Below are 123,421 nucleotides of genomic sequence, written 5' to 3' on the forward strand. Positions count from 1 at the left end.
AAACATATCAGTGTTACTTTCTGTCCTCAACACCAGCAGGTCTTTTGGGCATTGCCATGGCCACCACACGCTCGCTCCTCCTCTTCCAGAGCTGTAAGACTGAGCTTGTCATCGACAGAGACGCGAAGGGCCTCAAGGTCCTTTTTATTGGCCTGCAAAACCAGCTCAGCCAATCGGGTAAAAGACTGAAACAACAAGCATGATGGGAAGGGAGTCACACCTGAACGACAGCTGCTGAAACAAACCTGTTGTTGTGAGCGTGGTAAAATACAAATGCAAACAAACAAAAATCAACCACCCGTCTCAACAAACAACACCAACACCTCCGCTACACGGAAAGGAGTGAATGAACGAGAAGGAAGTGCTAACATACCTCTGTAATGTTGTGGTTTGTAAAGGCACTTGTCTCGAAGAAGTCCATCCCATAAGCTTTAGCGAGCTGTTAAAAACAAAGACACAGACGGGCCCGTTCACAACGAGTGATGACGTCTCGTCCAGTGAGACGGCCGCTGATGACACACGTACCTTGTTTCCCTGCTCCGTGGCCACCTGTCTCTTCTGTTGCTCATCAGACTTGTTCCCAACAAGGATCTTCTGCACTTTGTCAGGAGCGTACTGATCAGAAACAGAAACATTCAGAAGAAATGAAGAATAGAGAACAGCGTCAGCTCGACTGAAGGAGTGAAAGAAGGAGAGAGAGAGAGAGAGAGAGAGAGAGAGAGAGAGAGAGAGAGAGAGAGAGAGAGAGATGAATAGATTTGCTGCGGATTTAAGAAGTCTACAGACCCATGTGAAAATGTAAGGTTCTTGTAATGTGAAAAAGTTACACCATGTCAGACTTATTGTGAAAGGGTATTATATTAAAAGAAGTGGCAAACAACCAGATATGTTTTAGAAAAATATTTTAAATTACAATATTACAAAACCCAGCTTGCATGTGTATGTCCTCTTTAATATTGAGAATGAGTTTAGAGACAACCAAACAAACCAAACTAGTTCATGTTAAAATTATTAGTTAGTATATGCCTTTCCACCCATTCAAGTATTTAATTAACTCTAAATAAAGTCCAGCTATTCTACTCGGTGGCATCCAAATGGAAAGGTCATGAAAAGAGTTTGCAATGCAGACAGAGGACCTCATAGTTTCACATTTCGAAGGCGTTGGTTATACCAGGAACGCTGTAAATACGATCAGCGACAAGTGAAAAATAAGGCCCAATAGAATCATCAACAGGATCTCCCTCTAAAATTGATGTAGACAAGGAGAAATCTGGTCACAGAAGCTGCCAAGAAACCCACAGCAACACTAACAGAACTGCAGAAGTTTCTGGCTAGCACTGGCTGTTCCCAGCATATGACAACAATCTCCTGAATTCTTCATATGTCTGAGCTACAGGATGTCGAGATGGAAACCGTAAAAAAAAAACCAGAAAGTCCGACCCCAGCTAAAATTGACCAAAAATAGATCCAATCTCCCAGAACCATATGCAGTGATGTATCATGGACTGATGAGACCGCCATTTTAATTTAACGAAAGATATGTTTGGTACAAAATTAAAAAGTACCGAAATAAACCCCATGGTGTGTCACCAGAACACCATCCTCACGGTGAAGCAAGGAGGGGAACTACGTATGGAACTACGACTTTAATGGGGTGGAGGGGATAACGTGCCTTGGTGCAAACCCTTAGGATGTCTGCCACAACAGTTATGAACTGTTCCACGTTTATGGTTGACTGACCTGAAGCACACCTTTAAACCAACAAAGGAAAAACATCACCCAAGAAGATCGAGGTTTTGGAACGGCCGAGTCAGTGATCAGATGTAGCGTTAGCTGAAGATGGTTGTGATCAGGAAATGTACATCACAATTGTTTATGTATTGTTGCTGAAGTGAAACATTTACTCTACTTAAAAGATGCCAAGAAACTGGTTCCCATTCATTTCATTGCCTCTAGACTGGACCAATGTAATATTCTTTAAACAGGACGGCTGCTGAGACAGACCGCTGCTGGTTCAGAACGCACCAGCTAGAATGTTCACTAGAACCAGAACATTTCACCATATTATTTCCCAATCTCTATGCTAGCTGACATTGAACTCCTACGTTGACTTAAATCCTTTTAATCTGTCCACGGTCTGGTCTCCACACGTACTCTGTGCCAGTGCGAGTCTGCTGTCAGTTTCTCAAGTTCTCACAGCGGGGGGTCAAGCTTTCTCTCACGAGGCCCTTGGAGTAGGGAGCATGCTGCCTGCCTCAGTGCGGGATTCAAACGCACGCAACCTTTCAGTCCAGACTGTAAACATGCCCGCTGAAGATACTGCTTACTGCAGCGGCCTGTCAATTAACCCCCTCCCCCTCTTTTGTTTCTACCTGCCAATGTGTGTTTGTTGTTCTCCCTGGCCCCACCCCCGACTCATTCTAGTCCCCTTGTAGTGTCTATGTCTACATTTGTGTTTGCATTATACGCCCTCTTGGATTCTACGAATTCCGCCCACACCTTCTTTCACACGTCACGCATCGTCACGCTTCATCACGCATCGTCACGCATCATCACGCATCTGCACACTTATCGTCACGCTTATCGTCACGCTTATCATTAATTTCTTATGTTCATACTCTCTGCTGGTTAATATTAAACATTCGTATTCTCTTGCGTATTGCAGTAACTTTGACAAGTCGAAACTGCCACCCTTTGCTGCCCCCACACTGTATCCACTGTAGCCTCCATGTTTCTACCAAGCTGCTTTCTCTCGTAATGCCCGAGATTTTGCTGCACCAGATGGGATTCAGGAACAACTCAAAACAGCCAATCCAGACGGGAAGACCTGCTTATCTGCACAAGCATCTGGATTTTCATGACACATTTTAATAAGAACTATTTTTTACAATTTTATCCTGTGTCATTGTGATTTTAATGCAGTGACATAACTGTACTGACACCCAGAGGCTAATATTTTCACTATCTGTGCCCAAGTCATCTCTTTCTTAATAAGAAAAAAGGCTAAATAATTGCTATTTTGCCTATCTGCTTATATTGTTCTCATGGTGTCTGGTGTCAACCAGAGTAGGATGGGGATGGCCTTTGTAAGAGTTCTTCCTCCTCCTCACAGGACGTTTTTGCTACTGATGCCTTTGACTTGCTCACTGGGGGGTTAGGACCTGGACATTTATAAAGCAGATTTCTGACAATGTAAGAATGCTACACAAATACAGTTTACTTGCAAAGCAATCTGTTGCGTTTCATTGTTTCTCTATAATCTTCGATTTTCTTCATTACCAATGGCAGAATCAGCACACCTACTGAAAGGGAGCACCGCCGGTGTTGTTATATGTGTGGAGCTGCATGTTTGTGGAGTCATACCTCATCTATGTCACTGGCCCATTTCATGATGTGCTGAAAGGAGCGCTCACTCGTGATGTCATAAACAAGACAGATTCCCTGAAAAAGAATCAGAACACGAGTTCGTCCGCAGTTCTGTAACGCTGCTCACAATGAATGAACTGCTTCGTAATCGTAGTCTTTTTCCTTCTTCACCTTAAGTATCTCATTTCTATTCATGCACAGGCCAGTGTTAAGATGCTACACTGTATTCCAAAGCTCCAATACAATAATATTAACCACAGCCATTGCCTTTGATTGTGAAGGAACTACATTCATATAGCACAACGACTATTACTGAGTTCCAAAAGTGAAAGCTGATTGGTTGATTGATTGATTGATTGATTGTGCTCTTTACTGTGTTGCCTCTGGAGACCGTGCGTGGAGGATGAGAGCACTCACCTGTGCTCGCCTGTAGTACTGCTTGCTAATGGTCTGATATCTCTCCTGGCCTGCTGTGTCCCTATGGGGCATCGACATGTGGGAGAAGTTACGACTCACTCCAGCAGAACGCAGCTCACAGCTAATGACCGACTCACTCACTCACCATATCTGTATCCTCACTTTGATGCCGTCTATCTCCAGAGTCTTCATTTTAAAATCAACACCTGGAAGATAAAGAGAACTGCATGCGTTCAAACGCAGACGCTTCCAGACACTTCCAATAAAACAACAAGCTTTCTCAGATCATTTAAGCACACTTTAAAAATAAATGGAAAACGGTAAATTGCTGTAACACAGACAAATATCTAGCGATTGAAAATATCAAACATTTAGCTGGCCATAAATAGAGTTTAATGCTACCACATAGAACTGATTTGTTGAAGTTCCAGTTGCTTTGGAAAGGTCTTTGAAGATATTAAAAACCAATTTACTGGGTCATCTGGCAGTAAATTGAGTGATAATCATGGATTGACCAGGGCTCTGATAAGACACTTTCTAAGTATTGTTTTGGATTTGCACCATTATACAGTGTGTTCTTGATGTCAGTTGCAAATTCATTGAAATAAATAAAAATAAAGAAGCCTGAGGAGAATCAGCTCTATGACAGGCTGAAAAATGTTCCTTCAGTAGGAAACACATCCAGCTGTAATGAGACTGCATTGGCATGTGCTCACACAGAGACACAGGCCATGACATCACCAGTTACTTAGCCTGCCTTAGGTGAGGAAAGTGATGAAGGAGCATCGATCACATCTGTCTGTCTCTCTCTGTGTCTCTCTCTCTATCTCTCTCTCTCAACTTACCACCAGTACATTTAAAAAACTCCAGGTAGAAACTATTCATGGAGTTTCATTTCAGTGTGTGGAAGATGGAATCCTTTTACAAAGGCAATCCTTTGGGAGATGGAAGGAAGATGGAACCCTTTCACAGTACAGCAAAGGACTCTGAGCACTAAAAGGACTGTCTAAATCCCCAAAAATCCCTATGTGAAATAATCTCTTTATCATAACTTGGAGATATGGATTTTGGAGCATGGAAATAAGTGCGTCTGATATCCATAGCAAATCCAACTTTGGTATTCACTGAAACAATTTCAACCTATGACCATTTGAAAGCCACTTCATATTATCACAACATACACCGCAAGTGTATTTTTATATTACTGTTTTCAACACTACTTAAAATAATTTTTTATACTTCAATAAACTATGGTGAAATCTTTTAAACAATATTATTTAAAGACCCAGGGAACCTAAATGTCATTTTTTTGGTCCTTATGTTGGGTAAAGTTTATACAAGTCTAACTCACCTGTCACACAGCTCATGCCCATCCCCCGCACTTCACATTCCTGCTTTCTTATTTTCTTTGTGTGTGAGCAACTTTTTATAGATCACAAGATATCACACAAATCAGGGCATCCTGGTGGCACTTTAACTGCAGGCAAACGTCAGAGCTAGGCTTCAGACTCAGTGCTAGGCTGAGCTATTTTGAAGTGATGTGTACGTTTTTGTTGCGTATGGAGTTAGCAGCTTATGTCGAAGCCTATAATTTCACCCTCATGGAAAACATAAAACCTATACCGGCAGCATGCATGAATGAGGCTCAGCTTAACTATTTGCATCCATATCTGCAGTGGCTGGCTACTTTAACTCCAATCCTCCCTCCTTGTGGCCTTATATTTGGTCTGCCAGCTAGCTGTAACTCTGTGACAGGGAACTACGTCAATGAGGTGTGCTCATAGGAATATTACCACCATACTCACAGAGCTCTCACCTAGGACCAATGAGCCAATTCAGTTGATTTTTGAGCAGTATTTTATGATATTTTATTTGTGTGTAAGCATGTGTTTGTTAAAAGCTCATCCTAACACATTGTTTATATTATATATGCTCCCTAAGTCTTTAAGCCTGCAGCATGGTTGAATGAAGTAAAAACTGCTGTCAGTCTACCGGAGGTTTTTTGTTCTTGGGTCTTAAGTTGCTATGACTGGGGAACATCTGTGGAATTCAGATATAAGCAACTAGAGAGCTAAATTACATAAAACACAACGATGAAACATCACAGTACATAAAATACTTATTTTAAATTGAAATTAGACACTTTATCTTTTTGCAAATTTCTATCAGTAACTGTTTGTTTCTAAACAGTTGAGGCTGGGGGGGGGGGTGTAAGAGGGCATGGAGCTGATCTAATCAACTTTCTTTGTTGGCATAAAGCTCACTCAGCACTTATCTTCTCATGTTTTAGTTTCCCACAATGAACTTCCATTAAATGTAGACATACTGCTCAGAACATTAGGCATCACTGCAGGAATAAAATAAACCGAAAGCATGTGTTTGCTGGGGGAACTACATTTAAATATTTATGTCCTCAAAATTCAAGAGATTCATGTTTTTAAATGTATATTTAAGGACAGCATAATTTTAAATTATTCATGGTGTATGTCTCAACTCTAAAAGAATAGCCTGCATCCTCTGCCATTTATAATCTCTGAGGCAGGCACTCTGGCCTGACAGCCCGGTACTGTAATTTACTGTCTGTGGCTGCAGCCCTGTCTTCCAGCTCCCTGACCCGTGATCTAGGGCAGGTCTCCAGACGTTTCTCACTGCCAGTGGACCAGAGCCCCACTCTGAGAGATTCCGCCATCTACTGCCCCACTGAAAATTAACACTAAATCAAACCAATGAACTCAAGACGCATCAAATGCTGCATGCATCATGAAGAACTGTCTCGGTGGACAGATGATTTTAGACTATGGGTCAGCACCGTTAACAAGAGGCACTTAGGTACACGAATTGTGGAAGCAATTTTTTTTCTGCCAAGAGAAAATCATTTGTTGAAGTGAAGGCGATCAGTGGGGCCACCTCAGCCAACACCGGGTCAGTACACAGCCGGTTCAGTGTACACCATATGCATGTACTTGGTAGACTTTGGCTATAAGTTCTTCTTGAAAACACAGGAGATCTGGGGAATAAGGACTCAATATTTTGTGGCTGGACACTGAGAAGTTATCTTTATAATATAATGATACTGTAATACTCTTCAGTGGTAGCAGACACTAAAATCACTGGTTTAAATCTGCAGAACATTTTCATATAAACTTTTTCATAGTATTACTTTTTCAATTATTGCAGAACGGTAGAAAAACAGATGTATTTCGGAAGCATTAAGCAATCGCTTCTTGTAAACTAAGAAAGGAGAAATCACTCATTTGAGGATCTTGACTAATCACAATAATGAGACAATACAGAACAGATTACTCTGTACTGGAAGCTATGTAAGAACAGAATGTTTCATGCTTTTGGTAAGTTTTATAAATACAACTTTAACACAAAATGTGTGGTTGTTACTGGACTCAAGTGGCGTCGTAATGAGTGAAAAGCATGAGCCACTATTTACAGTTTCCACACACCAAGAAATGTTCACTGTATGAAATTCCCACTGAAAACCAGTTTATTCAGAAAGTATGGTTATCAGTTCATGGAGATCCCTGTTCTGTCACAAATTACTATTATGTATCTACTTGGTTAAGGATAAAGAGGCTTAACAGAAGATGATGGGTTATTAGCAGACGGATTTCAAGTCACATAAATGTATAAAGTTCTCGGCATTGTTTTTATCAGTTTGTCAATTGCAGCACCACTGTTAGAAAACTATGACGATGACAGCAGTAACTACAACACAAATAACTAGGCGATGCATGTCTCTGTGTTATGTGTGATGTTATAGTTTAGCTTTCTGAATGATGCTCCCTTAATAATAACAATACTTATAATAATAATAATACAATTATCATTCATTTGTGTTCATCTTAGTTCCAGATGACATCTCGACAGCAAATAACTTCTCTCGTAGTCCAATTATCTTAGTGTGTAAAAAAATAACAACTAGTATATCTGATCTTTTATTTTATTTTTTACTTGTCGACCACAGGTCACTAGCCGTGACAAGATGTGGGACTATGTATTAATTATGTATCTTTACTTGAACACACAACACGATGCACTGACAACAATTTTACATTTCCCACACAATATTGAATAGCCAATTCTTACCGATTGTGGATATATGAGAAGGATGAAATTCATTGTCCGTAAATCTGCATAATAAGCAGGTTTTCCCGACACCAGAGTCCCCAAGAAGCAAGAGTCTAAACAGCACATCGTACTGTTTGGCCATGATGTCGTACGTGAACACTAACTCAGCGACGGATTTCCACCCAAGCAGATGGAGTCCATGTCTGCATTCTGCACAAATCTTCTCGCTCTTTCCATAGACCAGTCGGCCGTGTCTGTGAATGCACCAGGAGGCGAGACGTGTGGAATATTCCCCGGTGGTGATGGGCAGGAAGGGCGCGGTGTGCGAGGATGCTGCCGTCTCACCCACACCTCATAAGATGGGTGGAGATTCAACCTTGTTTAATCGCAAATGTTCGAATATAATCGAAGTGAAATAAGACATTGTCATTTCATTATCATTTAGTTTTATAATAAAATACCCTAATGTATTTTACAAAATATTACGCCTAATATGCCTAATAGATTTTTTTGTACGTACATATTAAATAATCCCGCATCAAAAATCTGTTGCAATAATGATACCCTTCTAATATTCCTCTTTAACGGTGATATTGTTGAGATAAAGCAGGTGCTTTTAGTAATCAATTTAGATCCGCGAAATAACCATATTGCTTAGTTATTTTTGGGCTTTCTGTCTTGCCGTACCCGACGCATTTTCAGACGAATCTTCGGTTCGCCGGAGTGACGTGTATCTCGCGCGGGATAATCGCTGATCTGTACATCATCGTTTCTGGTGAGCTTGCGTGTGTATGGTATGGAGATCGCGTAAAGCGTGGATCACGAAAGAGCGAATCCGAAGTGACTCCGGCTAACTTATCCAGCCCGAAACACTCGTGCTCTGCTCGCCTGACAGGACTCTACTTTACGGGCTCTGTCAACTGCCAGCGGAAAACAGTTACATTGCGTTGCGTTGTTTCAGCGTTATGGAGCCGACATGTCAGCCGTTACGATGCTTTAGTGATCCCCATCAGCTGGAGTTATTCAACGATGACAACGTGCAAACTGTGACTTCTGTGGAGCAGGTGAGATTGCTTAGCAACACGATTAGCATTGTTAGCGTTAGCTTAGCTAACGTTAGCCATGCAGTTAGCTAGCCAGCATCCAGATATGTGTGTGTGTCTACGCTAATTGGCATTAAGGGGCAATCTAGCCCTGTTAATCCAGCTGGAGAAGCTACAGCTAGCTGGTTAGCCAAGGCACATACACAGATCATATTGGTGTAATAACATACTAGCTGTTCATCAGTGGTGCTGGTTCACTCCAGATTAATGAACCAGCTAGCCCACTGCACACTAACAACACATATGATCTAGTAATGTTCGACTACTGCACACTAACAACACATATGATCTAGTTATGTTCGACTACTGCACACATATGATCTAGCTATGTTCGACCACTGCACACTAACACATGTGATCTAGTAATGTTCGACCATTGCACACTAACAACACACATGATCTAGTTATGTTCGACCACTGCACACTAACAACACACATGATCTAGTTATGTTCGACCACTGCACACTAACACATGTGATCTAGTAATGTTCGACCATTGCACACTAACAACACACATGATCTAGTTATGTTCGACCACTGCACACTAACAACACACATGATCTAGTTATGTTCGACCACTGCACACTAACAACACATATGATCTAGTTATGTTCGACCACTGCACACTAACAACACATATGATCTAGTTATGTTCGACCACTGCACACTAACAACACATGTGATCTAGTTATGTTCGACCACTGCACACTAACAACACATGTGATCTAGTTATGTTCGATCACTGCACACTAACAACACATGTGATCTAGTTATGTTCGACCACTGCACACTAACAACACACGTGATCTAGTTATGTTTGACCACTGCACACTAACAACACACGTGATCTAGTTATGTTTGACCACTGCACACTAACAACACACATGATCTAGTTATGTTCGACCACTGCACACTAACAACACATATGATCTAGTTATGTTTGACCACTGCACACTAACAACACATGATCTAGTTATGTTCGACCACTGCACACTAACAACACATGTGCTCTAGTTATGTTCGACCACTGCACACTAACAACACATATGATCTAGTAATGTTCGACCACTGCACACTAACACATGTGATCTAGTTATGTTCGACCACTGCACACTAACAACACATATGATCTAGTTATGTTCGACCACTGCACACTAACAACACATGTGATCTAGTTATGTTCGACCACTGCCCACTAACAACACATGTGATCTAGTTATGTTCGACCACTGCACACTAACAACACATATGATCTAGTAATGTTCGACCACTGTCTGCATGATGCTGTATACTGTGGCATTTTGAAACTCACTTTTGTGTTCGTATTACCACCCACACCTTTTTTTTGCTTTCTGTTTTATCATTGTATCCAGAGAAAAGTTGAACGCAGTATTCAAGAGGTACTCAGTGTTTACCAGCAAATACACAACTTACCACAGTAAGTAATGTTCGACATTCTCTGGCCATTAAGACGGTCAGAATAATCAAATGCCTTTACTCTGCCTTTAAGACCAAACGTAGTTGATGTCTTATAGTTAACAATTGATCCTGTGTCAATATAATCAGTTGTGATGCTTTACTATTCTGATATTCCTGGTTTGCATGTACAGGAAGGATGTCGGTGGCTGATTGCGTTGAAGAGTGCAGATTAAAACTGCATTTATTTCCCTCTACTTTCTTTAAAGTTGTGTTTAAACATGCAACCCACGGCACTGAACAGTTCTACACCTGACATGGATGTTTAGCTGATTGTTCTACTCAGGAAGCTTCATAGGGTGTGTAATACTCGTACTTGAGTTCAAAGAGAGTGTTAGCCGAAAATAATGCTTCTCTGAGACTTTTGGACCGTTTTGATTTTTGCCTTAAGTGATCTGACTGAGAAATCCTGTTTGGTGAAATACATCAAGTAGGTAACTGCCTTGGAAATGTGGGTGCATATAGGAAATGATTAAATTTGACCTTACCTGCCAAATGGTTAAATTAACTTATTACCTCACAGCTTCTGTTTACTGCCATATTATGATTGAAGGAAAATGTAATTTAAAAGAAACAAATTAAAGATTCATTTTGAATGTAATCTCATTAGATTAATTTGAGCATTCAAGCAAGTTGAGACTTGAATGTAATGTTCTGTTAGTTTAAGAATTGCATCATGGGACTGACAGCTTCTTGGTGTTTTTCCTCATCTCTGATGGACTTCTCATTCTATTAGAAATGAAGTGTTTAGAGTATGAATGATCAGAGCTGCGTCTGAGTTTGCTCAGAGCCCGGTATATATTTAAGCCACCTGTATATATGAAAACATATCTGTGATCTCAGTTTTTATCTCACAGCATGCATGTCTGGTGCACCATTTCCACGAAAGCAAAAAAATAGATTTCAGACCATATTTGAGTCTTGATAAATTGTTATGGTTGAGAGGTTGCTATGCCAACTATATCATGTATTTTAACATGAGGAATGCTTGAAACATCATGTTTTGCTGTTTGACTCGTACCATATTATTGTTTTTATTACCATGTTCGTGGTGTTAAAGAAGTGGACATGTTTTCATTCATATTTTTTAGTTGGAAATGGTTCTCTTGTTGATGGTGTTTTTGTTTGGGGAAAAGGCACAACCGCAGCCCATATCGGCAACGTGATCGCTCTTTCTCACGCTGTACGCACGAGAACATTGTTAGTTTTTTTTTCTATACTGTATTTACGATCAAAGCGTATCTAAATCTAGGGTCACGCTTAACGACGAAAATTGCTTTACAACGGACTTTTCAGTCTCTAACCCCGTTGTTAAGCGGGGACTCACTGTATAGCGCTTTTTACAACAGTTGTTGTCACAAAGCAGCTTTACAAGTGTCCGAGTCCAAGCCTCCAGTGAGCAAGCCAAGGGCGACAGTGGCAAGGAAAAACTCCCTAAGAGCATGAGGAAGAAACCTTGAGAGGAACCAAGACTCAGGGAGGGAACCCATCCTCTCCTGGCCGATGCCGGTCACCATGACAACAATAATTGGACAGATACATAAACAAAAGTTATGTGTCTCTATGTAATTGTTATTCTTAAGAGTCCTAGACTTCTTGATGGTCAATAGTCCAGGGCTGTGGAGATATAGCAGGGTAAGTGTCCTGCTATCGGGGTGGTGACAGAGGCCAGGGCAGTAGGTTGATGCTTCATTCATACCTGGTAAGGCAGGAGGTGGCAGGCCCAGGGTGGATAGCAGCAAAGGCTTGTCTCTTATCGTCTCAGTATTTCTCAGGTAGGGTGGCAGCCATTTGGAAAGAAAATTAAGTGATTACGTGCAGTGACAGGATGATTGCACCAGTGCCCCAGTTTACCATAAAACTCTTTGCCCATAAACCCCTGAATCTGTAACCTTTATCTAAGGGTGCACATTAATTACCAAATTAAACTAAGTTTTCAACCTAGACTTAAAGTTTGAGACTGTGTAAGAGTCCTGGACACATTCTGGAAGGTTATTCCATAGTTGGTGGGCCTTGTAAGAAAAGGCTCTTCCCCCTGCTGTTACCTTATTAATTGTTGGAACTAATAAGAGGCCAGCACCCTGTGATCTTGGTGGACATGGGGGTTTGTAATAGGAGAAAAGGTCCTGGAGGTAATTGGGAGCGAGCCCATGCAGTGCTTTGTATGTCAGTAGAAGAATTTTTAAATCAATACGGAATTTAACTGGGAGCTAATGCAGGGCTGATAAGAGCGAGCTAATATGATCGAATTTTCTAGTTCTAATTAGAACTCTGGCTGGGACATTTTGAACTACCTGAAGTTTATTTAGATTCCTATTTAAGCATCCTGACCGTAATGAGTTACAGTAGTCTGATCTGGAGCTAACAAAGGCGTGTTTATCAAATGATTGATCAGAGTCGAATATAACGCTGAGATTTTTGGCTACTGAGCCAGGTCTAATGGGGTAGGAAGCAGGAATTAGCATTAGATCTGGTATTTTCTGTATTGTGGATTTTGTGGAAGTTTTCCTAATCTGGATTTGTCATTACGTTTGGCTGATATATAAAGTTGGGTGTCCTCTGCATAGCAATGAATGTTGACACCATGTTTGCTTATAACTATGCCCAATGGTAGCATATATAATGTAAATAATAGTGGTCCTAAGATGGAGCCTTGCAGGACTCCATATTCCACATTTGTGTGTTTGGAATATTATTGAGCTCTACAAGCTGATAGCTGTATTGGTTAAGTAAGAATTAAACCATGAAAGGGCTGTACCTGAAATTCCAACCCAGTTTTCTAACCTTTCTAGCAGGATCCTGTGATCTATTGTGTCGAAAGCTACACTAAGATCAAGAAGCACTAATAGAGATCCATAGCCTTGATTGAGGCAAGGAGGAGATCATGTGTTACTTTTAACTAAGGCTGTTTCAGTACTGTGGTGGGGCCTAAATCCAGATTGGAACTCCTCTAATATGATTCCTATGCAGATAAGCATAATTGTTGGGCCACAGCTTTTTCTATGATCTTGGATTTAAACGATAGGTTCAAAATGGATCTATAACTAGATTGGGTCAAGATTTGATTTGTTTATCAGAGGTTTAATGACCGATAGTTTACAGGTTTTGGGCATGTGGCCTATGGTTATGGATGAGTTAACTGCTATTAGAAGTGAATCAGTCACAACTGGTAATACCTCTAATTATTAATTAGTAATTTTGAGGGAATTGAGTCTAATGTGCAAGTAGTACAATTTAACTATGAAATTATTTTCTCCAATTCTGTTTCTGGGAGTGGATGAAAAGCTTTGAGCGTTTCTTCTAATGCAATATATCAACCAAACCAGATAGATTACCTATAAAAGGTTTTATATTTAGTCTGATGTTCTCCATTTTATTATCAAAGAAATCCATAAAGACATTACTAGTTAAGTTTCCTGGAATCTGAGGTTCAGCACCTGCTTGATTTTAGTATTAAAAAGAATAGTATTAAAAATAAATCTAGGAATGTTTCTTATACTTCCAGCTTATTCGATCGCCATTTCCACTCTAATGTGCTATTTGTTTTGAGTTTGGTCAATGTACCATGGGGCAAGCTTTTTAAATCTGGCCTTTTTATATTTGAGTGGAGCTACTATATCTAGAGCTGAGCTGCTCTCTAAGTTTTCTCTAAGCAGTATTCTCTAAGCAATCGGTTAGACTGTCTAACTCCTCTGGATCTTGTGGTGAGTAGGCTAAGGTACTTAAATCTGGGAAGGTTTCAATAAACTGTGTTGCGGTTGATTAATTTATTGTGTGCTTTATACAATGCTGAGGAGACAAGCAGGTATTCAGACTAAGATGTAGGTCGAAATAGACCAGATAGTGGTCAGAGATTGCTGCGGTTTGTGGGAACGTGTTTATATTATCTACGTCGACACCCAGCGTCAAAATTAAATCTAGGGTATGATTACAGTAATGAGTAGGTCCTGTTACATTTTGTGTAATGCCGACACAGTTCAATATTGAATTACCTACGTCGACACCCAGCGTCAAAATTAAATCTAGGGTATGATTACAGTAATGAGTAGGTCCTGTTACATTTTGTGTAATGCCGACACAGTTCAATATTGAATTAAAGGCCTTTTTCAGCAGATCCTCCGCATTATCAAAATGTATGTTAAAGTCTCCTACCATTATTATTGTCACTGCCAACTGTATTGATTGATTTGTAAAATCACTAAATCGTTTAGAAAATCTGAGTAGGGCCCTGGTGGTCTGTACACAATTGTTGGTGAGAATGTGTTCTTATGTGTAGCCGGATTAGTTATATTAATAGACAGCATCTCAAAAGAATTGGAGATTTCAAAAGAATTTGGGTAGATTATGCATATGCCTCCTCCTTTGCCTGCCAATCTTGGTTTATGTATCCCAGAGGGGTGGCCTTGTTTAGAATTATATATTCACCAGATCGAATCCAAGTTTCTGTGAGACACAGAACATCAATTTTCTGGTCGTTTATAATCTCGTTTCAATAGCTGCTTTAGAATTGAGCGATCGAAAATTGAGCAATCGGATTTTCAGATTGGTCATATTGCTACTAATAATCGGATGCGAGATTTGAATATTACTTAAAATCTTAGGGTGGACTATTTTAATTTTCCTGTAGTTGATTTTAACCCGGGGCACAGAAACAGTTGAAATGGTTTAGCCTGTTTGTAAGCTTCACCTTACGTAAATGGATATGGGGTTGTTGATAAACAATTGCAGGGCAAAAGAACAGCCATTGAACATTAACATTTGGATACTTTGTACGTTGAACTGAAACGCTTCCTGTGGCCTGGACCTGATCCTGGGCTTAATCGAGCAGGAAATGTAGCACTAACGATACACTGCTGCTGTAATGCTCTTTCAGTTTAGATGATGTTCATTGTCTGAATTTGGAGGGCTTATTCTGTTCACAGCCATGTGAGATGTGATGCAGCTTCACACCAAGTGGATGCAGTGGGCCGTGGGAGCTGGAGTGGTGGAGGGCCACTGAGTTTCAGAGCCCACTGCCACTTGGCTGAAGAGATTGTAGAAGCATATCAGCTTTTGAAGGTTCTACCAGCTTCTGAAGGTTCTAGAAGCATACCAGCTTGTCTGAGGCGTCCGTTTCCAACACCACATCAGACTCCCTTCAGTTCTCGCCTTGAACGAAATGCGTTTGCCGTGAGGTTAAAAGGTTTGATCTGTTTTAGCCGAGTTTCATTTTCAGCAGAGGCGCATGTCCTCATCTTGGGGATGGGTTCAGGTCAGACAGGTGGTGATGTAAAATCTCTTTGATCTGTTTTCAGGCCAGCTTTGCTAAGAGAGCAGCACTATCAGTACCTCAAGAAAGGTTTACGCCATCTTTCAGATGCCTATGAGGTAAGCAGTGAACCTAAAGATAAAGAGAGAATGGTAACTAACGTTACTGACGTAAATCAAGATCATTCAAAGATAAAGAGAGAATGGTAACTAACGTTACTGACGTAAATCAAGATCATTCAAAGGGACTGATCATCTGCTTTCTTCATCTCCCCAAGGCAAACAATTAGCCTTTTTGTTCTCTGTGTTGTAACACTATTATCTGAGCTGCTTAGCATAACAAACTACATGAATGTGTTATTCATGTAAAAGCACCACCACAATAATACAATGGTGGTATTTTTATCCATTTTTGGCTAATCTGCCACATTAACGACGACACTAGTGATACAGGAGATAACGCCGCTATACATCTTCATTCATGTCCCGCAGCATATAATTAACAGTCCGTGACTTCCCATTTCTGAATTGTTTTCTTTTGATGTCGTTTCTCTTTGCGGACAGTTTTTTTTTTTTTGTTTTTTTTTCCCCTTTCCTTATCCTTTTAAAAAGCAAAAGCATTTCACATAATTCTCCACCCACCTGGCCCACTGCTCAGTTCTTGCATGTGCATTGTGCGTGCGTGTGTGTGTGTGTGGTTGTGTGTGATCTGCTCTCAGTGTCTGGATGCCAGTCGTCCATGGCTCTGCTACTGGATTCTGCACAGTCTGGAGCTGCTGGAAGAGCCTGTGCCTGCTTCTATGGCGTCAGAGTAAGTGGGGTTGGTGGGGTTGGTGGGGTTGGTGGGGTTGGTGGGGTTGTCTCCGCCAGCTCGTCTCCGCCCTCCCGGGAGTTTTCTCATTCCTAGAAACCACTCACTGTAACCTCGTGGCCTCTTAGAACAGAGATTATCTGGAGTAATAGAGAGCATCTCATCTGCAGCTTTCTTTGACTCGGGCAGACCGTAGAGGGTGTGGGTGAACATGTGAAATCTCACTGACACAACATGCTGTACAACATCCAAAATTCACACATTTATTTAACCTTCACCTCCATAAGTCTGCAGTGAGGGTTGTCGTTTTGATGATCTAAAGTACACTCCCCACCAGGAGGTTAATACGTTCCTGTAAACATGATGCACATTAATGTTGTTGATCGTGTCTCCCAGCGTGTGTCAGTTCCTGGCACGGTGTCAGAGCCCGACGGGCGGGTTTGCGGGAGGCCCGGGACAGCACGCTCATCTGGCTCCCACCTACGCTGCCGTCAACGCACTCTGCATCCTGGGCACGGACGAGGCCTACGGCGTTATCGACAGGTCCCGCAACCGCCGGCCGCTCGCCACTAGCTAGACTAGCGCTTTGATGTGTCCCGTTGATCCCGTAACCATGGTAACGAGTGTTGGCGCCCTTCCCCCCTACCAGAGAGAAGCTCCTGGACTTCCTGTATTCCGTGAAGCAGCCAGATGGCTCCTTTGTCATGCATGTGGGCGGGGAGGTGGATGTCAGGTGAGGTCTACTGCCGTGGCGTCGACATGGCCTGCCAGCATAAATAAGGGCCTTTTGCTCAGCAGCACGCTCTAGCCATACCCCATGGGCTAATTCAGCAAGGCACAGATATCCATTAAAGAGGAGCCTTTTACCGGTAATTGCCGACATAGCTTGATCACGCTATTATGGTGTCACCGCACAATAAAAGCAGTTAATCGTGAGTGGAGAAAGTTCACAGAAATCCTTTGTTGGGAGTTAAGTAACTCCTTAATTACGTATTCATGTTTGAGTAATTCGTTCCGTGTCAAAATAAGAAGCATGTTGGAGCCCCTTTGTTTGAATAGTGAAAATGTCCCGAACTGCCTGTTCGTTGCACTTTCGTTCGGTTTAGAAATGGTAATTACACTGCAGTCTTTAATAACCAGAATGGACATACGGGAAGTGTAACGGGAAATGATGGTGGTTACTGTGTTGTGCACGGTTGCCATGGTGTAGGAGTGCGTACTGCGCCGCGTCGGTCGCCTCGCTCACCAACATCACCACGCCGACGCTGTTTGAGGGCACGCCCAACTGGATCCTCAGGTACGCCAGGGGAGGCCCGGTGAGGAGGAGGAGGGGGGGGGGGGGGCGGAGCCACGCGGCAGCCGGCCGTGACTCCGCCCTCGCGCGGTGTGTGCCGTCTGTGTGCTTCCAGCTGCCAGAACTGGGAAGGTGGGCTGGGGGGCGTGCCGGGCCTGGAGGCCCACGGCGGCTACAGCTTCTGTGGGACGGCGGCGCTCGTCATCCTGGGCAAGGAACATATGCTGGACCTCAAGGCCCTGTTGGTGAGTGTAGCCACAGGGCCACGTGATGTGCCTTCCTCCTCTTCCTCTTCCTCCTCCTCTACTATGAACTTTACGCTCTGTTAAACACCTGCCTTATTTATGGTCCATAGTATATATGGGCAGTGAAATGTGACCCCTCCCTGACACTAGTTTAAGCAGAAGTAGAAATCGCTGTCAAAGCCAACGCCACAGCCACACACACACACACACACACACACACACACACACTTATCTTAGCCTCTGAAGAATGGAGGCAAGATAGTTTGATGGAGGTTACTGGACTACTCGGAGCTGCATATATACCGTATGAAGTGTGGGTCTCCTTGGTCTCTATCTACACAACATTTAAATCATTCTCAAACACTATGAAAATAACCTTTTGTCAAGGGTTTCCATAGTAACAGTTAAAGAACCTTTGCCTCACCTTTTACAAAGCAGTAATTTATTTGTAAGATTATTGGTAAGATTTTCCAAACCTTTTTATTTATTTGCTTTGCAGCAATTAGATTTTTAAGCATATGTTAATGTCTGCAGTGTAAATAGGGTCTATTGTTAATCTAGTACAAAACATTAAAAAAAATAAGTGTACAAATTACAAAGGTCTTTATGCAGAAAACAATTATCTCCCACAAATGTTTACTTCAGCAGGGCCTCTGAAATGTGTTGTGCACATGTGTTGTGTATGTGTTGAAATGAATTGTATAAAACTGCACATGGCAATGGCTGCCTCCTCCATGTAGACACCTCAGTCAGTCTCTCTCTCTCTCTCTCTCTAGCGCTGGGTGACGAGCAGACAGATGCGTTACGAGGGCGGCTTCCAGGGACGTTGTAATAAACTGGTGGACGGCTGTTATTCCTTCTGGCAGGCGGGGCTTCTACCACTGCTGCACAGGGCTCTCTTTAAAGATGGTAACGCCCCTCTGGTCACACACAGGTTAAAGATGGTAACGCCCCTCTGGTCACACACAGGTTAAAGATGGTAACGCCCCTCTGGTCACACACAGGTTAAAGATGGTAACGCCCCTCTGGTCACACACAGGTCTACATCAGTCTCGGTGCCCTTGACTTGCATGCATGTTCTGTACTGACCGCATTACTGTTGACTCCAGTTTTCCTTGAACAAGTGAATTTATTACTGCTTTAGATTTGTGGTGTATTTTTATGTCACGATTCTGTGGGAAAACGGCAAGATTGTAACATCTTTTAAAGCACAATTACGTGAGGGTCACTCGAGAGCCTTGTAGAAACGCTCGTGGGCCGTGATCCGAGGCCTGGGGGAGTTAGCAGTGCTGTGATGTCGTTGCCAGGTGACGTGACGTTGAGTCTGAGCAGCTGGATGTTCGAGCGTCAGGCCCTGCAGGAGTACTTACTGCTGTGCTGTCAGAACCCCGGGGGAGGACTGCTGGACAAGCCCGGAAAGTGTGTGTCGCACTGCACGCTCAGGGAAAACACAACACCCGCAACACACACACACACACACACACACACGCGCGCGCCATGCAAGGGGGATTCACACTTTCACACCTCCAGCATGGAGCAAACGCTGTCGACTGAGAGCGGTTCGTATGTAGCATGCACACACACACACACACACACAAACGAACGAACGAACGCAGCTTTCACACAGCATGTACATAACGCATAAAAACAAAATGGAACACAGTTTAAACTGTTTCTGCACAACTTTGTTCAGTTTTACACTGAGAGAGGGTGTCGGAACAGTGCTGAAGGCTCGTGCCAAGCTCCAGCAATTGGTGTAAACTGATGTCTGAGATAAATTGAGAATTCAGTTTTGAGCACCATCTTGCTGAACATCCATTATAATAATGCTTAATGAATCTGAAATTTGGACAGTGCAGCAAAGTACTGAACATATTACTTCCATCCAAAATATTCAACTACATCCATAATAGTCTTTAAACAGATTCTAGTTTCCTATAGATTCTTGTTCAATAGCCAGGCGTCATTAGCACCATATGTTAAGTTCCTGTGCCCATTCCTTGACAACTTCCCATGTGACCTGTTTCAAACCTGTTCCACTAGCTTTAGTGAAACAAAATGGTATAACGTTGTTCTCAGGTCAAGAGACTTCTACCACACATGCTACTGTCTGAGTGGACTCTCCATAGCACAGCACTTTGGGAACAACGACCTCCACCATGAGCTGGTCCTTGGCAAAGAGGAGAACAGATTGGTAAGAGTCACTGACAGCACTGTGCACACAAGTAGGGGCTTGGCATGCCGAAAATGACTGAAAAGGTGTTCAAAAATGTTATCGTTGGCATTTAGTTAATAGCATCCATCTCTGAACTCCAGTATATTCTCAACCCAAAACTTGCACTAGCTGTCTGAGCTAATGCTGGGTGTCCTAATAACTAATGTCATTTATAGTAGTATCGATTTAGTCCTTTTCGCTCTTATTTGAAGTTGCAGAGGCAAAACTAGCCCGTTCTGTAAGTCCGATAAAATCTTCTAGTTCTCATCAGTCATCAAGCTTAATCTTGCAGTACACCAGATGTTCTAGCAAACAACCCAACCTGCCATGTGGACCCGGGTCTTGCTCACGCCACTCGTCTCTTTGTGTGGCCAGGCACCCACTCACCCCGTGTACAACATCTGCCCAGAGAAGGTGGCCCGGGCCATCCAGCACTATCACCAGCTGCCGGTACCAGCACACAGGAGCAACAGCGAGACCTGAAGACCACTCCTAGACCTTTCTCCTCCAAGGCTATCCAACCTTTTTTTTCTTATTATTTTCCCTTGGCTATAAGGAGGAACCTGCCATGTAAATGCTGTAGTGCAAAATCCGTGCTGGTAATAATTGCACAAGTCTACATGGGGCTGACTTACTAAAGCATTTCAGTGATTTAAAAAGAATGGGATTTTCCTAGACTTTGGTTCACACCCTGTTACACGTGCTTTTTAAAGACGTCTTAAGGGTTTTAGTAATGTTTCCCCGATGGCTGGAAGGGCAGTGAGCTTGGGCCATTAAAATAAAGACTGGAAGACTTAAAGACTCTCGTGTTGTCTTGATTTGTTCGTACTGCGGCTCTTTGGGGGTAGTATTTCCAAACACGAAGTAACACCTTACCTTTTAATACTTAAGCTGATTTAAAGCTAGGGTGGAAGTAAATGCAAAAATGTACACTATATTGCCTAAAGTATTTGCTCACCTTCCTTGATTCACATATGAGCTTGGCCTGGCTCTCAGTCTATGCTCTAATTAAACCCAAAGGAGTTCTATCGGGTTGAGGTCAACACTCTGTGCAGGCCAGTCAAGTTCATCCACACCAGAATCTGCCATCCATGTCTTTATGGACCTTGCTTTGTACACAGTCATGTTAGAAGAGGAAGGGGCCAGCTCCAAAATGTTACCACAAAGTTGGGAGTATGGAATTATCCAAAATGTCAGCGAGTTCCTTTCACTGGAATTAAGGGGCCAAGCCCAGCTCCTGAAAAACAACCCCACACCATAATCCCCCCTCCACCAAACTTTACATCTGGCACAGTACAGTCAGACAAGTACCGTTCTCCCGGCAACCACCAAACCCAGACTCGTCCATCAGATTGCCAGATGGAGAAGCGTGATTCCAGAGTCCAGTGGCGGCGTGCTTTACACCACTGCATCTGACGCTTTTCATTGCACTTGGTGATGTACGGCTTGGATGCAGCTGCTCGACCATGGAAACCCATTACATGAAGCTCTGTCTGTTCTTGAGCTAATCTGAAGGCCACATGAAGTTTGGATGTCTGTAGAGATTTGGCTCTCCTAAGTTGGCGACCTTTTTGCACTATGATAATTTGGATGGGTGAGCGAATACTTTTGGCTGATGTACCATTTTACAATATTTCATCATTCTCATTAAAACAAAAGGCACAGTCTTACAAATGAATGTCCTATCGACAATAGTAGTGGCTCACTTCATGATTTATTTCAAATGCTTTGGGTATAGGAACCAGCAACCTGCCATGGCCATTGTATGTGTGAATGTGTGTGTGAGAACGAAAACTACACAATACACTGAGCCAAAAAGCATATGTAAAGGATAAAATAGTTTATTTATAGTCTCATAGTAAAGGTAGGCCTCAACTTGCAAGACAATTGTTGGCAGTATGTACGACATACCGGTAACTTCCATGGAATGGAATCACACAAAGACCTATTTAGTATATACTGTCTACTAAGAGGAGGAACTGATAAAATATATATACTTACATCTCCTACACGCCACATTAGGTTTGGGGAGGATGGGACCGATGAGATTTCAATCAGCACTTAAATATGGTTTCACAACACTTTTTTTGCTCACACTGATAAAAGAGCTTTAACCTTTGACCTTCTCTAACTGTCAGAATATGGGAAAACAACATCTACCAAATTCATAGAAACCCAAAAATTGCCTGAAACATACAAAATGCTGTGTATCATTTTGGGATGTTCCGATAGAAATGCAAAGCTAATGCATTCATTTATAAAAACACATTTTCCATTCAACTACTTTCACTTTATCAAGCTAAAAGACCGATACAAGTTTGGGAACTTTTCCTTGACACAATTTTCTTAAAAACAGTATTAGCCTTTTGACTGGTCTGTTGGATGGGTTGCTTATCAATATTAACTTTGCAGTAGGTTGGCATTCTTATGTGGAAAAGTACAAATACTATATAAAGGTTAACCACTCCTTTGGAACAATTATTCTAGGGTGAGTGTACGTACTAAACAGGTTCTTTAACATTCAACGAGAAAATAACAAAAAAAGAACATTTTAGCAGTGCTTGGAGCCGTGCACCCCGATCGCCCGTTTGGATTCCAACAGGGAGGTCTACAGTCGAGGGCACAAAAAAAGCGTTGAGTCCTTACATCGCAAAGCTGCCTCGTTTTGGGTTTGGGTCGTCGCCCGTCGCTACCAGGACACGCATGCCAGGACGCAAGATGGAGAGTTGGGAAGGGACGGAGGAACCGTGGAGAGAAAGACGCGAGCCATGTGTTGCCTTTCCAGCAAAAGTCCTCCTTCCCCAGTGGGTATCCCTCCTTCAGCCTGGCCCTGCTCTGAGGAGATGGGGGGGGGGGGTTGCGGACATGAAACGGGAGGTTGTGGAGTCTCTGGTTGGTGCACACTGAGGAAGAGGGAGCGTGGGTAGGAGAGGGCATGGAAGGAGGTTGAAAGCACCACGCAGGGCACTGCAGTGACTCCCCTCTCCCCTCAGATCCGGAGGAACCTGGCGGGGCCCCGGAGGAGGGCCCGCTCTTAGCTGGCCTCCAGGCGGAGCTTCTTCCTGGTGGGAGGCTCCTCCGGCTCAGATTCCGAGCTGGAGTCAGAGCCTCCGTCAAAGGCCGACACCGCGCTGCCTTTGGGATTGGTGTACAGGCTGCTGTCGGACGATGAATAGTTGCCCTGTAGCTGGTTGGTCCCCTTGACCTTCTCTAGTGCACGTACTGCGACCGGAGGAGAGCAACACACGTCAGTATCAGAACACCAATCAAGAAGATATACAAAAACAACCCATTCTACATTGTACCATGTTGGGGTCTGCGAATCAAAATAAGGTTTTGTCAGGTAACTTCAAAGCATCGCTCCCAAACTCCAGCTCAAAAGCCACAGATAACCCTGCACAATTAGCCTGACTCTGCATTAATTATCAAGCTCGTTATAAACTAATAAAGGCGCAAGAGCTAGGAAACCAAGCACTATACACCAAAGAGTGCCTCCATCTCTAGATAGCAAAGGAAATCTTTATTTTGCATTCATGGACGAGCGTTCAGCGGCTACGCCGATGTGGTCTCGTGCCTTGCAGACCACATGCCTGGTCCATATCTCGAAACTAGCGTACTGAGCAGACAGCAGACGCCTGCATGGTCTGGGGGCACCTGGAGCCCTACCCATGGTCTGAGGTCATGGTCTAACGATACACCTGGAGCCCTACCCAGCACACACCCACCTTGCTGTTCCAGCAGAGCGTTCTGCCGCTTCAGGTCGTCGATGTCCTGCTGGTGTGTGTGGTTCTTCCTCCGCATGTACTGGATGTACTCGGTGGCTTTGTCTAGGATCTGAGCTCGAGACGCCTGTTTCAACAGTAGTAGTCAGCAACTAAACCGGGAAGTGAGGTTACACTGTCCTGCTTAAGAGATTACTGTATTCTCAAGATGACCCCGGGCACTACATCAGCAAAGCTCCTCAGTAAATCTAAGCATCTGACATATTGTTTGCATTATCAACTAATTGATCAGCGAAGGTTACAAATATACATTTATGTTTGGCTGACATGGAGGGGATTGAGGGAGATGTTTATTTGGCAAGAGTTGATTACATTAACAGAGTTTATCTGCTGCTCTACATACTGAAATCATTATTGGGTTTTAAATGATTCCTTCAGCAACAAACAAACATGGACATTTGGGAGAACGGAACTCTGCTGGTGGTAAAAAAAAACAACCATCTCCAAAGCCCCCCAGATCAGCCATGACGAAATAAAGGTCTATAAAGGTCTGATTGGTTGTGGCAGGGATCAGTGAGACTGGACTGTGAGCCACTCGTCACCCACCGTGTCCAGTTCTCCCCGTCCCAACCTCCAACCGTCAAACACCATCCGTTAACAATCTCATGTGAGTATTGAAATGTACACACGCTGCCCGAGCTTCAGCACACAGAACGACATACGGTTCCTCTGCTAGCTGATAAACGTTACACCGTCTGATGAATGACAGAAAACAGAAAAGAGAAGTGTGTGTGTGCGCTGCCTGCAGTGTTGAACTGCTTTTGCTCACCGGCGACGCTTTACCGACCTTTTCCCCTTGCAAGGCGGGCACGGAGTCGCGGAGGCTGTGGAAGCTGTCTTTGATATGGTCCCTGCGTTTGCGCTCCAGGGCATTGTGGTGCGCCCGCTTGTCTGCCTGCAACGACAATCACACGGCCCGTGAGCGGCGAGGGGTGGACGTCGGGCCGTAGAGGCTTCGCTCGCGGTCGCACGCCGCCGTGGTGGTCTTCGTGGGCGGCGCTCGGGCCGCCTCCCTGGACGAGGGGGGGGGCCAACGCGCGTTTGTGTGCAAGCCAGAAGTGATTAGGAACAACACCAGGTACAGAAGTGCAGTTGGAACGGGTGTCTTAATGAAACCCTTATAAAGATGCAGGTCCCCCCTAGATGGGGACCAAGCATTCTTCTGGATCAGGAAGCGCTTTTAAGTGGACACTGCCGAATCGCATTGTAGCCCTAAAATTTGCTCAAGCTCATATGTTCAGGCATTAAATGGATTAAATGGTCCTATACTTAATTGATGTAATAAAATTATTAGACAAATTGGCTTAAATGTAAAGGATATTTAAACTCTAGGCGGGTGTTACTAATTAATGGGGCTTCTTTTGCATCTACAAAAACATTTGTTAAAAAGAGCAACAAAGAAAATGGACTGCCCGTAACCAACGACTACAGCAACCCCCATCATGTGTTACATATGGCAGGGTGTGGTCTGGTATTGGCTGGTATGTCCACGAGACTTAAACCACAGGCTGAGTCTGCATGTGGTGTCCTGGCAGGATAAACGGTAAAACATCATTGTTCAGTGTCTTGCACCAGGCTTATGGAATTATGTGCACATACTTGACATAGACACAAGTCTATAACAAAAGGTGCACACACATAATATATATAAGATACTATACATCACACACACCAGAAAAATAGAAATGTCTAACAAGAAAATGTACTTCCTCCCAGCACAAAAGAATTTTTTGCAGGATAAGATAAAGGGGGCATTGGGGCCTTCCCAGACATCTTGTCTGCAATCTCGCTCAGCAAGCACTCAAAAGAAGTCAGAAACTACCACCTTCAGTCTTTAGGTGCCCTGAGCACATGCCCATTCACATGAAATACCCCGGCTTGGTCAAACTGAGCTTATTCATGAAGTTCACGTGGAAAAAGAGGCTCTCTCAGCTAGCTATGACAGTGGTGTACATATGTAAGACTGAGAGAGTCAGCGACAGTTCCTTCACTTCCTGACGGCAGACAGGGTGAATAGCGCGTCTCGTGTCCGTCACCTGGGTGTCTCCTGAGCAAACAGGTTAACAATGCGCACAAGACTTCCTGTTCCTGAGAAGCACATGACCACAAGCATTCTGTGTATCCACAACAACCTCCTACTGAAACCTAACGAGACCGATAGTACAAGTCTTGCCAGATGCTTGGAAGTCATTAATGTTACATAAGAGGTCACGTGAGGGCACATCTCACCAACAATGGCCCTAGAAATCACTTAAGCCTGGGCAGGTCTTTAGAGAGGGCGCACCATCGCACTCGTCCTACCACGGAGGATAAAAAGTACTTTAGAATAATACTCCATTTTGTACCAATGTGTTTCAAAGAAATTCATCTTTAGCCAACAGCACAAAAGCAGACTGGGCCCTATATATTTTTTTCATTTTTCAAAACATACTTTTCAACATTCTTGTGCAAGTCTCCATCCACAACATCAATGACTCACTCCTTTCTAAGAGAGCAGCGGCTGCTGAATAATAATGGCATTTATTACAGATCAGACTCAAACACCGTGGGGACCCCCATGGTCAGCATTTTTACAACACATCTGTACATGTAATGAAGCTTCATGCACTTATCAGTTACTTAGGCTTGCTTATAAACGTCCTTTCACAGAACGTTAGTTCAGCCAGCAGTGCTGCAATGTCCTAAATATATACTAATGTTTCCATAGTTCTGAAAGCGTTGAATATGAAAACTGTCTGGAAATTAAGAACAAACAAAGGTAGTATGCGGTTCCTCACACAACAGGCCTACGGTGAGAAGGAATGACTTATTTTGAAATGAGACTGGCCACTCGTAAGTGCCGTCATGTCTTACCTGCTTTGCCTGTCATAAAACCAAAAGATCAAAAGATCATAAACGCATGAAATCTGCCTGAAAATACGTGTACGACGTATCAGAGAAGTGCAACAACTAAAACTGTAGTATTACAGTTATTGTAGTTTATTTTAAACGTTCTGGAAAACAAGAAACCTGGTACAAGCTGTCCAAGAAACCTGGTGTGAGTTGTCCATTTAGGCTTTTGTTCGTAAACCCCATTTAAGTAGAGCTGCGGTCTTTACTTCACGGTCACCGTGCCACACTTTTCATCCATTTCTATCCCGCATAAGAAGCCATCAGTGACTGCATGAACATCCACATCAACAAAGGTGTCAACACATCATCTACTGTTACTACACGGACCTTTTCACCATCGATAGTTCCAAAAATGTTTCAATAACTGCCGCGCATCTAGTCCGTCTGTAGTGATATAATCCTCACTTCTGTCGTCCGAGCACACTGACATCAAATTAGAAGTTATACCGTTTGAAATGATAAGTTATACCATTTGCAAGGCGGCCAGCTCGCTATCTGATCAACACACACCGTAATGTGATGATCATGCAAAATGAACATCCGTCTTACTAAGATTCGTGTCTTGGCCTGCTGAGGAGTCAGAAATAGATAACGACATCCAGATAGCTGTGGCTGCAAGCTATTTTATTATATAATTTGTTGTTGCTTTAAATGAATGCACAATGTTGCAGTCTCTTTTCAGCCGGCCAGGTTGATTTTGGGTGATTTTCTGTGTACGCTAGCCTGGTGGCTATGCTAACATTTCCTATGCGAATACACAACAGCTGGAGTAAAAACACAGAAGGACGCTGGCTAACCATCACCAGAAGACGCTGGCTAACCATCACCGGAAGGCACTGGCTAACCATCACCGGAAGGCACTGGCTAACCATCACCGGAAGGCACTGGCTAACCATCACCGGAAGACACTGGCTAACCATCACCGGAAGGCACTGGCTAACCATCACCGGAAGGCACTGGCTAACCATCACCGGAAGGCACTGGCTAACCATCACCGGAAGACACTGGCTAACCATCACCGGAAGACACTGGCTAACCATCACCGGAAGACACTGGCTAACCATCACCGGAAGACACTGGCTAACCATCACCGGAAGACACTGGCTAACCATCACCGGAAGACACTGGCTAACCATCACCGGAAGGCACTGGCTAACCATCACCGGAAGGCACTGGCTAACCATCACCGGAAGGCACTGGCTAACCATCACCGGAAGGCACTGGCTAACCATCACCGGAAGGCACTGGCTAACCATCACCGGAAGGCACTGGCTAACCATCACCGGAAGGCACTGGCTAACCATCACCGGAAGGCACTGGCTAACCATCACCGGAAGGCACTGGCTAACCTTCACCGGAAGACACTGGCTAACCTTCACCAGAAGACACTGGCTAACCATCACCAGAAGACACTGGCTAACCATCACCAGAAGACACTGGCTAACCATCACCAGAAGACACTGGCTAACCATCACCAGAAGACACTGGCTAACCATCACCAGAAGACACTGGCTAACCATCACCAGAAGGCACTGGCTAACCATCACCAGAAGGCACTGGCTAACCATCACCAGAAGGCACTGGCTAACCATCACCAGAAGACACTGGCTAACCATCACCAGAAGACACTGGCTAACCATCACCAGAAGACACTGGCTAACCATCACCAGAAGACACTGGCTAACCATCACCAGAAGACACTGGCTAACCATCACCAGAAGACACTGGCTAACCATCACCAGAAGACACTGGCTAACCATCACCAGAAGACACTGGCTAACCATCACCAGAAGACACTGGCTAACCATCACCAGAAGACACTGGCTAATTATCACCAGAAGGCACTGGCTAACCATCACCAGAAGACACTGGCTAACCATCACCAGAAGACACTGGCTAATTATCACCAGAAGGCACTGGCTAACTATCACCAGAAGGCACTGGCTAACTATCACCAGAAGGCCAAACTGGATTATTGCTCCGCTTATTACTCACCACAGAATGAAATCTCGGTGATTCTTCCTGTAAAATAAACAGAACACAAACAGTGCAGTTGTTGCTAGCTAGCTGTGTGTGTGTGTGTGGCTGGTGGCTAATGATCCAGATACACTGGGGGCTTCAGCGCTGATGTTCTCAGCTCGCTGGCTGCTTGTTCACTGCAGTGTGGGTGACAGACACGAGTCTCCCCCTCCTCCCACACCAGGAGAAGACATTTCTCCCATGTTAGCCGCGGTGGCTGTACATTTAGCCGAGGAACCACCTAGAGATGTTGATTTATGGTGATCATTCTGGCTAGCTAGTGGGCTAAGTGGCTAGCCGGGGTCGCTAACGTCCACCGCGGCGATGAAGCTCGAATGTCGGACACGTAAAGGCGTTTGTTCCGCTCCCAAAGGTGGTCAAATAAGCTGCTTGGTCAAATCAAACGTGGCTACTCACGTCGCTGTCGACCTCGATGTCGTCGTTGTCGCTCATTCTTCGGCGAGGTCGTTAATCTAAGCGCAGTTTTTGTTTAGAAAACAACATGAAGCGGAGCCCTAGACCAAACGAACAGTCAACAAGACACTGCAGAAGCGAAACGAGATCGGCGAGCTGCCCACACGTGACTCGCCTACACACGGACGTTCACCGTCTCGTGACAGGATCGCGGTGGCTGTGCTCAGAATTGTGGGAAATGTTGTTCTTTTACGGTTACTGGGACATGGCTTTACCGGTAATGTTAATAAAATAAACTTCAACACCCACGTAACGACTAGAAACACGCTACTGGTCTCTGGGAGTAGTAGTTTTAAACGTGCTCTCCAGTGAGGTGTGATTTCAAGGTTGTGTGATACAGCCGTGATTATTTAGAAAAAGCTGATAAGATAAATACATCACCGTAGTTGTTATGATCGTCAGTTTTTTGGTCTGATAGCTTGGATTGTAAAGCAGGTGCATGTCTGTGTGTGTATGTGTACATGTGTTGGAGTGTGTGCGTGTTTTGAACGTTTTAAACTATATTCAACAAGAAAAGACATGTAGCACGAGTCACTGACATAATCCTTTTTGGCCTAGAAAGAGAAAACAAGAGATATATAAAGGTTTTTAAGCAGATATTTATAGCGAGTCACTGTCACAAAAAAAACATTCTTTGGTCAACAAATGATAGAATCTAACTCTATTATAGCCATCTACATGAGACAATATGAAGAACAAAGCACTGGGCAAAGTATACTGCAGTAGTGCACATCACCTCACTGATTAACAATCTCCAAACAATAGTGTCACATTCACATGTCCATATTCAACATGGTAATGGAATAGTGCTGCATTCACTGTAATAAAGGGTGTAGTCCTATGCTGGGTGTGGTAACGAGTGTAGTTCTACACTGACTGTGGTCATGGGTGTAGTTCTACACTGACTGTGGTCATGGGTGAAGTTCTACACTGACTGTGGTAATGTGTGTAGTTCTACACTGACTGTGGTAATGTGTGTAGTTCTACACTGACTGTGGTAACGGGTGTAACTGTGCACTGACTGTGGTAACGGGTGTAGTTCTACACTGACTGTGGTCATGGGTGTAGTTCTACACTGACTGTGATAATGGGTGTAGTTCTACACTGACTGTGGTAATGTGTGTAGTTCTACACTGGCTGTGGTAACAGGTGTAACTGTGCACTGACTGTGGTAATGGGTGTAGTTGTACACTGACTGTGGTAATGTGTGTAGTTCTACACTGGCTGTGGTAACAGGTGTAACTGTGCACTGACTGTGGTAATGGGTGTAGTTGTACACTGACTGTGGTAATGTGTGTAGTTCTACACTGACTGTGGTAATGGGTGTAGTTCTACACTGACTGTGGTAATGGGTGTAGTTCTACACTGACTGTGGTAACGGGTGTAACTGTGCACTGACTGTGGTAATGGGTGTAGTTCTACACTGACTGTGGTAATGGGTGTAGTTCTACACTGACTGTGGTAATGTGTGTAGTTCTGCACTGACTGTGGTAATGGGTGTAACTGTGCACTGACTGTGGTAATGGGTGTAGTTCTACACTGTCTGTGGTAATGGGTGTAGTTCTACACTGACTGTGGTAATGTGTGTAGTTCTGCACTGACTGTGGTAACGGGTGTAACTGTGCACTGACTGTGGTAATGGGTGTAGTTCTACACTGACTGTGGTAATGGGTGTAGTTCTACACTGACTGTGGTAATGTGTGTAGTTCTGCACTGACTGTGGTAATGGGTGTAGTTCTACACTGACTGTGGTAATGGGTGTAGTTCTACACTGACTGTGGTAATGTGTGTAGTTCTACACTGACTGTGGTAATGGGTGTAGTTCTACACTGACTGTGGTAATGTGTGTAGTTCTGCACTGACTGTGGTAATGGGCGTAGTTCTACACTGACTGGTAATGGGTGTAGCTGCAGGGATGCCAACTTTTCAAGATCACTTGGAGTGAGATTTGATCGGGGGGGTGTAGATTGTAAATTGTTGACGGGTTGGGGGGAAGGGGGGTGTGGCGAATGTAAATTGTTAGCGGGGGGGGTGTAAAATGGACACAAATTAAGTATTATATCGCGATCGATCGTTCGCCAGTGGTTGGCGAACTAGTAACTCGTTGAATCATAGATGTAGATCAGGGTTAAATAAACTAGATTTTTTTCAGTGTGAGAAATCGGATGAATGGCGTGTGAAGACAGACAAATGCGTGTGTCTCACGCTCATTGCGTGAGAGTTGGCAACCCTGTAGCTGTGCACTGACTGTAGTAATGGGTGTAGTTCTGCACCGACTGTGGTAATGGGTGTACTTGTGCACTGACTGTAGTAATGGGTTTAGTTCTACACTGACTGGTAATGGGTGTAGCTGTGCACTGACTGTAGTAATGGGTGTAGTTCTACACTGACTGGTAATGGGTGTAGCTGTGCACTGACTGTAGTAATGGGTGTAGTTCTACACTGACTGGTAATGGGTGTAGCTGGGCACTGACTGTAGTAATGGGTGTAGTTCTACACTGTCTGAGACCAGTGAAGCTTCCCATTGGTTTCCTGCTCTGTGCTCCCGCCAGGCTGACACGGACCTCTGGCTTCAACATATGCTTTAAGGCTGCCCAGTTTGATTAGAAGCCAGCGCATTGTGAAGGTGCATGTTGTGATTTTGGCAGGGAAATGTTGGCATGGTTATGAAAGTCTCCCAAAACTCTCCACGTTTCATTATAATCTCACTTCATGACCTTATGAAAGTCAGGATGGGATTTTAACCAAAGTGGTGATGCTGATTTTTAATGAGATGTAAAATAAAATGAGACAGATTCATAGCCCTTTTTTTCTTCCATACGTAAGTTTTGATTAACATGTTTGCATTGTCATTTATATGCTATTGTCATTTATAGATGTTACATATTAAAATTGTACTGAGAATAACTGGAAGGTTAATAAATATGTGTAGAGGTGTATAAAAATACAGTGCATACTAATTAAAATACCTTAATAATCATAAAAAGTCACTTTTCAGGAATATCTTAACAACTCATTCGTTTGAAGAGAATCGTGCTGATAAATATGATGCTGAGATTACAGTCATAAAGCAGTTTACCTAAGCAGACTCAAGCGCACGCACGCACACACACACACACACACACACACACACACACACACACACACACACACACACACACACACACACACATATATATATATATATATATATATATATATATATATATATATATATATATATATATATTAGGGGTGTGACGATACACTCAGCTCAAGACACTAGACGAGACACGATAACGAAAACGACACGACACGAGATTTTAAGAACACTAAAATGACAAATTATATGACTGGACAACTCACTTTTATTTAACTGTGTTAAACATGCATTTTGAAATTTTTATTATAACTCTTAACATGCATTATGTAAGCATGAACTTTTAATAAACTTCTTCCTCTACAAATTGAAATAAAAATAAAATTTCATAAAAGTTAAAATAAAATAAAATCTAATATTGCTCCTTTTTTCAAGCGCAAACAATATTACAGTGAGTCCCCGCTTAACGACGGGTTTAGAGACTGAAAAGTCCGTCGTAAAGCAGTTTTCGTCGTTAAGCGTGACCCTAGATTTAGATACGCTTTGATCATACAGTATAGAAAAAAATAATGTTCTCGTGCGTACAGCGTGAGAAAGAGCGATCCCGCTGCCTCAGCTTATCGTACACAACACTCCACTACATGGACGTAATTTTGGGGGGGGGGGACGGGGGGTACATGTCCCCCCCACTTTTTCAAAAGCTGGCTTTGGTCCCCCCCAGTTTTTACGGTTAAAACCAAATATTTAAATAGCGACGAATCCATGTCCCCCCCACTTTTGAAATCAAAATTACGTCCATGCTCCACTACACTCCACTATGCTGCCACTGCTCCTCCGCGCACTGCGCGAAATAATGTAAATGTCTCTCCATCGTGCTCGTATTAGTCGCGGTGTGCGGCATTATTTTCATACAATGTTTGTATATGGTCCGCGTCTTATCAGTCACTCTCTTGCCATTTATCATTTCCGCCGGGTTCCCAAAACGATGTGAAAGTGGCGGGGGCATCTTCAATAGTAATACCTGTATTTTCCGACGTCATTCTGGCTGCTTGCTGGATCACAAATCTCGCGAGACAGATTTTTAACGCGATTAGAAATCTCGCTGAGTTACGTCTCGCGATATCTCGTCACACCCCTAATATACGTCATTAGGGACTTGTGTGTGTGTGTGTGTGTGTGTGTGTGTGTGTGTGTGTGTGTGTGTGTGTGTGTGCGTGTGTGTGTGTGTGTGTGTGTGTGTGTGTGATTATATTAAAAATATCATTTTACAACACTAGATGGCACTGTAAAGACTCCAGGCGGGTTCAGGTAAATTAGGGTGTTGTACATATTACGATATTGCTATTTTCTCTTTCATTTTAAGAGTAACAATTGCTTGATCGTGTCGTGTGCATACTTTATAACACTCTTATTTTAATCGGTTAATATCCAGGAAACGTCTTTATCAATCACCAAGGTAAAAAAGTTGACAAGTTCCAATTGTTCAGAACCTGAAAGAGTTGTGATATGATAGTGAGTTAAAGAAGCACGTGAAGAGTAAATGATGATGACAACAGTAATATTAATATATTTGTATACTGTACATGTTGTATATACTGTGCTTTGTACATACAGTACAGTACATTTTATTTGAAATTTAAAATGTGCCATATTTTGTCAATTGTGATTTTTCACCACAATCTAAATTTGTCCTGCACTTTTTACCCATCTGTGCAGTTTGAACACACACACACACACACACACACACACACACACACTAGTGATTACTAGGGCGCTGTGGATCACACGTGCCCAGAGCGGTGGGCAGCCCTAGCCCAGCGCCCGGGGAGCAGTTGGGGTTAGGCACCTTGCTCAAGGGCACCTCAGTCATGGCCTCAGGTCTGGGAATCGAACCCACGACCCTCCGGTCACAAGACCAGTTCCCTACCACAGGACCATGACTGCCCAGAACTATAAAAGGTAACTATAAAACTATAAACTATAAAAGGTAATAAATAGACCTGAATCAGTCAAGTTCTATGCTTCCTAATTTTCTCAGATTTTCTCAATACAAGTACTATTCCAACATAGATGGTCAAGACAGCTTTGGTGAAGATATTTGTGATCATTTTTTGTCTGACTTGGATGCTGGAAATTCAGTGATATTACACTGACGTTTCCTTTGGCGGTTTCATTCTCTCATAACATCTGAAGAGGAGAATAAAAGCCAGAGCCTCAGACACCTGGAAGGCGACGTAGACGATGGGGAAGAGGTACAGCAGGCCGATGAACTCCGTCGGGAAGGACATCATTAAGATGGTGAAGCACAGTTGGAGGTTCTGACAACCTGTCTCCATGGCAACAGTCCTGCTAGAACTTGAGGTCAGAATAAGACAGATGAGGAACTTTTGAAAGTTACCTGCCTTCAGTACATATTGTTGATGCATCATAGGGGTGTAACGACACACAAACTACACGGTTCTGTTCACACCGCGGTATGGACCCCACGACACGGGCTACATAGTACTTGCATACTGACTGGGCCTCAAATTAGTATCCAGTATGCAGTATATGGCCAGAATGAATTTTCAGTACGCAAAATTTTCATAGATGATGTAGGCTACTACATCTGCAAAATATTCCAGTAGGCCGCACGGACAGAGCCATCTTTGTGGTGTATAGTATCCTGTTTTAAACTGCTTTAACACTGCTTTAAAAATGAGAACATCCACTAAACATAGCTAGACAATAATCTGTGAACCTTTATTTGGCAAGTTAAATTGTGTTTTCTTAGCAGACTCTAACTGTATTTCCTACCAAAGGCTATTGTCTGGATAATTATCAGTATTAATTATCAATAGCATATTTCTTTGTTTCTTTGATTATTATTACTGGTTTAGGCATACACTGGTGTTTTAAAAGTCTTCGGAAAAGATGTACACACAGGTTAATTGATCCTGAATCATGTCTCCAGCATTTGTGTTCTAACTGAATTACTCAAATTCCCATATAAGATGTTGGAAAAAGACTTTAAAGAAAAAAAAACATCAAACATTAAGAGACTTACGGTTGGTTAAGCTTGAAGAGAGACGACAGAACATATCCAAGTATATAGCCCAACAGTGGCATCAGCGCTGCTGTGACCAGAAGCTGGGGTGTCGTCACTGTCCGGATGGCCTCACCTACCGTGACGCCGACCAGGATGCCAAGGATAATCAACGTAAGCAGCGCTACACTCATCCCCACCTGAAGGGGAAGACACCGATCGGTCCGGACTCATCGCTCACATCTTCCCTATGCTTTTGTTCGTGTCTTTCAGCCTGCTCCTTACCCTGCTGAAGAGCCTTGCGTGTTGGGGTGCGTAGTGTCTGATGCAGATGCCAGCGGCGCAGGGCAGCGTGGTCATGGCCAGAGCCGTGGCTATACCAGCGTAGGGTATGGCCACGGCCACGCCGGAGAAGCCCTGGCTGTAGACGTAGAGCAGCAGGGGCATCGCGCCCAGCGCCAGCAACGTGGAGAAGGTGGTCATCACGACGCTGTAACAGAAGGACACGGCCCAGTGATACAGCAGAACCACGAACACTGGGCGTATGCCACCAAGTGCTGGGATTTAACGCTTGGCGCTGGTTTCATTAGTAGATTAGTAATATTCCCGTTTTACAGTGTTTGGCAGATGCACCTGTCCAGTGTGACCTATATAAGGTGCAGAGGCGGTCTTTGCATTGAGGCGTGGCTACTGCAGCCCACTGTAGGGGCCCCCTGACTAGCTAACTTATTTCTAGCATATTAATGTTGATGGGCCCCCTAGCTAAATTTGCCTTGAGCCCCCAAATTGCTAAGTCCACCACTGATACGGTGTTTGTATGACCAAGACAGTACATGTACTCAATGGCGTTTATGTTGCCAGAATGGTATTCCATTAACAGTTGCCATAAGTGTGAGTGTTAATACGGTGAGCATGTGGTACATAGATACATCACATATTATAGCCACACTGAGCTAAAGAGGATGGTTTTGTTCTTCCAGCCCAGATTGGTCAGTATCAGCTATAACTCCTCCGCAGTGGTCAGCACTCACAGATCATCATTCATAGCTGTTGCTCATTCTACGATTCACCAGAACTTACTGCTACTTGGCTGTCTGTCAGTGGTCTTCATGTGTGTCTAGTCTAAACCAGTGGTTTCTAGTTCATCTGGTTATTATCTGCCCACTTACTGGAGATTATTTTGTGCACTTGCTTTGCTGGAGGTCATAACTTATATTTGCAAATATCTACTTAGGCACAATAAGACTCAATAAGAGTCATTGGGGAAAATATACTTTTATAGAAAAAATAAAAATAGAAAGATATTTATAGATAATTCACTGCATTTTTGCTGTATGTATCACAAATCCAAACCAATACAGCAACACATTAGCATTAGCATAAGTATACTTGACTAGCTTTAGTGGTTTTCAAAGACCATCACATACAGACCTCAAGCAGGTTGTCGGCAAAGGAATACCTGAGGTTCGTGTCTCCCTTGACTCCCAAGGTCAGGATGTTGGACAGGTATCCACCCGGGCAGCACCCACAGACCAGGACAGTGATGGCCTCTGCAGGCCTCATTCGGAGTAGCTTGGCCATGGAGAAAGCCAAGAGGGGCATCACGCCGTACTGGGTGACTGCCGCCATCACCACCCCTTTGGGTTTCAAGATATGGGCCTTTATCTTGGACAACTCCACCGTGCAGCCCATACACACCATGGCGAGTAAGAGGGTGACCATGGCAATCAGTCGAAAAGCCTTTGCTTTGGCTTCAGACCCGGGAGATGGCTCGGTATGATTGGCAGAACTGTTTGGGGCAGTGACGTTTAAGTTCCAAAAAGACACGATCGCTGTGATTGTTTTGCTGGTGGTGACATCCATTTTAGATGGCTGTCCGTTTTGTACACTGAATGGTAAAAAGGATGAATAATAGTCATATATTTGATATGAGCTCCAACATACCCTAAATACACATTAATTAACACTAGGGCCGTCTTCAAGGGTAATATTACTCTGAGAGCTCACATTTTGTCAGTGACGAAAAGCAGTGCATTTATCTGACATAATACCCTGACTTCTCTGATTGTGTTTTCCATTTTATTTTCAAATATTAAATTTTCTTCACATTTTCAACAACATCTAACAGTATTCTGGAAGCATGGTCAGCGGAGAAGACACAAAAGTGGCTTGTCACTGTAGACTACATCCTCTCCCCAACATGGCTTCTGTGCACATCCTCATCCACGGGCTCGGAGATAGACAGGCTCGGAGAGCGCTGCAGTATGCCAAACGTCCTAAATTAAGGATTAAACGTACCTTTGTGGATTAAACCTACCGTTGTGCTGGTGTTTCGGCAAACACTGGGGATTGGCTGAAGTTTGAGAAAAGGAAACAGGAAGTTGAGGTTGTCTTGACCTTCATGAGCTCTCCCACGTCTCAACATCTTGGTACACAGTCATGCCTTCGTGGGCATGTCACATGGTATCACAGCAAAGCTCAGAGCGTCATGCCCATCAAGAAATTCCATCTATTCCTTGCACTGCAGATTTCTTTCGCTGAAATTAATTCCATTTTCAACAAGTTAAACAAATGACACCAAACTCCCATGTATTGCAACTATCATGCTGCCCCCGCCCCCTAAAAAGTTATTTTCCACTTTGATTAAATCTGGCTTGAATTTGCTGAGTTGTTTCTGCAACCTGGGCTGTCTCCTCTGCTGCAGTGTGTGTTCTCCAGTAACCACATCCTCCAACGTCTGCAGTGTGTGCTTTAGTACATGACGTCATACCTCACTGCGTGAGAAATAACATTCCTGCACAGTACATTGAAAAAGTCATTTTAACTGTGCACCAGTGCACAAAGCAAGGTCCATAAAGACATGGATGGCAGAGTCTGGTGTGGATAAACTTCACTGGCCTGCACAGAGTCCTGACCTCAACCCGATAGAACACCTTTGGGATGAATTAGAGCGGAGACTGAGAGCCAGGTCTTCTCGTCCAACATCAGTATATGACCTCACAAATGCGCTTCTGGAAGAATGATAAAAAAATCCCATGATTCTGATCATTTGGATGGGTGAGCAAATACTTTTGGCAATATAGTGTAGGTTTATGCAAGATTTATCAAGACTACTTTTAACTTTGAAGTATATTTGTAGCAACTTTGGCCCATCTTAGTAATCTGACTATTATATGTGATGATTTTGTACATGAAATCAGTCAGGAGAGTCTCGCGTATCCCAGAGAACCGCCGTGCAGCAGGACCTCGAATGGGACAGACGCAGCACGGCCTCTATCTTTGTTCACTTTGGCTCTGTTCCTACGCACGTCAAGCGAACTCTGCAGCCAGAAAACGGCCGAGTGCCCATCTGGGAAGATCTTAACTCTCGAAATCAGAGAGGGAGGGTGTGTAGGGAGGATCACGGCAGGCCCCGTAACGCCCAGGCACACACCCCTGCAGCTGCCTCTCGTCTCAGAGCAGGAGTGACAGTCTGGAAGACTCGGGCTAATCCTCCTGCAGAAATCCCCACGTCCCTCTGCTCTAGGTTCACAAGAACCTTCATGCAATGTACATAACTGTATTTACAGTGGGTTCCATGCCATAATCCTTCTGAATAAGATACTCCGGGAACCTCCACCCCAGCCTCGGGATCAACTTATCCAGATAGTGAACCTCTGTCCTAGTTACAAACACCAAATGTGATTTCCAAGAGCTCCCCCCCCCCCCCCCCAAGACGTTCTTCTTGCCACTCTTCCATAAAGCCTTTGTGGAATGTCCAGGAACTATTTGTCCAGTGCAGTTTTTCCAATGCGGGTGATTTATGCAAACATTTTGCAACTGTTTTTTATGTGTGAATAATTTTGTGTGTGTGAACTGTTATAGACAACATATAATTCATTATATGACGTTATGACAATGTGTGATATTGATGGAAGCCACTGGATAATTTCAACTTCCACTGCACAGGACTTTTCTGTGTTTGTGGACAGAGGTCACCAAGGCTTTTGGTCCCATGAAAAGCCATCACCTTGGGCCCCACCATAACGCCTTTAGTACATGTCAGTCTCAGGACTTTACAACCGTCCTAAATATACACTCACTGTCCCCTCTCCCCCGCAAACCTACTTATGGATCGTAGTATTCATACATATTGTTCTTTATTCTATTTTGTCCCAATTGTTTGATACCTGCATTAAGAAACATTTTACTGGTGGTATCTGGCAAATAAAGATTCTGAAATGACAATTATCACAACTATATTACAATTGGGTTGTGTTGAAGTCTCTATTCATTTTGCTATACAGACATTTGTGTTTTAATATTCAAAACCATTCACAGTAGAAGGCGGCTGAATCAACAGAACTACAGCACAACAAACTTTAATTACAACGAAGCATGCAGGATAAACACATCTATGCAAGTGACTGGACACTGAAATGAAATTGTTCCAATGCCCACACAATCACTTCATTTTTAAAACTGCAGTACGTTGTTTAAAAAAAGATCTTCAGTATTAGATATTAAGAGTTTGCAGCATGGACAAGCACACAGCACCAACATACACACAGCCACGTCCTTCAATGTCAGATTCACCTGGAATAAGAACGCTCCACAATAGTGTTTTAAAGTTCTCGTTGATCTTATTTTACAGTAACTAGAAAACAATTCAATAAAACCTGGTCCTGACTACTATTTTGAAGAGAGGTTCCTAGGAACCTGACCAATGATCACTGCTCTCATTCAAGAACAATGTTACACTGTCCATCAATTCAAGCCAAATGTTCACTGTGAATGCTGAAAAACGGATCTCATACTGACAAAATTTTCCCCTGGAAAGTGAGACAAAAATAATGGGCTTCAGGCTCCATGTCCCAGCTACTACCTATAGCTCAAGAGCTCTGAACGCTCTCGGTGAAAGGGACCGAACTGGCCCGTGCGAGCCAAAACATACATAAAGGAGAACCGCTACTGGACCACAGCTGGCCAGAATCCTGCAGCGCGAGAACGAGGAGTCGGGACTGGAGAGGAAGGAGGATCGAGCTGCTTTAATGGCGGCTGTCCGTGGAGGACGAGCGGGACGGAGTGGCGCGGTGGGCGGGGCTCGGTGGCGACCCCCCACCTTCCGCCGCCTCGGGCCTGCGCGCCGGGGACGGGGCGGGCGAGCGGCTTGGCGAGCGGCTCCGGGAGGGAGAGCGGCTGCGCGAGTGCGATGGCGAGCGTCCTCGGGAACGGGAACGGGACCGGGATCGAGAACGGGAGCGGGACCGGGAGGAGCTGTCGGACCGTGAGCGAGTCCTTGATCTGCGAGAGGAGCATAGACAGGCATTAGAGTCACGGCGCAGACATAAAACTACAACAAAGATTCTCAAAATGATTTGGGAAGATTTTTACCTAGGGAATATGGTGTTGTGTTTTCAATATGTAATATTCATTGGTACTTTTACTACATTTAAAACCTTACTCCATTACAGCCATGTGAACCCATGACGCTTCCTGTTTAGAAACAGAAGGTCCTTTTTCTTTATAGACCGCAGAAAGAAGCACGTTTGCTGTTGAATACTTATGTTGCAGCACCAATTCGTTTTGAGTATCCAAAAGCAACGAGCACGTCTTCAGCACAACCAATGTGGCGAGGCTGAAGGGAAAGTTCTGCACTGTGTGACTCTACACCGGCTTCACTGCGCACTACACAGCTGATAACCAGCAGAACTCACTTCCTCCTGGTTGCTTCGATGAGTTTGATCTTCCGGCCATGTATTTCCTTCCCAGACAGTTTCTCCAGGGCGTTTTTCAAGTCACTGTGCGAGGCAAACTCGACCACGCTGGAGAACATAAGGCGAAATTAGAGCAGGCCACGTCCCGGCAACTGGAAACTCTCTTTATAACCCAGTCATGTGAATAAAAGCAGTTTCTAATAACATTCCACTTCTAGCATGTTGTACTGTGTACTATCAAGATACATTAACCATTTTCAAAAGGCTAGCAATCCCAAAATTACACACCAAGCTGGCAAAAGCAATTATTTTTCCTAAAATAAAATGGTTACATAAATCTAAAAACGTTTTTGCTCATATTGTGTCGAGATGGACAATGTTGAGTTAGCGGTCAGGACGCATCAACTCACCCCTCGTTTAACTTTGGACGATGGGCATCAGCAAACGTCACCTCACCGGCCTGCCTCATGAAATCCTTCAGGTCCTACACAGTGCAAGAGCACTCTAGTTAGGAGAACTCACAAGACCGTAATCCACATATACTAAAGAAAACATATAGGATTCATCTGTCTCTGGATATTAGACACAGCAGACGGGGTCCAAGAATCTCGAAGCACAGATCTGAACCTTGTGCACATACAAAAGATTAACTGCTATAACTGTGATGAAACGCTGTCCTGCTGATGGGGTTGTGTAATGTCCGAAGCTTAAATATACACAAATGCCTGTGTCGATCAGCAAGTATATCAGAAACGATGAATGTCTTTTCTTCTTCAAAAGATTCTAAGGCCATTAAATATTTTTTTAAAGAATAAAAGATCAACTTTTAACAGTACTTGCTTTGACATTCTTGGACCCAGTAACTACGCGGACGAGACCAACAAAGGATTTGTATGGAGCAGCTTGTTGTGAATAAATAAATGAATGAATCAATAAACCCCCTCCCCCCCATTTTGTGTGCGGTAGGACAGAGGGCTTCCCCCACCAGTCCCGCCCTGTCCGCCCCTGCAGAGGCACCGAGAGTAAACAGGGAGGAAGAGAGTGGACTGATACCTGGGAACGTGCCCTTGGGGCCGGGCCACTGGGTCTCTCCTCGACCATAAACTTGCACCGCAAGTTAACTCCTCGGCCACGTGAGTGGAACCACCAGAGAGCGCCGTGGGGGGGGGTTGCGGGGGCGATACCGACCGAAGCCTCTCAATTTACCGAACCCCTCGATCGAAAACGCCACAGCCTCTCTGTGTTCTCTCTCCCCCACTGTCCTCTCTCTGCCCCCTCTCTGTTTCGCGCTTCTCGCCCTTTGACTCAGCACGGCTCCTCCACACCTCCGCCGTAAAAGCGGCAGCCACTGCTTCTAGAGCCTGAGGGGAGGAGACGCCCCCCCCCTCCTCCCCAGCGAGCTCTCGCACACCAGCAGGAGTCAACTAGGAGAGGAGTGCACGGGCTGACATGACTGGTTCAAACCAGGGAGAAGGACCCTGAAGGGTTTAGCGCCATCATTAGCGAGCTCTTCCGTACGACACAACAGTCAGGCTGGCAAATAAAGGGGTGGACAGTTGGTTAAAACAGGCATGTTACTATAGCTTAGTTTGCTCTTTTCAATCTCTAACAGTTCACAACTTATATACCTATAAATGTTACGTTAAAAATATGATCTCGGGGAGCTTGAGTTGAGGTCTGTGCCTTTACTTTAACTGAGTGAGTTAATTTTTCTTGTCATGTGAATATCACAAGAGAAATTACAAATTTATTGTTCATCATTCTCAAATTTTTACCATACTTGGACACAGTCGCCAACACAAAAGGGACGGGCCGAAACACTGGGTGCTTACCTGCCAGCTCACTCGTGAGGAGAGGTTCTCCACGATGAGGCGATTCTCTGTGCGCATCGGAGCGGGGTTCCTGAGGAGGAGATAAAACCAAAACAAAGAGAGAGTCATCCTTCAGACACAAAACTAAAACAGATGGAAAGGTCCGATAACACTAATAGTCACAATGAATGTTTAACGTGAATAACAATGTCCTTCCAACCCTAGAAAACCTTATTTGAAGACCCTACTTCAATTTTTTTTTTTGTAAATTATTGTACAGCTGTAAATGATTACGGGGGATGGCATGGTGAATTTTTTTTAATCGGCATATAAGGTTAGTTTGTCAAGAGACAATATACATGGAGCCATAATCTTATTAGCATGTTTATTTGATGATAAGCACTGAGATTAACACTTTGTTTAGCACTAATATAAAAAAGCAGTTAAGTTTGTGCGTGAAGGGAAATGTACTGAAATATTGTTAGATGACATGAAGCGTGAGACTGGAAATGGGAGGGGGGATGGACGGACTACAGGTCCCACAATACATTGTGGCAACTACGCTGAGGCTACACATGATGTTTAGTTGCTGCAGAGGCTAATGTGGATTTTATGGGTTAGGAAGTGATAATGGTTGCGTAGTGTTTTACTTCCATAGGTAATTGGTGGCATTCAGCTCAGGTATCAGTGGGGGTTATCAGGGAGGCCAGTATGAATTTACATCTAAAGTGGTGTGGCTTGGTGTAAAAGTGAACTTGGAAGGGTGTTGCTGGGATGCCAGATCTCACTGCCGAGCTTTCTGGAGGCTTCATGAATTTAATTCAGAAAAACGCAGACCCCTGTGAAGATTTTGTGATGTTGTGGTTGCTGGTATGAAGTGAGTAGGTTGGGTCTTATGTTAAGCTCTAAAGATCTCGCATGTAATATCGGACATCTTGTGTGTAATTCCAATAACGGTGAAAGCCTACCTTCGCCCATCCTGTGAGCTGCGGCTGTAACGGTCAGGGAAGCGTCCTCCGCCCCCTCGACCCCTGCCTCCGCGCAAACGCACCCTGGCATGTTCTATGGTGACCCTGCTCAGACACAGAACTGGCTGGCACATCAACTGCTTCAATCATGGTGGACTTACCGCACTCTCTTATAAATGGTGTTGAGGCCAGAAGACAGGATGCTCCTACCTCTCATTACACAGTTCCTTCCCATCTAGCTCACATACTGCATCCTCCGCATCTCTTGGGTCATCAAATTCCTCCACAAGAAAAGGCAATGCATACAAAACTCAACCAGAATTTCACTTGCACGACTCCTTTTATTATTATTTTTACACAAAATAAAATGAACATCCATTATGAAGGTTGCAACACTTTCAAGTAAAGGGCCCTGCAGAAATCATCCTTGAACTCTGTAGCACTAAACCCTACAGTGTCTGCACTTTAAACATGTTCCTAGACGGTCAAGATAAGCGGCTAAATCCGTCAGGGACGTGCGCTCGGCTCACCACAAACCCGAAGCCTCTCTTCAGGTCGATCTCTCGGATCCGTCCGTAGCCCTTGAAGAAGCGCTCGACGTCTTTCTCCCTCGCAGAGGGGTTCAGTCGGCCGATGAATATGCGACAACCGCTCATTTTAGCTAAACCTGTAAAGGCACACGACGGCATGAGAGAGGCACACGTACCGTTTAATGAATTATATTAGCTATTCTGACTCGGCCCTCTGAGTACTCCAGATATGAACCAGGCCCCGTCGTCCATTATGACAAACGCTGAATATTAAACATTGCATTCGCCGTAATGAGGAAGTCCTGGATGGCTAGTTAGCTTAGCTAAAGCAGGATGAAAATGTGCCACGCTTATTAATTCATGGCCTGCTTTTTTAACACTCCCGTTATTTTCCCCCAAAAAACACACAAACCACTGGCTACGCAGACACAGAAAACGCTTAAAATATATAACGTTACGGAAATAACACTAAATATCCGTTTGACGACGAGGAAAGCGGGAGAGACTGAGGCGGTAGACCGCACCGTTGCTGCTGCTCGCTCCGGCGTCAGTGAAGTGTTGGGACTAATAAACAGCTCCACAAAATGGCGGCGCCGCGAGTACACAGAGAATCACAGTATTGTTAGTGTCCTCTGGACATTAATGACCAGCTTCAAACACCACTCAAGTGCCGTCGCCTTCTCCGGACATTCACCCACACTCTCTGTTTTTTTTTCTCTTTTTATATACGTGCACATTTGACATGTTTTTTTTTTTTTTTGGAAATACCACTTTAAAGAAATTAACATTTACAGTTAACATTTGGCAGACGCCCTTAGGTTACTCAGGCCTACATTTACCTGAGACTCGAACACACACCCTGCCGTCAGACACAGTCTAAGTAATTGGACACGTCTTAGCAATTACAGAGAAATTATATATGTAGCATCAAATAATTGTTGTTTTAATTTACCACTTTTTCTACAACTCCGTACCCTAAAGTACAATCTAAAACAGAAAACCTAACAGCAATACCAACAGCGGCCACTAGATGACATGAAGGCGCCGCACGGCATGAAGAGGCAGCTCCGCGCTGCCAACGCAACTTCAGAATAAAAGCACCAAATCTCTGGCTTTGACAAAAATTCCAGGTCCATCTTCAAAATTAAAGTTCCAGAGTAAGGTACAAAATATTTTTTTTTACAGTTTAATAACTAAAGATAGAGAAGTATAGAAAGATGCTTAATACCAATTCTAATTAAATGTTAGCAAAATACACCAAAATTACGCTCCTAGAATATATAATACAAAATTATGTAATGTATAAAATGTTTATGTACATACGTTTTTGTATATTGTATTATAAGAAAATCATTTGCAGCATTACTGATTACAAATTAACCTGAACAAATCAGAGATCATTATCTGAACAAATAAAGGTTTAAAAGTATAAACAAAAACATCTTTCTAAAAATCAGTATTTCAGGACAGTTAATAAAGATTAAAGGAGTCCAAACTTGCTACAGAAAGTATAGGTTATATTAAATCCAATTTTACATCCTTTAAGGAAACATTTCCTGATCCACTGAGAAGCATTTTGTAATGCACTGATATTGCTAGAGTTCTAAACTGCCTCGGGAAGAGAGTGATTCAGTAGAACAGGCCCTCTTTATGTGCTACGCACTTCTGTGCACAGCAGAAAAGCCCTGTGAGGCTCCATTGTCTACTACTTTGTGGGCGAACAGCTGTTCCTCCTACATTTTACAAATAATAGCACCTACATTTGACTGCAGCATATCTAGCAGGGTATCATATGATCCATGTTTAAATTCACAGATATCTTCAGTATAAGACTTCATATTGTGGCTTCTGCAGGCTTCATCACCTGCAGTTTTCCTGCCAGGTAAGCACTTCCTCATAGGACAGGACTCCTGGTCTTGCCCATTCTTTGCCTGTAGGGAAGAAGCTGGATGCCTCTCTCAGAATGTGTTTTAGTATACGCCATTACCCGATTCTACAGTCATATACAAGATGTGTAACTCTAGAATATTAAGACTAGGTCACACAGGGTTAGTCAAAACTAATCAAAGCAACAGGAGCACTTCCAAAGAAAGCTTTAATTAGAAATAGTTATATACACACACTGTAGAATTAAATTAAACTTTATACAAATATTAAAATACTATCTATCTTCACACCCACTGCAATGTACAGAGAAAAAAAAATTAAAAGGGGATGATAACATGGCTAACACCATACAATGGTGCTGGGGACATTTTTTCTCTTTTACTTTTTTAAATACAACATTTGCAACAACAGAAATTAGAACATAGGTGCAGTAATGTTCAGATATGAGTCACTGGAGGGGGGTTTAGAGGAAAAATGATGGACATCGCTCAGTCATGTCCTCTGCAAAAAAAAAAGAAGGAAAGGAAAAAATAAAAAATAAAAGAACTCCACCCACCTCTGAAAATCCACAAGACACTGCATAGAAAGAAACAATGGAAGGCCATAAGGAAACTGAAGACACGTCAATATTGTGAGATGGAAGAAACCATTACAAAATAATAAAATGCACAAGTCTTAAGGCGACAGTTCCATGTACTTTCATTAAGCCATTCAAATAGGAAAGAGGTTTTACAAAAATGAGCAAAGAAAACAGGATATTAGACTGGCCAGACCCTGCTCTGTTACTGAACCCAGTTCAAAATAGAGACACAATTTTATGACATATGATAAGAAGGCTTATCCACAAACCAAAAGTTATTCCACTTGGTATGGACCAGCGGCCAAAAATCAAGTTAAAAAGCTGCAAACGCACGGGGGCACAAGCGCACACAAGACACACACGAGATATATTCTCATTTTAGTGCAGTGTGACCCACTGCAACACAACATTCTCACTTTCAGAGATTTCATTCTCTGGAGTTCTGGGCGCACAGGGCAAGGCAAACTTTTTATACTTAATATCTCCCAATACCTGGACTGCTCTGCTCCAAAAACAAAACATTCCTGATTTGATGACATCAGTTGTAAAAAAGTAATAAAAAAAAAAAACAACAACAAAAAAACCCCCCCACTCTAAGCCTTCCTCAATTACACACACATGCACGCACACACTTGGTAACAAACAAAAAGTCTAGCATGTCTCTGAATACAGTACTATGTTCATCCCTGGCTCTTGCTGTTCCTTTTGGTGTGGAGATGTTGGGCTTATGCAGCATGCGTCATGTCTGATGTGCGCAGTATTTGGGGAGGGGGGGGGGGGTGTTCTTTAAAAATGACGATGTACTGAACATGCAGCATTAAAAAGGGGAAAGGGCCTGACTTAGCAAATCCTTGCCAAACAACCCCCCCACCTTTCAGAGGTCACAGTAACTGATGGGGGATCCGTTCATCGCCTCTTGCACAGCATAGAAATTTAAATGCATTTGAAATTAGCAAATCCTCACAACAGTGACAAGGTAAGCCTTTATGAGTGCAAATGCTTATTAGGACACCATTGGGAAAAGGTGTATCTTACAACTGAGTATGTTATTCAGCTCAAATTATGTATACATTATACATAATCCTATGTTTTAGAGAGCGTCTGTGCAACCATTTACAGGAGCATCTGAGTTGCGGGGCCTTCTAGAGAGGTGAGCTGGCAGACCCCATGGACGACCGTGCACACTGACGCTCAGAGACACCGTGGGCCGGAGAGTTTTAGTCGTGGGGCGATCTACAGGCATTTGGTTGCTCCTGCGTTCTGTATGGCAGCAGTGGGGGAAGAGGGTTTGGTACAAAGCTTCAGGAGCCACAGTCCTGGTGGTCATCCACAGGGACGAGGAGCCGGCTCAGGCCTCCTTCAGCAACGGAATATCTGTGAATGCAGAGAGACAGGGATGCGCGTTAGAGACAGGCAATCTGTGCGGATAGGCGGTCTGCGAGAGCGGCGGTCCGCGCGAGCAGGCGGTGTAGCGGGGGTCCGTACCGTCGCCGTAGTCCTCAGTGGAGGTGAGCGAGAGCAGGCTGTGCTGGTCACTGCTCTCGCTGCTGGACCCACAGGCGGACGCCTCGCCGGCCAGGTCGGCCGTCCACGACGACGATGACGGCACCTGGTGAACCAGCGCGGTCTCCGCGTGGTGTGAGCGTGACAAAGAGGAGGAGGATGAGGAGGAGGATGAAGAGGAGGCGGTGGTGGTGGACAGGGGACCAGGTTCCAGCCTGGACGGGCCGGGCTCGGCAGGGTGGGCGTCCGGCTGCGGGCCCTCGGACAGCACGATCTGCACGCGGGACTCGAGGGGGGGCGGAGCTGCTCCAGAACTACCGTACACGGCCTCCTCGTAGGAGGGCAGGGAGACCTGCACGCCCTCCACTACAATGGAGGCAGGCTGGCCCGATACTCCCTGCTCACGCCTGGAGAGGGGGAGAGGGAGAGAAAGAGAGAGAGAGACTCACAACAGGCTCTTGACAGAAATACATAACAGCTGTTTACGGAAAACGTGCTGCCCGCCAGCCACCAGCTGGGGCCCATGATTCATCTCAGCTCAACGTTTCTCCAGCAGATCGCTGGCTGGGTCGGCGGGCAGCTGACAGAAGCGCGATGTGTCCTGCGAGAGGACGGGCGGGCGGCGTCACACCTGCTGTGGTGGAAGGACTTGAGTTTGGGCTGCAGCAGGACGAAGAGGACCACCAGCAGCAGGATGAGGGCCACCGAGCTCGCGGTGGAAGCCACGATGGACAGGGCGGGCATGGCCAGCGGCGAGCGCTCCTCCTTCCCTGTGTGACGCACACGGCGACAAATCAGGCGCAGACGCGGCCGGACGGGCCACGACACAGTCAGCACTTTGTCTGTGAGTCACTGGGAGTTTGGCTCCGTGCTCCAGTACATTCAGTTGGCATTGAAACAAGCATGAGGTCAGTGCTTCAATACGATATCTGCTTTAGTTTGAGTGTGTTGGGGGAAAATACAGGAAACAGAAATTCACATACTTAAAAGGTTCAACTACTAATACTCAAATCCAAAAAGTACAGTACGTCATGAACACAATTGTGTAAAAACACTTCATGCTACACGAGTCCAAGAGGCTAAATCACCAGCAGCGGGTCTCAGGACGTTCGTGGGCCTATCAGCACGTCGGTGGTGTGGGTGGCTCTACCTTGTCCCAGGTGGCAGACGATGGGCGTGGCCGAGTCCCAGTCGCCGCTCCTGCAGGTGTGATACCTGTAGCCTTTCAGCGTGTAGCCCTCGTCGCAGAAGTACTCGATGACGGTGCCTTCGGTCAGTCTGTGGCAGGGCGAGGGGTGGCACATGTAGCCCCCGTTCTCGGGCTCGCTCGGGGGACGGCACACTGCAAGAACACACGGCCCCTTTTGTTGGGTCAGGCGTACAGGGACGTCGAGCGCTTAAGCGAGGTCGGGCGGACGGTAGAGCGGTAAATGGGGCCCAGCCCCGCGATATGTTTGAGCGAAGAGGAGACTCGGAGAGGCGAGTGGAGCGCGCGTGAACTCACCGTCGTTTTTCAGGCAGTGCGGCGGGCTGGGGACCCAGTGGCCCAGGGCGGAGCACGTGATGACTGCGTCGCCGCTCAGGGCGTAGCCCGCGTCGCAGCTGTACTGCACCACGGTGCCTGCGGGGAGGGAGCCGCGGTTGGTCTCAGTCAGGTTCCACCGGCTGTGCTGCACAGACGCGGGCCTGGAGCAACCTGCAGGAGAACGGGGAAACAGGACGGGGTTAACCGTGAACACCACCTACATGACGGCCACACACACACTTACACACCTAAACTATCCAATTGGAAACCAGTGGGATTTTTTTCCATGTTATATCACATTGTCCGTTCTCTCAAAGTCTATAGAAAAATGAAAAAAAATGAAATGTGCCATATTTTGTCAATTGTGATTTTTACACCCCAATCGAAATTTGTCCTCCGCTTTTAACCCATCTGTGCAGTCAGAACACACACACACACTAGTGATTACTAGGGGCTGTGGATCACACGTGCCCAGAGCGGTGGGCAGCCCTAGCCCGGCCCCCGGGGAGCAGTTGAGGTACAGTATGTATAGGTAGAGGCAGAAAGGTACAGTATGTGACCATTTATGAGCTAGTGCCTAGCTCAGCCTCTGATCTGTTTCATTACAAGAGTTCAAAGCCTCTTTGCTGTAAGGAGTTTCTGGCCATTTACCATTTCCAGGCACTAGCATAATGACTTCCAAGCGAAAACTGATGAGTCATAAAAGGCCCTTTAAAATCACCCACTGCTGTTAATAATTCAATATACAATTTACTGTAACTTTTAACTCTGACGTTTAATTTGATAAATTGGCTTACAAAGGTAAAAAACAACCAACCAACCAAACAAACAAAAAAGCACTATGCAACAAAACCACTAGCCATCTGTGAAAGGACATGTGATCTCACAGGCCTCTCACTGCAAATATGTATACTTCACCGCAGTGCGAGGCATGCACAAGACCCTGTCCTTTAACCGTACCACAGCAGACACCCCGTGTGCCCCGAGTCCCTGCTATAGTGGAGCGAACGCTTAAAACCTCTTCAAAGTGTCAACACCACACTGGGCGCAGAATGAAAAGCCCTGAGAAAACAGGGAGTCTCGGCAGGACCGCGCTGGCCGCAATGATCTCTGCTGCTACGGAGGAGTGAAGGTTCACCAGAACCTCTCGTGTAGCAGCTGTTCTGCGCAGTAAAGCCAGGGCCGGGTGGGTGTACAGCCCAGCCGTGTCGGTAGTCACCACGCCAAGCGCATGACCAACGGCGTGTTCAGGATGACGTCAAAGGGCATCCGGTTTACCCGTGCAACTTTTATTAGTAACATGAAACCCCCCCCCCCCCCCCCCCCCCCCCCCACACATCCTTCTTTACTTTATTAAAGTCCCCACGTCTCACGAGTGACCGAACTGAAAGGACAGAGATAAGGAAACGCACAAGAAGAATGACAGAACTGCGGAAAGAGAACTTCTCCAGCATGCCTGGACAGGTCGAGCAGGGCCTTCATAACTTCTGACGAAACTTCTGTGGCGAGAGATTAAGGAGCAGCGAATGGCATGCATACCGGCTGGCATGGGTTGCATAGCAGAGGTAAACACAAAAGCACAAGGGAGGAGGAGGGGGCATGGGGTTGGGCAACCATGCGTGCCAATGCACTGAAGCTACTCCTCGACCCAGCCCGTGCTAGCGCGGCTCCTCGACCCAGCCCGTGCTAGCGACCCAGCCCGTGCTAGCGACCCAGCCCGTGCTAGCGCGGCTCCTCGACCCAGCCCGTGCTAGCGACCCAGCCCGTGCTAGCGACCCAGCCCGTGCTAGCGCGGCTCCTCGACCCAGCCCGTGTTAGCGCGGCTCCTCGACCCAGCCCGTGCTAGCGTGGCTCCTCAAACCTAGCCCATGCTATTGTGGCTTGTGTACGACATCTGTTCTCCCTCTCTGCCCAATGCCCGTCTTGTTTTTAGCAGACTCAAGCAAAGGGGCTTCGCATTCAAACAGTCCAAACCATTAAGTTCTCAGGAAGCTTCAAGACCAAATTCGGCTCTAGATCGCGGGTCGAGAAACTGATGAGATGTGGAGACGAGGCTGTTCCTCACTGCTCCTCGACTCTCCCAGAACAGTGAACTGATCTGGTAAACAAATGCGTTTAAAAGTAATACCTTTTCAAAAACAGTAATCAATGTGAAAGTCAACAACGTTCAACATCAGTCCATCAGTACGGCGTCCTGCAGAGGTGGAAACACCCACCTCCTCTGCGTGGTCTCCCTGACTGGGCAGCACTTTAGAGATAATGCACAAGAAGAGAAGGTCCATCAAAATTCAGCTCCAACTCTCCGGGAAGCCAACATGGAGCACCTCATGGGCTCGAGGGGAGGGGGGGGGGGATCTATCCAACAGCAGAGGTGGAGGAGGATCAACAACAGACTGAAACTCTAATGAATCATCTTCACAAACAGCTAGGGGCTCAAGCCGATCCCATTCCACTGATCGGCGCAGCAGGGATCACCTCAGTCGGACCAAACCGGGCCCTGCAGGCTTGGATTAGAGTCCATACACCCTGCAACAGCAGCTCAGGTTCCAGAAAATCAGGGCTTACTGAACATCGGTGTTATTTCCCCCCACCATGCTTGTTTTTCCGTTTCCCGCCCCACACACCACTTCCGCACCCCTACCCCGTCCCACATCGAGGGGGCGTAAATGTGTTCAGGAAGCGTGCGCACGCTGCAGCGTCAGTGACGCCTACACCCCCCCCGATATGATACGTCACGACTCCCAACGGCTCGGGGAGGACGGAGAACGGCGGGCCCTTCCCTCCCGGTGAGAACGAGCTACAGCGCGAGTTGTGTATTGGTGCCAGGGATCATAAGGCAGCCGCTCCTAACATCTAAGGTTTCAGGTTGGCTTACCCAGTACACACCAGGTTCCTCTCGGTGGGGGGGGCACAGGAGGGCTGAGTCATAACATATGTGCGCGTGTGTGTGCATGTGTGTGTGTGTAGCTGTTAAAGAGAGCCAAGGACAGTGAAAGAGTGAAGGAGGGAGGGGGGGAGAGTACGTGAGAGAGAAAGTAGCTACAATCAAATAATCTTCTTTGGTTAGCTCTTGGGGCAAACGCGAAAGGCACACATGGGGGGTAGGGGGTGTTAAATGGACGCGAGAGCTTTTAAGTGTGAGACATGAGAACGGGAAACGGGAACCAGTGGATCCAAGTGACGCAAAAATGTTGGAGGCTCCATCCAGCAGCCCTGCCCCCACTCCCAGGGCCCGGGAGCGTCGCTCCATATAAAGAGGCTGCCGGGAAAAGAGCGGAGTTACAGGAAGGAGCTTCCTGCCAACACTCAGAAGGGACAAGGCGCCAAGTTTATTCCCAAACTTTATTACTCTCCCAAACTGCTATATGAATACGTTTCAGTGGCCACCGCAGGAGACCTGGGAAGCCAGGCTTCCTCAAATAGGACAACTGAAGACGTCGCTAACATGAGTCTAGTGTTAAAATCATGTATCTCATTGGGCCCCCAGATCTGATCACTCAGAAGGTAGCCAACCTTCCCCGAGTGTCCCCTCAACAGTAGTAGTCAAGGGAGAGGAGAAAAGGTCCCAACAGGCCAGCGAAGGAAGCCATCTTCTCGCCGACGGCATCACGTCGCACGGCCCTGAGAACCGGCCGCTGCTGGAGATGTAGCTCTTCCTCAGATGAGAGTTTGCTTGGTGGGGTTTGTTGTTGTGGTAAGGAAGGAACACCAGGGTAGATCTGGGTGTTTGGTTTCAAAACAATTTAGTCAAGCTGCAGTCTGAACCACCAGTAGAAATCAAAGAAAGCAGGAGGATGGAGGGAACTAAATATCAAATATGTAAATAATTCCAGCGTGGCTGACGTAAGTGGAGTCGCTGTTTCCTGGAGTCCTTAGTCACCATCAGATGGGCGTCAAGTTTTTTGTTACAATTATTATAAGCTCATTAGTAGCCTATAAGCTAGTAGGACATGGTCAAAGGTGTTGCACAATAGTCCCTGGAAGTTCTATGTAGTATTCACTGTGCAAAGGTTATTAAGCCAAATTCAACAATCATCATAGTGGCTAATGACAGTGGTTGAACACTTGTATGCAATTCATGCCTGATTAAAATAAACTAAGAATAAATACACCATTCTGCATTTACACATTTTAGACCTAAAACTCTAAATCTGATTGTTTCTGGGCCAAGCGGCACCACAGGTGGCCTCTGCTAAAGTGCTGGTGTCCCAGAGGAAGAACGGGTCTGACGGGCTTCCCAGTTGTGATGGATCGTCAGTCCTTGTAATTATATGGGAACACTGGCCATATTAATCAACTTATGACATACAGTGACAATACCCACAGGGGGGTGAACTATGGGACCGTGTACCTGCACCAGGTACAGTGCTCTGTTACGCAAGAGGAGCGCCAAAGTGCATTATGGATGTTCTCCCCGCGGCTTCTTGCGTGGTACATGCCGATATCCCGTGGTGGGGGTCTGAAGTCTGAAGCAGGTTCCCACACGTTCTCATCTCCGAGCGCACAGGGGGAAAAAACCCAAAAAACTCACAGCACTCTGACAGGTTTGGCTGGAGGTGAGTAACGTGTCCCGACAGAAGAGCAGCTCCGGGCCCCAGCCCAGCAGCGCCGGCCTGGTCCCTCCCCAACGGCCGGGCCTGCGTTCAGGACCAACAGGAGCGCGCGGCTGTGGCCCGACGCCGTCGGATATCACCACCGCGCGAAAACGTGATCACGGACGCGCGTATACAAAAGCGTTCGGTCTGCGTCTTTGTTCGCTCACAGTTCAAGAGAGCCTGCCCGGTTCAGTGACTCTTAAGAGCCCTACAGATCACGTGGTTTTATCGCCCAGGCCAACAGTGTAGACTGCAGTCACTGCTTCTGACATAATTCACACTAGAAGCAGAAAAAAGCCAAAATAAACAAATAAACAAACAAAAAATAGCCCACACACACACAAACCACACCACCCTCCACGTGCTCTTTATGTCTTTTTGACAGTGCTGGGTCATCGCCTGGCACATTTAAGTAGCTTGTCCCAACATAAACTAAACCACGCGCCGAGCAGGAGGAATCCCTCGCAGCACGCACAGCCTGATGGGTAAGGGGTCAGGGAAAACCCCCCCCATTGTTTCTCAAGCCTCCTGCCAGCTGTGCTCAGAAGTGCCAGATGGGAACTTGCATGGGGCTGAGCTTGTGCAGCCTTTCAGGCCGCAGAGACAGCTGCAGGGCACACACACACACACACACACACACACACACACACACACACACACACACACACACACACACACACACACACACACACACACACACACACACACACACACACACACACACACACACACACACACACACACACGGCAGCCTTGTCTGCTGGCCTCTTGTCTCGCCCGCTGGTGGAATGCAGCGTAGCTGCCGTGGAGGGGGGGGGCAGACTGGAGTCTTTGTGGCAGGCGGCGCTGGTCACCCTCCCCAGAGTGCAGCTCTCCCACTGGGCCACAGCAGCTGCCCTCGCAGGCGTCAACCCCCCACACGCTGTGCGGAAGGCTGACTGGGCTATTCACGGGCCGACTGTCTCAGTTACACAGCAGACCTTAATGAACCCAGATCACGGGGACAGATGGTGTGACACTCAAGACTAAGGATTACCACCATTGTACCGAATTTGATGATAATGCTATCAAACAACTGTGACTTACTTAACATACTATTGTAACGGAGATGGGTCACCACGTAAGCTGAAACAATATTAAACAACAGTGACCTACAATATTAGATTAATATTATTTCTTAGGCAGAGCATGAGACACTACATTTTAATTAAATACAGAATTCGGGCCTTGCTAGCATGAGTCAGTTGGATAATGTTCACATCAGCTCTCATTTGCATAAAAGTTTTTTTCCCCTTCCTCAAATCCCCACGCACGTCCGCTCCCTGTCCATCTGCTGGCTTATCTCGTGCCAACAGCAGCAGTTATCTATACAGGCGCGTTATCTGGCCAGCCATCGCCAAAGGAGAAGGCACCACACACACAGGGCCCGGGCACACCACGAGGGGAGGTCAACTAATTGAAACATCTAAACCGGCAAAACCTCTCTGACGAACCTGTACAGGAAGTGCAAGCATTGCCCGCATGGTTCTGCAGGAATACCAAGTTGGAGAAACCTTAACGAGTTCCATCAGATGATAAGAGGTATCATCTGTCCAGGGTGTGGTGTTTTATGAAGCAACGTTTCGTTCGCATTGCGAGTTGCTCAGAGGGGGGTTTGTGACGACAGCCTGTTTCACAAGAGCGTCGGGGTATCATTCAGCGCCAGACGGTTCTGCTATGAAACAGGAAAACCACTCTGTGTGTGTGGGACTTTACCTACTGAGCAACAGGAGTGTTAGCAGCAAGAGCAGGCCAGCGGAGTGTGGTAGTCAGAGAGAGAGAGAGAGAGAGAGAGAGAGAGAAAGAAAGAAAGAAAGGGGGGGGTCAGGGGGGGTAAAAGAATCTATACTTAGAATCTTATTAGAATTCATCTCCTGAACTGAAATCTCGGTTGAGAATCCTTTTTGATTGCATAGCAGACAAGAACTTCACTCACTCACTCCATCTGGCTTTGAGCACTCAAGAGGACCAACCTTAGGGTCAGTCTCTTTCCTCAGCAGGCGATAGCTAAACCACGAGCGTCATGACCGACAGAAGCTCGTCAAACTGGGTAATCTTTCTAATAAACTCCCGATTCTTCCCTGGTTTTGGCGGGATGCTAATTTTGGAGGAGGTTGGCTGTCTGACAGACAAAAAAAATTAATTTCAGGTCAGTTTGTGAAGACAAAAAGCGACAGACCATGCAAACCTTAAAAGATTGAACTGGAATAAACACGAGCTTCGTTGTGTGAAAGTGCGACGATACTACGCAGCACGTTCCGACACAGCCCCTCCTTGAGAGCAGCCTCTTCTCAGCTCGCCGGCACAAACGTCATTAAGCCACAGAGAATGACTGTGTTAAACAGTCCATGACATGCCAAGGCCCTTTCGTGGAAGGTCGTTAAAAAGCAGCTTGATTAGAAGCACAATAAGTGCTCAGTCGGGGCAAAATCCTCCCCACCCAGCTGGGGGGGGGGGGGGGGGGGGTAATTGCACAGGCCGCAGTTACTAAAACCGCTGATGGGAGCTGGTGGGTGGTGCTGCACTCTGCTGTACGTGACCCCACGTGACCCCAGCCGCCCTCCCAGGGGCCGTAGCGGGAGAGCTGCGGTGAGCGAGAAGCCTTCACACTCCTGAGGACAAGGAGAAGTCAAGAGTTGCACTTCAGGTTCTTCCCAAAAACCCAGAGACAGAGAACGTTGATCTAACTACATTTCGTTTCTTGGTTTCCAAGGTCAGATCACCAGGTTTTCATGCGCACTTCCTGATGCGGTGGAAAGCGCGAGGAGACGTTCTGAGACACATCTGGGTTGACTTATCCACCTCCTGGTGCAAAGAGAAACCGCCAAGAGAGTGATACCGGTGCGGAGAGATCAGCGTGTGGAAGAGCTCCTGCTGTTGGTCTCTGTGTGACTGCGTGTCATGGTCCCAGCAAGCCTGTGCCGTAATCCATCTCTGTATTGCTGGCCCATCTGAAGCAGCTAACCAAGAGCCTGGTAATTATGAATTGGACCAGGTGTGTTTGAGCAGGGAAACACACACACACGCACGCACACACACACACCATACTTCTCACATCCACTAGTCCTTTTAATGCAGAACGCCCCTGCCAGTGTTAACCCCCTTCTCCCCAACGCCACACCATCTTAATCATCACACACACACACACACACACACACACACACACACACACACACACACACACACACACACACACACACACACACACACACACACACACACACACACACACACACACACACACACACACACACCTTACCCAGGAGACAGGAAAGGGAAATGGCAAAGCCACTTATTCAGCATATTTTTTATTCAGAAAACCATTCATATTTCAGCCAACTTAAAAAGGCAATAAACAGAAGAGATTAAAAATTGGACCATATGTAATGAAAAACAGAAATATTACAGTCTAACAGGCTTGACAGCCAACTTGACTTATTATAGAAACTAGAAGGATTGTGTGTGTCACTGTGTGCACCGGAGTGAAGCGAGAGGAATAATGCCAGCCCGGCTTTCCTGGGCCACATGCGATTTGGGCCATGGTTCCTCTGCAGGGATCACATGAGTGCGCAAGCTAGGCCTAGTTTTTGTGAATCGCAATTATCTCGATATTAGAACGGACAAGCAGAGCCAAATTCAGATCGGTGTTCATGTTCAGTAATGGAAGTCTGATGGAAGTCAACACTTCCTAAATATAAAGCGTGGGAGCGGCGAAACACCCAGAAAAGCGGACAAGGCCTCCATGTTTGTCTGCTCTGAACACAACCACTTCTCTGCACAGGAAAGACAAGAGGATGAAGCTTTGGTTCTTATAAAGACACGACCACATGTGTGTACACACACACACACACACACACACACACACACACACACCTGCTCAGCTCAGCACATTGTGCTTCCTTCCTTTCAAAACACACCAACAGCACCATCAGTACTGATACGTATCAAATTAATAAAAAAAAACCCCACACTAGTGCAACGCCTTTGTGGTTAGAAAGAAGAAGCCTGCGTTCTGTACTGCGAACTGTTTCCCCAGTGTTAGAGCCAATGGTTTAGGACCAGTATGGTCAGGGTCTGGAGTAAATGACAAGCCACTGGCCACATCTGGTAACTCACACCGCCAAAACAGTCATCAGGATTCTGTTTTTAGTTTGCTTAGCAAAGCAGAAAGTTTAAACTTTTCCTCCTTGTCTGCCCTCCACTGCTATCCGATTCACGTTTTCCTCTCCAGTTTACTCAGATGTCTTTTACACAGTTCCAGACATATTTCAGAACAGGTCCTAGAACAGTTTGGCAAACAATAAATCACACAATTCAGGAAGTAATTCAACATTTACAAAGTCCAAACTCGTAGTTACTACTACGGCTGCAACACGCATCTGGTCGAGTACACATACGTAGTGAAGCATGTTAATCTCCATTATGAAAAACCAGTACCTACATAATAAGCATTTAAATCCAATTCTGTCATCATTTTTGTACTCATTAAAAATATCAGTGTCTTGTCTTCCATCTCAAACTGTGCTTGCAGGAAATTGGAATTTGCTTTTACTTTGCTGAGTCCCATTTGCATATTGGAACATGATTAAAAAAACCTCACCATATAATCCAATATCTTCCTAATGGCACTGGCAAATTTAATATTCATAAGAGTCTGGAACTACAGAAGCCATTGCTCCGTGCCTGCCGGGGATTAGCGACCATGTCTGAACTGTGCAGATTGAGCGGCGGTGAAGGGGACTATGGGCTTTGGGGAGGATAATCCAAAAAATGACCCGAAATGATGCAACGGCATCGTGGGCTCTCCGTGTTCCTGCCTTCTGTCTCTCAGAGAGAACAACACACGTGCAGGGGGACTCTGAATCGGTGCCGCTTATGTAAACCCGCACTGCAGAACACAGAATGTGGTGTGTGGGACAGCGGAGTGAGAAACACACACACGTGCCAAATGTCCTTGCGTTACATGTAAGACACGCGCGTCCCTCCCGTCCCCCCCCGCATCACTCTCGTCTGTCCCCCGCCCCCCCCCCCTCGTCGCGGCCGTCTCCTTTTGCGTAAGGCCCTGATGTGGTGAAGACTCGGCACGCCCACGCGAACTCAGCAAGGACGTCCAGACACCGAGACAGACAGTCAGGGAAGAGGTGCTATTTTAAGACGGCCATGTTAAAATAAGGGAGGTTTAAGCACTGTGCAAACAGGCATCCTGGGGGGGGCGGGGCGCAGGCTGGGTGCCACGCCCCCTGGGATACACGCAGCATCCGTATTCCAGCAAGGACAACATCTCCTCCATCGGGGGGGGGAGATACTTATTTTACTCAAACCAGTTCCTGAAGCGCAGTTCTATTTGTGGCGTCTGTACGGAGAAATCGGCGCGATACCGAAACAGGGACGCCTTCCAAACCACAAGCTGTCTTCTCTTCATAAACCCACTGCAGACAAAGACCTCTAATCCTGTCTAAAACGTGCCCTCCGATTCAACAAAGGCAGATAAACAAAATGCTAAAGGCATTTCAGTCACTGAATCGTAATGACATCTTGCCTTTCATGAGCTAAAGGCTTGTGTTAAAGGCCCGCAGGCTATTGTTAAGATGGCATGACCCTGGACCTGAATGAGAACACTAATGGCCATGTGTGTGTGTACTCTTACCTGTTCCCTGGCCTGTAGAAAGTACGCCGAGGAAGAGGAGCAGTTTCAGCGCCGTGGCGACGGAGGCGGGCAATCGTACTCCCCAGCCCAGCGTTTCCCACGCAACCATCCCATCACGCATCTTTCAGCCCTGCCGTGCGGCTGAAGTCCTCTCTGGTTTGACCTATGGACGGAGGGACACACACACACACACACACACACACACACACACACACACACACACACACACACACACACACACACACACACACACACACACACACACACACACACACACACACTTTACTTCGCAAATGGGCAGCCGGATACAAAGCAGACACTTTGCTGAACGTGCCACGTGATAATTTTTCCAGGTAGAGCTATTCCTAGCACGAACATTTCAGACTACAAACTTGTCGGACGGAAACCAAATCATCGTACGTCATACGTCAAACGCTGGAGGAGTCGGACACGGAACTGGAGGAAATTAAAATCAGAAGCCAACAGGACTCGGGCGGTCAGAGTTTACCAAACGGGTTCCTGCTCATTTGCAACTCAAATTCAAGCGCAAATACTATCCAGGTATCAGCAGCGTGAAAAGTGCAGAGGACTGTACAGGCAGGGCGGAGCGTCTCTGCCTCTCAAGGAGCAGATTCTTCTCTCCTCCATCTCTCACAACCCCTCTCCCTCCGTCTCCAACAGCATACTGTGTGCCTGCCCACAAACTCTACTGTCCACGTGGGACAAACTACATCTTCATTTCAAACCGCTGTTCATCGATGCAAGGACAGAAATTAAAATATGACAGAACCTTGTGCAGACCGCTCACTAGCGCTTACGTTTGCAGAACAATGACTTTCATAGTATTTGCCGTCTGCAACCATCTCTTTTGAGTTTTTAAACTTCACAAACAAGTTGTCAAGTTCGCTTCCCTGAAAGCCGATTATTAGGGAACGCTGTAAGAAACTGATAAAACAAACTTTAGCTTCTGCAGAGGATTAAGAGTTATCTTTTGTTGTTTAATTCAGTCTTTAAATACTGATTTCATTTGAATGAATGAGCACAACTAAAAATAAATTGATTACTAAACAAAAAAACTGAAACAGAATTGATGTATCAGTTGTCCACATTCATCCAGGCAGAGCACGTAGATTCATGCTGAGATTTGGGGAGAAAGAACCTAGGATGTATGCAGTAGTGCAGGTCTGGTTGGGGGCTACAGCCTGCTGAACTACTGAACCCCAGGGGAGGAGGAGGGAACACCACCCACCAGACCAGGAGGAGAGAACACCACCCACCAGACCAGGGCAGGAGGAGAGAACACCACCCACCAGACCAGGGCAGGAGGAGAGAACACCACCCACCAGACCAGGGCAGGAGGAGAGAACACCACCCACCAGACCAGGGCAGGAGGAGAGAACACCACCCACCAGACCAGGAGGAGAGAACACCACCCACCAGACCAGGAGGAGAGAACACCACCCACCAGACCAGGGCAGGAGGAGAGAACACCACCCACCAGACCAGGACAGGAGGAGAGAACACCACCCACCAGACCAGGGCAGGAGGAGAGAACACCACCCACCAGACCAGGGCAGGAGGAGAGAACACCACCCACCAGACCAGGACAGGAGGAGGGAACACCACCCACCAGACCAGCAGTCTGCTGCTCCCACAACTCCCCCAGCTCACTGCAGGACGACTGTGGTGACGCAGGCTCAGCCAGTACCGCCACCGTTTGCCTGCTGCCACACACACACACACACACACACACACACACACACACACACACACACACACACACACACACACACACACACACACACACACACACACACACACACACACACACACACACACACACACACACACACACACACACACACACACACACACACACACACACACACACAACCAAAGCAGAAGCGAACATTCTCATAAATGGCTTCATGCTAGGGTCTTAATCAGAGGTTTGCTTTTTTTTTTTTTTTTTTAATATGCCGGCATTTGACAATCCTTCAGAGAATTAGCAAAATAAATTATCACAGAACTTAATGAGTCACGAAAAAGCCTCAATGTCAGAAGCTTTTGTTCATGGGAAGCCTGCAAAGCTACAAATAGATACCAGCCCAGCCAGGAAACAAATAGCAAGTATTTTTCAACGTCAGCTTGGAAGACGGCAATGAATCACGCTGCAGGTACCAGGTTCATCTGTACATCAGGGCCCCGCCTAACCACCAAGGTCAGACCAATGCCACTAATCCTTCTGCGATAATCCTGTAATTCCGTTGTTTTGTATTTTTTTGTTGTTGTCCCGTGTGTTCTAGGAAAAAGCAACTGAAGGAGTGAGTCACAGAGAGAGAGAGAGCGAGCTCAACGACACGGACGCCCCACATTTCAGAGCTCTTTAAAGGAGCGGTGGAAGGAAGGGCAGATGCCAACAGAACCTGTCGGGCACGGCCCCAAAACCACAAGCTGCTCATCCAGTTACGCGTCTCGTGAGATGCTCATGGCTTCCACGGAAAGTGGGCATGGGCAAAATGTTTAGCTTTTGCCGGGAAAAAAAGACTACTGTTGGCATGAGACGGAGACCAAGGGTGGGGTGGCATTGGGGGGGGGGGAGGGGCTGGGAGAGGATCCTGAATTGTGAGAGTGAGACTCCATCTGGCAAGATGAGCTCCTGTGATGGTAAAGAAAGGCTCTTTTGTTGCTGCACACTTCAAGGTGTTAAGGCCCACAGGGCTCCAAGCTGCACACGCAGCAGTAACACGGAGACAGACACAGCCGCGACACGTCGCTCATCATCGTAGCAGGTCGGAAGGCCCGTCCAACGTATTCCAAATTAAACTTTCCCCAGTTCAAAAAGTGTTTCAGAGGGAGAGGAAGTTACAGAGAGGGCCCGACTGCTACAGCAGTTCTCACAAAGGGAACCCAAAGCGGGTCGTGGAAGACACCGTTAAAAGCCGTGTGTACATGATTTCCTGTAGAGACAATGGTTTGGAGGTAGAGTATGCTCTCCTCCTGACTACAGACCTAGGTAATATAAAGAAACTGATTTTTATGTAATGGATATGCAATGTGATACCGATAAGTATGTTAAGTGTATCCAGCCTGAACTTTGTAATTTTAGATGGAGAAATAGGATACAGAAGGAAACAGGTCCGTGCACAGGGCTAGAACAGCCCCGTATTTGAAGGTGATAAAGCTTCTGTTAGGTTCTGCACATGGAACAGGCCTCATCTGCACTGCAAAAGATTCATTTGATGGCAGTTTCAGACTCATCGCACGTCATGCAGCTTGGACACGCCAGGACTGGAAATTCTTTCTCCAGAAGACATGACAGGACAGGGCGAGGAGAGGACCTAATCAAGCTTTAACAGGACCAAGAAAGGTGAACATTTTACCAGGAAAATACAAGAAAGAATATGCTCTAGCATGTCATACTTTAGGAAACCCATAATGTGAATATGAAAAGGGTGAGGAAAAAATGTGGCATATTCTAAAAGTACAAATAACAGAAGCATATACAGCCACATGATCTATGTGAACCTATTACTATCCATAAGACACGTTAGCCTTATATTACCCCACAAGGGAACGTTTACATTGTTACTGCAGTAAGATATCCATAACTCCAGCATAGTTAAACAGATTCATATTTAAGCGTGCTGAGCTGTCAGTGCGAGCTTAAAAGGCCTGACCTGCCTTCAGCACCGCCTGGTTCACTACACAGAACTTAGCAGGCGAAGAAATGTCAAAGTATTAAATCAGAAGTGTGTCAAAGCTTTGCGAAGAACCCGCAAGACAACCGTTACTCGGTCGGTCTACTGCGATAAGGGAACGTCACCCAAACTGCGAAGTTACATCGGCAATAACGCCGAGTATCCCGCACGCGCAGGCGGCCGCACGCGCAGACGTGCGCGAGCTGGTAAAACAAAGGAGAGGACTGCGTGTACCGAGCCAAACTCGCCTCTTCAACATGTTACTGCGCAAACACAAGACACGCTCCCTGCTCAGCGCCGAGACACGGAACGATTAAAAACACTTTGTTAAAAACACTATTAAAAAACACTCTATTGTACCATTACTGCACTATTAATCCCTGACAGGACCTATTGAACTTGGTTAGCTAGCGATATAAACAATAGACTTCTCACCTTCCTTATTCATGCGCGGGCCAAAAATCAAGAGCCAGAATGACTTGACTTTTGAAAATAAAAACCCTTAACAATGTTGTGGACTTGCACGGAAATTAAAGGCTTCAAATGGGAACAACGTAGACGTGTTACTAGCTAGGATAGCTAACTATGTAACTTTATCTGTAGCCTTGAATCTGAATTCAGCGTGAACACCCGAGACGTGGATAACGTTACACTAACGAAGGGCCGCCGGGTTTCGGCGCACCTCACCAGTCAGCGCCGTCCTCTCACGATTCACTCCCGGCACATGGAGCTCACTCGACCCCTCGGAAACGTAGAACTCGAAAACCGTCGATTTCGTGAAATTATCTTCTCGTCCGAGTCACCCGAGAGCGGCTCTCGCCCGGGACTATCCGGCCCGAGATGCGAGCTAGCTGGCTAGTCCGTTAGCTCCGTGCCACCGCCGAACTAGAGCAGCCGCCTCGCGCTCGCTGTGTCCATGGGAACTCTGGTCGGGGTGACGTAGCTGCCGCGTAGCCGTACGTCCGCCACTGTTTTGGTTTTCGCGTCAGCTGGAGAGACGCCACAGAAAATGGGTGGCGCAATGATATATACTGATTTGAGGTAAACCGACACAGATCATTTTAAATAGCACGATACAGTAGGTTAATATAGCCCCACCCGCATCTTCATTATGGGATGGGACTGTTCTGCTATTTTACAAGTCGAACTTTACACGGAAACCGAAGACTGACCAGATTTCCTGAGAAGCGTCACGTGGATGTTGTTGCCATTCGAGACAAACCCCTCTTTATATGTTGTGTTTGTAACACGTCTTATCTTCTCGTACATAAGCAAAAGCAGAAACTTGGTTTAGATCAGATAACAGCAACAAAAATAATAACAACAGAATCTTCTTGATTCATGAATCCTAGTAGATCCTATGATGAATGAATCAGCATGAGAAGCGTATTTGTCTAACTGTTCACTTTTGGTTTTCCATAACAGGCAGCCAAAGCCTCAATTTAAAATCAGAATTAACATTTAGCATCTGGTTAACCATGTTTCGTCGAATTTGACATAAGATGTTGTTGTTGGAAGTGGAGTTTGGAATCCAAATAACGATATTATGTGAATAGAACTGGATAAGACATAATACGTGTATTATTATAAGTGTAATGAAGTTCACATTTACATTAAAGTTGTGTTTGTATAATTACCTTGTATTATGATTTGTTGTACTAAGAATTTCAACATCAGGTTAATTTTTTGCTTTGTTTTTGTCTTTATTAGTTTTATTGTTTTTATTTATTAATGCTATTCATTCAACCAGTAGCATTACAGAATGTGAATTCTACAGAATTACAGATCCAAACAAGAGCCAACACTGGAAATCCCAGTATACACAAATAATACAAAATGCAACCACACAATCAGAAAGAAATAATAGAGAACTTAGCAAAATGCATTCACCAAAGAACTGAATTTAAGTAGGCCATGGCAACTTTAGACTTAGACTCTGAAGTCTAACCACGTAAGCAACCTGGAAGAAACCTTTCATGAGAACATCGAAACTCCACTCAGAAGCAAACTTAATTTCAAACTTTAGGTATAAAAGCTCTCAAAAGCAACATTTTGTTTATCCAACAGTTTTTCAACTGTCATATACATTATAGATATGATTACTTTACTAGTTATGTCTTAGGTAAAAAATAGCTTGCTAGCCTAAATGATTTGTCTTTGTTTTATATTTTAAACATTTATCAGGTAGGATGTCAGGCCAGGCCAAAATCAGGTTTCTCTTAGTAACATGTTATGTATGATGCATGTGTTGTTTGCATGTGTTGTTTGGCATGTAGAAAGCCTCTGAAATTGCCCCTCTGAACCATTTCACCTGTGCACTTTACTACTCAATATGCCATGTTTCCAGTTAGATTTGAGGTATTAAATGATGTTGGGTCAGGCTAAAATCAGGTTCCTCTCTTAGGGAGCGACCTGTTCTTCATGATGCATTTGTTATTTCTCTGGCCCACCATCAATAAGGCCTTCAATAAGCCTCTGAAACTGCCCCTTTAAATTCATTCACCTATATGTCCACTGCTCAATATGCCATTTTGTGTGCTGGTATTTCTTCTTTCGATTCCTTTGTGTTCGAGAACAGCATTTCTGTGTTTTTAGTTTTCAAATCTAAGAATATGTTTCCTTACATTAGAAATGCTGACGAATTCAATCATCATGTACAAATTGCATACAATTGGAACGAATGAAATAGAAACCATTTTACAAAAGGAATGCTTTCATTATATTTAAATATTTTTTCTACATTCACAAAATCAGTATGGGAAACAATAACCTCTTAAATGTATGCTCCTACACTCGTTTGTTTAATCTATAGCTTTTAAACAAAGTGCACAGCAAACACGCATCATGAACACACCCTTTTTGAATAAGGAACCATACAGAGCTGCGAATAAGCAGTGTTGGGAACGTTACTTTAAAAAAGTAATTAGTTATAGTTACTCACTACTTGTTCAAAAAAGTAACTGAGTTAGTAACTGAATTACTCTATAATAAAAGTAACTCGTTACCAGGGAAAGTAACTATTTGCATTACAGTTTTAAAAAAAGTTATATGCCAATGAATAAGGATTTTTTGAAAAAGCAGTTTTCACAGTCAGTTGAAATGAGTGTTTAACTCAGAAAGGTGTTTAACTTTTGATATTTATTGCACATCCACAGACCAGTGCAGGATAAAATCCTTTAAAATCCCAAATCTTTCTAAAAAAAAAAAAAAAGCAAAAGTAAACAGTTACACTATATAAAGTGCATTTACATCTATCAAGTTAAATTTAATTGTCTCAACCTGAGACAACTGGTTTGTTCACAACAGAAGTAAACTTAACAATAAAACCTCTATTCTTAATTAAATAAATCAAACACCCATTCAGGAACTTCAAGTATTTTCTTAAATAATGTTTATATTGCCACCTTGAAAATGCAAATTTTTCTTCGGCTTGCTCCTGACTCGCCATTTCTGCATCTTCTCCGTTTGTGTCGGTCACTGGTGTGCTTCGGCACGCGTGTAACAACACTGGCTCTGATTGGCTACCATAACGCTGCCTTAGCCAATCGCTTACTGACTTGTTAAGTTTAACAGGTGTTACACCGAGAACTGTGACCTATCGAGATCTGTTACTCCTCACTAGCCTGGGCAGCGGTCCGCTCTAATTACTGTTAGTATATCAATATGTAGTAACGCACCGCTTTTAATGACCAGTAACGTCAACGGCGTTGTAACGACAGGAAAAGTAATTAATTATATTATCCATTTACTGAAAAAATGACGCCGTTACCTTAACGGCGTCATTCGCAACACTGCGAATAAGTAACCAAACGAATCTGAAACTGCGAATAAGTAACCAACTTCAGCGTGGTTTACGGTCCCTCAAGGACGTGGCCTGCGAGGCTGTAACGCCTCAGCGACTCTGTTGGGTGAAACAGGGGGATTTATTCAGACGTATTTGGCAACACTGTGTCCAACGCAATATGGCGATGTTATGCAGACAGATTAATAAACTTTTACCGAGATATGTCCTAACGAGGACGTATTCCGATTATGGAGTTCGGCTGCGAATTCTACCTACTACTTGTTTTTTTGACGAACCAGTTCAAGTTAAATTGACCGGCTTGGCTCCACAACAACAGGTCGAACTACGGTCTAAACATAAGGATGATAATAATGTTGTTTTCAAGGCCACGGCCATATATCAAGCGGACAAGAAAGGAGAAGTTGACCTGTCCCGACATTCTTCCCTAGGTGGCACCTACACAGGTGTCGAACCGATGGGTTTGTTTTGGTCGATGCGGCCAGACATTCCCCACAAAAACCTGACGGCTCGTGACGCCTCAAAAGCCATTTTAGTTGAAATAGAGGCTTCCAGTGGTGATGAAATCCTTGCCAAAGAGACACACCAAAGGCGTTTTTTAGCTGAGGGTGTGCGGAGAATTCTTGTGCGAGAAAGCAGGTTATTTGGGACCCTTTTCGTGCCTCCCGGTAAGAAGCCTCGCTGGTTAACGTCCTCTATGAGGAACAGTTAGACTAAGCGGTTTCACTCATAATCCAACAAAGTAGCTGCAAGGGAACGTGTTCAACAAAAGTAAGTTCTCGCCCTGTACTTAACGGGCTTCCCAATCACAACGGTACAATGTACAAGGTAGTGCTGGGCGATATGACCAACATTCTATATCACGGTATTTTTGGAAATTATATCGGTTTCACGGTATTTGACGGACCCCCCCCCCCCCCCCCCCCCCTTGCATGATGTGTTAACTGCATTGATTATGAAAAGAATTACTACAGTGCTAAAAGTACCCTATTCCACTGTTAGAAAAACGTCTCCACCTAAGTATTACATGTAATAGAGATTTGCATGGCCCAACATTATCAGTTTTCAAATAGTAGTAGTAGTATTAGTAGTTAGTAGTAGTAGTATCAGTTTTCACTAAAGTAGTGAATAATATAGCATGCTAAATGCTTAAAAATGCTAAACCTTTTATTTAAAACATTTTTCAGACAGCATCAAAACTGTAGGTTTATACAACTTATGTGAACCAGCTATATGTAATATTATAAATTGCACACCAGTTTGTATACCGCCCAGCACTAGTACAAGGTAAAAAAAAAGTACATTTTCACCACAAAATATTTTGGTCCAGTCATATGGAATTAACTAATTAGCAAATTCAACATGTACAGTTACTTAAGTTATTGAAATCAACTGGGTTATGCAAAATTAACTATTAAATCATGTCAAGTTTGCCTAAATTGTGTGTTACTATACATGTATTTTACAGAGCATAACAGTAGGTGTATTTTACAGGTGAAGGCCCATTCCCTGCAATTATAGTTCTGGGTCCTCTGGGAGGACATCCGTCTGAGCCACAATCAGCTCTGCTGGCAAACAGGAAATTTGTGGTGTTGTCCCTGTCTCTTTATGGCTACCAGGATGCAAGTAAAAAGATTGAAAGGCTTGACCTGGAGTACTTTGAAGAAGCCATTAAATTCCTGCAGATGCAACCTGAGGTCTGTAGAGGCATTTTTAAAAATTGTGTAAACTGAAAACTGTGTAAAAACACGGTTACAAGCCTCACTCTTTCCTTCTCTCCACAGGTGAAACAAACCGGAGTTGGCATAATGTCGATCTCAAAGAGTGGGGATGTAGCACTGTCAATGGCAGCGTTCCTGGATCATGTGAAAGCCACTGTCTGTATCAATGGTTGCATTGCCAATATCTTGTTTCCACTCCACTACAAAGACATAGTCATCCCAGCCCTTACAGGCAATAATGAAAAGATAGTCATAACTAAATCAGGAATTATAGACATTCGAGATGCTGTAAAAGATCCCATGGCAAAGGAGAACCTTGCCACCGTCATCCCCATTGAGCGTGCAAGCTGCAAGTTCCTGTTCTTAGTGTCAGAAGACGACAGGAACTGGGACAGTGCCTACTATGCAGAATTGGCATGCAGCAAACTCAAAGCACATGGAAAGACAGACTATGAGGTGGTGAGCTATCCAAAGTCAGGGCACTTTCTGCAAGTGCCATACATGCCCCATTACCCCTCGGGGTTTCATGCAGCCGTGAAGCAAGTGACTGCTTTCGGGGGTGAAGCAAAACCTCATGCAGATGCACAGGTGGATGCATGGGGTAGAATCCTGAATTTTTTTGAGAAAACACTGAAGTAATTTTCTGTTATTGTTATGACTAGGAATGCAGAGATAAGGTTTGTCTAATAAATTGATTACTACAATTATTAGAGATCTATTTATCAACTGATCTAGTCTACTGTAATTCTGCTGCTTTAAACCACAAATGTATAATTAAAATGTAGAAGATGAAGATTAAATTTTTCATCCTATAGCATGATTTGTTGTGGGTTTTTTTGATGATTAAAATATTTGGCTATTATAATCATGCAACAATTTTGTATATTTTAATTGTTTAGCTGGTCCATTTGCCCTTTGCTCTTTTTGCAATACTTGAATTAGTGTAAAATTACTGTAACTTTCTTTGATGGATATTAATATTCTATTTGTATTGAAATGTCTGCCCATTGTTTTGAATTTTTGTACATTGGAATCTGTCACGTTGAGGTCCCCGACCCCTCCGTTTTGGGCGTGTGTTTACGTCGTCTGCGTCTAGTCGTCTGCGTCAGTGGATCTCCGTGGGTGCGGTTGTGTCTTGTGATAATCCGTATCACCTGTGGCTCGTCTCGTCATCACATGGGGTTTATGTGGTCTGTCTATTTAATGTGCGTTTGCGCAGTGTCCTGTGCTCGTCGTTGTCTGAGTCATACACGTGTCTGTGTGTTTCCGTGTTCTATGTGCGCTGTCTGCGCTATCTGTTCAATTAAACGTTACGTCCGTTCGAGTTCAGAAGGATTTTCTCTCTCGTTCTTCGCCACGCTCCGGACGTGACAGAATCAAAGTGAATTTTACATTAATTGGTAATATACATAAAGCAGTCAATCTATAATCTGCAGAATTTTAGCATTTAATAAAATGCTAATGCAGTTTATAGCCCTGCCAATACAGTCTAGAACCAGGCCTATTTCTTAAATTTCAAACCATTGTAAGTTAATTGAACAAGCCCATTGTCTATCGTTCTCAGCAGTATTTGCCTTTGCAGAGAAGAAACATTGGCTGTTCATGAGAATGAGCTAAAAGTAAAGGTTACTTTATCATTGTAAATGCTGTTTATTCCCCCTAGTTTCAGACATGGGAAATATGGTTTATGTAGCTTAAACAATATTGAGGATATATATATATATATATTTGCTCTAATGTGGCTGCCCTTCCAGACTCCTGCAAACAATCGGTATGTTTGCTTAGTCACACTTTAAGAACAAGAAATTACTTTAAAAGCAATTTTCCTAACAACAGTGATGATTGGAAGATTGAAAAGGGTCTGAATTTACATAACACCAATGCCACACCTTTTAAGATTTTAACCTGTATCTACAGGGCAATCACAAGTCAAGGTGCTAACTAAAAGTATGGTAAGGCTGGATAAATAAGTCTGCTTGCTCCGGGCCTGGACGTGGAGCTTGTATGTTTAGCTGTTGAGCTGTAAAGTGGTGATGGTTTCCTGCTGGAAATCAATTAAGTATTGATCACATAATTATTTTTTGTGTTTTCCTTTAGTCCTAGTCCTGTGCTAGATAGTAACTCTTTAGTTGGTAACTGATTTGTAAACACCAGACATTTTGTTAAAAATTAAGTTATAATGCGGCTTACATAACTGTATTTCTGAAGTTCAGTTCAGCTGAATCATATGCCTGATTATCTAGTTGAGCCTGAGTGGAATGTACTCTGTTGATCTGTCTGCACCAAATGAGTGTCATTTCAGGGAGTTCATAGAAGCAATTCCCTCTTTTATTATTTTATGTGGCTGTGACTCTTATATGAGGATCTGTCAACCAACTTCTAATCTTGAGTGTTGTCTGATTCAACATAAAGAAACCGCTTCACGTTCTACCAATGGTATTATTGCAGATAAGCTTGATGAGCTTTTTTTGCTCCACAAACAGCTAAATCTGTCTCTATATTCTTCCTTTGCCATGTGCTTTTGTTTGTTTTGGTTTTTTGGGTCCTCCCATATTCTACTCCCTTATGTATCTCACCTGAATCTTGTCTCCCTTCCTCGTAATTGTCCCCAGGTGCTCTGTCTTTGTCACCCCTTGGATATAGGCCCCTGTGTTTTGTTAGGTTTTTGATTATCGTTGTGTGCTGGACTGGTGCGGGGGGCATTGCCCTGCCCCTCAAAGCAAGTGTAATGTCTTTTTATATAAGAGCCTGCCTTCCACTCAAATGTACATGAAATGAGAAATGTATAAACATTTAGGCCTGAAGCAAATAAAGAACACAAGAGATGACTCAGACTCCATGCTTCCTTCCCGCAGACCTCCCCATGTTTCAGCCATTTTATTGTTGACCCTTGTGTGTCAAATTCTTTGCAGTGGTTGGCAGTCCAGTGAAACTGGGTTTGTTTCTTTATCGTGTTTCATAACTTTTTCTCCAAATGGCTAATACGTGTGAGAATTTGATAGCCTGGAGTTTTAATCTGAACTGCTGTGGTTTACAGAGTATAGTGCATTATACACTCTTGGATTAAGAATACAGTTGTAGGATGAAATGACATGGAAATATGTCACTGATGAGATACACTAGCCTTATGTACGACCCCGGGTGTGATTCATTCATTTGTTTAGTTTTGCCTTTGTTCCAAATAGCTCTTCTGTGGGAAAATCTTCAGCTTGAATCTAGTGATTCTTTCCCCCACCAGCGTCTTCAAGTCAGTCACCGGCCTCTTCCTGAAGAACCTGGCGGGCTCAGGCATCTGGCGTGCCCTTTGACCTGCTGCTGAGTGCCAGCCTGCACTGCTGCCTGTGGGTGCACACACCCCTGATCCGCAAGGTCCTCAAGTTCCTGCACAGTCTCTTTGGACAGGTACCGGGCCCGAATTCTTGAAACGTATAATTCAAAAACCTGAACAACAATGATGATTTCGTGGGATGGGTGAATTTCTTCTCATCTGAATTATCCAAGAACGCAAATGTGTTACTTCACCAAAGCACTCTAGTTTATTTTACATTTTGCCAGTCCTTATATATGTTGAGGGACTGGTCACGTACTCAAAACCAAAAAAAAGGACATAAGATTACACAGATGAGACATACGTTAATGTCGGTATGCTTGCCTACGCACAGCACGAAGTTTTCTCTCGGGAACTTATCTTCCTTCCCGTCTTCCTCCCCCTCTCGTCTGGTCCCTTGACCCGAGAGTGACCTACGACTTCCTCATCGGGTCGCACGCAATGTTGAAAAAATAATGTCTACATCAGAAAAACCGCGACATGGCATTTCCATTACAGTAGCTATATAGTCGTGCATGCACCACCACTGTTTTGGTTTTCACATCAGCTGAAGAGCTGCCACAGAAAATAGGTGGCGCAATGATATATCCTGACCGAGTGCATTTGAGGTAAACCGACATAGGTCATTTTAAATAGCACGATACACTAGGTTAATATACTCCCACCCGCATCTTCATTATGGGATGGGACTGTTATGCTATTTTACAAATCGAACTTTACACGGAAACTGAAGACTGACCAGATTTCCTGAGAAGCGTCACGTGGATGTTGTTGCCATTTGGAAGAAATCCCTCTTTATATGTAGTGTTTGTAACATGTCTTATCTTCTCGTACGTAAATAAGCAAAAGCAGAAACTTGATCAGATAACAGCAACAAAAATAATCACAACAGAATCTTCTTGATTCATGAATCCTAGTAGATCCTATGATTAATGAATCAGCATGAGAAGCGTATTTGTCTAACTGTTCACTTTGGTTTTTCCATAACAGGCAGCCAAAGCTTCAATTTAAAATCAGAATTAACATTTAGCATCTGTTTAATTAACGTTAAGTATCATGTTAAACCTGAATACACTGAGAATGTTGATGGATGTGTTACTATATTAGTATTTATTATAGGGAAAGTTTGGTTTTTAAACCCAAACCTTTATAAGCAACTGAAATGGAATTTAGGCTTTCAAAGCATGATCATAGTAATCAACTGTAATCACTATACGTTTGTCATGATTCAGTCGATATATCATGTGAATATGTTTACCTGTATTTCATATCATTCTGTAATGTTTTCTATTGAGGGTTGAGTGGTTTTCTTGACATGGGCATACTGTAGCTCACAAGCATTAATTAATGGATTAATGAATTTCACATTTACATTAAAGTTATATTTTTGTATAACAAGCACACATGTGAACTTGTATTGTGATTTGTTGCACTAAGAATTTCAACATGGGGTTATTTTTTTGTTTTGTTTTTGTCTTTATTAGTTACATACAGTAGGCTATTCATTCAACCAGTAGCATTACAGAATGTGAATTCTACAGAATTACAGACCCAAACAAGAGCCAAAACTGGAAATCCCAGTATACATAAATAATACAAAATGCAACCACACAATCAGAAAGAAATAATAGAGAACTTAGCAGAATGCATTCACCCAAGAACTGAATTTAAGTAGGCCACAGCAACTTTAGACTTAGACTCCAAAGTCTAACCAGGTAAGCAACCTGGAAGAAACATTTAATGAGAACATCGAAACTCCACTCAGAAGCAAACTTAATTTCAAACTTCAGGTATAAAAGCTCTCAAAAGCAACATTTTGTTTAACCAACAGTTTTTCAATGTTAGTCTTACTAAATATTATAGCTATGTTTATAAAGACATAGTCATCCCAGCCCTTACAGGCAATAATGAAAAGATAGCCATAACTAAATCAAGAATTATAGACATTCGAGATGCTCTAAAAAAAATCCCATGGCAAAGGAGAACCTTGCCACGGTCATCCCTATTGAGCATGCAAGCTGTAAGATCCTGTTCATAGTGTCAGAAGACATGAATGCAGAATTGGCATGCAGCAATAGTTTCCCCTATTTATGTTGTTAGCATTACTGTGCCCATAAAATAAATTGCCTTTATTTTATATAAAATAAAATGAACGCTTACTAAACATTAAAAAATCAGTTATTTCTAGATTGTAAGTTACATATTAAAATTATATATATTTTCATCCTTATTCATCAACAGAGACTTCACTCAGATCAAAGGCTTCTTATCAGCGTCTCAAGGGCGTTGCCTGCGGGGCTGTAACGCCTCAGCAACTCTGTTGGGTGAAAAGACGAGGAGGGTACGGCTCGAGAAAAGAGACCACCTCCCTGTGGCTGCTTGTGCATGGCTGCCTGGCCATGGCACAAACGCGTTCCTGATCTCGCGCATGCTCGTTTGTGTGCAAAACAATGGCCGACGCCAGCGTTTAGTGCAAGTTGAAATACCTCGTTTTTGTACACAAACGAATCTTACATTCTAGTCTTGTATTGGCAGTGTATATGTTCATAAAGTTACTTTGTGGAAAGGAAAACTTTTAAGAATAGCCTGTTAAGTTATCTGCATTGTAAACTTCGCATGGGAACAATGTTCATCCTAAATTCTGCAATGTGTGATACTGTGAAAGTAAATAGATAATAACAGTGGAAGGAGATGTATATTAATTTAATTAATTTAGTAATGCTGCTTGATCATTTATATATATATAACTACCATCAGTCTGCTTGTCTCATCTAATTTTAATTTTAATAAAATAAATAAAATAAAATAAAAATTTCGTCTATAATGGGTTAACCTATTATAGTTGTGTAATATTTTATTGTTTGGACAGAAGCCTGGCATTATGAGGACGAGCAAAGTGATGTAATGGACCCTTTCGTGTTTGGCTTTGAATCTGTGCAAGACATGCACCATTTTATGGCAGAGGTGCTTGACAACTTGTGAATACCAATCAACTGTAAATTGAACAGTGTTTAAAGAGGGTAAGCCATGGGGCTTTTGCAAAAATAAAGTTCTAAATGGAAATCTTTTGTTTGTGTTTTCATGTATTTCTACCTGAATTTTATCTGCAAAACGTTAAGTTTAATGTGCATTAAAGTTTTCAAATCCTTTGCAAACATCCTTATAATGCCATATGGGATGTTTCGTAAATACAAAGAGTGAAGGTATAACTAGTATATGTAGTTATTTATGTAGAAACGGTAAATTAGCTAAAAAAAATATATATATATATATATATATATATAATACAATTTTAAGCTTCTCATTTATTACTTTTATTTTGAAATTCCTATCAAATTACGCGATACTATAACGGAACTTCACCAGCGCGGTGCAGCCAGGATGAGAGAGCCATGGTGAGAGAGTCTCCCAGTCTCGCGCCGTATACTATTGGAAAAGACTCTAACTGGGGGATTTATTCAGACGTATTTGGCAACTTCGTGTCACTGCAATATGGCGATGTTATGCAGACAGATTAATAAACTTTTACCGAGATATGTCCTAACGAGGACGTATTCCGATTATGGAGTTCGGCTGCGAATTCTACCTACTACTTGTTTTTTTGACGAACCAGTTCAAGTTAAATTGACCGGCTTGGCTCCACAACAACAGGTCGAACTACGGTCTAAACATAAGGATGATAATAATGTTGTTTTCAAGGCCACGGCCATATATCAAGCGGACAAGAAAGGAGAAGTTGACCTGTCCCGACATTCTTCCCTAGGTGGCACCTACACAGGTGTCGAACCGATGGGTTTGTTTTGGTCGATGCGGCCAGACATTCCCCACAAAAACCTGACGGCTCGTGACGCCTCAAAAGCCATTTTAGTTGAAATAGAGGCTTCCAGTGGTGATGAAATCCATGCCAATGAGACACACCAAAGGCGTTTTTTAGCTGAGGGTGTGCGGAGAATTCTTGTGCGAGAAAGCAGGTTATTTGGGACCCTTTTCGTGCCTCCCGGTAAGAAGCCTCGCTGGTTAACGTCCTCTATGAGGAACAGTTAGACTAAGCGGTTTCACTCATAATCCAACAAAGTAGCTGCAAGGGAACGTGTTCAACAAAAGTAAGTTCTCGCCCTGTACTTAACGGCTTCCCAATCACAACGGTACAATGTACAAGGTAAAAAGAAAAGTTTTTAATTCTCCCTAATATTTTATTCCATTCATATGGAATTATCTAATTAGCAAATCTGACGTATACAGTAAAGGTAATAACGTACATTATTGCAATTAAGTTATTAATACTGGGTTATACAAAACTAAAGACTTCTCAAGACTTTACACATCGGTTGTAGTACAATCACGGACGTAATTTTGGGGGGGGACGGGGGGGGACGGGGGGGACATGTCCCCCCCACTTTTTCAAAAGCCGGTTTTGGGCCCCCCCCAGTTTTTACGGTTAAAACCAAATATTTAAATAGCGACGAATCCATGTCCCCCCACTTTTGAAATCAAAATTACGTCCATGAGTACAATGCTGTTAAAACATTCTATGTGTATTGCCTTAAAAAAATCACGTCAAGCTTGCCTCGATTGTGTGTTACAAGTAACACTGTTACTAGACAAGTATTTTACAGAGCATAACGGGTGTATCTTACAGGAGAAGGCCCATTCCCTGGAATTGTAGTTATGGGTACTTTGGGAAGACATCCACCCGAACCAGAAGCGGCTCTGCTGGCAAACAGGAAATTTGTGGTGTTGTCCCTGTCTCTTTTTGGCTACCAGGATGCAAGTAAAAAGATTGAAAGGCTTGACCTGGAGTACTTTGAAGAAGCCATTGCGTTCCTGCAGATGCAACCTGAGGTCTATAGAGGCATTTTTGAAAACTGTGTAAACTGAGAACTGTGTAAAAACACGGTTACAAGCCTCACTCTTTCCTTCTCTCCACAGGTGAAACAAACCGGAGTTGGCATAATGTCGTTCTCAAAGAGTGGGGATGTAGCACTGTCAATGGCAGCGTTCCTGGATCATGTGAAAGCCACTGTCTGTATCAATGGTTGCATTGCCAATATCATGTTTCCACTCCACTACAAAGACATAGTCATCCCAGCCCTTACAGCCAATAATGAAAAGATAGTCATAACTAAATCAGGAATTATAGACATTCGAGATGCTGTAAAAGATCCCATGGCAAAGGAGAACCTTGCCACCGTCATCCCTATTGAGCGTGCAAGCTGCAAGTTCCTGTTCTTAGTGTCAGAAGACGACAGGAACTGGGACAGTGCCTACTATGCAGAATTGGCATGCAGCAGACTCAAAGCACATGGAAAGACAGACTATGAGGTGGTGAGCTATCCAAAGTCAGGGCACTTTCTGCAAGTGCCATACATGCCCCATTACCCCTCGGGGTTTCATGCAGCCGTTAAGCAAGTGACTGCTTTCGGAGGTGAAGCAAAACCTCATGCAGATGCACAGGTGGATGCATGGGGTAGAATCCTGAATTTTTTTGAGAAAACACTGAAGTAATTTTCGGTTATTGTTATGACTATGCAGAGGTAAGGTTTGTCTAATAAATGGATTACTACAATTAGAGATCTATTTATCAACTGTTCTAGTCTACTGTAATTCTTCTTCTTTAAACCACAAATGTATAATAGTGATTAAAATGTAGAAGATAAATGAGGATTAACATTTCCATCGTATAGCATTGATTGTTGTGTTTTTTTTTAATTTAAATTCTAATAATGCAAGAGATTTTTATATTTTCATTGTTTCATTGGTTTTACTGTTCCATTTGCCTTTGTTTATCTCTTTTCTGTCTTGATTGCACATTACCATCAGCTACCCTAAAGTCCTTAATATGCATGCCTACCATAACTGGCTACAATTTGTACATAAATACGAGGTATCCAGGTTGTGAGGCCAATAAGGCACACATAAACCACCTGGGATGGGTGTGGCACAAGCCACGTGCTAGGCTACCGGTAGCCCATAGACTCCCACTTTAGTAGCAGTTCTCAAACATTTCAGCTCTGCATGCTTTTTGAATGACATGCAGTGCAGGCGGCCAATCAGAGCAAAGCATTAACAAACATTCTGAGGGATAAAGAATGAATAATGGGCAACAAATGAATAACAAGGCAATGGACAATAGGCATACCAAAATAAAATCCAGGCGTTTTTGAGATTCTCTGGGACGGCTCTGCCATGCTGGGAAAATAAATACAGTGCTGCTGCATTTTCCAGGATCTGAGTAACATTTTTGACTCGGAAAAGCCTGGAATTGAAATGCTTCTTTGGCACACTGTTGTGTCTAAGAAATCTTTGTGAGGTTACTGATGAAGCAATGATTCCCAGGAGGTGGCTAACCAGTAGCTAGGGAAATATTTACTACATAATGATACATTTCATTGAGTGCATCAGTGCCTGTTGAATGGCATTACTGAGCTGATAGGACATTAATAGTAAAAGTATCCATACACCACCTTTTGGTGTAGCTGAGGTAGAACTAGAGGTTGGTGCAGGAGTCGTTGGGGAGACAGTAATACGAAAGCAAAGGTAGAGACAGAAGCATGAACGTTTACGCTTTGCATTTACACTGCTGTGGCAACTGTGAGGCATCACGTCACTGAATCACTTTTGACACAGAAACATATTTTTGGTTGACATTTCCCATGCTGCCCCTGCAGGAAGTCTCAGGGCCTCTGTGGTTAGGCGGATGGCATACAGGTTGACATTACTTTGCAGAGCATGGGCAGCTCTTCACTGCTTTAGCCCAGGCCTCTAGGGACACAGGAGCCTGTGTTAACAACCCCCGTCCCCACACTCAGTGAGTGTGGACTCGGTTCTACTGAATAATGTTACACTCACTTACAGACGCCACAAAGGCATAAATACAAAGCAAGACCAATGTAAAAACAACGAATGGCCATGATCATTCAGACAGGGAGGTCTATATACACAAGGGGAATGAGGCACAGGTGTAGCAAGGAAAGGTTAATAAGAAACAGGTGGATGTATTTGGGAAGGGGATTAGAGTAGGGGGCGGAGAGAATGGAGAACACTGATAGAGAATAAACACACAGGCAGGTAGAAATATTTAAAAAGAGCACGTGGGAGAGCAACAGAGACATGAGTGTCATGTATCCAGTCAGGAACTCCAGTTCCCAGGATTCCACAGCCCGACTCACCCGAGCCTCCTCCCCTCGTTAATGAATCTACACCTGTTCCCAATTCCTTTATACCATATACACCTGGACTGGTTCACCTGAACTTTGCAAACTATTGCTGAACCTCAGTGATCATACTGGGTGTTGTCTAGTGCTATATTAGATTATCCGGTAACTTTGACCTAGTTTGTTTTCTACTCTTCCCTTTGGATTTTCCCTCTGATGTTTTTTTTTTTTTTTTAACTTGGACTGTTTTGACTATGTTTATGGAACATGTTTTGGCTGGCTTGTTCTTTCTCTGGTTTTGACCCTTCTTCTGTTTGACTAAGTATTATTAGACAACTTCCTTTTAATCTGCATACATCTGTTCACACGATTATGTCTCAGTCATCACACAGAGAGCCATATGCAAAACAATACAACATATTACAAAACAGTATAAAGCAAAAAATAAATCTGTAGTTTGTTCATTTAACATAAGTTCTGTCATGCTTCATCAACACAAACCGTATATGGCTGTGAAACACTGGCTTGTTATATTGTCCTGGTTTCTCCTATCTATATGTGTATTTGTCAAGACTGCTGAGATACAGTACGAAGGTGCTTATCTACAAGACCTCTTTTAGTAATGATTTCTGCTCTCGGCATGAGGATCCTCTTGGGAGGTCAGTTTGCATAGCCAGGACTCTAGAGGAAGCAGTGAAGACTTCCTTTGTGAATGACCAAAGATGGAATTTTGTCTCTCACCAAGCTACTACCAATTATCCACAATGACTGACACTCGTATCACAATGGATACCATCTAGAATCTCGAAGATGATGTGAAGAATGCACTGGTTAGGGTACACAACCTAGAACAACACTGCAATATTGCCTCCCTGAAGAGTACTGTTAATCATGAAGAAAACCATTTGTCATTGTCCATGATATGGGTATTGATATGTCAAAGATTGCTGTAAAAAAAAAACCCAGCATAATCTTAAAGGGCTTGCTACATGCTCTTGTACAAAGACAAGCATCCAGAACAGAAATGCCCAACTACTATTTGCTAAAACTACATAGAATAGCCTGTAGGGTTCGGGTGCAAAACCAAGAAAAAGTGAGGATTGCCTTTGTGATGAAAGGAAAAACCTTACGATACTCATCTGTGAGATGATGGAAAAGGCGTTCCTTCCATGTCTGTCAGAGGAATCGACTCTGGTCATAATATGGCAGCCGACAGCACGGTGAGTAACAGGAGCATGTTTATTAAACGCTCCTGGTGTGTGCTTCACCAGTGTGTTTGATTCCCAGGGAACACACATACTGACAGATTAGTAATATGTAAGGTTCTGTGGATGAGAGATTCTGCCAAAATGCCTAAATGTGAAGCAAAGAAGAGGCACAGAATTGTTGGCAGGACAAGCAATCAACCCAATCTGGACTACACATAAAGACGTAATGTTATTAATTATTTTAAACGCTCTTAAATTTACATTCTTTTTCATTAAATATAACATTAAATATAAATGAACTTAGCTGAGAAGACGTATGCTGTAGGATATAAGGTAAGAAAAGCACAAGAGGTATTACCTCGCATAAAAAGACCATCCGTTATAACTCGTCCCAGAGGTCATCTGCACCTGGTCGGGACCAGGGTCTCCTCTTTCTCCAAAGGAATTTAGGCAGCCAATAAGGAATTTCTAAAGCCTGCAACATGTTCACCACATAGGCCAATGTCAGAAATATTCACATTATTCCCAGCTGGACGATTAATTTACTTAATGCTGTTTTCCTTTTTCAAAATAGTGTATAGGCTAATCTGTATTTAATGCATAAGCCTCTTCTGACATAATGTATGTCTACAACGTACTATTTCAGTGCGTGTACTTATGTTTTTGTCTAACATGGGCTTCCATGCTTTCTCATGCGTGGATGTTGCTTCTCGCACTTTTCCTCCATACCTGAATTATAATCGGACAAATCTGATAGGAGGAGGCGTGGTTCGAGCTGCTTGATTCTCATCAGTCCTCCTAAAGACGGCACGTAGGCTACAAGTCAACCGGTGTTTGTATGTACAGATGTTTGAGGGACATCTTTTTAATTCAGTACTTTCTACTGGAGCTTGTTGCATAGCCGATAGGTGCCGATGTGGTATCCGCTCGCACTGCGTCGTCCTAAATAAGAAGGTAGGATTTACAATTTTCAGACCCTATAGGCGTTTGTCAATTCAGTATGAACTGCAAATATTAAAATAGCAATAATATTTTAAAAAGTCTAACAATTTAACGTATAGCCGTTCAAATAAAAGGGGTTACTTGTCATTTATCCGACATAAATGTTGCTAGCTTATACTTGACTGCATATGTTGAATCACAGTTTTGCGTGCACTTTATAGTCATATTTTAGAGTAATATTTTAAGATGTTTTCTTTGCTTCAGGACTGGAAGTTGAGTGGGACAGCACGCCATTACAACCCGACTGTCCCTCAGACGCTTTAATGTTATCTGTCTCATCAGTAGCTACAAATATGATGTCCTGATGCTCCGATTGCCCTGCCACACAACACACGTTATTCTGCTGCTGTTGCAGTGATCCACATGTTCGGAGGGGAAATGGCAGAGGAATATAATGATGATCATTCGGAAACATGCCATTCAAACACGGACATTTCATGCAAGTGAATAGTGGTCGTCGATGTTTTTCCATACATGTCTCGTATCTCGCCCTTAATTTCCCTTCAGGGGCCAAAAAAATGGAGACTTGTGCATTTAAATCAGAAATACCATACTGCATTTTCAGTACTCCAACGGGCGGGATCTTTGATGTAAATGTAGACGTCCAGCAGGAGTGAACATGGACGTGAGAAAGGCGGACTGGGTTTTTCTCACTGAGGACGGGACTCCGAATTCTACCGGTTCGTCTCTCTACCTTGATCTCCAAAACACGACATCTGAAATGGGTCTGTGGAGTGAGGCGAATGTGGACGATATTACTCATCTGGAGAAGCTACTCTACAGCCAGGAGAAAGCGTACCGGGACTTCGCCACCACCGTTCAAGTTTTCATCCTCATTGCTTCTCTCTTAGGTAAGTTGACATCAATGGAATTAATCATTACAGTTTGATTAGATTTGTACCTAACTATTAGCATATTTCGTAGGCCTACCTAAGTTAAAGTAATACATGGTGAATATATAGGTTATACGTTATAATCGTTTAAGCAGTTCTTATGAAAATTAATATGTACGGATTAGGGACTACATAAATACAAAAGTGTCAAGGTGTGTTTCTTGACGACCTCACAATTGTCTAGCTGGCTGTCACACACACACACACACACACACACACACACACACACACACACACACACACACACACACACACACACACACCTTTATTTTAGTTTTAATTATTTATGACAGCGTATTGCAGTCAGAACAGCATTTCAGTTCAGAACTGACATTAAGGCCAACAGCACATTACTTATAGTGAAGCTGAAAATGCCTTTTCTTTCTGACTTTTAACCCGCATAGACTGAACTGAGACTGTCTCAGAATTACCATTTGCTATTGTTCAAACAGTGGCCTAATTATTTTTTTATGTTAAGTTTATATGTTTACTGTGCTGATGTACAGTGAATTTGCCTTTTTAAAGAGATGTTTAAGAACCCGACACATAAATGCTAGTAAACAAACACGAGAAATATGGATTATGCAGCTTAGACAATATTGAGGAAAAATAAATATATATTTTTTGCTCTGATATGGCTGCACTTCCAGTCATCTAACAGGAGAGTGACTACTGCAAACAGTCAGAATTGTATTCATGATGTTTGCTTAGTCACAAATTAAGAATAATTTCCAAAAGATTACTATAAAAGCAACTTTTCTAACCGCAGCCATGATTGGAAGATTGAAAATGGTCTGAATTTACATAACGCCAATGCCACACAATCTATGAATTTAACCTGTAACTACAGGGCAATCACAAGTCAGGTTGCTAACTAAAAGTATGGTAAGCCTGGAGAAATAAGCCTGCTTGCTCAGGGCCTGAACATGGAGCTTGTGTGTTTAGCTGTTGAGCTGTAAAGTGGTGATGGTTTCCTGCTGGAAATCAATTAAGTATTGATCACATAGTTATTTTTTGTGTTTTCCTTTAGTCCTAGTCCTGTGCTGGATAGTAACTCTTTAGTTGGTAACTGGTTTGTACACACCAGACATTTTGTTAAAAATTAAGTTATAATGCGGCTTACATAACTGTATTTCTGAAGTTCAGTTCAGCTGAATCATATGCCTGATTATCTAGTTGAGCCTGAGTGGAATGTACTTTGTTGATCTATCTGCACCAAATGAGTGTCATTTCAGGGAGTTCATAGAAGCAATTCCTTCTTTTATTATTTTATGTGGCTGTGACTCTTATATGAGGATCTGTCAACCAACTTTAACCTTGAATGTTGTCTGATTCAACATAAAGAAACAGCTTCACATTCTACCAATGGTATTATTGCAGATAAGCTTTTTTTGCTCCACAAACAGCTAAATCTGTCTCTATGTTCTTCCTTTGCCATGTGCTTTTGTTTGTTTTGGTTTTTTGGGTCCTCCCATATTCTACTCCCTTATGTATCTCACCTGAATCTTGTCTCCCTTCCTCGTAATTGTCCCCAGGTGCTCTGTCTTTGTCACCCCTTGTATATAGGCCCCTGTGTTTTGTTAGGTTTTTGATTATCGTTGTGTGCAGGACCGGTGGTGGGGTGGGTAATGTGTAAAGTGTAATGCCTTTTTATATAGGATTCAGCCTTCCAATTACTGAAATGTGCGCAAAATGAGATGTATAAATATTTAGCCTGAAGTAAATGAAGCATTTTTTAAATAGTAATGACTCAGACTCCATGCCCCCTTCCTGCAGACCTCCCCATGTTTCAGCCATTTTATTGTTGACCCTTGTGTGTCAAATTCTTTGCAGTGGTTGGCAGTCCAGTGAAACTGGGTTTGTTTCTTTATCGTGTTTCATAACGTTTTCTCCAAATGGTTAATATGTGTGAGAATTTGATAGCCTGGAGTTTGAATCTGAACTGCTGTGGTTTACAGATTATAGTACATTATACTGTCTTGGATTAAGAATACAGTTGTAGGATGAAAGGACATGGAAATATGTCTGCTTGAGGTCACTGGTGTGACGCACTAACCTTATGTACGACCCCGGGTGTGATTAATTCATTTGTTTAGTTTTGCCTTTGTTGCAAATAGCTCTTCTGTGTGGGAAAATCTTCAGCTTGCTAAATATTAGTGAGTGAATGGGTGGTTGTATTACAAGCAAGGTCCTTGAGGAACTATAAGGGAGACACTACAGTACAAGGGTATACAGATAGTATATAGATTTGTTCTGCAGGGGACAGTATATGGATTTTATTTGTGAATTATCAGGAGGAGTGAGGGCTGCAAGCATGACATAAGACCATTTAGAGCACAGCAGTGAACAGCTTCTAGTCTCAAGGGTGTGGGGCATAGGAGAGGGAGAGGTACGTAATGGGGATGGGGGCCACAGGTATTGCTTTAGGGGAACTATACACACACACACACACACACACACACACACACACACACACACACACACACACACACACACACACACACACACACAGACACCTCATTACAAAAGGGTAATAGGTAATCAGGCAACAAACGAAAGTACTGAGATGTCTTGGATAACGTGTTTGGAATCTAGTGATTCTTTACCAAGTGAACCTGATAAACAGGAAGAATAAACAGGAAACACAGAGACATGGTCTCTAGGATTTGCATTGGAAGAATTTGGATGTCACCTCCAGTGAACGCTCCTGGCAGAATTATACTGGAATGAGGCTGACCTTCACTCTAAGAGCATTCGGGGATGGGAGATGGTCTTCTGCAAATGAGTGTGTGTGTGTTTGTGTGTGTGTTGGGGGGGGATACCATTCACAAGCCTGAAAATGACAAGAAAATAAACTCACATGCATTTGTCTCACAACCTCTGTCTAATATAAACCGAGATGCAGTTTAACAGGTTTCTTTATTGTTAAATCTACACTGTAATAAATTAAAGTCTGGGTTGGTTTGAAACACACACACAGAAAATTTGCTTTCTACATCTTTTTTTTTTTACATGACCTGTTTCTCTCTTAAATAATACAGAAATGCAGTGAAATTGCCCACCTGGGTCCTGTCATCACCCCCCCCCCCCCACCCCCCCCCCCCCCTTTTGCTCCCAGGCAACGCAGCTGTGTTGTGGTGCACCTGCCGCACCAGCGTCTTCAAGTCGGTTACCGGCCTCTTCCTGAAGAACCTGGCGGGCTCAGGCATCTGCGCGGGCCTGGTGTGCGTGCCCTTTGACCTGCTGCTGAGTGCCAGCCCGCACTGCTGCCTGTGGGTGCACACACCCCTGATCTGCAAGGCCCTCAAGTTCCTGCACAGGCTCTTCTGTTCCGCCACCACGCTGAGCTTCGCCGCCATCGCTCTGGACAGGTACCAGGCCCGCCGGGTCCTGCCGAATAGATCGTCGGCCACCGCGTCCAATAGAATCATGCAGCAGCCGTAGGCCAAACGGCAGGCCTCTGAATAATTCATTTTCTTAAGGTCTTAAGGGAGTTTTTCTCCTGACATGAGTTGCCAAGGTGTCTCCTGCAAGAAAATGCTCACACTCACACACACGTGCACACACACACACAAAGACAACACATGGGGAATGTAATAATTGCATGTAATCACTTAATTCCAGCACAATAAGCCAAATTCATTGTACCACACAACACACATACACACCCAGACAACAGCCCAGCACAACACAGGAGTGAGCAGGAGGAGAGAGAGTCCTCTGTCAGCTGCATGGGGCTGAAGTTCAGCTGAGGAATTAGTAGCTGTTATAGCCACAGAGCTTTGATTGACTCTTTCACACTCGAGAAGGCTCTAGAGAGGCTGGTTTAGAGGGGTGGTCAGGGCTGTCCGCTTTCATGTCTCCTCCCATAGCAGGGCCCCAGGAAATCGGTTTTTATCATTTCATCGTATCAAAATTTAAGGCGTTTTATTTTTTTTTCATTTGGAATTTTAGGATTTCAACTTTAACAAACCACAACTGGAAAGTAAAGTTTGCAAAGTTGGCTCACCAAAGCCCGTTGTAACTGTATGAAAACTGATTATGTATAGCGGTCATTCTAAAGTGCACATATGTAATTTGGACCACAAATTAAACATTTATAACAACTTTGATAAATGTCAATTAAAAATTAAAGGGCTTTACCACAGACCTTAATTATTTTCAGCTGGAATATTGAATGCTAAAAGAAAGGTGGAAGTGATGGTTTAAGCCCATCAGTATGAAATTCGGTTTGCAGATGGTGGTCAGCTTGTCTTTTTATGAAGTTACCTAGACTATATTTATTCTCACCAGCATTAACTAACTCATCCACAGCCCCTTTGCCACAGCGAGTCCCATCTGGTGTGAAAAGTGTAGCCAAGGACCAGCTGTAGCACACGCACTAGGCAATTCACTTCTGGTGTAAAACTGGTTGTAGTTTTTTCAATGATATTGGCATACCTGAAGTCAACTATGCTCTTCAATGCTATTCCCACACAACTGACCCCATACGCACCGTGATGGACGTGCACATAGACCTATTATACATAGCACATTGGGATCAAATATCAGGACAGTGATTCAGCACATTGCCTTTTTTTTTTTTTTTTTGCCTGAAATCTATTTCTGTACCTCAATTCTGTTATCTCTCATGGAAGTCATGGGCTTCTAAAATAGCTGATGAGAGTTTAACTGCTAACTGAGGTTTTATGTTTTTCAATCTTTATTTGTAGGTACTACTCTGTGTTGTATCCACTGGAGAGAAAGATATCAGACGCTAAATCCAGAGATGTGCTTGTGTACATATGGGCGCATGCAGTGGTGGCAAGCATCCCTGTGTTTGCAGTCACCAACGTGATGGACGTCTACGCTACGTCCACCTGTGCGGAAGGCCACTCGATAGGGCACCTCGTTTATATGGTGGTGTACAACATCACCACGGTGATCTTACCCCTGGCAGCCGTGCTCCTGGCCATGGCGCTGATCCGACGTGCGCTGAGTGCCAGCCAGAAGAAGAAGGTGATCATCGCGGCCCTGCGAACGCCCCAGAGCAGCATCTCCATCCCGTACGTCTCGCAGCGCGAGGCCGAGCTGCACGCCACGCTGCTCTCGGTGGTGCTGGCCTTTGCTCTCTGCAGCGCCCCCTATGCCGCGCTGGTGGTATACCAAGCGTGGCCCGGTGCTGCCGAAGCCTCGCCGTGGTTGCGGCTGACCGCCGTCTGGATGCCCAAGGTGTCGCTGCTCACCAACCCCCTGCTGTTCGTGACGGTGAACCGATCAGCTCGGCGTTGCCTGCTGGACGTTCTGGGTCGTCTGCAGCGCCGGTGCAGCCGGCGGAACACGGTGGGCTCGGGCGGGGCGGGCGAGGCGGGGCCGCTGGCCACGGAGACCGCCGCGCGCTCGGGCAGCCAGCTGCTGGAGATGTTCAACATCGGGCAGCAGCAGATCTTCAGGCCCAGCGAGGAAGAGGAAGAGGACAACCAGATTCCATCGGTGGCTTCGGCCACCTTCGCACGCAAGCGGGAGGAGGGGGGCGGGGTCACGCGCGGGACAGCGGGAGGTGTCGGGGCGGCGGGAGTTCAGCAGCTGACTGGGGAGGGGGGTAAAGAAGCAGGACTGCCCCTACCAAAACACTCCCCCATACAGGCCTGCGCTAGCTCCTCCTCACAGGTGGCCCCCGCCACGCCCACAGACGCCGAAGACGCCACCCAGTTTGGCTTCGGCCCGTTCGAGCTGCCTCCTCAGTGGCTACCAGAGACCAGGAACAGCAAGAAAAGACTCCTCCCTCCTCTGGGCAACACACCGGAGGAGCTGATCCAGACCAAGCAGCCCAGAGGGAGACCTGAGAGACGGATCAGCAGGAACAATAAAGTCAGCACCTTTCCCACTGTAGACCCATGACACCTGGACACACCCACCAGCATGCCAGTATTGGAAAGGGGACCAAATCTTTTGTAAAATCCATAGTATTTCTTCTTAGATTCTCACACAATGAGAGACTGGGATCCGACCTTTTATAGGAAATGCTAAAAAGGATACAATTTGTCATATGGATTTTAGGGAAATAAATTTGTTTTTTGTAAATAAAATGAACTGTGGTGCAGCAAAGACCTAATTTTTTATTTATTTATGTTTTATGTATTTATGTGTCATGTGCACAGTCGATATGAGCAGAATCAGATGGGAAGGCACCCTTAGTGGTCAACAAAAAGTTCACTTTCAGTGTCACAGTCAAGTTTCAGTGTTACACTTCACTGAACGTGTGTGCCACCTGACAGAATGCACAGAAGGCCAAGTCTTGTGTCAAACGATATGTAGAAGGTTGTATAAAGTAAATCTTTATAAATGTATAAAGATTGAAGAAATAATATATAATGTTTTTGCTGTTTCAGCGAACCTTTAGCTCTGTGAAATTCTTCACTGTGTTGGCATTCTGTGTGACAGAAGGAGAGGAATAACTAAAACCATATGAGCCTGGTGTGAGCCTGAGTGGTGGTGAGAAGTGAATTTACCCTGTGCGCTGCTGAAGAGTTATGGTCCATTTTACTCATGCTCCACTTCTCACTCACTGTACCAGTTCTAATGGGGGGGACGGTCTGTTAATGTCTTTTAATGGATTTATTGATGTGTTATATAAGCTCAATTACTAAGTTTCTGCAGGCATAAAAAATAAATGGAAAAAAAAACCCTTGAGATTTCAGGACACTGAACGGAAGAGTAGTTCTCTGTCTGGCTCATTCCCAGAGATGTGTGATCAAAGGGCTCTCTTCAAATCTTCACAGTGAGGGCATCTGCAGTGTACCCACTGCCCTTGCTAACACTGCCCTTGCTAACACTGCCCTTGCTAACACTGCCCTTGCTAACACTGCCCTTGCTAACACTGCCCTTGCTAACACTGCCCTTGCTAACACTGCCCTTGCTAACACTGCCCTTGCTAGAGCCTCATCTCCCTAGGGGTTTCCCAGCAGGGGCAAGAAAACGTAACATAGTTTTGCTGCAAAGATTGACTGATAGAAATTCTGCTATTTTGCCTGTGCATATTTAACCAGGCAGGCAGAGATGCATCCTGCCCGTGTCTTTTATGGAGACATGTCAATTGAACCAAAACACTTGACTTGATTGCAGAGTTTGGTGAATTCGTGGAGAGTCTTAAGCGTGAACCTTAACCTTTAACCTTTGACTTCTGACCTGCTGTCTCATGTGTTAAGCTCTTCACTCCTACAGGTCTGTCCATTTTCTTGAGAGAGAGAGATGGAGACAATCGAACAGTTATGTTATTGAATAGCTATAAGGAGTAAATAAAAATAACATTTGAATAACCTTTTCTCTATTATAATTAAGTATTAAAGTATTAAGTATCTTTACAGACATTCTATGGACATTAAACATCGCAGCTATGTTCTAGTGTGTACTTCCCTCCCAGTGCAACGCTGCAGTCTGACTCCTGTCGACATGCCCTGATTAGTCACATGAAGTTCTTTGGGAAAGAAAACATGTTTCTTACATTTCTGGCCTGATCACAAAGGAAGGGTCCGTGTTTACTAACACACTCTTGATTCCTAATATCGCCCCAGAACGGCCAGCTATATTAAGTGACGTTTGAAAGCTGATTGAAATGTTTTGGTGTAGCGCACATCCTGATTAGAGAGGTTTAAAGTCTAGGAAATGGTGCTTCTATTGATTTTCTTAAGTTGTTCACATAACAAGTGGTCCATGTGACTGAACGTGTTTTGGACCGAGACAATGCTGTCAGGTACTGGTGTTCTTCCATGTGTGAAGTGAAGGACCCCCCCCCACCCAGTCCCACTCCATCGTTAACAGGATAACTTGGATTTATGAAATCTAAGTGTTTTGTGAAAGTAATCTTGGAGTCAAAGACTTGTTTAATTAGTGAAGTTGCTTAGCAACCGATGGCCTGGTTAAATCAAAGCCAATGCTGTGCATAATGGGTAAGTTAATTCAGGGCTTTCACTGGCACTGTGATTTCATTCAATTTCAACACGGCCTGAAATATCCTGAAAACAAATATTATATTTTATGCTTAATAACATATTTTTCATTCATTTCATGTGTTTAGTGTATTTAACCTCACATTACAAGCAAGACAGAGATGCTGTACATCCCTGAAAGAGCCAGTCCTCATCGTGATCTTTCTATCTCATTCGAGAACACCGTGATCACTCCATCCATGGAAGCACGTAGCCTTGGTGTAGTTGTCGACAATCAACTCTCCTTCACGGCCCACGTTGCTAACACAACACGATCATGCAGATTCGCCCTTCACAACATTCGGAGGATTCGGCCATTTCTCTCTAGGGAGGCCACTCAGGTCCTTGTCCAGTCCCTTGTCATCTCAAGACTGGACTACTGCAACTCCCTCCTGGCTGGTCTTCCTGTGCATGCCATCAAACCCCTGCAACTGATCCAGAACGCTGCAGCTCGGCTTGTCTTCAACCTTCCCAAGTTCAGCCATGTCACTCCCTTCCTGCGCTCCCTCCACTGGCTTCCGGTAGCTGCCCGCATCAAATATAAAACCCTGGTGCTGGCCTACAAAGCAAAGAATGGTCCAGCTCCTCCTTACTTGATGGCCATAGTAAAACCCAGATGCATACCTAGAGCCCTCCGCGCCTCAAGTATGTCTCGTCTTGACCCTCCATCATCCAGGACACATGGGAGACAAGCATCCAGACTTTTCTCTGTCCTGGCTCCAAGGTGGTGGAATGAACTTCCCTTGTGTGTCCGAACATCGGAGTCACTTGCTGTCTTCAGACGACGACTGAAGACCCACCTCTTTCAAGTGCACTTTACATAATTATGCTTCATCTATTGTACTTAATTGTCTCTTTCCTCAGGTGTTTGTTACAGGTATTGCTTACTGTCTTTTTCTCGGGTATTGTGCATAATTGTTGGGTTATAGGAATTGCTTACTGTCTTTTTCCTCAGGTGATGTGTATATTCAGGTGTAATTGTTAGGTATCATTTCGTCTAGTGGTTTTTCCAGCTTAGAGTACCTTGTGTTCAGGACTATCTATACTACCTTGGAGATTCCAAGCAACTACATAGCACTTTTGTAAGTCGCTCTGGCTAAGAGCGTCTGCTAAATGCCATAAATGTAAATGTAAATTACATACTTATCGTACTTTTTAGCTACAGATGGCAACATGTTGGGGAATGAAATGAATGTTAATTTCCTTGAGATTCTTATTTACTCTGGCATGATTCATAAGACAAAAGATAAAATCTTTTTTTTTTTATTCAAGGCCTATATAGAAAACAGAACATAATCTCCTTCCATAAGAACATCAAAAACATCCAGAAACTCCTTAACACTTATCAACGCGTTTGTGTGTAAACACGCACCACAGGCTGTGTTTGTGCCACTGATGCATTGTTGTGAACATACATATGCAACAACGTGGGCAATGAACATAGTTGTCAAACGGGTGTGAAACACATCGCCTCTGAGCTGAGACCAGCTTGCTACATATGACCAGTTTAAAAGAGGAAGCGTCCCTCAGTGGCCATGAGCGGACACCCCTGGTGTGACGTCTACATCAGTGTCTCGCTCACACAGCCTTGGCAGAAGAGCACTAGGATGAGTCGCTGCTGGCTGGAAGATCGTCCTAGCCCCCACCTGGTGGCGTGCCCCCCCCCCCCCCCCCCCCCCTTCTGGAAGAGTGCAATGTGAGGGGGGGAGTTCCCTCATCGCCTGCTAAGTAGTGACGCACAGGAAGCGGAGTGCTTGGTGCAGCTCTGTGGGGAGCCAGCACGGGGTTCCTGGATGGCCCCACGTGATGTGGGGGTGGGTGGGTGGGGGGCTGAAGGGGAGGGGGGGGGTCTGGTTTGGCTAAATGGGGAATGGGGAATGATGCAAATGGCTAAATGGGGAATGATGCAAAGCTCATAGCCACGGAGGCTGATGTGCAAAAACAGCATGTAATACTAAGGAGAAATCACAAGCTAGAAATTCACCTAGAAAAGCACGTCCCTTATACAGATTCTCAAACCAGAGGCTATGTTCTCACTGTGAAAGACTTCTACCACATATCTATATAATATTAATGAAGCACGATCATTTCTACAAACAGGCATTAAAGATGTCATAGAAACTACTTAAATTATTAATTAGTTAACTAATAATTGCATAATTTCAGGATGCTCTACCTTTTATAATCTGTACAATCTAAGTACAAACACATGATTGGTGAACAGAGACACTGCTCTTTGATGTTGGGCCTGGTCGGTCATGTTTTATCAGTGTGCAGCGGTAAGGGCTCATTCTGCCTCTTAACATTTGGGTGCCTTCCCTTCATCTTTTTCAATTCCACTGAAAAGTAAATTATACTTTTTCATTTCGTTATTCATTTAATATGCAGTTACCACTAATTCACTGTTAATTGATCTTTACTATATTGTCAGTTATTCTGGAACAAATCTATTGATCTCATAGTCAGACTTGTTTTGAATGTTTGTCAGTGAGAGGGTGGGCCGGGGTTGGGTAATACTACTGAGTCTGTTTTTTATTTGTCAAAATTTATATTATGCTGGTGTGAGACAAAATATGAAATAAATTCTCAGGCTGATGTAGTACTGAGCAATTACTGTGTTATTCATGATCCATAATTCATTAAAAGGGAAGTATTTCATTTCATCTATGTGATGAATGTGAAAAGGGATATTAATCAGGGTTTAATTTGACACACAATATTTTATTTAATGCAGTGACCATGGGTTTGATCTTGGTGGGTCACTGTATTTAAGGGAAGCAGTATTTAAAGATGGCACTTACAAATTAGCAATCGTGTGTGAGGATAAAAGAAGGGAGGTAGAGAAAGGGAGAGGCAAGAAGAGAAAAGATAAGAACGAAAAGAAAGATTAGAGAGGGAGAGAAGAGAAAGAGGGATACTGAGAAAGACCATTTTTTACTGATGAATGGGCAAAGAAAAAAATCACCATGGCAACATGTCTCTCATGTCTCACTACTGTAGCTCACTCTGTCCCGGTTCTTCGGTGCTGTTATGTTTCCAGGGAGCCATAATCATTTAGTGTGTCATTTTAGACTCTTTTGAGCCTCGACCTTAAAGTGACACATTTACAGGTCAAAGTACTCACATCCACTTTTCTGACAACACCTAACTGTGTCCTGTGCTGCACAACGTCCATTACACAATCAATAAACACATCCGTATAAATATCGCAATAGCTATTTGTTGAGAAGCCAAGCTTTTACCCAGCCAAATAACAATACCCTAATAAAGGACATAGTCAGTATATTTAAAATTGATTACATTCTTTTAAATGTAATTATTTAGTTATGTGTTTTACAGTGTTGCTAATAACGCCGTTAAAAATAATTTTGTCAGTAACGGGATTATATAATTAATTACTTTTCCTGTCGTTACAACGCCGTTGACGTTACTGGTCATTAAAAGCGGTGCGTTACTATATATTGATATACTAACAGTAATACGAGCGGACCGCTGTCCAGGCTAGTGAGGAGTAACAGATCTCGATAGATCACAGTTCTCGGTGTAACACCTGTTTAACTTACAAGTCAGTAAGCGAATCAGAGCCAGTGTTTTTACACGCGCGCCGAAGTACGCCAGTGAGACGGAGAGACACGTGACACAAACGGAGAAGAGGCTGAAATGGCGAGTCAGGAGCAAGCCGAAGAAAAATTTCCATTTTCAAGGTGGCGATATAAACATAATTTAAGAAAATACTTGAAGTTCCTGAATGTCTACCAGACTGCGTATTTGATTTATTTAATTAAGGATAGAGGTTTTATTGTTAAGTTTACTTCTGTTGTGAACAAACCAGTTTTTTCAGGTTGAGAGAATTTAATTTAATTTGATAGATGTAAATGCACTTTATATAGTGTAACTGTTTTACTTTTGCTTTTTTTTTTACAAAGATTTGGGATTTTAAAGGATTTTATCCTGCACTGGTCTGTGGATGTGCAATAAATATCAAAAGTTAAACACCTTTCTGATCTACTCATTTCAACTGACTGTGAGGACTGCCTTTTAAAAAAAAAATCCTTATTCATTGGCATATAACTTTTTTTTAACTGTAATGCAAATATTTACTTTCCCTGGTAACGAGTTACTTTTATTATAGAGTAATTTAGTTACTAACTCAGTTACTTTTTTGAACAAGTAGTGAGTAACTATAACTAATTACTTTTTTAAAGTAACGTTCCCAACACTGGTGTTTTATAGCTGAAAAACAAATATCTTTGAGTGTTATACAAAGATGACCAGCACGAACAACCTCCTTCCCTCAGTATCGAGGATGGGTCATGGCTGGGTCTTTCAACATGACAATGACCCAAAGCACCAGGATAACCAAGGATATCAAGAAGCGTATCAAGGTTCTGGAGTGGTCTAGCCAGTCTCCAGACCTAAACCCTATAGAAAATCTTTGGAGAGAGTTCAAACTCTGTGTTTCTCAGCGACAGCCCAGAAACCTGGCTGATCTGGAGAAGATCTGTGTGGAGGAACGGGCCAAAATCCCTGCTGCAGTGTGTGCTAACTACAGGAGACGTTTGACATCTGTCATTGCAAACAAAGGCTACTGTACTAAATATTAACATTGATTTTCACAGATTGGCAAATACTTATTTGCAGCAGTAACACACAAATAAAAGATTAAAAAATCATAAATTGTGATTTCCGGATTACTTTCTTTTTTTTCTTCTTTTGATTATGTCTCTCACAGTGGACATAGTTTCCAAGTTGAACACACACACACACACACACACACGTGTGTTTGTGTGTGTGTGTGTGTGTGTGTGTGTGTGTGTGTGTGTGTGTGTATTTGTTTGTAACGCGACACTAAAACGCAGTTTCGCCACAGAGATGGAGCCAGAATGATAGAGCTAGAGACTCTCCCAGTCTCGCGTCGATCACTTCTGGACATACATCTGGAAATAAATTCTTGAAACTTATTTTTAATAGTTTGATTTTACCCTTGTTTTTAAATTCAACTGTAGTAAATAGTGCTGGCCCGATTTTCTGTTTTGAGGTAGAAAAAGAAGCTGCTTCTTTTAATGCCAAATTAAATGCACACACTATAAGTGATGCAAGGTAAAGCTCATAGCGCATACTAGTAAGGCTCCTAATGCACGCACTGCAAGTGATGCAAGGTAAAGCTCGTAGCGCACGCAGGTAGGGAACGCAGTGACGGACACGCAGAGACCAGAGACGCTCATGTAGCGGCAATGTGCAGCACTGGACCAGACGACCTGCGGGCTTAAGAAGAGCAAAGTAAATAAGAAACAGGTGTTCAGTATACTGGTGATTGTGACTGTGGGAGTGGTTGCGTGCGCGGGGGTGTGTGCTGGGATCGGCTGCTGACCGGGATGCGCGCCCTCTGGTGGCGACCCGGCCCCCTCACCGTGACAATTACTCCGTTATTTAAATGTATTATTTAAAGTAGAATGAATTTGCCCAAATTAAAATGACAGTAGATACGAACAGTCTCAAATGTAAATTCATTCATGCTGTGGTTTATTGCGGTACTTCTGCATATTTTTTCTTTAAAAAAATAAATGTATAATAATGAACTTATTATTAAAGGGAATAACTTTATTACTGAAATAATATTTTTAGTAATATGCGTACTAAAATTCTATAACCACAGTATGTTTTTTATTTTTTTACTTAGACGTTATGAATTGAATAATCTAAATGACGTCACAATACATGACGTTGTTAATTAGTAGAATTCCGTTTCTATAGTAACGACATAACACAACATAACCGAACGTATATAAGGCCGTAAGGCAAGGTAGTCCACACCAGTAAGATATTTGTTGAGAAAGAGGAAGCATCACAGCTGAACATTCAACCAATTAATACAGTAGTGGACAGTGGAGAGTGGGATAAGAAAGAAGATGGACTGCAGTATAAAGAATGCAATGGAAAGTGAAAATCTGAGAAGAAGTGGACAGGAACAAACAATGGAGGACACACAGATGCTAAGTGAACAGGAGGAGGTGTTCAATATGAGAGTTGAGAATATGATATCCATGATAAACAAAGCCACAAATGAAATAATGACAGAGAAAATAAAAACCAGAGAGTTGGTCAGTAAATTCGAGAAGATAGAAAGGAAGTGGACAAAAAAGAGAGAAGAAATGAAGGACAGACATGAGGATGGATGGAAGGAGGATGAAAAGAGGGTCATTGAAAAGGACAAGAAGCTAAAGGAGGAGGAGTGTATAAAAGAGATCGGAAAGATGGCTGAGTACACAACGAGGGAGGAGCTGGAGAAGATCAAACTTAGGCAGGAGATCTACTTGTACCAAGAAAATGAAAAGGCAAGGCTGAGGGAAATAGAAGAACTTCGGCAAAAGTTGGACAAACAAGTGGAAAAGATGAAGGAGAATGAAAAGATAAAGAGGGAGCTTGAAGAAAGAGCGAAGGTGAGGCAGCAAGAGTGGGAGAAGGAGAGAAAAACACTGGTGAAATGTCGGAAAGAGGTGGATAAGATGAAGTGGGAAATAGAGCAAGAAAGGAATAGGATGAGGGATGAAAGGAAGAGAGAGCAAGAAGAGTTGACAAGAGAGAAGGTTTTATACCTCCTGAAGGTGGAGCAAATGATGGTTAGAACGATAAAAAAGATGGAAGTTAAAAAAGATGGAAAACCTGAGGGCTCTTGGAAGAGAACGCTGGGACGATGGTGGAAGAGTTGGAAGAAGACGAACCATGAGCACTGCAGGAGCCAGGAGAGCAGCGTCCAAAAGGACCAAGACAAAAGCTCAGCTAATACAGCAGAACTCTCGTCCTGCCCCGGCAGAAGCAACCCAGAGAGTCAGAGCTCTGCAGACCGAGGAAAGGAGACGAGAAAGAAGAGCATATGGCAAAAATGGTTTAAGCGCTGAAATGAAAGGTTAGTAAACGAACCTGTGTCCTATAGAGATTATAAATAATATGGCATTTCATAATAATAATAATAATAAACACATTTTATGAACTTATTCAAGTTCGCTTGGAGTGAGATTTGAACCTGGAGGATGTGGCGAGTGTAAATTGTTACCGGGGTGGAGTAAAATGGACACAAATGAAGTATTATATCGCGATCGATCGATCGCCAGTGGTTGGCGCCAGAGCGAACTAGTAACTCGTTGAATCATAGATGTGGATCAGAGGTAAATAAACTAGATATTTTTTTTGGTGTGAGAAATCGGTTGTGTGGCGTGAGAGCGTGTGAAGACGGTCAAATACGTGTGTCTCACGCTCAATGCGTGAGAGTTGACAACCCTGTAGGCTATGTATGTTTAAATAAACGGTTGTTTAAATTGATGTTCACATACTCAACTAGTATTTTATATCTTTTCTTGCATGCTTCCACCCAAGACGATTCCATACAAGCGCCTAGGAGATGGTCTGGGTTGCGAGTGGATGTGCTGATACCCGGGTTGGATGTGCCATTGCCGCAGAGGACGTGCTGATACCAACTCCTACCAGAGGTTCACCATCTGCACTGAAGGGACTGTGACTACTTGGCCTGGAATGAGAACCATGAGCACTGCAGGAGCCATGAGAACATCGTCCAAGAGTTCACCTGCCGCTCATCGCGCCTCCCCTTCGCATCTATTTAAGCTTCCCCCTCACTCTTCCGGGTTGTGAAGTATTGGTGCCATGCCACGTACCAAGCGTTCTCTCCGTGTTACTGCCTCCCTGTGTACCGATCTCTGCTCTCCTTCTAGACCTCGTCCCCCGCCTAGTCCCTCTGTACCTCCTGGCTTCTGTCTCACCGGTGTGACCCTGGACTGTCCTGACCACGATTACAACACTCCTGCACAACACACCTTGAACGGAGTAACTGACCTGTTTGATAGCTCTGTGATCATTGTTTCAATAAAGACGGCTATTATCCGCACTTGGATCCTTGTCTGCCTGATTAGTACGTTACAGAAAGGTTAGTAAACAAACCTGTGCCCTAGAAAGATTATAAATAATATTATGGCATTTAATAATAATAATAATAATAAGAAACACATTTTATGAACTTTTTAATTTTGTTTGGATGTGCCATTGCCACAGAGGACGCGCTGATACCAACTCCTACCAGAGGTTCACCATCTGCACTGAAGAGACTGTGACTACTTGGCCTGGAATTAGAACTACAACTATAACTATAGAACTACATTTGGATTATAAATACAGACTTCTGCTAACAGGCCGCCCAATGGAGGATGGGTTCCCTTTTGAGTCTTGGTCCTCCCGAGGTTTCTTCCTAATCCCCACCATCATAGGGAGTTTTTCCTCGCCACTGTTGCCTCTGGCTGGCTCATTAGGGATTTGGATCCATACAATTGTAAAGCTGCTTTGTGACAAAATGTGTTGTAAAAAGCGCTATGTAAATAAATTTGACTTGACTTGACCATGTTACAATCATTATGATATAATATATAATATATATATATATAATGTAATAATTTTTTTAAAGCATTCAAGTGCCTCTCCAAAATGAATAATGTCGGTAGTCTCGCGAGAATGGCAACCTGCAGTAGCCCGAGTGTCAGTTCTCGCGAGATTAGCGCTGACAGCGGGAACAACAAACCCGAAAAACTAATCAGAGATGGATGAATGTAACGAGAGAGAAGGCGTTTCTACCAAAAGTGAAGACTTCGTGTAAAATATAAGGGGTCCTGGACCTTGATTGGGCTGGTGGGAATGCTCGCAGCAACCAGCGGAAAATTTACCTCATTTTAAAATAAAAAAACTCGACAGGTGTGCAAATCCGCACTCAAAAGCTTTTCCTTTGGAAATAAAATTTAAAATTGGGTTGGTTTATTAAGAGTTTAAAAGGTTAATGGTGCACACTACTTTAGGCAAACAGCGAACATATTTCAATGAATATCTTGCTGTCTAAATCAGTTATATCGAAACCTAAAAGCAATACAACCTTGTGGAAAGATTGGTATTACCGCCCTCGGCTGGTCACATAAGTGAAAAATATTGCATCAGTTGAAAACATTGGTTGAAAACAAAACATTAACGAGATTAGGATAATACACGTAATGTAATTCTAAATGTGCCAGAAGAGGGCGCCAAACGCTTATGTTCTCTCATCTACCGAAATGTTTAGTCGCATACTGCATACTGGATACTGATTTGGGGCCCAAGCTGTACGCCAGTAGTATGTAGTAGGCTATTTCAAACAGTCTCTCGTGGTGGTGATACATAAAGAAAGAGGAAACGAATCTAATCAAAGGAAATCAATACACTGCTCCTTCGCATCGTTGTGTAATTAATGATTCCACTCCCCCCCCCAAAAAAAATAAAATAAAATAAAATAAAAACATTTAAAAATTAAAACGTGGAACACTGTTGCAGTTGGGAAATCAATGATATAGCAGATCGTATCTTTTGTTATCTGTGAAATTACATACAAATGAAGTCTTTTGACACATTTTCTGGAGTTACCATTACTAATACCACTATGATTTTTGATTATTCAGTAGGCCATTTTGTTCTTTTTTGTGTTGTTTTTGTAATCCAGCATGATGTACTATTTTGGTATATGATGCATTGTGGCAAACTATATATTTGTTTCAGATTCAGAAATAACTAGCCCTGTGTAAAATATAGTTCCCGTGCTCTAGTCCGAGAAAATGTTCATTCTAAAAACTCTATTCTTGTATTATTGGGTCACCTTTCTTTGAAAATCACGTACACTTATAAGAACACAAATTTTGAAATGTGCACTTTGGAAAGGTTTTATAGATCTAGTTTAATCATAGTCTAGCCCAAACACACATGTACTTTACAGCCATTTCCTCGCCTTGATTTGCTGCAAGTACAATTATTATTTTATAGCTGATCGTATTGTTGTAGTTATAGCCTAAACTTGGTGTGGGTTTGATTCCGACCAATGATTTATTTAACAAAAAAAATATACTCTTCATATGAGTTAAATAGGTGATGTGAACATTTTGTTACCCAAAGTTTAAATGAAACCGAACCATAACCGTTTTTCCTATACTTTTCATATTTACATTGGATTTGCAGCTAATATACTAATTATGATATACAGCATAGCCTACAAAGCACCAGATTCAACGAATGCATTATACATAACATATACATTATACACATAAAGTATAAAAGAGCATGTGTTTAGAAGGTTATTAATTTTGCCGTTGTTACTGTTTTTATCTATATCCGCATTTAGAATTAGACGAAGTCATTTATCCACCTTAGTTACATTGATCGTACATGAGAGATTAAAACAACATGAGAGTCGTGATATATAATATATTACAAAGATATAAAGGGTGATATAAAATGCTTATTCACAGTCGTTATGATAACACATTTAGTGCTAATATACTATGTAAATGACTCTGAGCGTAATTACAGTCCGAATACCAGGCGTGAGGCCGCTCATGCTCGCTCCCGTCCAGCACCCCAGCTGCTCACACGAGCGAGGAGAAACTTTCTCCGTCCTTGGCGAACACATCATGAGACTGTCCGCCGTTTTTCGCCATGCCTATCGGAGCCAGTCGAACACGCACAGGTCCACGAAAGTGTTTAGTCCACAGAAGACATCCGTAGGGACGAGCGGTGGATTTTTGTGGCCCCAGATAGGACGGGCCACGTCCAGCAACGGAGGCAGCTCCATCGGAACCACCATCAGGACTCATGGAGAGAAACGCGAGAGATCTGAATATGAAATTGCCACAAGGTAAAGACGCCACCTCCTTAGCGATTGCTACAAGACGAGTTTTTTTGGTGCTTGTGTTGGTCTCTCGTTGATATACTTAACATTTCGCTAACTGAAGATCAGTGTGTTTGTTTCCATCGGCCCACGTGTTGCCGGTGTTTTCCGCAGATGCTGCAGGCTGATGAAACTCTCACCCCTCCTGCACATCACCCTCATGCTGGGGCTTGTAGACCTTCTGTGTGTAGTTGTCTCAACACGAACATGCGAGTCCACGATTAGTCATCTTTGATGTTAAGTTGTATTTTGAAATGTGTTTCTTATTCAATGGCCCATCAGCGATTGTATAAATATTTGAAGAAACTGAGAAATGACTTTTTGAATGGGAATAGCAGTGGCATACAACTTTTAAAATGCGTGCAAACCACATGACCTATATGCGTCCGTAAACGCTATGCACTTCATGTTAAAGCTAACAATGTAACATGTAAGTCGTTCCGATATACTCACCAATAATAAGCTGTCCACAAGCTGTCTGTTTTAACCCTCGCTTGTTTCCCCTGCCACACCAATTAAGGCTTTTGCCAGGTTTGGGGTGAAGACCTTGCTGGCAATCCACCATATCGTTTTTTTAATTGTGTGGCCTCCACTTAGTGACAGCGTGTTAGTCTGAAATAATGCACAATAAGAATATAAATGGATAAACAGCAATCTCACTGCTCTAACTGCACCTTCATAACATATGACACACTTCATAACATATGTCCTAGGTCTTGTGCATTATGTTTTGCATTTAGTAATCAGGGTTCTTATTTAAAATCAGTTAATATCTTATTTAATGTATTGACTTAAAGTAAGTGATTAGAAGTTTTACTAATAATATAAAACTGTATACAATCTTGGCTAAAATATTTGCACTTCTTTTTAGAAAATGTTTATTGACAGATATTCTGCATAGATAGATAGATGGATAGATGGATAGATAGATAGATAGTCAAGTCAAATTTATTTATATAGCACCTTTTACAAAACATGTCACAAAGCAGCTTTACAATCATATGGGTCCAGTTCCCTAAATAGCAAGCCAAAAGTGACAAGGAAAAACTCCATATGATGGTGGGGATTAGGAAGAAACCTCGGGAGGACCAAGACTCAAAAGGTAACGCATTCTCCATTGGGCGGCCCGTTAGCACAAGTCCATATTTGTGGAGACAGAGTGTTGGTGGTAGCTAGATTTGATTTAGTTTTTCTCAGTCAATATTCTGTGGTATATCAAATGAAACAATACATGTTACACACAAAATACAAAGTTACACAGAACACAAAAGTTACACATGACTGTATGTGGGAGACTGATAGAAAGAAATTGGCCTGGAATCAAGTTTGTATAGCAATATTGTTTGACTGTATTGTTTGCACTGCAATTTGTTGACAAAAACAAAGTTGATTGAAATTCAGAAAAGACCGACAACTGACTGGAAAAACTGCAAAATTAGAAACTTACTCTACACATTCAAAACAACCTGAGTACATACAACCTCCAGAGAAAATACAGAAAATGGAACCTCTGCCACCGCTATGAGCTCATTTTGATGTCCTATATGGTATAAGAATGCAAAAATGCAATACACAAAATTTAATAATGTCAGAATTACTGTAATGTCAGTGTGCAGCATTACAGCAGAGCACACATTTCTGAATTTACATACATTTTCTCTATGAAATGTTTGAACGATTGAACACAGACACAGTTGTTCTTCCAATATTCAGCTGCACCCAGCAACCAGCTTCAGCCATTGTGAGACCATGACTTGCATGTAAAACATGGTCCACAATTGTTGCCCTTATTTCACTGTTTTGTCCCCTCAGCCTTACACCACAGTCTTCATCCTCTTCTTGGCTGTTCACCCTGTACATGGCCTCGTGTTTCCATTATGAGACTTTGTGATACTGCAGTGTTTAGCATCTATAAATGTTTGCCAATTACAGTAAAGGTTCATGAGACGCACCTCTGGCCTGTGGTTGAGACCATTGGTTGATCTAAACCTTCACAAATTCCCTTTCTTACTGTAACTGAATGTTCACATGTGAATCATTTAATCAAGTTAGGATAAAATTACCAAAATGTAACAACAAAAAAAAGTTAAATGATGCCTTAGAGATTATGACAACATGTTCAGCACTTTTGCATGCAATGACCAAGGCGATGACCTAAAGACTAAATGTTTTGGAGAGTAAGACAATTCAAACAGACAATCCGTACAATACATTTTGATAAACATAACATAAGCAATTGATAATGTAAAAAACAACAGACAATTGTCCATGTCTATTTGCAAAATGTACAAAAGCATTTGCAAAATGTGAAACACAATGAGAAATGCAATTATGATGTGCACAAGTGACAAGGAGATGTGGAGACTGAATTAACAGTTTTGAGAATTTCAATTCTGATCTGAGAAATGAACCAAATCGACTGAGAAAAACTGTAATGGGAAATCATCTATAAATGAACTTACCATCCTCTGCTTCAGTCCATTGTCTAACAGTCTTTTCTCTAAATCTTCTAGGGCCTTCATTGAATTTAGTGGGAAAACTTTAATTTCCTCCTCATCCTGGACCTGTTGTGGGGGCAAAATTCGCCGGCCACCCACAAGAGACTCAACAAGTGATGTGAGGTAAGTAATCTTCAGGTCCATCTCTCTCACTGAGAGATCCTGTACATGTCCTGTACATGTCCTCATACAGAGCTAATTTTCCCTGTTTCATTTCTCCACATGGCTGCCCGCCTGCTTGAGGAATGAGATGAGGAGAGACAAGCGATCCATCCTGGGCCGGCTACCTCCTGCCTAACCGGATGCCTACACCATGATGGACATTATTACATCTTTTATATTCTGTCTAAATGGACATTATTGCATCTTTTACATTCTGTCTATATTGTTGTTGTCATGGTGACCGGTGTCGGCCAGAGGAGGATGGGCTCCCCCCCTGAGTCTTGGTTCCTCTCAAGGTTTCTTCCTCATGCAAAAAAACTAGGGAGTTTTTCCTTGCCACTGTCGCCTTTGGCTTGCTCACTGGGGGCTAGGACTCGGCACTTGTAAAGCTGCTTTGTGACAACAACTGTTGTAAAAAGCGCTATATAAATAAAAATTTGATTTGATAAGTAATATTTTTGTGACTACACTCCAAACACATACAGATTAATATTGATGATCTCAGTATTTCTAGTGTTACTTAATGATTGGTATTACCTTGCATATTTAACAAATCTGCATAAATATTGGCTCCCTGGTGATTGTCCTGGGCTAAAGATGAAACAATTTTGGTAAGTTAACTGCCATACAATAAATTGACATTGTTTGCTTAGTTGTTTAAAGAAGCATATATTGTATTACTGTTGGGCTACTAAGTAGTTTTGATCTGCTTTTCTGTACTTTCTTGTAATAACTTGATTATCCAAGAATTTTACTTGGATCTTACAAGTGCTTTTTATAATTACAGGAAATTGTTTAAATGATTGTTCATGGCAATTGGCCATGTGCTATAGATGCTGTAGTATTTATTTAAATACATCCTGCATTATACCATGAACATCTAATGGTTTGTGCTATAGATGCTGTAGTATTTATTTAGATACATCCTGCATTATACCATGAACATCTAATGGTTTGCGCTATAGATGCTGTAGTATTTATTTAAATACATCCTGCATTATACCATGAACATCTGATGGTTTGTGCTATAGATGCTGTAGTATTTATTTAAATACATCCTGCATTATACCATGAACATCTGATGGTTTGTGCTATAGACAGTGATGTCAGTAACGCGTTACTTACTGTGCGTTCACACCGAAAGCGATAAAATCGCTCTCCGTCACCGAGTCGCCAGCATCGCGTCGCGTGGGGGCGTGTCCAACATCACGCCTGCATGCAGCACGTGACAGATATGCAAATCACGTTTTTAAAGCAGGACGCAGTATTTATTTTAATCTATTGATTACAGGACACACGATTATAAAGGAGTGCGTGTATAAAACATAGTGTGTGTATAAAACACATATAGTATATAAACCTAAAATGTTTATGTATTTTTTTTTACTTTTTACCCCAGACCCGAAGATCAAACAGGAATTTAAAAAATCATAACCAATAATAGGGTATACGCTAATTTATTGCAAATGTTTTTTAACAAATGAACAGCATTCCCTCCAAAAATAAACATCGTAAAGTGCGGGACATCCAGAGACAGCCACTATTAATCTCTCCTCCATTTTGCAATCGGAACAAATAATCAGTAGGAACCAAAGTCAGAGGTGCGGTTTCGGAGGAGGGTGCAAACATACTTTCTGATTGGTAGTCGCCGCCGCGCGTCACTGCTCATTTGCATAAAGTTGAGCCAAGCTCAACTTGTTCGCGTCGCTCGAATCGCTCACTTCGCGTCGCGCCGCGCCGCTGGGTGTCGCTCACTCTCATTGAAAATGAATGACTTCCGGTCGCCGTGTCGCTCTCGTCGCTTTCGGTGTGAACGCAGTTAGTAACGCGTTACTCTAATCTTACCATGTTTTTCGGTAACGAGTAATATAACGCGCTACTATTTCCAGTCCAGTAATCAGATTAAAGTTACTTATCCAAATAACTGAGCGTTACTATTTTTATTTTCCCTAGTAAAAAAATATATTTTTGCTTTATTCTTGGCTCAGTTCTACTTTTGCGTCTGACCGTAGCGCTCGACTCCGCACGCTGCGCGCGACCCTGTGAGAGCGCGAGCGCGTTTTACAAGTCATTCTGTGCAGTGTCCTCCCGTAACGATATGTGGTAGTATAAAGAAACACCCCTCAAAAACAGGGGAAGGAACATTTACCTGAAGAATTTTAATGTTGCACTGTGTTCCACGTTTGAAAAGTGCTGGAATTTTGACTAACGTCGCCTACTTTAAAATGCTTGAAATTGTAATGGTATTTCGTTTCACAAGCTGTCTGACTGAACAGGGATGGGTTTCCCGAAACGTTCGTAGCGCTAAGTACTTCTTAACCTCGTACGTTTCATACGAGGTTACGAAGTACTTGGCGCTACAAACGTTTCGGGAAACCCACCCCAGTTCGTTTGTATTACGTTTACAAATAAATTTACAAATAATACCGCGCAGCTACACAAACGTAATGTCAGGAGATACTGTAGCGACTACTACTCCTCACGGCGAGTCTCGCCCTTTAAGTGAAAATAAAGTTTCCCTCCTCGGGATTTTTGGATTAAGCAGTTTCTGCCTCGGTTACCGAACCTGCTTCAATACATTGTTACTGTTAAAAATGCACTTCCAATAAAGTGAGTATTGGAAAAATTTATTTTGCTGCTGAATGTAACTACTAAAGTAACTTGTAATCTAACGTAGTTACTTTTAAAATCAAGTAATCAGTAACGTAACTAAGTTACTTTTAAAAGGAGTAATCAGTAATCGGATTACTTTCTCAAGGTAACTTAGCCATCACTGGCTATAGATGCTGTAGTATTTATTTAAATACATCCTGCATTATACCATGAACATCTGATGGTTTGTGCTATAGATGCTGTAGTATTTATTTAAATACATCCTGCATTATACCATGAACATCTAATGGTTTGTGCTATAGATGCTGTAGTATTTATTTAAATACATCCTGCATTATACCATGAACATCTGATGGTTTGTGCTATAGATGCTGTAGTATTTATTTAAATACATCCTGCATTATACCATGAACATCTGATGGTTTGTGCTATAGATGCTGTAGTATTTATTTAAATACATCCTGCATTATACCATGAACATCTAATGGTTTGTGCTATAGATGCTGTAGTATTTATTTAAATACATCCTGCATTATACCATGAACATCTGATGGTTTGTGCTATAGATGCTGTAGTATTTATTTAAATACATCCTGCATTATACCATGAACATCTGATGGTTTGTGCTATAGATGCTGTAGTATTTATTTAAATACATCCTACATTATACCATGAACATCTGATGGTTTGTGCTATAGACGCTGTAGTATTTATTTAAATACATCCTGCATTATACCATGAACATCTGATGGTTTGTTGCACCACTCTTGCTCTGCTCTTGCTCCTGACTGGAAGGTGCTGCCCAATGCTGAGGATGCAAAAAAAATTAAGTTTGAGACCTTACGTAGTTGTTGCTCCACAGTTAAAATGATCTCAAACAAATCAGATGTAATTAAAGTACACATTCCAGACTTACATTTCGGTTTCACTATGTTGAAATTAGAACTCTTTTTAACCCAGTCCCCCCTCATTTTAAGGCACCATATTATTTTGGATAAATGGCAATGATATATACATTAAAGCAGTCATATTTAGTATGTTGTTGCATATCTCTTGCATGTCATGCCCATTTGAAATCTGTGATTCATATTGTGAAGTTAAATGCAGTACCATTATATGTTGGTCCAGACTGTCTACATGTCTGTGGTGGAGCTGGGGGTCTTGGGGCAGAAAGAATTTGTTTTCTTCATAGGTGGTGTTTCATCTTCGTCCGATGAAGAGTATACTTTTCTTCTACAAGTAAAAGTATGTTAATAACTGGTTCTATCACAGAACTGTTTTAAAACATTAATTGTACAGAATGCACAGCTGACTTGCTGACTCTCTTTCCTAGAACCTCTGTGTCAGAGTTAACATCTGATGTATAGCACGACTTTTTCCATTTAGAAAAAACCTTATCAAATGATTCTGGGGGGGAAATATTGACAGCCATGAAAAAGAACCATCTGTCATGCTATGATTATGTCCTAATTGTAACAGATTGGCTTGGCAGGTAGGACGCAGATGCAGATTTGGAGCTTTAATCAAAATTAAAACTAACACAAAAACACATACTATTACAAAGAACTGAGGTGACAAGAACGGCTAAACATGAAAAGACACAAAGAGCATGTACTACAAAAATCATAAACAACAAACCAGAACTTACAACCAGAACATATCTCTCACAACTTACTACTGATGACGTACAACTTAAAACGTTCAATAACCCACAACCACAAAGACCAAACACAGGACTTAAATATACCAACTAAACAAGGCACACCTGACAGTGATAACGAGGGGCAGAGAACACGGCAGGGGTGTGAAAACAGAGACAACTAGGAATGTCAAAATAAAAGACACTCAAACACACAGAGAACAAAACAAAAGACAAGACTGACAGGGGGGAGGCAGGACCACATGACACTAATAATATTTTGTATTGTATATGTTAACATATGCATGTCTTTATTACCTGATTCATAAAGGATTCGCACACTGTGTTTTTTCCACCCTTTATCTGGCTGGGGAACCTCAGCTTTTTTAACACTTTTTAAAAGTCGGCTTTGATCTTTATAGGGAGGCCACCAGGAGAACCCATCCATGTACCAGGACTTTGCCACTGGTCCAGTTTGCCCCTCCTTAACAAACTCCACTATGAGGTACATTGTAAGCTGTACTGTGAAGCCAGACCCCAGACCCGAAAATTAAATGTGTTCTGTCGGATAATACCTAAATAAATAATCTTCCATCTAGACAGCCATTCAAAAGCTTGAAATCAATGTTTTCATTTAAAAAAATGGATGTTATACTGTAGATCAGGGGTCGGCAACCTATGGCACGCGTCACGCTGGACCAGCATCAGCAAAAAATCTCAGACAGAGATTTTTATGTCCCCCCCGCTCAACAAGTTACGTTCGCCACTCGGCACACTCATTGACTAGACATGTTAAAGTTGGCACTCCGTGTCTCAAAGGTTGCCGACCCCTGCTGTAGATAATCATTATTCTTGATGCTCTACATCTCACGGTATGGGCCCTCTGTACCATGACATGTAGCGCATCAAGAATAATGATTATCTATAACATCATTTGTTATAATGATTATCTATAACAACATTTTTCATTATCAGATATTGCGGCATAAAATTAGGTAATACGAAAATTAGATTTATGATCTAATAAATTATTTTTGATCTCATTGTTGATCACAAAATACTAAAAGTATATTAGTATTTTAGAACATCTCAGAACCTTTTGATGTGTAGCTTGCAGTACTATCTGCAAAAATATATATATAACATGATTCCAAGTTCTGAAGGGCGATTTACTGCTTTTTTGCATGCAAAAGTGGAATTGACACAAATTTGTCTTTGTATGGAATAACAAAGGCCTTCCCCTCTATTTGATAAGTATATATTATAATATATTATAATATTATTGCTAAGTATGAAAATTCCCACAAACAGAAGCAGAAAATGTTCATACACTGCGGTGTGCAGTACATGTTTGAGCAGAACAGGACCCGTGTACAATAAAAATTGCCTCATTTCGGTGGCTTTCCATCTGTCAATTTCTCTGAGAGACCTTGGTCTACGTGCAAACCTGTAGAGCAGGGCTATTCACCTATTCAATGAAAGCCTGGTTTATACTTGACGCGGCGCGAGCGTTTGCGCGGCGAAAATGACTTAATCGCTGTGGTTCCGCCCGTGAGCGAGGGCTTCGTGCGCTGTCGATTCGCGAGGTCGTGCACCTCTCGAGTTTTGTAACTTCGCGTGCGCTGCGCCTCAGCGCAATGAACAAAGTCATGTTTGCAGGGTTCATACACCTTTAGAAGGTGGAATTAAAGCACTTGTACGTCACTTTCAAGGTCCAGTTCAATATTTCTCAGCACGGTAAACTTAAATAAGTTAAATATTTATACATATACTCAAAATGATTCGAAATAATTTGCTTTTAATCACATTATTTAATGGTGGTTATTTTCAAAACGCCCAATCTTAACGTCTTCACGTTCTCTCATGTTTCTTCCTGGAATTACAAGAGGCTCGTATTTGTTAACGTAATACAGGAGAACTGTTCAGTCAGATAGCTATTTGTTGTATAACAAAGTAGTTACAATTTCAAACACAGCAATTATGTAATTTTCGCCGCGCGGACGCTCGCGCCGCGTCAAGTATAATTAACCAGGCTTTACGTTCGCCACCCACCCACCCCCCGTCAACAAAGAGCACGCAGCTCTGAGCACCCAGCAGTCGTTCTGTTAATAGATTTTGCTGAAACCCAGACAGCCTGCAAGTGAGAGGACCTAACTTCAGCCACAGGTGAAGAAGTCGCCGCATGACACCTAGGCACACAAGGTGCATATAATCAAGAGGGAACCCAGATACCATTCCTGAAGATGTTCTTTCTAAAGGTGAAATGCCAAGGTGGTGATCTGAATCTGTCTTATTTTTGAAACTTTCATCGGTTCTGAGTGGCATGTCCGTTCTTGGATATGTCATTCTGTTGTCCATGTAAACTCCGTCCTGTGTGCATTTCTCACACCCATGGTACCCTGTGTGACCTTTTACACACTTAACAAAAGTACGTGCCGGTGCATGGCAAACCACAGAGGAGACCTTTAAGCATAGCCTGATTCCCTCAAAGTCAAACCCATCTTCCAGTTTAATTATCTCTGATACGAGGTCATCCAGAAATTCACTTTCAGAATCAGGCTTTCTTGCACCACAGAACAGTCCAATTGTGACAGGCTCATGGTGTGGTAAGTTTACAACAGTTACAAGAATCGGCCATAGTTGTGTTGGTGAACTTTTGAAAAGTGGCAGCCCATCGATGTTGATTTGAAGTTTCAAATGTTTGCTACTGATCAATAACCTCTTGTTTTTTTTGTAGAATGTGCATTATTGAGTGAAGCACACCAAAGTAGCAGTACTGACCATCGGCTTTCTCCTGAATTGCAAATTCACCTGACCTCACTGTACTTAATAGTGTCCTAGCATCTCTAGGTAAAGTTGGGTGATGCTTGCCAAGGACAGATAGCAGGGCATTTACGGCATGTGGTGCTCAGCTGCCCATTTCGCAAGTTCATCCTGTAAAAAGTCACACTCCGTTTCAGAGTCAGATCCAGAATTAAACTCAGATAAATCATTAGTACAGGAACCAGTCACTGTCACACACAGTACTTTGGCCGTCCATGAATTCCATGTTATCATCGCCATCTAGACCCATTGTATTGTTTTCTTTTTCTAAATTTTGCTCTACCCCCACTCTGTTGCCTGAATTGACTGTATGTCTCTATCAACCCATTCTTTCGCTCTTCGTTTAATTGTCCAATAAGATGGTTTTCTGCAAGACATACTACACAATAAAGCAACATACAAAACATTGTCATATTCAGTCTGTTTTGTCATAACCATTTAAGGAAACTTTTGTATTTTCAATTCATACCTTTTTTGGATGAAGGCGGCACCTGTCTTGCAAGTCAACCTGCACAAAAAGAGACAATTATTGAGTGTTAGAAAAAAGTACTTTGGGACTTGTAGTTAATAATCTTGCCATGTTAGACTTGGTAATTACTTTAACTTTGACAAAGAAATAATAGGTTTTAGGCATCTTGATCTTCATTCTGAACATTGTTAGTCACTATCAAAAATATCAATGACTCGGCTGTTTTGGATCACCTTAGTCAAGTTTCCATGCCTCACTCTGCTGATCCTGTTCATCTGGTAGCTCATTATAACAACACATTCTTGTCTATTTTAAATCAGTTAGCCCCTCTTCAAACTCGTTCTGTTACCTTTTCCCATACTGCCCCTTGGTTTACACCTGAGTTGCGGAAAATGAAAGCTTCTGGACGACAGCTGGAGCGTCGTTGTAAAAAAACTGGCCTAACTGTGCATGCTCTTGCCTCTAAGGATCATGTTTTAGCCTACAAGGAGGAATTGCAGAAAGCGAAAACTCTGTATTATTCAAATCTTATTTTAGGTAACTGTTAAGTTATTGCATCCCATTAATCGTTCTCCACTTGTCCCTTCTGATGTACTCTGTTCTCGGTTTATGGCATTTTTTAATCAGAAGATTGAGAACATCTATCGACAGTTTCCTCCTAACAACATTTCAACGGATGTAGTGTCCACTGTGTATGATGGTGAATGTCTATCTTCCTTCACCCCTGTGCATGATGACTTTGTTCTAAAGCTCATTACGACCTCTAGGACTACCACATGCAAGCTAGATCCAGCACCAACCCAATGGGTTAAAGATTGTTCCCATTTGGTTTGTCCTTTCATCACTCAGATTATTAATGCTTCTGCCATGTCTTTTGAACCTCATATTAAACATCTATGCAAGACAGCTTTTTTCCATCTAAGGGGCATTGCGAAGATTTGCCCTTTCCTCTCTACTACAGCTGCTGAAAAAGTTATTCACTCATTTGTAACATCCAGAATCGATTATTGCAATGCTATTTTGTATGGTCTACCAGCTCGAGTACTGAATCGCTTGCAAGCTGTGCAAAATTCAGCTGCGAGAGTCTTGATGCACTCGAAATCTTGGGCTCATATTACTCCTATATTGAAACACCTACACTGGCTTCCTGTGCAGTATCGAATACAGTATAAGTTGTTGATACTGGTATATAAATCCATACATGGCACTGCTCCTCCCTATTTATGTAGCTTACTCCATGTTTACTCTCCAGTTCGTACTCTACGCTCCTCGGACACAAATCTACTTAAAATTCCGTTTTCTAAGATGCGTACTGTTGGGGATAGGGCGTTCAGTGTTGCTGGTCCCAAGCTGTGCAATGGCCTTCCACCAGAGCTCCGTGCCTGTGCGTCGTTGTCCATGTTTAAAATTGGCCTTAAGACTCACCTATTTCAATTAGCATATCCTACTTGAGCTTCTGTTCCATGACTTATTTTTGCTGATGTTTATTTCTTTTACTTTAATCTTTTTGTATGGTTTTATATTTTTGCTTTATGTACAGTGAGTGACCTTGGGTGGCTTGAAAGGCGCTTTTAAATAAAATGTTTATTATTATTATTATTATTATTATTATACCAGGAAATGTTTGGAGTCAATTGTCATATGCTACTTGTGATAATCTTGTTTATAGCTGTATTTTGAGAGGGATCCAGAATATTTATGGGAGAGATATAAACAGTTTGATCATATACTTCTGTCATATCAGTTTGTCTGCCTCAAGATCTCAAGATTTAATATATGCCATTCTAGATAATGAACTTTTATATATTTAATCATCTTTGGTTGTTGACTACCTGACTGGCAGACCACAGTCAGGTAGTCTGCAATCTGCAGCACTGTGTGTCAGACAGAGTGGTCAGCAACACAGGAGCCCCACAAGGAACTGTTCTGTCTCCCTTCCTCTTCACCCTCTACACCACTGATTTCAACTACTGCAGAGACCTGCCACCTCCAGAAGTTTTCTGATGATTCTGCACTAGTTGGATGTATCAGCAGAGGTGATGAAGATGCTACTGGCCAAATACTGGAATACTGAAAACCTTACATGAAAGACCACACACACAAAGCTAATCTCAGCATGTGATTTAGTTCTATGATCTAAATCATTTTGCCAATACAATTAATTTTGATCCTTTTGGCCCTTTAGTGCCTCAATTGAATCTGCATATTTGTATTCACGGCTGTTCAAACTTATTCACTACAGGCCAAGACAAGCTAAGTGTGTTTCCATGAGTATGTTTCCTAGCGTTAGCCAAAGCTAAAATGAGGCTAGGTTAATGGCTAGCCGGCGATAACCATTCTCGAGGCAGTATGCTAACAGTGACGCTAACGTTGTTAGTGAGTTAGCTCGTGAATTACATTTCTGATATAGCGGTAAACGGCAGCCAGTTAATGCTAAATTCATATTGTATTTGTTAGTATGAATTGACACATTTCTAGCTATGAATATAAAAACTGCTCCTAAAAACGAACGCTAGTGTTCTTCAGGAAATTTGGCCACAGACAGTAAATGTTAGCCAGTTAGCAAAGTTACTTACTTTTGTAAACGGTGAACAGGTCAGAGTAGTCGGTGTCATCGGCTCACAAAACCATTGAGCGTCCGTTAACTGGTTAGCTCGCGCTGGCTTTTTTAATTCGCCACGGAGATTCTTGTTGCGGTGTTTCGCTGCTACACTACGAAAGTCGGCGGCGTGGTTCAATTTAAAATGGAACACGATGTTACGACCTTTTCCAGATGTATTGGAGATGTAAGTGTGCTAGCTGTCAAATTGCAGATCGGGTGAAGATGTAAGGAAGACGTATATGCGTAGACGTCTGCAACACGATGATAATAAGACCGTTGTAAGATCAATCCAAATGGAACAGACGCATTTAAGATGTTACGACCTTTTCCAGACGGGTATTGGAGACGTATATGTGCTATCAGGGATACGAACAGTCTCAAATGTAAATTCATTCATGCTGCGGTTTATTGCGGTACTTCTGAATATTTTTTCTTTAAAAAAATAAATGTATAATAATGAACTTATTATTAAAGGGAATAACTTTATTACTAAAATAATATTTTTTGTAATATGCGTACTAAAATTCTATAACCACAGTAGGCCTATGTTTTTTTATTTTTTTACTTAGACGTTATGAATTGAATAATCTAAATGACGTCACAATACATGACGTTGTTAATGAGTAGAATTCCGTTTCTATAGTAACGACATAACGCAACATAACCGAACGTATATAAGGCCGTAAGGCAAGGTAGTCCACACCAGTAAGATATTTGTTGAGAAAGAGGAAACATTGTACAGCATCACAGCTGAACATTCAACCAATTAATACAGTAGTGGACAGTGGAGAGTGGGATAAGAAAGAAGATGGACTGCAGTATAAAGAATGCAATGGAAAGTGAAAATCTGAGAAGAAGTGGACAGGAACAAACAATGGAGGACACACAGATGCTAAGTGAACAGGAGGAGGTGTTCAATATGAGAGTTGAGAATATGATATCTATGATAAACAAAGCCACAAATGAAATAATGACAGAGAAAATAAAAACCAGAGAGTTGGTCAGTAAATTCGAGAAGATAGAAAGGAAGTGGACAAAAAAGAGAGAAGAAATGAAGGACAGACATGAGGATGGATGGAAGGAGGATGAAAAGAGGGTCATTGAAAAGGACAGGAAGCTAAAGGAGGAGGAGTGTATAAAAGAGATCGGAAAGATGGCTGAGTACACAACGAGGGAGGAGCTGGAGAAGATCAAGCTTAGGCAGGAGATCTACTTGTACCAAGAAAATGAAAAGGCAAGGCTGAGGGAAATAGAAGAACTTCGGCAAAAGTTGGACAAACAAGTGGAAAAGATGAAGGAGAATGAAAAGATAAAGAGGGAGCTTGAAGAAAGAGAGAAGGTGAGGCAGCAAGAGCGGGAGAAGGAGAGAAAAACACTGGTGAAATGTCGGAAAGAGGTGGATAAGATGAAGTGGGAAATAGAGCAAGAAAGGAATAGGATGAGGGATGAAAGGAAGAGAGAGCAAGAAGAGTTGACAAGAGAGAAGGTTTTATACCTCCTGAAGGTGGAGCAAATGATGGTTAGTACGGTAAAAAAGATGGAAGTTAAAAAAGATGGAAAACCTGAGGGCTCTTGGAAGAGAACGCTGGGACGATGGTGGAAGAGTTGGAAGAAGACGAACCATGAGCACTGCAGGAGCCAGGAGAGCAGCGTCCAAAAGGACCAAGACAAAAGGTCAGCTAATACAGCAGAACTCTCGTCCTGCCCCGGCAGAAGCAACCCAGAGAGTCAGAGCTCTGCAGACCGAGGAAAGGAGACGAGAAAGAAGAGCATATGGCAAAAATGGTTTAAGCGCTGAAATGAAAGGTTAGTAAACGAACCTGTGTCCTAGAGAGATTATAAATAATATGGCATTTCATAATAATAATAATAATAAACACATTTTATGAACTTATTCAAGTTCGCTTGGAGTGAGATTTGAACCTGGAGGATGTGGCGAGTGTAAATTGTTACCGGGGTGGAGTAAAATGGACACAAATTAAGTATTATATCGCGATCGATCGATCGCCAGTGGTTGGCGCCAGAGCGAACTAGTAACTCGTTGAATCATAGATGTGGATCAGAGGTAAATAAACTAGATATTTTTTTTGGTGTGAGAAATCGGTTGTGTGGCATGAGAGCGTGTGAAGACGGTCAAATACGTGTGTCTCACGCTCAATGCGTGAGAGTTGGCAACCCTGTAGGCTATGTATGTTTAAATAAACGGTTGTTTAAATTGATGTTCACATACTCAACTAGTATTTTATATCTTTTCTTGCATGCTTCCACCCAAGACGATTCCATACAAGCGCCTAGGAGATGGTCTGGGTTGCCAGTGGATGTGCTGATACCTGGGTTGGATGTGCCATTGCCGCAGAGGACGTGCTGATACCAACTCCTACCAGAGGTTCACCATCTGCACTGAAGGGACTGTGACTACTTGGCCTGGAATGAGAACCATGAGCACTGCAGGAGCCATGAGAACATCGTCCAAGAGTTCACCTGCCGCTCATCACGCCTCCCCTTCGCATCTATTTAAGCTTCCCCCTCACTCTTCCGGGTTGTGAAGTATTGGTGCCATGCCACGTACCAAGCGTTCTCTCCGTGTTACTGCCTCCCTGTGTACCGATCTCTGCTCTCCTTCTAGACCTCGTCCCCCGCCTAGTCCCTCTGTACCTCCTGGCTTCTGTCTCACCGGTGTGACCCTGGACTGTCCTGACCACGATTACAACACTCCTGCACAACACACCTTGAACGAAGTAACTGACCTGTTTGATAGCTCTGTGATCATTGTTTCAATAAAGATGGCTATTATCCGCACTTGGATCCTTGTCTGCCTGATTAGTACGTTACAGAAAGGGTAGTAAACAAACCTGTGCCCTAGAAAGATTATAAATAATATTATGGCATTTAATAATAATAATAATAATAATAAGAAACACATTTTATGAACTTTTTAATTTTGTTTGGATGTGCCATTGCCACAGAGGACGTGCTGATACCAACTCCTACCAGAGGTTCACCATCTGCACTGAAGAGACTGTGACTACTTGGCCTGGAATTAGAACTACAACTATAACTATAGAACTACATTTGGATTATAAATACAGACTTCTGCTAACAGGCCGCTCAATGGAGGATGGGTTCCCTTTTGAGTCTTGGTCCTCCCGAGGTTTCTTCCTAATCCCCACCATCATAGGGAGTTTTTCCTCGCCACTGTTGCCTCTGGCTGGCTCATTAGGGATTTGGATCCATACAATTGTAAAGCTGCTTTGTGACAAAATGTGTTGTAAAAAGCGCTATATAAATAAATTTGACTTGACTTGACCATGTTACAATCATTATGATATAATATATAATATATATATAATGTAATAATTTTTTTAAAGCATTCAAGTGCCTCAAGTGCCTCTCCAAAATGAATTGTCGCTAGTCTCGCGAGAATGGCAACCTGCAGTAGCCGAGTGTCAGTTCTCGCGAGATTAGCGCTGACAGCGGGAACAACAAACCCGAAAAACTAATCAGAGATGGATGAATGTAACGAGAGAGAAGGCGTTTCGACCAAAAGTGAAGACTTCGTGTAAAATATAAGGGGTCCTGGACCTTGATTGGGCTGGTGGGAATGCTCGCAGCAACCAGCGGAAAATTTACCTCATTTTAAAATAAAAAACTCGACAGGTGTGCAAATCCGCACTCAAAAGCTTTTCCTTTGGAAATAAAATTTAAAATTGTGTTGGTTTATTAAGAGTTTAAAAGGTTAATGGTGCACACTACTTTAGGCAAACAGCGAACATATTTCAATGAATATCTTGCTGTCTAAATCAGTTATATCGAAACCTAAAAGCAATACAACCTTGTGGAAAGATTGGTATTACCGCCCTCGGCTGGTCACAAGTGAAAAATATTGCATCAGTTGAAAACAAAACATTAACGAGATTAGGATAATACACTCATGTAATTCTAAATGTGCCAGCAGAGGGCGCCAAACGCTTATGTTCTCTCATCTACCGAAATGTTTAGTCGCATACTGCATACTGGATACTGATTTGGGGCCCAAGCTGTACGCCAGTAGTATGTAGTAGGCTATTTCAAACACAGTACTGGCTGTGTTCGAAATAGATTACTACATACTGGATACTGCATACTGGACTCAGTATACACTGGATACTGCATACTGGTCCTCGTAGTAGTATGCAGTACCGTTTCCAGTATGCGACAAAAGCAAAGCACACTACGGGGTCACGTGAACGTAGCGTTGCATGATGGGATGCAGTACACCACGAAGATAGCTCTGTTTGCGTACTGGAATATTTTGCGGAAGTAGTAGGTCATCCGGGTATGTTTCGCGTACTGGAAATTTTCATTTTGGTCACATACTGCATGGGGTTGTTAAGCTGTGACGCATCATCTTTGCGAAACGTCACGTCCGGGTCCAAACACTCGCTGCATTGAGTCCCTTAATATGCCGCAGTGCTGTGTGCCCTGCTGTTTTAACAGATCCGAGTCTAAAACAACGACCCTTTTGTCTTTCTACCGCTTTCCTTGCAATGAGAAAGAGAGAAGAAAATGGTTGCAGTTGATAAGGTAAGTTCTATTTCTAAAAAAAATCTTGACAGTGCCTCCGTGGGCGCTAATGCTAGCTAGCTAACCCCACAGAGAAAAAAAGCCAACTTGCCCCTTTTTGGATTGCTTGATATTCTAGCTATGGGTTTAATACAATGTTTCTTGCCACATACAGATATTTTAGTTCTTGTTTTGTTTTATTTGTTGTCCAGCTAAAGTAAAACTAAAGTAAAGATAGCTCTGGTTAACTTAGCTAGTGGCGCTAACACTAGCTAGATTAGCTAGCTCGTAAAAGGCAACACCAGGATATCTTTTTGGATATCCTTGATATATTGTATGGATACACACACAACGGTTAGCTGATCAGGAGTGTCCGTAAAAATACCAAGCAAAAATACAGCTGATGCTACTGTTGCATCCTATATTTACCTTTTTCAGTATGCATATACATTACTGCTTAGCCCGTTTCCATTAGTTTATTACTGCCGTACACTTACCATACATAATTCTCACATTTTATTGCAATATATATATATACACACACAATTTTATAAGGTCCTTATTTCTTTAGCACTTTGTTAGAGGAACCCAAGTAAGCTGTGACTAATGATTAATGATAATTTTTTCTTCTTTTACAGACGTGAAAACTTCACCCCAAACTGCAACTCCAGGGTGTGTAGTTGGCACTTTCCTAATGGCAAAGCTGCTGGACCTTCGCGATTCGCTTGGAACCAGGGAAAGGCTTTTCATTTTCCTGACCACCCCAGCAATCCCCCTAAGCAGAAGAAGCAGATTGTCCCTTCCAGTGATGATGCAACAGACACAGGACACACAGCTGACATGGCAACCCCACAAACCCCTACTACATCCCAACCAAGTCTTGTCATGCTTGAGGTTGAGAATGACATGCTTAGAGAAGAGAACAAAAAATTGAAAGAACAGTTGGAGAAACAAAAGCAAACCTTTTCTTTCAGTCAGATTTCCTCCCATCCTAACAAAGTCCAATACTACACTGGATTACCTGATGCTGCCACAGTATTTTTTTTGGAAGCACTTCTTTCTAGATTTGAGCTACAGTATCATTCTGATTGGACTGTCCAAATTATGCCCCTTATTGATCAGTTACTCCTTACTTTGATGAAGCTTAGATTGAATTGTGGCCATGTAGACCTTGCAACAAGGTTTAATTGTAGCACAGCAACTGTAACTAACATCTTTACCACCATCATCTGTGCTCTGTATGATATTTTGTATGTCGGTCTACTTGAAAACATCCCCTCCACGGCCAAGAATCAGACTTCGCTGCCAGACTGCTTCCGACCTTTTCCTAACTGTAGAATAGTCCTTGACTGCACAGAGGTTGCTGTCTCCAACACAGAGAGGCTTGACACACAGTGTCATTTGTACAGCCACTACAAAGGACGGACCACGCTAAAGGCTCTAATTGGTGTGGCTCCCAATGGTGTGATTACTTTTGCCAGTAACCTGTACGGTGGGAGCGCCTCAGATAAGTCAATAACAGCTGACAGTGGACTTCTCCAACATCTACAAGCAGGTGATCTGGTTATTGCAGACAAGGGCTTCACAATTCGGGACATTTTGCCAGAGGGAGTTCTTAACACCCCGTCTTTCTTGCTCAACGGACAGTTTACACAGGAGGAAGTAAACAATAACAGACTTATCTCCTGTGCAAGGATACATGTGGAGCGGTCTATTCAGAGGCTGAAACTGTTTTGCATTTTGGACCACATCCCTTACCAGTACAGGAAAAATGTTAACAAGATACTGAAAGTATGTGTGTGTCTTACAAATTTGCAAACCCCAATTCTCCGTGAAATTCAATGAAATATCTGATGTATGTAAATCAGTTAGCAGGACAGTGGCAAATTAAAACATGTTTACAATTATTGTGACTGAAGAATGATTTACACAACTTTGCAGAAAACCTTTATTAAAAAAGTAAAACCAGATTAAAATGTTTGTCTTTTTTACATTCAGGTAAATGTACATTCAGATGTAGGTTGCCTTGGATCTGATGCCAATAGTGGTGAGTTTGTTTTAGTTTGAGGGAACTTGTCTCTTCATCCAGCTCTAGAAAAAAGTCTCTCTTACTCTCTGCTGCCTGCTGGACAGTCTTAGTTCTGGCGGACCATGGGCATTTCACCTCAATGATGCAGTCATCAGACACTGTCCCATCTGGAGATCCACCAAGTAGACCACTGTCAGACAGGAACAATCCCCTCTCCTGGATCACCACACCAGCGTCCGCTGTGTACTGCTGCTTTGCCCGCGACTCATGTAGGATTCCCCAATCACATGCCTTTAATAAAAACACAGTCACTTACTCTTAGATACACATAACTTAAGTTGAAATATTCATGAAGACCCACAACTTACTTTAGATCCTTCTTTGAGGTTGTACTGGCCAAGCAGTGTTTTGAATAAGGAAGGGGGGTAAGATTTCCAGGTTTGGAAACCGCAACTTAAAACTGCATAGTGTTAAGCTAATAAACCATGCAACATTGACATCAATTGCAAATTATTTACTAACCTCGTGATGTGGATGGGGCCATCTCAGATACTCTCTTGGCTGCAATTTCGTCCGTTTTCGGTGTCTTCGCCCTTTTCCACACGTATTCTACATCGGTGCGGGACACGTTTTTCTCCACCCAAATCAACAAGGCTGCCATATGATGGCACTTGTCTTTACCGATTGGGCAAACGCAGCTGCTGTACCTCACTGCCTGACCCTTAACGTGTACCTGTATTAAACGTTATTTGACCCATACTCACTTCAGTCACCACACCTCAACCTCAATTCACCTCAACTCACCTCAACCTCGTAAATCGTCTTTTTCATGGACGCCTGGACTCTACCCCTAAATATACCACCTGGGAGAACAGATACACTTAGTACTCTATTGGAGTTGAAAGAGTTTAGACCTTTTTTAACCCTCAATGGTGCCTCACTAAAGAACGAAGTTATCGTAAACAGGTTTACAGGCTCCGCCATCCTTGTTTGTTTGGACCCGGAAGCGGCTGAAACGTCACGCGTGTCGTCACACTTAACAAGCGGATACGACATACTGATTTGGGGCTCGATCAGTATGCCAGTAGTATGTAGTAGACTATTTCGAACACAGCCACACTCTGTGGTGGTGATACATAAAGAAAGAGGAAACTAATCTAATCAAAGGAAATCAATACACTGCTCCTTTGCATCGTTGTAAGACGTTTGTCTCAATGATTCCACTCCCCCCCTCCAAAAAATAAAATAAAATAAAATAAAAACATTTAAAAATTTAAACGTGGAACACAGTTGCAGTTGGGAAATCAATGATATAGCAGGTCGTATCTTTTGTTATCTGTGAAATTATATACAAATGGAGTCTTTTGACACATTTTCTGGAGTTACCATTACTAATACCACTATGATTTTTGGTTATTCAGTAGGCCATTTTGTTCTTTTTTGTGTTGTTTTTGTAATCCAGCATGATGTACTATTTTGGTATATGATGCATTGTGGCAAACTATATATTTGTTCCAGATTCAGAAATAACTAGCCCTGTGTAAAATATAGTTCCCGTGCTCTAGTCTGAGAAAATGTTCATTCTAAAAACTCTATTCTTGTATTATTGGGTCACCTTTCTTTGAAAATCACGTGCATTTATAAGAACACAAATTTTGAAATGTGCACTTTGGAAAGGTTTTATAGATCTAGTTTAGTCATCTAGTCTAGCCCAAACACACACACGTACTTTACAGCCATTTCCTCACCTTGATTTCCTGCAAGTAAAATTATTATTTTATAGCTGATCGTATTGTTGTAGTTATAGCCTAAACTTGGTGTGGGTTTGATTCCGACCAATGATTTATTTAACAAAAAAATATATACTTCATATAAGTTAAATAGGTGATGTGAACATTTTGTTACCCAAAGTTTAAATGAAACCGAACCATAACCGTTTTTCCTATACTTTTCATATTTACATTGGATTTGCAGCTAATATACTAATTATGATAGACAGCAAAGCACCAGATTCAACGAATGCATTATACATAACATATACATTATACACATAAAGTATAAAAGAGCATATGTTTAGAAGGTTATTGATTTTGCCGTTGTTACTGTTTTTTATCTATATCCGCATTTAGAATTAGACGAAGTCATTTATCCACCTTAGTTACATTGATCGTACATGAGAGATTAAAACAACATGAGAGTCGTGATATATAATATATTA

At 43.1% G+C, this 123,421-nt stretch overlaps 10 protein-coding genes and 5 long non-coding RNA genes across 27 annotated transcripts in view; 8 read left to right on the forward strand and 7 right to left on the reverse strand.

Moving 5' to 3' along the window:
• Nucleotides 1-8,524, reverse strand: part of rab15 (RAB15, member RAS oncogene family) — a 9,935-nt gene extending 1,411 nt beyond the window's left edge. Inside the window, exons 1-8 of one of the 2 annotated variants that reach the window (XM_077017711.1) lie at nt 8,384-8,524; nt 7,882-8,239; nt 3,929-3,989; nt 3,784-3,844; nt 3,364-3,441; nt 526-615; nt 374-439; nt 1-185 (exon numbers count right to left, since the gene is read on the reverse strand). The exon at nt 1-185 is cut by the window's left edge and continues 1,411 nt beyond it. In XM_077017711.1, coding sequence (XP_076873826.1) covers nt 27-185; nt 374-439; nt 526-615; nt 3,364-3,441; nt 3,784-3,844; nt 3,929-3,989; nt 7,882-8,005 — 639 coding nt within the window. In that variant the 5' untranslated portion in view covers nt 8,006-8,239; nt 8,384-8,524 and the 3' untranslated portion in view covers nt 1-26. Of the gene's footprint in view, nt 186-373; nt 440-525; nt 616-3,363; nt 3,442-3,783; nt 3,845-3,928; nt 3,990-7,881 lie in introns of both variants that reach the window. The other variant, XM_077017710.1, reaches the window with a different exon arrangement.
• Nucleotides 8,525-8,624: 100 nt separating this feature from the next.
• Nucleotides 8,625-21,053, forward strand: fntb (farnesyltransferase, CAAX box, subunit beta). Its single transcript, XM_077017709.1, has 12 exons — nt 8,625-8,927; nt 10,340-10,404; nt 15,737-15,809; nt 16,409-16,500; nt 16,897-17,043; nt 17,150-17,233; nt 17,711-17,797; nt 17,910-18,039; nt 18,816-18,948; nt 19,347-19,458; nt 20,119-20,233; nt 20,630-21,053. Exons 1-12 carry the CDS (start codon nt 8,829-8,831, stop codon nt 20,735-20,737), a joined length of 1,245 nt encoding a protein of 414 aa, XP_076873824.1. The 5' UTR covers nt 8,625-8,828; the 3' UTR covers nt 20,738-21,053.
• A 1,026-nt stretch (nt 21,054-22,079) lies between these two features.
• On the reverse strand, nt 22,080-29,551 carry max (myc associated factor X). Of its 4 annotated transcripts, none has more exons than XM_077017713.1 (5): nt 29,365-29,551; nt 28,924-28,950; nt 24,824-24,931; nt 23,980-24,103; nt 22,080-23,476 (listed from the first exon to the last, which is right to left on the reverse strand). In XM_077017713.1, exons 1-5 carry the CDS (start codon nt 29,398-29,400, stop codon nt 23,289-23,291), a joined length of 483 nt encoding a protein of 160 aa, XP_076873828.1. In that variant the 5' UTR covers nt 29,401-29,551; the 3' UTR covers nt 22,080-23,288. The 4 variants fall into 4 exon arrangements, with proteins under 4 accessions (XP_076873828.1, XP_076873827.1, XP_076873830.1 ...); XM_077017712.1 differs by having other exon boundaries at nt 24,806-24,931; nt 29,365-29,550; XM_077017715.1 differs by lacking the exon at nt 28,924-28,950 and having other exon boundaries at nt 29,365-29,548.
• Nucleotides 29,552-33,710: 4,159 nt separating this feature from the next.
• Nucleotides 33,711-38,892, reverse strand: LOC143523335 (hepatic sodium/bile acid cotransporter-like). Its single transcript, XM_077017716.1, has 6 exons — nt 38,207-38,892; nt 37,843-38,062; nt 36,985-37,413; nt 35,811-36,015; nt 35,547-35,725; nt 33,711-34,855 (listed from the first exon to the last, which is right to left on the reverse strand). Exons 2-6 carry the CDS (start codon nt 37,926-37,928, stop codon nt 34,645-34,647), a joined length of 1,110 nt encoding a protein of 369 aa, XP_076873831.1. The 5' UTR covers nt 37,929-38,062; nt 38,207-38,892; the 3' UTR covers nt 33,711-34,644.
• Nucleotides 38,893-39,870: 978 nt separating this feature from the next.
• srsf5b (serine and arginine rich splicing factor 5b) lies at nt 39,871-45,207 on the reverse strand. Of its 3 annotated transcripts, XM_077017717.1 has the most exons (8): nt 45,055-45,207; nt 44,531-44,667; nt 44,211-44,281; nt 44,001-44,105; nt 43,054-43,123; nt 41,632-41,705; nt 41,222-41,329; nt 39,871-40,808 (listed from the first exon to the last, which is right to left on the reverse strand). In XM_077017717.1, exons 2-8 carry the CDS (start codon nt 44,654-44,656, stop codon nt 40,553-40,555), a joined length of 810 nt encoding a protein of 269 aa, XP_076873832.1. In that variant the 5' UTR covers nt 44,657-44,667; nt 45,055-45,207; the 3' UTR covers nt 39,871-40,552. The 3 variants fall into 3 exon arrangements, with proteins under 3 accessions (XP_076873832.1, XP_076873833.1, XP_076873834.1); XM_077017718.1 differs by lacking the exons at nt 39,871-40,808; nt 41,222-41,329; nt 41,632-41,705 and adding an exon at nt 42,281-42,645; XM_077017719.1 differs by lacking the exons at nt 39,871-40,808; nt 41,222-41,329; nt 41,632-41,705 and adding an exon at nt 42,502-42,754.
• A 1,400-nt stretch (nt 45,208-46,607) lies between these two features.
• On the reverse strand, nt 46,608-65,146 carry susd6 (sushi domain containing 6). Of its 6 annotated transcripts, none has more exons than XM_077017722.1 (8): nt 64,695-65,146; nt 61,937-62,030; nt 60,307-60,469; nt 50,005-50,196; nt 49,651-49,842; nt 49,132-49,270; nt 48,483-48,907; nt 46,608-48,371 (listed from the first exon to the last, which is right to left on the reverse strand). In XM_077017722.1, exons 3-8 carry the CDS (start codon nt 60,425-60,427, stop codon nt 48,346-48,348), a joined length of 1,095 nt encoding a protein of 364 aa, XP_076873837.1. In that variant the 5' UTR covers nt 60,428-60,469; nt 61,937-62,030; nt 64,695-65,146; the 3' UTR covers nt 46,608-48,345. The 6 variants fall into 6 exon arrangements, with proteins under 6 accessions (XP_076873837.1, XP_076873838.1, XP_076873839.1 ...); XM_077017723.1 differs by having other exon boundaries at nt 61,937-62,027; nt 64,690-65,146; XM_077017724.1 differs by having other exon boundaries at nt 64,690-65,146.
• A 2,766-nt stretch (nt 65,147-67,912) lies between these two features.
• On the forward strand, nt 67,913-71,888 carry acot20 (acyl-CoA thioesterase 20). The gene is made up of 3 exons (XM_077017726.1): nt 67,913-68,477; nt 69,304-69,506; nt 69,594-71,888. The coding sequence occupies exons 1-3, from the start codon at nt 67,970-67,972 to the stop codon at nt 70,167-70,169; spliced, it is 1,287 nt and encodes a 428-aa protein (XP_076873841.1). The 5' UTR covers nt 67,913-67,969; the 3' UTR covers nt 70,170-71,888.
• Nucleotides 71,889-72,008: 120 nt separating this feature from the next.
• Nucleotides 72,009-73,580, reverse strand: LOC143523339 (uncharacterized). Of its 2 annotated transcripts, none has more exons than XR_013133310.1 (2): nt 73,163-73,580; nt 72,009-72,971 (listed from the first exon to the last, which is right to left on the reverse strand). It is a non-coding gene; the product is annotated as an uncharacterized LOC143523339 (long non-coding RNA). The 2 variants fall into 2 exon arrangements; XR_013133311.1 differs by having other exon boundaries at nt 72,009-73,017.
• A 2,648-nt stretch (nt 73,581-76,228) lies between these two features.
• Nucleotides 76,229-78,539, forward strand: LOC143523341 (acyl-coenzyme A thioesterase 1-like). Its single transcript, XM_077017727.1, has 3 exons — nt 76,229-76,858; nt 77,498-77,700; nt 77,788-78,539. The coding sequence occupies exons 1-3, from the start codon at nt 76,351-76,353 to the stop codon at nt 78,361-78,363; spliced, it is 1,287 nt and encodes a 428-aa protein (XP_076873842.1). The 5' UTR covers nt 76,229-76,350; the 3' UTR covers nt 78,364-78,539.
• A 3,392-nt stretch (nt 78,540-81,931) lies between these two features.
• On the forward strand, nt 81,932-89,396 carry gpr176 (G protein-coupled receptor 176). Its single transcript, XM_077016240.1, has 4 exons — nt 81,932-82,174; nt 82,427-83,073; nt 86,234-86,486; nt 87,828-89,396. The coding sequence occupies exons 2-4, from the start codon at nt 82,842-82,844 to the stop codon at nt 88,993-88,995; spliced, it is 1,653 nt and encodes a 550-aa protein (XP_076872355.1). The 5' UTR covers nt 81,932-82,174; nt 82,427-82,841; the 3' UTR covers nt 88,996-89,396.
• Nucleotides 89,397-96,890: 7,494 nt separating this feature from the next.
• LOC143522533 (uncharacterized) lies at nt 96,891-99,319 on the forward strand. The gene is made up of 3 exons (XR_013133042.1): nt 96,891-97,989; nt 98,457-99,021; nt 99,147-99,319. It is a non-coding gene; the product is annotated as an uncharacterized LOC143522533 (long non-coding RNA).
• A 2,174-nt stretch (nt 99,320-101,493) lies between these two features.
• LOC143523343 (uncharacterized) lies at nt 101,494-105,057 on the forward strand. The gene is made up of 3 exons (XR_013133313.1): nt 101,494-101,793; nt 101,941-104,447; nt 104,568-105,057. It is a non-coding gene; the product is annotated as an uncharacterized LOC143523343 (long non-coding RNA).
• A 2,777-nt stretch (nt 105,058-107,834) lies between these two features.
• On the reverse strand, nt 107,835-114,984 carry LOC143522534 (uncharacterized). The gene is made up of 4 exons (XR_013133043.1): nt 114,607-114,984; nt 112,031-112,069; nt 108,210-108,332; nt 107,835-107,907 (listed from the first exon to the last, which is right to left on the reverse strand). It is a non-coding gene; the product is annotated as an uncharacterized LOC143522534 (long non-coding RNA).
• Nucleotides 114,985-115,287: 303 nt separating this feature from the next.
• On the forward strand, nt 115,288-117,431 carry LOC143523344 (uncharacterized). The gene is made up of 2 exons (XR_013133315.1): nt 115,288-116,438; nt 116,906-117,431. It is a non-coding gene; the product is annotated as an uncharacterized LOC143523344 (long non-coding RNA).
• Nucleotides 117,432-119,002: 1,571 nt separating this feature from the next.
• LOC143523345 (uncharacterized) lies at nt 119,003-121,150 on the forward strand. Its single transcript, XM_077017728.1, has 2 exons — nt 119,003-119,195; nt 119,813-121,150. The coding sequence occupies exons 1-2, from the start codon at nt 119,074-119,076 to the stop codon at nt 121,017-121,019; spliced, it is 1,329 nt and encodes a 442-aa protein (XP_076873843.1). The 5' UTR covers nt 119,003-119,073; the 3' UTR covers nt 121,020-121,150.
• Nucleotides 121,151-123,421: the final 2,271 nt, after the last annotated feature.

The sequence above is a fragment of the Brachyhypopomus gauderio genome, chromosome 9, assembly GCF_052324685.1.
Source record: "Brachyhypopomus gauderio isolate BG-103 chromosome 9, BGAUD_0.2, whole genome shotgun sequence".
NCBI lineage: Eukaryota > Metazoa > Chordata > Actinopteri > Gymnotiformes > Hypopomidae > Brachyhypopomus > Brachyhypopomus gauderio.

Excerpts from the sequence above, each read along its gene's own strand:
- susd6 (XM_077017722.1), bottom strand. The coding sequence starts at position 60,427 with ATGCGTGATGGGATGGTTGCGTGGGAAACGCTGGGCTGGGGAGTACGA. Across the intron at positions 48,908-49,131 it reads AAGTCCTTCCACCACAGCAG|GCGTGAGCAGGGAGTATCGG; the intron begins GTGTGACGCCGC and ends CCCCCTCTCCAG. Across the intron at positions 48,372-48,482 it reads CACTGAGGACTACGGCGACG|ATATTCCGTTGCTGAAGGAG; the intron begins GTACGGACCCCC and ends CTGCATTCACAG.
- srsf5b (XM_077017717.1), bottom strand. The coding sequence starts at position 44,656 with ATGAGCGGTTGTCGCATATTCATCGGCCGACTGAACCCCTCTGCGAGG. Across the intron at positions 44,106-44,210 it reads AAGGAACTGTGTAATGAGAG|GGTCACCATAGAACATGCCA; the intron begins GTAGGAGCATCC and ends GTGTCTGAGCAG. Across the intron at positions 41,330-41,631 it reads CGTCCAAAGTTAAACGAGGG|CGTGGTCGAGTTTGCCTCGC; the intron begins GTGAGTTGATGC and ends TATGTTCTCCAG.
- fntb (XM_077017709.1), top strand. The coding sequence starts at position 8,829 with ATGGAGCCGACATGTCAGCCGTTACGATGCTTTAGTGATCCCCATCAG. Across the intron at positions 16,501-16,896 it reads CCTGCTTCTATGGCGTCAGA|CGTGTGTCAGTTCCTGGCAC; the intron begins GTAAGTGGGGTT and ends CGTGTCTCCCAG. Across the intron at positions 17,044-17,149 it reads GCCTACGGCGTTATCGACAG|AGAGAAGCTCCTGGACTTCC; the intron begins GTCCCGCAACCG and ends CCCCCCTACCAG.
- LOC143523341 (XM_077017727.1), top strand. The coding sequence starts at position 76,351 with ATGGCGATGTTATGCAGACAGATTAATAAACTTTTACCGAGATATGTC. Across the intron at positions 76,859-77,497 it reads GACCCTTTTCGTGCCTCCCG|GAGAAGGCCCATTCCCTGGA; the intron begins GTAAGAAGCCTC and ends TGTATCTTACAG. Across the intron at positions 77,701-77,787 it reads TCCTGCAGATGCAACCTGAG|GTGAAACAAACCGGAGTTGG; the intron begins GTCTATAGAGGC and ends TTCTCTCCACAG.
- acot20 (XM_077017726.1), top strand. The coding sequence starts at position 67,970 with ATGGCGATGTTATGCAGACAGATTAATAAACTTTTACCGAGATATGTC. Across the intron at positions 68,478-69,303 it reads GACCCTTTTCGTGCCTCCCG|GTGAAGGCCCATTCCCTGCA; the intron begins GTAAGAAGCCTC and ends TGTATTTTACAG. Across the intron at positions 69,507-69,593 it reads TCCTGCAGATGCAACCTGAG|GTGAAACAAACCGGAGTTGG; the intron begins GTCTGTAGAGGC and ends TTCTCTCCACAG.
- LOC143523345 (XM_077017728.1), top strand. The coding sequence starts at position 119,074 with ATGCCGCAGTGCTGTGTGCCCTGCTGTTTTAACAGATCCGAGTCTAAA. Across the intron at positions 119,196-119,812 it reads AAATGGTTGCAGTTGATAAG|ACGTGAAAACTTCACCCCAA; the intron begins GTAAGTTCTATT and ends CTTCTTTTACAG.
- LOC143523335 (XM_077017716.1), bottom strand. The coding sequence starts at position 37,928 with ATGAAGGTCAAGACAACCTCAACTTCCTGTTTCCTTTTCTCAAACTTC. Across the intron at positions 37,414-37,842 it reads GCCGAAACACCAGCACAACG|TGTACAAAACGGACAGCCAT; the intron begins GTAGGTTTAATC and ends TTTACCATTCAG. Across the intron at positions 36,016-36,984 it reads AAGGGAGACACGAACCTCAG|CGTCGTGATGACCACCTTCT; the intron begins GTATTCCTTTGC and ends CTTCTGTTACAG.
- gpr176 (XM_077016240.1), top strand. The coding sequence starts at position 82,842 with ATGGACGTGAGAAAGGCGGACTGGGTTTTTCTCACTGAGGACGGGACT. Across the intron at positions 83,074-86,233 it reads CCTCATTGCTTCTCTCTTAG|GCAACGCAGCTGTGTTGTGG; the intron begins GTAAGTTGACAT and ends TTTTGCTCCCAG. Across the intron at positions 86,487-87,827 it reads GCCGCCATCGCTCTGGACAG|GTACTACTCTGTGTTGTATC; the intron begins GTACCAGGCCCG and ends CTTTATTTGTAG.
- max (XM_077017712.1), bottom strand. The coding sequence starts at position 29,400 with ATGAGCGACAACGACGACATCGAGGTCGACAGCGAC. Across the intron at positions 28,951-29,364 it reads ACATCGAGGTCGACAGCGAC|GAAGAATCACCGAGATTTCA; the intron begins GTGAGTAGCCAC and ends TTTATTTTACAG. Across the intron at positions 23,477-23,979 it reads CGCTCTGCTGGAACAGCAAG|TACGTGCACTAGAGAAGGTC; the intron begins GTGGGTGTGTGC and ends CTCCGGTCGCAG.